The sequence below is a fragment of the Miniopterus schreibersii genome (assembly GCF_964146895.1).
Source record: "Miniopterus schreibersii genome assembly, chromosome: 3".
In the NCBI taxonomy this organism is placed as follows: Eukaryota; Metazoa; Chordata; class Mammalia; order Chiroptera; family Miniopteridae; genus Miniopterus; species Miniopterus schreibersii.
In genome coordinates, this window is record NC_138103.1 from 104,288,714 (window position 1) to 104,430,903 (window position 142,190).

Genomic DNA, 142,190 nt, shown 5'->3' on the forward strand with positions numbered 1-142,190 from the left:
TACAAGGGGCGGAGCTGTTTGTAAGTTCTCGGGCCCCAGAAGCAGTAGGTGAGGAGCAGAGTCTCTGAGTAAAAGGAAACGTTGCAACAGCCCCAGTTTCTATTCTGTAGCAGGGGTGGCGGGCTGCTGCTCTCGGGCCACATGCTGCGTGTTTTCTGTACGACCCACAGCTAAGAATGGTGCTTACACGTGTCTGAGAGGTTGAACTGACGGGGGAGGGCCCTCAGTAGGGACAGGACCACAGTTGTTAACGATTATTCACCTTGCTAACTACAGATAAGAGGTTTTCCTACAGCCCCCGGGAAACTGGAGGATGTGCTGCAAGAAGAGAAATGGCTGTAAACAGATAGACACCTTGGGGCCGCGGTGGGTCCATTCCTCAGAAAAGAAAATACATTTTGAGAACAGACAAAAGGACAGGACACACTTTGACTTGGTTGCTGTGCCTGGACCCTGACCCCCGCCGGGAGCTTGCCTCAGGAATGCTGACTGTTCTCTGGTCCCAGGAACGGGCGGAGCTGGGTTTTAACACCGTTGAAAATTATCGGACTTCGAGATCCTGGGAGGAGATACACGGACCATGGACCCTGCAGCGATCCTTCCCCCACACCTTCTCCTTGCACACAGTCCTTCCTCCTCATGCCTATATAACCAGCCAGCTAGTAGGCGGTGGGAGAGCAGAATTTTCTGGGTCACCAGATGCTCTCCCCATACTGTGGCATTATTGGAATAAACACTCGTATATGATTCAACCTTGTCTCTGCTTAATTGGCTCAGGTAGTGACAGGCAGCCCAGACCCATTGTGTCCGGTTTCAGAACTTTTAAATTTGTGATAATTGTACATTTACATGCAGTTATATGAAGTAAGACAGGAAAAGATGCACAAACTGAATTCTTTATAATTAAAAATGTGTTTATCAAAGGGCTCTATCAGGAGAATGAAAGGCAACCCACAGAATTGGAGAAAATATTTGTAAATCATGTATCTGATAAGGAATTGCTATCCAGAATATATAAAAAATTCTTATAATTCAACAACAAAAATCAAATAACCCTATTTAAAAATGGGCAAAAGACTTGAATAGACATTTCTCCAAAGATGACATAAAAAATGGCCAATAAGCATTTGAAAAGGTGCTCAGCATCAATAATCATTAGTGAGCCCTGGATGGTTTGGCTCAGTGGTTAGAGGGTCGGTTCTGGGTTTGATTCCGGCCAAGGGCATGTACCTCAGTTGCAGACTCGATCCCCGGCCCTGGGCAGGGCACGTACAGGAGGCAACCAATCGATGTTTCTCTCTCTCTCTCCCTCTCCCTCTCTCTCTCTCTCTCCCTTCCATTCTCTCTGAAAAGCAATGGAAAAAATATCCTCAAGTGAGGATTTAAAAAAAAAATCATTAGAGAAATGCAAATCAAAACCACAATGAGCTACCACTTCACATCCATTAGGATGGCTACTAAAAATCAGGAAAATTTAAAAAAAAAATCAGAAAACAATGAGTATTGTCAAGGATGTGGAGAAACCGGAGCTCCTGTGCACGACTGGTGGGGACGTAGAACAGCGTAGCTGCTATGGAAACATTATGGTGGTTCTTCAAGAAATTAAAAATACAGTTCCCATAGACCCAGCAGTTTCACTTCTACATATGTATCCAGAAGAACTGAAAGCAGGGACTTGAACACGTATTCGCACACTTAACGTTTGTGGAGCATAATTTACAATAGCCAAAGCAACTCTGACGTCCATCAGTGGATGGAAAGATAAAATGTGCTGTATACACATAATAAAACCTTATTTCAGCTTTAAAAATGAATGGAATTCTGACATATGATATATCATGGATGACCCTCAAAAACATTAAGCCCAACTGGCGGGGCTCAGCAGTTGAGCATCGACCTAGGATCCAGGAGGTCGCAGTTTGATTCCAGGTCAGGGTACATGCCCGGGTTTGCAGGCTCCATCCCCAGTAGGGGGCGTGCAGGAGGCAGCCGACTGATGTTTCTCTCTAATTGATGTTTCAATCTCTCTCTCCCTCTCCCTTCCTCTCTCTCTGAACTAAAAAAAAAATTAAGCTAGGTGAAAAAACTAGACACAAAAGGACAAATACTGTACAATTGCACTTACATGGGGTACTTAGAAGAGTCACATTTACAGAGACTGAAAAGGGGCTGTGGGAAGGGGGACACAAGGGGTTATTCTGTAATGGGGATAGGGTGTCACTTTGGAAGAATGAAGAGGTTCTGGAGGTAGATGGTGGTACAAGACTGTGACATACCTAATGCCACTAAATTGTAAACTTTAAAATGGTTAAAATGATAAATTTTATATTATGTATGTTTCATCACGATAGAAACAAAAGGAACATGGGGGGTTCTCAGGTGCTCTCCTGTTTCTCCCAATGGCGACGTCTTACAAAGCAACACACAGGCAGGAAATCGACGCTGATACAATCCACCGATCTTGTACTGATATCCCATTTCACATGTTCTCTTTGTGTGGTCTTTACGTTTTTAAATGGTTGAAAACAATCAGAATAATGTTGTGTGACACATAAAAATTATATAAAATTCAAATTCAAATCCCCGAATCCATAAATAAAATTTGACTAGAAGAGAGCCACACTAGTTTGTTTATATAATACCCATGTCTACTTTTGTACTATAGTGGCCGAGTTAGATGGTGTGACGGAGACATATGGCCTACAAAGCACAGAATATTTACTATCTGTTCCTTTACAGAAAGTTTACTGATCCCTGCTCTGGAGTACAATCAGCTGCCTCTCCCCCCAAAATGATAGTATAAAATAATTCAGAGGAGACTACTGTACAATGTGCGTAACTTTAGGTAAATAAATAATAATGAAAATCAGTGGTAAATTGTCAAGGGTGGTATTTATAGAACTGAAAACTCAATTGGCCCTGGCCAAGTAGCTCAGTTGGTTAAAGCATCTTCCCGAAACACTAAGGTTGTGGGTTTGATCCAATGAATTCATTAATAAGTGGAACGACAAATTGATGCCCCTCTCTCTCTTGAATCAATCAAGAAAAAAAAGAAATTAAGTTGGTGTTGCTAGGCCTTGGGGAACCTTAAGGGTCCCCAACATGCATGCTCTTAGCTCTTTTCACCAGGGTGAGTGTTGAACACTGGGTTTTGTTTGTTTTGGTTCTTGTATCTTTGGTCATTGAACCAATGGATATGCTTTTGATGCTGTTAACAGAAAAACACTGAATATAGTTTAAATAAGATAATTACGTTATCTCTCATTAACATTTGAGAAGTAAGGGAGTTCCCGAGTTGATTGGTTCAGTGGCTGGAAGATGTAATCGAAGACCCAGGTTCTTTCCATCTTTTTGTTCTGCATTCTCAGCTTGTTCCCCGGCTTCCCCCATGTCCTCAACACGGCTGCTGTGGCTCATCCTGCCCTAAGGCTGGAAGAGAGGAAGAGGCATGTCCCTTCCTCCTGTTCCATTGTGAAGATGATGAAGACTCTCCAGAAGTCCCCTTAAAGACTCTCTTCCTCATAAGCCAGTGCTCGCCTCAGTAAAGGAACAGAATGCTACCACGGTTGGCCTAGACTGGTCAGTCCTCCCCGGGATAGGGAAAGTCCATGTTTCAGAAACACACGGCCACCTAGCCCTTGAGCAAAACTGAGATTTTGCTATCAAAGAAAAATGTGGGGGAATGAATGTGGGGAGGCAATAAGGGGTGTCTGCTGTAGTCACAGCCCGGGTGTCTGAGCCTCAGCCGTGGGGTCCATGCCCCAGGAAGCAGGTTCTCGCCAGACACAAGTCTGTTGGCACCTTGATTGTGGACTTCCAGACTCCAGACTGTGAGAAACAAACTTCTGTTGTTTATGAGCCACCCAGTCCAGGGGACTTTGCTAGGGCCGCCTGAACTGATGAAGACAGAGCGTAACAGCTCCTCCCACCTGGGTCTGAGTAGTTATGAATGTTGATTTTCCTTTCTTAGGGGACAAAACTCAACAGAAGTCATCTCAGTTTGTGGGTGGAAATAAAACAGGTGAGTTTGGTTCACACAGAATCTCAAGTTTACGTAACCACAGCCAGCCCACCCCCTCTTTTTAGGAATAGGAGAGTCCGAGAAGGAGTCTCTGATTGAAACAGAGAAGAGAGATCAGTGGTGTCAAGAGAGGCTTCCGGGACAGTGAGGTTCCCGGGGTGGGGGGTGAAACAGGAGGGCATCTGGGGCTGAAGGCGTGTGTAGTAGGGGCATTTGGAGTAAGTACACTTATAACTTATGTATATAAGTTAACCAGATAACTTATATATATATATATATATATATATCCATAACCAATGGATACAGACGACAGTGTGGTGAAGGCCTGGGGTGGGGCAGGGGCTGGGAGGAGGGGGACTGACTAATGGGGGGAAGAATTGGGGGACGTCTGTAATACCGTCAACAATTAAACAGGACATTAGAACTGGAAATCTGGGGTAATGGCAAGTGCCTCCCCTCTAGAGTCTGATCTCTTACCCGAGTCTGAAATCATGAGTGATGAGATGTGTGAGCCGGGGCTACTGAGTTCAGACGGGTTCAGAGGCAGCGTGTCCTGCCCGGAGCTAACCCCAACCCCCGAGCAGCAGCTTCCCCCGCCTCTGGGCCACCTGGCTCATCCGTCCTTGCCCGTGTCTTCCAGGAGGTCTCGCGTCCCCCGGATGACAGCTCACGTCTTGAGGAAGGTCCACCCCCTCCCCGGTTGGCTCTCTTTCCCGTCCGAGGGCCAGAGTGACCTCACGTGTTCAGACTCCTGAGACCCTATTCCGAGTGCATTTCACTGATGCCCTGAGTGCAGCCTGGATCTCTCAGAGCAGGAAGAGGGTGCGAGAGACGAGGGGGGTCAATTCCGAGTGTGGCCAAGATGGGTTAGAAGTAGGTGCCACCGCCCGTGGACCCTGGGGTCCAGCGACAAATGCTGGATGATATGACAGACACGCTCCACACCAGTGAGCAAGCGGAAATGTGTGCGTGAAGGCAGAGACGGGCCAGAAGGCGCTCACGCCTTCCTTCCAGAATCCCACACGCCTGTGACAGGACTATAACCAGGATGCCCTGAAAGGATGCTTAATGCATGTCCTACTCCCTCAACAAGAGATGGATAAATGCAACAGTGCAGCATAAATCGTGACTTGAAACAGAGGAAGCAATACGCTGGACAGAGCCAGGTCGCTGCGGAAGCGCACAGCAGCCCCGAGGCGCGACCCAGGCGCAAACTCAGCTCGCGGCTCCTCAGCTCCAGCTCGACGAGGGAGCACAGCTGGCTGCGCGGTTCACACAGCTGACAAGCTAAAAGGGCCAGCGGTCCCCGAAAAGCAAGTCGTTCCCAGTACGGAGACCAGGCTGACTCTTTAGGGAGCCTCCGGGAACAGCGCAGTGGGAAACGCAGAGCCCCCGGCTCACCACACCCTCAAGGGCGGCCCGGGGCTAAGTCCTTTCTGCTGGCCTTGCGCTCAGACAGGGAACCCACTCAGGGAAGGGGTGGGGGTTCTTTGAAGTATCAGTGTGTGCTTGAAACTCTGAAGAGCCACAAACATATTGTCATTTGAGGACATTTCAATGTTTCAGTGAGGAAAAAACTAACAGTCCATGTTCTCGAAAAAGGAGACAGTCCTGCCTTCAGGACCCTAATATCATTTTCCCTTCCTACCCCCCCACAAACACCCCAACACACACACCCACACACCCTCACACACACACAACACCCCCAACACACACAAACATCCCAACACACACACACACACCCTCACACACCAACACCCCCCCAATATACATACAAACACCAACACCCCCCACACACAACACCTCCCCAATAGACACACATAGACACACACACACACACTCCCCTGAATTATCAGTCCATAGCTTGATTGAATGAAGGAAAGGTTGTGCTATAATTTTTTAAAGTTAAAAGGGAGCATATAATTAAGGAGACTAGGCAATACATTATAATGGAAAGTGACTGGTTCTTATGCAATAGTGGAAACAGACTGTGTGGGCCCTGAAGCTCATACAATTTGGGGCTGTCGGGGTTCAGAATGAGTTGCCCAAGATGTGCCTCTGTGGTATGTGGATTATTTTGAGCTAAAGGTGATCGAGATCCTATGGGCTCAAGAGAAACTTCTGCCCCCCAACCTCCCTAACGACCTAGACTTTAAATTAGGGGCCTCCTCATGCTAGTTAGTCCCAGAGATAACTTTTCATGGCAGAGCAAACACCTCATTGCCGAACATCTGTCTTCTTCTCACTGTGTGATTGGTCTTCCTCCCTGAAGCCCCAGGAACCTCCCCTCGGCCCCAGCTCAGGACGTCCCACGATCTGAAATCACGTCGCCTCGTTTTAACTTCCCGCCTCACACCTGTCACGTGTGGGGTCTGACTCCCAGGTACGTGGGTTCCCGTGTGTACGTGCAACTCAACCTGGTCGTTGTCTCCTGTTTATCTGTCTCAGGTAGAATCACTCATTGGATCAGCCGGGAGGAACCTGGAGGGTAGAGTGTCTCCCCCCCCCCCCCCCCGTCACTCTTTTTAGGGAAAACAACACAAAACTATGAATATCGAAATTGTACGAAAATAAATATGGAAAAGAGAAAACAAATCGCAACAAATGACTGCAGCTGTGGAGGTCTGAGTCTTTTCTTCTAAGCTTAAGCAGTTTACCAGAAATGCTCACACAGCAGGAGCCCCGGCTGCAGCCGGTCCTGGCTCCGTACCAGCTGCTCCGCAGCAGCGCTGGGGGCGGGCGGGGGCGGGCAGGGGCCGCAAACCGGCTCTACAGGAAATCTCAGTCCCCGCCCTCACCCAGCATCTTTCCTCTGACACCGACGACCTTGACCTGTCATGGGCAAGACCGCAGAGAAATCTATGCCTTTATTTCTTTGGGAAAAACAAAAACCCTGAAGACATTATAGCTTCCAGTATTGTTTTTAAAAGAGTATTTGCCCTCCCTATGTGTTGGCTCTGAATATGGGCGGCTGTCCTGGCTGTTACACAAGAGGATTTCCAGAGAAATGTCCTGGGGTCAAAGGGGAGGAACGAAATCTGTGGGGTCAACGCCAGGAAGCTGGGAGTCATGCAGCTCCGCATGTGTTTTCTGGGCATCTGTCCTCTCTTAAAACACATTTTATTGTTTATTTATTTATTTGTTTGTTTAGTGCTTGCCCAAGGACATGCCATTTTTAAAAAATTTATTTGGGGGGGGAGAGGAAAGGAGGGAGAGAAACATCAGTGTGAGAAACATCGACTGGATGCCTCCTGCTCTCGCCCTGACTGGGGATCGAGCCCGCAGCCTTTTGGTGACTGGGATGGTGCCCCAACCGAGCCTCCGTCAATTTTACTTTATTTCTCCGATGAAGAATTATAACCAAGTTGCCACCTGTGAGCTATGAGGACTTTGAGTTCAACCTGGTAACGAACAAATTTGACAGTGCAAAAGCCAGAAAGAAAAACAACCTCCAATCTAAAAAGTGAAATGCACTTTTAGGAAAATACCGCGTATGACTCAGAGAACAATCGGAATGATTTTAAAGGAAACCTTGGGCGCACAGGTTTTGCTCAGTGTTTCCTCTTGGCTTCTTGTAATTTCATTTGGGTTTCGGCTGCGTTAGCAGCTTTGCTACACAATAGATTTCCTGTAGCAAGAGCACAGAGTCAGAGGTTGAGTTTCTCTGAAGGAAGGCAGGCCCCTCCAGTGATGAACACAGAATGCGAAGTGGTCAGGTTTTTAAAGAGTCAACAGTGGGTTTAACATGGGAAGATCGCCTAAGAAGCGGTCAGATTTTTAAAGAGTCAACAGTGCGTTTCACATGGGAAGATCACCTGCAGGCCATGGGCCTCGAGGTGGCTGAGCTCCTGGAAGGGGGTGTGTGTGCTGGAGGCCCGGTGAGTGTGAGCCCCCAGGGGATGCACGGCACTGAGCCCAGACTCGGAAGCAATGCCTGGGATCCCCAGGGCCCATTACTTAACCTCTTGGCCCCTGGGTCTCTGGAGAAACTGGGGACACCTTTCAGAATTGACATCTTTACTCAGGAAGCTGTGGAGCTGCCACTGAGAACCTATCACGCTGATCCACAAATGTGTTTTATAGGAAATGAGGCAGGGGAAGGAAAGAGAGGAAGGGAAGGAACGGTTGGCAAATGTAAGTTCAAGTCCAACATATGGGAGGAAACGCTAACAGGCTTTGGAAGCATTCAACCCCAGTGAACGCTTGGCGACCCAGAGTGGTGTGGGAGAGGTCCGATCCAGATAAAAACTTAAACTATGCATTAATTTTTAAAGTAAGCATAGATTTGTTATTTTAAGGCATGTTCCTTACCAGTTAAACGCCAGAAGCAGCAAGTAGAACTCCTCCTGGGACTGCTTAAATGCCTAAAAGGGAAAAAATTATAATTGGGTCAATTAATTGTTATCTACATAGATGCTGCTAAAATTACTCTGAATGCTTGAAAGCGCTTGTCTCCTTCTCAAGGCCAAACTTCGCTTTACAAGTCTTATTTTTCAAAATATTGCTTTGACAGGTTTTGACTGATTTTTGAAATTATTCGGTGCTCTTCTTACTGCAGGGTGAGGAAGAGTGTGGTCTTATCCCACGTGAAACACATTCATCTATTGTAGCAATAATAGTATAACAGCGTCTCCCATCTACTCTGTGTTTACTGTGTACCAGGCTCCATACTGAACTGCTCTTGCATGTGCTTCGTAAGCTTACATATTTTTTGGCTTGGTCATCTCTACCGACTAAAAGAATAAAATGAAATAAATTGAAGGGCATAGAGTGAAATGCATGTTACGTAAGCCTTCCTTCCATTCTCATTCCTTAAATCTCTCCCCGAGAGTCCACGAGCTCACCAGTCTCTCAGGTTTGCCTCTTGAGATACAGCGCTGAGCATGGAAAGTATATTATCTCATTTAAACCCCACTCCAGCCCCGTGTGGTGTCGGAGAGAAAGACACTGTCCTCTGTCCTCCTAGGCTCTGCCGGCTGGTCTAATCATCAAATTGACACGAGACAGATGAACAAGAGAAAGTGACTAAGTTCAGTCACGCATGGATGTACGGGAACCCCACAGACAGGAGGGTCCAGGGGCAGGAAGTCTCAAGGAGGCTATGTGACATTCTGCGCTGGGGATGAGGTAAGACGCCTCGGGGCTGCAGAGGGGGGGGAGGTCCTCCGCAGGAGCCAATGCCCGGTCCTTACGTGCTTGCCCCGTCCTACACCTAGGCCACAAACGCTGACCTCCCGTGACCGCTCTCATGATGGGCAAGGCCCCTGATTTGAATTCTTTAAGGGAGAGGTAAGAGTTTCTCCTGAATTCACAGGGTCTCGATCGCCTTCAGCTCAAAAAAATGTACCTGCCTGAGCGGCGCATCGCAGGGAGGCCTGTTCTGAGTCCTTTCATAACACTCGCTACAGCCCTAAATGGTGACAATGATCATCTTCATTAACAGGCAGGAATCCGCAGCACCGAGGGTTCTTGTCCCACATCACAAGGAAACAGGAGAGCCAGGGTCAGGACTCACATTTCCCCGCAGCTGCGCCTCCTCCGGCTGTCTTCACTCGCTCCCTTGCCCCACCTGCTCCTCTGAATCCTGCCACCCTCCAGGGCCCCACCTGGAACAACAACAGCGGCATTTACTGAGTGCTGACCAGGGCCAGGCACTTCCACACGCGACCTGATCTAATCCCCAGGCAGCCTTGAGGACGGGCTACTAGTCTCACTAAAGAGAAGTGAAACTGAGGCTTAGAAAGCGGCACAGCGAGGAGGCCGAGGTGGGCTAGGCCAGGAGGGCCCACCTGAGCCCTCCCTGCCCACTCAGACCACCCACCCTAGCTCCCCCCGCTCAGGTGGCTTCGCTCCTCCTGGGAGAGCCTGACCACCTCTGGTCAGGCAGCAAGAGGACGTCTGCCGGCAAGTGTCCTGTTGTCCTCTGGAAAGTCACATTCTAGACTCTGCTCCCTCACCCTCGCTGTCCCATCCTGGAGAGCAAGGCCTCTGTTTTTATTTTTTTTATTACTATTGTTAACCCTCACCTGAGGATTTTTTCCATTGCTTTTCAGAGAGAGTGGAAGGGAGGGAGGAACATGGCTGAGAGACACATTGATTAGTTGCCTCCAGCACACGCCCTGACCAGGGCCGGGGATCGAGCCTGCAACCGAGGAACGGTGCGTGCCCTTGACCAGAACTGAACCTGTGACCCTTCTGTCCACGGGCTGACACTTTAACCACTGAGCCAGATTGGCCAGGGCACAAGGACTGTATTTTTAAGGCTCAGTCACTGCCTAGCAACTGTCCGGCGAACAGTCAGTGTTCCATAAACAACTGGTTTATTTCTTATAAAAACACTTTAGCTCCGGGTGAGCAGCGGTAGAGACCCTGAGGAGACCTTACAACCCAGAAAGAGAGAATGGGCTAATGAAATGCGGCCCTTCAAACCTGGCGGTGAAGGGGCTCCTGCTGGGCGGAGGATGGGTGACAAGCTCTCCGAATTTCCTTCCACTCCTCACACTCTAGGAGTCTCCCAAGAACCTCCCTTCCCACCCACTCCCCCCACCCCCAAATCTGAGAGTGCTCTCTCCCTGGAGGAGGGAGGTGATCCCATCATCTCTCAGCCCAATAAGCCTCCCATTTAAGGAGCCTCAGCCAGGGGTCCTTTTCTTCAGGAGGCACCCCCACCCCCACCTAGGGCCGCACCCTCCCTGGCTCCTGGCCCCTGAACCAGACTCTCTACCCCTCACACCGAGCCGTTGCCAGGCTTTACTGGAGGGTAACTGACCTGCACGGGGAGTTTTCTCTTCCCACCTTCTTAGATGTCTTTTGCTTTTAAACTTTTAAAAGCACACATCTCACATCCAGGCAAACCCCAGAGGTATTGCGGGTCGGCTCCAGGCCACCTAACCAAGCGAGCGTCTCAGTGACGCCAGGTGTGGCCTTTGTGCAGTGGAGGGCCCGGCCCTCAATGTGTAAAACACATGGCACCTGGCGGGTGCAGTAAAGCGGAGACCAGCAAAGCAGCGTCGGCCTGCGGACAGGACGCCGGAACCGGCGCAACGAGCCCCATTCACCCAGGTGTCCCCAGTTTCGCTAACTGCGTACCTGCCACACTTACTTCACCTGTCCTTTCCCCAGGCATTTCTAATGCCAGGGACAACATTTCACCCCAAATACTCATGCACGCATCTCTAAAAAGGGCATTTTCTGCCCTGGCCGGTGTTGCTCAGGGGTTAGAGCACTGGCCTGCCTACCGAAGGGTCTCGGGTTTGATTGCCTGTCAAGGGCACCTACCTCGGTTGCAGGTTCAATCCCTGGTCGGGGTGCTTGCAGGAGGCAACCAGTCCATGTGTCTCTCACATCGATGTTTCTCTCTCTCTCTCTCTTCCACTCTCTCTGGAAAGCAATGGAAGAAACATCCTCAAGTGAGGATTGAAAAAAAAGATATTTTCTGACAGAACCGTAACACCATGTCCTCCAATACCATCATCACACACATTATTGTTATAATACCTAATAAAATAAACAATAGTCCCCCAATATCACCATTGTTTCCGGGGGCTTTTTTCGGACGGGTTGTTCAAACCAGAATCCTCGCAGGGACCACACGTGGGTTGTTCCTTCCCTGTCCCCATGGTAGTGACTTGTTGGAGACGTCTGGCCAGCTCTGTTCAAAGTCCCCCTTTCCCGGGGCTGCTCCCTCGCCAGACTTTGAGGGGAGCCGGCCTATGGAAGATTCGCAGCCCAGGCCAGAGTCCGCTGGGAGGGCCTCTGAGCCTGGCTCCGTGTCTGCATCGGGGGCAGCCATCAGCCCGCAGCTGCCGCTTGGGAATGAAGTTGACGCTCTCTCCTCCTGACTTCCACGAGCCCTAGAAACTCTTACATCCAGCCCAGGAAAACAGCCTGTTCTCTGAGCGACCCAAGGGCCAGCTCTAGGCAGAAAATCACTCACATTGGCTGCTGCTGTTGCTGGAAAAAGGAAGAGACAGTTCATTGATCTGACTGGGAATGTGCGGGATGTGGGCCACAGTCTGGGCCCTGGTGTCAGCAGGGACTGTCTGGGCCTTGGCCGAGGTGCTCCCGAAAATCAACCCCACGGATCAGCCAGGAGGAGCGGCCCACGCTGTCCCCCTCAGAGGGAGGGTGGGTGGCCGGCCCGGGTGCCGAGCAGCTGGTGTCGCTCAGAGGCCTGGGCGAGGGCAGGTCCCCGGTTAGGCCCAGAGAGCCCAGAGGAGTGAAGTCACAGCAGAGGGTGTGGGCGGCTAGAACCCCAAGGGACAGTTTCCTCCGGCCTCAGATGAAATCTGTTGACTTTGGCTCACTGGATTTCTATTTGTGCCTGTTTTTTAAATGAAGGAAAATCTCCCCACGGGCTGCATTTCTAGGGGATTAGGCCCATTTATTCCCCCCGAGCGTGGCCCAGTGCTCGGTAGGTAATGAAGGGGGCAGGGGGGACTTGGTGCTTTCACCGGATTCTCGGGTTAGGGGTCAGTTAAAGCCCTTACATTTCCTGGCTCTTCCTCTTGATGATTCTGGTTTCTGGTTTCCTCTGGCCGCGGCCCCGCCCCCCCCTCGCTCACCGGCTCTCATTTCAGCCTCGGCAAAATCAGAACACACTTAGTTCTGAAAGAGTCACTGCGGAAGTTTATGAAATCTCCTCCAGAGGTTTCACCGAGAGCGTCCCAGCCTCTCTTTTTGCAACGGCTTTGGGAAGGTTGTGTGCGTGTAGGGGAGGGGGTGCTGGTGGCAGATGGGTGACCTCTCAGGAATCCCCTCTTTGTGGTACAGAGAAAAACATCCCCAGAGTGAGGGCAGAGGGCAGGCAGAGGGTGAGGCTCCTGTTTGCTGCTCAGGATCCAGGGGAGGCCTGGCCACTCTGCACACAGCTTGGCAGAGAACTGGCCGGGGCTCTGCTGGGCGGTGGGTTTGGACAGCAGGTCGCTGAGGGCAGCGAGGAGAGCCAGGCCTTGAAAACTCCTCTCAAGTATGGGCCTCCTCAAGTATGGTGCTCGCTGGAGGGAGGGTGGGGGGACTGGGTCCCTGTGCACGTGGGGTGACTCCAGCCCTGTGGGGTGCACCACCTTTCTGGGTGCAGCCCCAGTGGAAGGGGGCGGGAAATCTGAAACAGCTGGCTCCCTGTGAGAATAGTATGAAGCCAGGAAGGACCAGGAAGGAATCACTGAGCTTTGGAGCAGATCAGGGCTTCATTGAGGCCGGTGACCACAGAAGTGGCCTAAGAATCACGACACAGAGAACTGAGGGAGGGAGGGAGGGAGGGAGGAAAGGAGAGGCGTGGCCTCCTCAATTCCCCATCACCCCAGCAGGTTCAGGAAGCTGACTGCACTGGTCCAAGTGTGGGCTGCACTCGCCCTTCCTGGACTTCTAGTTTCGGTCCTTTGTTCCCTCTCTGAAGTCAGCCCCCACTTGCTCCATAACCCTTCCCTAGAGCCACCAGATCCTCCTGGGCCTCAGATAACCCTCCCAGGCCTGCCCTTCCCAGCGCTGCTGTGATCGAAGGCTCCCTGGGGGACAGCAGCTCATTAAGCTCCAAGGTGGCACCCAGAGTGCTCCAGCACCTCTGCTGGTCCCCACACTGCTCACCTTGGCTCAGGTGGCTCCTGGGCCTACGTCAGTGGCTGGGAGTTAAGCCTGTGAAAGGAAGAGAGGGAGAGATTGAATGACAAGTTTTGTTTTGTCTTGTTTTCTACTCATAAAGGAAGCTCCAACCAGAGAAAAAATTGTGACCATTAAAGTTGGCCTCTAACATCTATCATCTATCTATCTATCTATCTATCTATCTATCTATCTATCTATCTATCTATCTATCTATCTATATCTATCTATCTATCTATCTATCTATCTATCTCTATCTATCTATCTATCTATCTATCTATCTATCTATCTATCTATCTATCTATATCTATCTATCTATCTATCTATCTATCTATCTATCTATCTATCTATCTCTATCATCTATCTATCTATCTATCTATCTATCTATCTATCTATCTATCTATCTATCTATCATCTCTATCTATCTATCTATCTATCTATCTATCTATCTATCTATCTATCATCTATCTATCTATCTATCTATCTATCTATCATCTATCTATATCTATCTATCTATCTATCTATCTATCTATCTATCTATCTATCTATCTATCTATCTATCTATCATCTATCTATCTATCTATATCTATCATCTATCCCCTATTTATCATCCATCTATCTATCTACCATCCATCTATCATCTGATCAGTCTCCTGTAGAAGACCTTTCCTTCTATAAGAGCCAATAAAAGCCACCAGAGCAAATGCCCCAGATCCTTCCCACACACCTTCCCGCAGGGCTGCCCGAGCCCGGCTCCCTTCCCCCCGTGGGTGGGTGAGTGGTGAGTGAGTGTGGAGGCCAGGACCTCACTGCACAACCGCAGGCTTTGTAACACTGCCCCACACGCCCCCCCTGCTGCCCTCCCACGGGGTCGGGACCAGAGCATGGAAGCTGCCCTGCTGCTCCCTGAACTAGGGTCTGGGCGGGATTGAACGGAAACGTCAAGGGAAACGGGCTGGGTGAGGGCTACGTCATCACGACAGTGTCATGGAGGGAGTGAGAGGTGGCCTGAGGGTCAGCAGGGATCAGAAATCAGGGTGGAGAGAGAGAGGAGCACAGGGGACGGCTGTGGCCACGTGGGTTTGCGACTGCACGCTGGAGCAGTGGTTAGATTAAGGAACTTTGTGGTATTCATAAAAAAGTAAAACAAAAGAGGGTGTTAGCATGGAGAGGGCGTGGAACTGAGGACTCGATATTTTGAGTCTGGAAATTTGTTTTGGGTCCAGTGACCCCACCTGGCACAAAGGGCACTGAACTGATGGAAAAAAATAAAAGTCATCTGTGTTCTACATCATTACGACCTGAAAATATCCCCAAGGTGCAGGGACAGCTGGCTCCGCACTCCACGGGGACCTCTCACCAAAGTGGCCGTGGCCTTAATACTGTTATGGTCACTCCTGTGGACCCGTGTCCCTGTGCAGGGTCTCAGGTCCCCGACAGGAATGGACAGCATGTGCTCTGAGGCCCACCCGCCGGACCCGGGAGGCCGCGGTGCTCTGGGAACCGGCAGCCCCGGGGACAGGCCCCTCTGTGCACACACGGGCAGCCTGGCTGGTGGCCGTGGGCCGTGCCCTCAGCTCGGAGGTGCTGAGTGACGGAGTCGGCTGCCCAGCCCCCAGGCACTGCCTCGTCAGAGAAATTCCCCTGGACCACACAGCCATCCGTGCCCCGGGAAACTCAGCCCCGTTAGTCTTACGGGACCGCCCCCAACACGCGGTCCGCCGCCGACCGAAATTTCATCAGCAGCACGTGGCCACGGCCCCTTTCTCAGGGAAGGCGCCTCGCCTCTCCTTGTCCTGGCCAGAACCCCGATGTCATCCTCGCTCCTGCCTCAGCCACCAGCACCCACCCTGTGATCTCTTCAACGTCTCCGGTCCTCTCCTCTCTCGCCATCCCGTGGCCCCGAGTCGGCTGGAGTTACGTAGCTCTCGCCTGGTCAACTCGGCCGTTTCCTGATGGGCCCCCGGGCTCCCGGGCTGTCCCCTCCTCCCTTCTTCCGGTCGCAGCCCGTGACCGTTCTAGGCGTTCACAGCGGAGCGCACGACCCCTTCCCACACCACAGCCCGTGACGGTGCCTCCCGACCCGCAGGACACAGTCCTCGTTTCTCCTGACTTTCAGGGACCCCCACCTGCTGCTCCTTGCTGGTCGTTCTGGTCTCTTTTGTCCCTGTTGCTCCCCACCCCGTCCTACTGAACCATTTCCCGAACCCCGGACGCCCATTCCTGCCCCCTCGCCCGCGTCTGCGCCGTTCCTGGGGCTCTCCCCCTCCCCTTCCCGGTAACTCCAGCTCAAGCCTTGGGCCCCAGGTTGGAGGCATGGGTCCCTCCATGCCACGCTCTAGTTTCAGTGCCCGTCTTGTTCCCCTGGCTCCCCAAGCACCTCGAGGTCAGGACCACGTCTGGGCGCCTGGACCACTCCCGACACCGTGCACAGCGCCCGCACACACAGCTGCCGAGGAAATGCCTGTGGCTCCAACCTGGGCTTGTGGGCAAGAGCGGTCCGGCGACCTGGGCTGTCCCGAGAACACTGAAATGACTGTCCTCACGCCCCTTACGTCATCAAGACCAATATTCACTGACACGGACCACAGCGTGGTGAGTGCCGGGGGGGGGGGTAGAAGAAGGTGAAGGGGGGGATCAGTGGTGCGGAAGGAGATCTGACTTGGGGTGGGGGACACACAATACGATACATAGATGACGTGTTGTAGAATCGTACACCCGAAACCTGTATCACTTTATTAACCAGTCACCCCGATAAATTTAATAAAAAAGCACATTCGTTGAGTACTCACTGTGTGTCAGGCTATTTTCCAGGGGCAGGGAGAGAAGCCAAACCACTTCCCTGTTTCTGCCCCTGAAATGATAGTTAAATAAAGTCCTTTTCATTTTGCTTTTATTTCGGTCGTGATTAAAACTGAGATAATCCTCGTAGGATCCGGTGCATTAGCAAGTCCCAAGGACTCATGGCTGACTTTAAGCCACGCTCACCTCGGGGTGAGAGACCTCCTGGTGTCCACGGTGTATAGTGACCATATGCCTTTGGCCGTTGGTTAGATGCCCGGCATGTTCATGCCAAATCGTCATCACTAAAAAAGTGTACTTTTTTAGGGACTGGTTTTAAAGCTGAATTCCACCCCTAGCAGTTACGGGGACAGTCGACGAACAGGCCGTGTTTTGCTTCGTTGGCCAGAATGCGGCTGCTGACCTGCGCTGGGCAAAGGGCGGTTACTGCAGGGCCCCGAGACGTCACTGTTTACGAGCCAGGAGACGTTCTGACGGTTTCCTGGAGCAAGTGGATGTTTACGTGTCTGAGATTTTGAGCACATCTGGCAGAGGCTGTGGATGATGCATATCTTACGTGTCTGGCTTTCGCAGTTGCCACTCTAAGGGTCTTGACCCACATTTGTCCAAGAACAGTTTGCACAGACCGAACAGGACTAGCCGTGCATTCCCGGGTGAGTTACTCCATGTCGTCCATGGGGAAGGAACCGTGGCCCTTAATGCTCCGCCCCGCCGCTCGGACTGGGGAGACAAGGTGCCGTCTCTGCCCATTTGTGCCACTATAACAGGTGCCACAGGGCGGGTGGTGCACAGCAGCGGAAACTCACTTCTCACAGTTCTCAAGGCTGGAAGTTCAAGATCTTTTCTTTTTCTTCCTAATCCTCACTTGAGGATATTTTTTCCGTTGATTTTAGAGAGAGAGGAAGGGAGGGAGGGGAGAGAAGGAGAGGAAGAGAGAGGGGGAGAGAGAAACATCGATGTGAGAGAGACACATCGATTGGCTGCCTCCAGCACACACCTGGACTGGGGCCAGGGATTGAACCTGCAACCCAGGTATGTGCCCTTGACAAGGAATCGAACCCGTGACCCTTTGGTGTGTGGGCTGACGCTCTGACCACTGAGAAACACCAGCCGGGGGGGGGGGGAGTTCAAGGTCTTCCCACTCATGAGGGCTCCACCCCCAAAAGCGGATCAAAGATGACAGGTGGGGCCTTTGGGAGGGGAGTGGCAATGATCAGGTCAGGGGAGTGAGGCCTTCATGGGTGGGATTAGTGCTCCGTAAAAGATCCCACACAGCCGCCTAGCTCCTTCCTCCACGTGAGGACACCGTGGAGTCTGCAGTCTGCATCCCAAATGAGAGCCCTCGCCCTACCACGCTGGCACCCTGACCTCAGGCTTCCAGCCTCCAGGCTGGGAGAGATGAATTTGTTGTCTATAAGCGGCCCTGTCTGTGGTATTTTGTTATAGCAGCCTGAACAGACTAAGACAAATGGATCTTGCCCAAGAGAACTTGCAGGAGTAGAGAAGGGGCCCGAGTGGAAAGATGGACAGTCAGAATCTTGGGGCTGATGGGGAGACGTGAGCTGCTGGCTGGGGCAGAGCTGTGCCCAGCTAGGGAGCTGGCAGGAGGTACGTTTTAGGAAGGCCTGTTGGAGGAAGCTATCAGCTATCAGCCTCGCAAGACTGCGTCTCCGCTCCCTCCTCCTCTCTCCGAGACCCGAGGGGTCTAGGACACGTCTCGGGGGTGGGGGTATAGGAGGCGAGAAGCCGAGGAGGCCCCGGTCTCACCTCAGGCTCCCAAGCCCGAAGCTGACGAGAGCCAGACATTGACATCGGAATCAGCTTGGAGTTTTGATATTAATCTGTCCTGAACTTTAAAAATGACAGGCTGTTCTTGGGCCTAGAAAAGCATGGGGCCTGCCCGAGAGTTTCACCTGGGGCCCTGAGACACTCGTGTTTACCAGGTGTGGTGGGCAGGGTTGAAACCGCTGAGACCGACTTCTTCAAAAAATGGGTCACGTACAGATTTTGGAATGTTTGCTAAAAACAATTCATCTTGGTTCTTTATGGCTTCTTTTCACCTGTATGTGTGTATGTACGTATCACATATACACGATACATGCCACATGTACGCATAGAGCCGTAGGCTTCCACAGCTGGAGATTTAAAGATGTTCTAGTCCGACACGCTCATTTCACTGGACAATTTCATTTCGCCAAGATGCCTTTCGGTTCTGAAGTCCCATGATGGGATGATGCTGAGATAAATCACACCTTTCTCTCAGGGAACATGCATTAGACTGTCTTAAAGCAGAGCGAATACCCGCTGGGGTGGGGCAAGCACTCAGAGTGCCAGCTGGCTCTTTGCTTCTGCAAGACGGGAATGGTTGCTTTAAAAATTAGACTGGGGATCTTCCAGCCTAAATAACTGCAGTATCTGACCAAGAGCCAAACCTGGGAGCCAAAGAAGGAAAGTCCAGAGATTGCCCTTGTTTGGACGGGATCACGTCCAGTCACCTTCAGAGAACGCTGGGTCTCATCCTGGGCGGGATGTGGGCTCGCCGGCTTCCAAGGTGCCAGTCTTTCCACAGAGCTTCGGCTCTGCATCCTGAGTCTGTCTCCCACCCAGCAGCAGAGGCAAATCTGAAGGGCCTTTCAAAGACCTTTAGACAGAAAAACAGGGGTAGACCATGGCCATGCTCCATTAATCTCATTTCCTCTGAGTTCTCCATCTATCATCACCCAGTTGCCTCCCTAGGGGCTCGTGAGCCACCTACCACCTGTATTATGGGAGGAGGTAGGAGAGGGGCAGTTTCTGTGGCCACTCGGCCAGCACGGCATGGTGGATGGAGCACCGGAAAGCCCTGTCCCACCCGGTTCCCCCAGTGGCCTGGAGGCAGCAGCAGTGATTATGTGGTTAAATATCAGAGTAAAGGGGCAGCTGTCCGAAGCTGAGAGTGTGTCAGGGCCTCAGACATTCAGATAAACACTGAGAATTGCCTTAGCTGGTTTGGCTCAGAGGTTAGAGTGTCGGCCCTGGGGCTGAAGGGTCCCCGATTCAATTCCAGCCGGGGCACGTACCTCGGTGGCAGGCTCGTCCCCAGCCCTGGCTGGGGCATGTGTGAGAGGCAACCAATGGATGTCTCTCCCTGCCCCCCGAAAAGCAATGGAAAAAATATCCTCAGGTGAGGGTGAAAAATAAAATGAAACACTCAGAACAGTGAGGAGTGTGTGCAGCTTCCCCGGAGGGATCCTGGGGGCAACATTCACACACAGGACCCAGGGGTCCAGCGTCTCAACGGCCTGGGAGACTGAGGAGGCCTGAGCACAGGATCTGCTTCAGCCCCGGGGATCCCCGCACAGTTTCAGGTTGACTGGACTCGGGTGCACAGCTCCGGGCTGACCCGCCTCCTTGGCCTCCGGGAGCAGACAGGACCCCACTCACCCAGGTGGCTGGTCACCATGAATCCTGAAGACGTGTCAGCTCTAAGCAAAGCCAACCTCCTCTCTGCCTTTCTGCTGAGATTCTCTTCACACCGACCCATCACAGGAGCTTTCCCAGGAAAAAGAGATTCAGCAGCAAAAAGCTGCTATTGTGCTCGGCTGTGGGGCTCAGTGGCTGAGTGTCGACCTAGGAACCAAGAAGTTGCAGATTTGATTCCCGGTCAGGGCACATGCCTGGGTTTTGGGCTTGATCCCCAGTGAGGGGCGTGCAGGAGGGAGCCGATCGATGTTTCTCTCTCATCGATGTTTCTGTCTCTCTCTCCCTCTCCGTTCCCTTCTTTCTAAAATCAACAAAAACATATTTTCAAAAAAGCTCCTATTGTAATAACTTCTAAATCTCAGAGATATGACACTGGAAAGGTTATTTCCTGAAGACATTAAAGTCCACCTGGGTCTTTGGCAGCTGGACGCAGACCACTTCCACCTACCAGCTCCAACGTGTCCCAGGCCTCAGGCTTCCCCTCTGGGTCCTCTGCCTCTCACTCCTGGTGGTGACCCTGCGGAAGGTTTTAGGGGGTCGATGACCCTGCAAGAGGCTTTTGGGGGTTGGTGCATCACAGACACTCACCTGCAGAATCAGCTCACGCCTCTCCCCACACAAGGGGCTGGGGATGTCTTTGGACCACGTGCCCGGGAGGGAGAGGAGACCAGGCCATGGTGAGGCAGCAGGTGCATGGCTCCGGGGAGCAGTGTGTGCGAGGACTTGTTAAAGGGAAACCACAGCCCCAAAAGGGCCTCCCCTGTGCTAAAGCCAATGACACAAACCTGGACTCAACCCCTGACCTCACCTCTGTTTCAGCCCCTCCCAGGAACAGTCTTAATCAGCCAGTCTGTCAGCACCGTGAGGCCACCTGTCACGGGGCCCTCTCCACCCCTCTGGTCCCACCCCCATGGAAAGAAGAGATAGTCGTCTGGATAAACCCTTCCCCCCAAAAGATGTCCAGGCCCCAAACAATCCTTTCTTTTCTTTTGTTAATAGCTCCCTTGCCCGCCCTTTCCCTATAAAAACCTTCCATTCTGTACGACCTCCCGGGAGCCCTTCTAGTTGCTGCCCAGCTCAGGAATCGCTCAGTAAAGCCAATTAGAATGAGACCTTCAAAGGTACTGGGTGGAATTTAGTTTTTTAACAGACTGTGAGGACAGGTTCTAGACACAGACGGCCTGTGCTGGGATCCTGGCCCAGCCACTTGGAGCTGGGTGACCCTCTTTGTAAAACGGGCATAAAGGGGCCCCTACCCGTGGGGTTGCTGTGAGCACTGGCCGGACACCTGAGGGGTGTCAGCTGTTTATAATGAAGGGGCAGCACTCGGGCCGGAGGACACAGGAGCGCGTTGGCTGCCGCGGCTCCTCCTCTCTCTCACTTGTGACTTCAACTAAAAATGCTGTTTTCTAATGTTCGAGGTCCTCTGCGGAACTCCATCCGCTTCTTTTTTTCCCCTGTAGCTGAGGCCGCAGCTTTGGGCAGCCGCTTCCTTCCTGACTTGTAATTCCCTGTCCTGCCCCACCCACCCACCCCACCCACCCCACCCGGGTGCAAGGTCCCCTCTGGGCTCCCCGCCCGTCTCGGCTCCCTCCACACCATCAAATGCCTCCTGATCTCTTCCTCTTAATGAAACTTGTCATTATTGCCCATTTAAAGAACCTCTCTAAATTAAGTGGTGCTGTCCCCAGGTTTCCTCCTTTCCTCTCTTACGCTCCCTCGATTCCCACAGGAAACAAAACCCAGGGGGATCAGGGCTCTTGGCAGCAGCAAATCCAGTGACGGGGAACCTGCTTTTATAGCCTCTGCGGGACTGAGGGGCAGCCAGAGAGTGGACCCCGAGAGCGTTCGCTGGGCCCGTCACCGGTGGGCGCGGGGTCTGGAGAGTCTTTGTGGGCAGCCTCCTAGACAGCGAGCTTTGGGACGTGGGTCTTGCTGTGTCCACAACTGCGGCTGCCTCAGCGGGACCAGTGCACAGAACGGCTGTTCACAACTAAAACAAATCTGGAGACGGCACAGGCGGCAGGAGGAACATTTACCAAAGACCACAGTCCTTACTGCCCCTGGTGTCCTCCGCTAGGTTTTACGGAATTTTAATTAAAACATGATAGTTATTATTAACAAGTACAGGGTGTCCCCCCAAAACGTACACATCCCTTAATAGCTGATAGCTCGGTTTTGAAAATGAAATGTATTTTAGTAAACACCGCCTATATAATTATTCAGTGTTTGCATACATTTTGGGGGGATGCTCTATATTTTTCTTTGCATCAAAAAGGACCCTAGTGATGCTGGAAGGGTGAGCATATTTTATAAAAACATGTGCCTGAGGATCTCCATGGCCAAGCTCTTTAATGACATTATTCATTTTCTCTTAAAATATGTCAAGATGACAAATTCATGAGAATCAATTTAACTGAAAAAAGGCAATTACTGCCGTGGCCGGGTGGTTCGGCTGGTCGATCGTCATCCGTCATCCATCATCCATCACCCGTCATCCATCACCCATCACCCGTCATCCGTCATCCGTCATCCGTCATCTGTCATCCGTCACCCCTCATCCCGTCCACCAAAGGACCGTGGTTCTGTCCCTGGTCAGGGCACATTCCTGGGCTGCAGGGTCGATCCTCGGTGGGGCACGTGCGGGAGGCAGCTGGTCGATGTCTCTCTTTCCCTTCCTCTCTCTCAAATCAATAAAAACATATCCTCGGGTGAGAATGAAAAGAAAAAAGGCAGTTATGTTGGTGAAATGTAAAAGTAACAGAAAAATCAGAGCAAAGCATTTTATTCTATGAAAACGGTCCTGCTTTTGTAGTGGTTTGTGAAGTTAACGTTCACACGAAGAGAAGAGCTGAGGAGCCCACGCGCTTGGCTTTCACTTTGCTGCCTCCTAAGAGCCAGGACCCCAGGGAGGGCGCGGCCAGAGTGTCACGGTCGCCGTCACCTGCTCGCCGTCTGCGTGTGACTGGTCGCCAGCACGGGGAACGGCGGCGGTGGCCGGTCTGCCTGGCCTCCCCTTTCTCCTTGGAGTGAGCTCACCCCAGGGTGGGTAGTCGGGGAAGAAATGGGACACGGCCCTCGGCTGGCTCGGCTTCCTGTGAGCAGGTGTGTTCGTGTTTGACGCCCGAGAAGGTAACGGGGATCCATTAGCACGCCTGGCCTGGGAGTAAACGCCCCACGACTTTCTGTGGGGTGATCAGCAAAGAGGGGACCGCGGGGTCCCGGCTGGGCTGAGTGGCCCCAGGTTGTGGGCCTGGCCGGTGAAGGACCCTCGACGCCCCCCCCCCCCCGAGTCCCAGGAGCCGCCTCTCCTTCCTGAGCAGACCTGCCGATGCGGGAGCGAGGTCACCTCCGCATGGAGCGCGGCTCTGGGACCGAAACGGCCAGTGACGCGAACGCTCCTCAGAGGCAGGCTTGCCAAGCACGTTATGATTTATTTCTGCCTGGCGGGCGCGGCAGCCACTTTATAAGGCCTGGGCCAGCTCTCCCCCCATGGGCTGCAGAAAGGCTCCGGCTTTGAGCTTCAGGGTCTCGAAGAGTGTTCATACTCTGGCCACCACTTCAACTTTTATTCAGATTTGTTCATGCCTAGAGTCTTTTAAAATTTTTATTTTACTTTTAGGCCCTGAGACTGTGACTCTGAGACGACCACTTAGACTAGAAATAAAAATAGAGAGACAATTTCAAGACTTAATATTTGGTTTTATTAAAAATGTTCTTTGTTTAAATCACACACAAAATAAAGAACCAAAACAGAGAGAACATAGCTTAAATAATGACATTTCCCCTCTAACGAATATAAGAAGATCCTTGTCACTTAACCTCCTATCAGTTTCCTTTACATTATCTGTGTTCTTTTACCTACAGAACAGAGAAGGAAAGAAAGATCACCTGCGGCTGGTCCCGAACAGACCGAGGCGAGGACAGAGAACAGGTGCCGGAAAAGATCATTTCCACTTCTCGACACAAGAACCGAATGCCTGGGAGCCCTTCCCACCCCTCCGCGTCCTGAGTCCTTGGGTCACGCGACCTAAACCAACCATTCTCCTTACCAACAAACAGCGACTGGTTATGTGCCTGACCGAGTAATTCAAACCCACGCATATCTGTTTCCGCACAAAAGATCTCCACTCTGCCTGGCAGATCTACTTACTATAAACAGAACCCAGCTGCTAAGTACCAGGAGAGCCTCGCTTGTCCCCTTGATTCTCGGGGAGCCGGCCTGAGGAAGGCAGGCCACACCCATACCTGGCGTTTGCCCCTCACCAGGTTTGGTGTTTATTTCTTAGCTGTGAGGGCAGTTAAGGGGGAACACATGCATTTCCTGAGTGTCACAGTGTGTGTGGGGGCGCAGTAACAAGGTCAGGCCTGAAGTCACAGAGAGTGCTCCTATGTGAGGACCAGGCTACCTACCTTGAACAAAAAAACTGCCTAAGTCGAGCTTCGAGCCATTAACAGGCCCCCAGCTTACAGGGAGAAGCAGTCTTCACCCACGGGGAGTCGTTAAAGAGTGACTTGGTGAGTGATGAAACCTAAGGGCATGTCCCACGCAGTGGGGAGCCCTGCGTGCACAATATGGGCTTCACTACCCTTGGACTCAGCTCTATTCCATGAAATGTTATAACGCAATACAGTAAAATCTGGGCATGTCACGATCACTCTTGAGACAAGCAATGAGTCCTGTTTTCCAGCATCAGCGTTATCAAAGTGTAGCTTTAAATAATGTGACTTAATTTAAAGTGCTCTTAATTCTGTGTGATTTTAAAAAAAAAAGTCACATCCAGCGACATGCTGGTAAACCAATCTCAAATAAAACAAAGCCCTGAGGTGCAGTGTTTGCCAACTGCCACCTGCTGCGGGACACGTCCTGTGGGTGAGAAGAAAAGTGTGTGAGCCGGTGAGATTCAGGGGCTGTTTATCACTGAGGCCGAGGCTAGCCCACCCTGGCTAACCTAGGCGTGGAGAGCAGGTGTCTACCTGTGGAGGGACGACGGGGGCAGAAGTAGCCGGGTGACACCGGGAACAGCCTCACTGGTACCTACAAAGAACGATTCTGCGCAGATAAAACCATCCTACAGACAAGTCAGAGTAGAATCTGCCCGAGCGCTCCCACCGCCCCTGGCCTCACCGCCTCGGCTGCTGTCTGGCCGGGGAGGTTAAGCCACCGGCACTCTCTGTCATGATCCCTGATTCGACGGCTACCATTGTCCAAACCCTACTGCGCACTAATCACCTCTTTCGGATCACCTCCTACATCTCTCTACCTTGCCAACCCCCCACCTTCCTGCTTCCGTCCCTTCCTCCTCTCCTGGAAAGCATTAAAGGACCGAGGACCGAGTGCCTACGATGTGCCAGGCACCATACGAATTCCTAGAGGTGCAAAGCCAGAGAACTGTGATCTGGCCTCAGAGGAGCTTCTACGAGTTCAGCGCACAGTCTGACCGCTCTAAACAAATGATACTAACGTCAACCAGTAAATGTCATACTTGAGGAATAGCACGCAGCCTCAGAAATAACATGGAGTGACTCTGGTCTTACGTGGCTAAGCCTTGAACTTCAAATCAATCCAAACGGGACACAAGCACCCTGGTAAGGAGATCGGCGCTGCGTTCCAAACTTTGCTAAGTCACAACTTTGGGAATGTCTTGAGGAAGCTGAGATCACTATTTTGAAACAGAAAAACAAGTGATTAAATACACAGAGTATTTTAGGAATGTATGAGAGATGCCTGTTCCGTTCTGTTGGGCCAAGATGTAGACTTTCCCGACACACAAGATCTTCTCTCCATGGGAACGATATAGGACCTGACAGTGTCTACAGGCCGACATGATCAAAGAACCGATGACAGAAATGCTGCCCAGAGACTTGGGCTGCGGCCAGGAACTGACAATATTAGGAAATATTTGCAGAACACTGTATGTACATTTATGTCATAAGCTCTGACAGATTAGGAAATTTACCGCTTTGTTTTTAATTAGCTTTCGTCAGGACAAGGTAGAGTCACCACAATGTGAAGGACAATCATAGAATGTGCTTTTTTGTTTTTTTAATCAGCAAAGCATACTTTAAAAACAAGACACAAAATCGCTCAGAAAGAAAAATACCAGTACACATGTCACAAAGCCAACCAAACACAGCCAAGCGTCCCTGCTGAGAACACATTTTGATGTTTTATTTTGGCATGTAGAGGTCACAACACTCACAGACTTACAAGAGAGGCACAATCCAAGATTTTTAGTGCTTATTTGGAAAATGTCTTTGTTTGGAACAAAGAATTCTGGTAATAAAACGGCGAATGGCTTATAGAATGCAGTTTAGGACATTACTCTTCTAATCTTACAAACTAGAGTAATCTCATCCTCTGACAGCTGAAAATATATAGAATCTGTATTTACAGTCAGTGATCAGTTTTCATCTGCGGTGGGGGCGGCAGAGTGTCCCCTCTCCTCAGTGGCTGTGCCGTGTCCCCGCTGGCTCGGAATGGCAGGGAGCACCCGGTTTGTTCGGAGAGATTCACCAGACAGAACTGGGGTGGAAGATAGAATGAGATACTTTCAAAGTTCGTGAAATGCCAGAAAATAGGCCTCTCTTTTCCTGTGCTGTGGCCTGCCACAATTTATGAGAAGCACCTGGTAACTAAGCCCCAAGATGGTTGACTCCTCTGATTTAAACAGCCCCTCTGTTCAAACTGCAGACAAGATAAGCTACTCTCAAGGTTACATTGTTGCAGCCCCCTCCTCCCAGCTGTTTTCACAACTCTCAAGGCTACATTGTTGCAGCCCCCTCCTCCCAGCTGGTTTCACAACTCTCAAGGCTACATTGTTGCAGCCCCTCCTCCCTGATGTTTTCACAGCTCAGAGATAATTCGGACCAAGGAGTCTCTAGTTAGTAGAAAGTTCCCTCCTCCCCTTCGAACAAGCCTCCTTTGAACTCCTCATAACTTTTGCTCTGAGCATGTTTTATAGGGTTGGGAAATATACTGATAAGTCACCTCCTTAGGACATCTGCCGCACTGCCTCCTGGAAAGCAACCAAAGTATAACTTTTGCCTGGTATGTGCTCAACTTCAAGACAACCCAAACCCTCCCTTCCTTGTCGCCTAGCAACCTACCTGCTTAAAAGCAGGCTGGCCTCTTTGTTTCTTGCCCTCGCATTGATTATCAATGCACCAGCCCTTTTCCTTCTCCGGGAAAGTAAAATGAACTTTCTTTCTGCATCTCTTCTTTCAGTTGTGAAATCTCTCACCGTCCACATCACTGGCCCAAAAGCCCAAGTTTGCTTCTCTCAGAGCCTTGTGAGGAGTGGTGACAGGACAAATGTGTGATTTCTTAAGGGGTGAAGGCATGTCTAAGGAGCTTGTCTTGGAGAGAGCGAGACTGCAGGAGAAAGCTGCGTGTGTGTGTGTGTGTGTGTGTGTGTGTGCGTTTGCAGGCTGACCACATGGAGCCAGGGATGTGAAATATGCACAAATACAAGTCGGGGCCCAGTTTGATGAAAACCTGATGGAGCTGTGTGTGCTGAGGCCAAGTCAGCACAGGGCTCCAACAAGCCCCAGACATCTGCGCTGGGCTTTCATGCGCACCTCAGAAGGGCTCAGGCTTCTTTCAGAAAAAGCACCGTGTATCTTCCATTTCTTTCTCACAGAGCTAAAGTCGGTCAAAGATCTTTTCCCTCCCTCCTCTCCTTGGATTTAATTGTGCAAAGCAAAGCAATGCAAAGCAAATCCCCAGCTTGGCTGCTCTGAGCACTGCCAGGACTTAGGGCTGGTTAAATAGGTGTCTTTGTTTGGACAGCTCAGTCGACTTTCTGCCTAAGGACAAGGTGAGGCTTGAATTTCATTCAGTGATTGAATTCACACCATGGAAAACTCTCCCTTTGCCCAGACCAGGAAGGGCAGAGGAGCTGCTCTGCTAAGGAACAGACCTCTGTTTCTGCCTCTCTTGGTGAGACCTGGATGTATCCCCCCACTTTCCTTTCTGCATAGTGATAGGGCTGTACTAAGACCCCAGGTCCATGGTTTTTACGTAAAGAGTTCTCGAACTTTTGGTTGGTTCCCTCCACACTGTCGCCTGGGGCAGAAAAGGCATAGTGGATATCGACTCTGGAAAACAGTTGCCAAGTGTTTCACATGCTCATCTCATTTATTCCTCCCAACGGTATCACGGGGTTGACACCACTGCTACAGGCTGAGCGGGGAAGCTGACGCGCAGAAATGTGAAGGGACCTGCCTGAAATAGTGAGGGCGGCTCCTCAGTCACTCACCCTCTGCAGTCAAGAGGGGTGGAGGGTGTGTGTGCATGTGCATGTGTGTGCACGTGTCTGTGTGCTTGAGCATGTTTTATAGTGGGGGGCTGGGCTGGGCTGGGCTGGGGAGAAAAGGAAGGACCTCAGTGTCCAGGGAGCATTGCGTGTGTCAGGAGGCAGCTGACTCGGACCCTGGGGTTCTGCTCTTGGCTCTGCTACTCACTAGGTGAGTTGTGCTGAGCGAGTCACGTAGCCTCCCCAGACTCAGTTTCCTCATCTACACAATTCCTGCCTCAGTCACAGAATTTCTGGGTGTGTGGCCAAAATCTGCTTTACAACAAGCACCCAGGTGATACTTTCAAACACTCAGACATGAAGGTTGCTGGCTGAATGGAACCTACTGACACATCGTGAGAATTTTTGTATAAACTATAACAGAAGTCAATACCCAGAGCAATGCTGGCCTACCTGATTAACAGTGCTTAGCCCGTGAGCACCCGGGGGTGGACCCTCTCTGTCCCTCACAGTCGGGAAACCAATGCCAGAGAGCAGCCTCGGGAGAACGATTTGTAAAGCACCGTCTAAAACCCGTTAAATAGTACATAGCAAAATAAACTCTGTCACGGTTTTTTAGTCCAAACAGAAAAGTTCCTCAAGGGAAGAAGCAACTTTTTTTTTTAAACAAGCACCACCAAGCTGGATGGAACTTTAAAGACTGTCTCTATTCCTGTTTCCTGCAATTTACAAGTTTTGGCACCTATCTCTTGAAAATCGAAAGTAAACTGAAATAGCATTGAGTTGCGTCCAGACGTGTTAACACTCGCAGAGGAAGCTGAAGAAGTTGGTAATACTTACATTTTTGGTCGGCCAGGAGAGCTAGGCTGTTCCGGGTGAAGGGAAGGTCTCTGATTTGGGGTCTATTTGGGGAGAGATGCTGAAAATTTTGTCCTGGGGACAAACATATTTGCATTAATCATTTAAGACTCGACCAAGTGCAAATTAGAAAATCTAGTGGATAAGAGAATCGTAAACTGTTAGAGATCATACATTTAAGATGCTAACAACAACAGCAATGTAATAATAACAATAGCCACACTTGATTGAATTTCTATTACATGCCAGGCACTGTTTAAATGAAAGAAAAAGGTATAGAAAGTTACATCTGGAACTAACTAGTTTAAATAAAATTTTATAAACAAGCACAGTTGGTCGCCATGCTATAAAACTGAAAAGTTTGAAAAGTAAACTAGGGCATAAATTATCACGTGTTCACCAAATCTGTGACGAATGAAGGGGTGCTGAGTAGGATATACTCTTCTGCACAGTGTTTCCCGTCCTGGTTGTACGCAGGAATTATCTGAGGAGCTGAAAAACGACTGCTGCCCTAACCAAGCCCCAGACCAATGAAATGAGAGCCTCTGGGGCTGGGGCAGCTAGGATGGAGCAGCCGGGATTGGGAATCACTGCAGCAGAAGATGGGCGTGGGTGAAAGTCCTGGGAGGTCACAATTGTCTAATGTAAACTCTAAGCAGTGCTGTTCTGAAGCCGCATGTATCAGCTCTTGGGAGCTGATGGCCAAATTTTCAGGAATTCTGTGACCCGACTGACATCACACTGGTGGCTGACATTTCCCACGACCGGAGTATTTACACCATGGAAATGGGCAAGCACTGATTTTTCTTCTGGAAGGGAAGCCGTTAGACATTTGGCAACACACTATCAATTACCTGAGACTAGAAGGGGCTACACAAGTTATTTGAGTCCATTGTAAAAGCTGACCAAGTGGTATAATGAACAGGAGCTTGGGCTCTGGAGTCAGACAGGATCAGGCTCGATTCCTGGCTTAGGCGAGCAATGCTCCCCCTCTAACCCTCCAATCTCCTCATATATAAAATGGTGAAAATAATGTATATCTGTCTTTTCCAGTTGTCACAAAGATTAAGTAGGGGAACAAATGTAAAGCATTTAGTGCACAGGGTTAACACTCAGTAACCATCAGCAGTTACAGCAGTTTTAGTCTATGGAGTGTTTAACGTCTACTAGGAATCAGGGCCACTACAGCAATGCTCACGGGTTTAAGTCTTCCACGGAGGCGAAGTAGTTCCTATAAAAAGGAGGGGGAGGGAGGAGCATTAGCCAAGACCCGCCTCTCATTCCTGCAGGTGAGTCCCAGGGGGCATCTGCAGGCCAGACACCTGAGCAGTGCTGTTTGGTGAAGACTGAACAACACTTCCAGTCTCCCTGGTGGATATTTTGCTATCATATTTATATTCCTTTGGACCCTGAAGGCCAAATAACTTCATAAGCCATTATTTTAAAAAAAACCCAACACAACAAAAAACAAAACTTTCTTGAGTAGAATTACAGTAAAACCCATATCAGCTCATATGTTATTTATCCATGAACATCAGAGCAGAAATTTGCAAAACCAAGAACTCAGATAATGATAATTATGGGCAATGTTTATTAAGCACTTACTATTGTTAGAAACCGGGCTAACTACCACAGGCGTAATCTCCTGCAATCCCGATAATCACTGTCCCTTGTGGGGCAGACTCTGTTATTATCACTGTCATCACAGACACTGTCGCTTGAGGGAATTCTCGAAAGTGCTCAAGGTCACACACTGTAAGTGACAGAGCCTGGGCTCCAACTCAGGTCTGTCTGACCCTAAAACTCAAGCTATCCCTCCTTCCCAGGAGCCAAAGCAGTGCTGGTGGGCTGGGAGAAGGGGGCAGGAGGGGCCGGCAGGGGTGAGGGAGGTGAGAGGGAGGTCGACTTTGTTGACCCTGGCGGTCAGACAGCGTGGAGCTGTGCACAGCCCAGAGCCTTCCTGCCTGTGCTGCGGGCCCCTCTGGGGCGTGTTCAGCTGGGGGGAGAGGGTCAAGCAGCATTGTCCTCGAGCGAGAAGGCAGGAGAGGTTTTCCCATGTACATGGATGACCCAGAGTGAATGGAGGAGACTAATCTTAAACACGTAAATAAACTCGACCTTCGTCTGCTGCCTGGTCACGCTGTTCCTGAGTCCAGAGCTCAGAGGAGGCGAGGCGCCCGCGCAGGGCTCGCAGGGCATGCCTGGGAGAGACCAGTAAGGGGTGTCTCTGAGGCCCAGGAGGGCGGCGAGGGCATTGCAGAGGAGAGAGGGCCCCAGGAGCTTAAGGTGTCTCAGTCCCCTAGACCTCACTTCCTCCCAGCTCTGTGACCTTGGGCAGGTAGGCTGACCTCTCTGTGCCTCCCTCTGTCTACCTCTAGACTGGGGTGAAAACTCTCCTTGCTGCGGTTGGTACTAGCTCACTGCCCAGAGGAGGCCCCGCAGGGTGGAGCTGGCCTTTCATGGTGAACAGTGAGCAGGAGTCACGACTCCTCCAGAGGTCAGAGGCCAGGGGGATTTTTAACCCAGGTGAGTTTTGAGCTGGTTCTTCAAAGAGGGCAGGAATCTGTCAAGCACACAGCCAGCGGAAGGTAAAAGCAACAGCTGCAAGGACGGCACCGAGGGAAAAAGCCGGGGATGTGGAGGAACAGGGAGGCGCTGGAGGAACGGGGGCTGCTCCAGGGACAGGAGGGGGGGAGCCCGGCAGGTGCGGAGGCCGGGGTGGGGGGGAGGCCGCCTGCGGGGGGCTCTGCCTGCCTCTGCCCCGGAGACGCGGAGCCCTGGTGGGTTACACGGAGGGGGACCTGCCGGGGGGAGGTGCGGTCCTGCTGGGAGGGCCCGGAACCTCCCGCGGAAGGAAGTTCTCAGAGGGACCCAGCAGGCTCCTGCTTTCCCCGCGGAGGCTGGTGAGCGACCAGGCGGGCAGCCGCCCCGGGGCCTCTGCTGCATTTTCTCTGAAGGCTGCTGGGCGGCTGTGGCGGGTGGCGCCGGGTCCTCCATCAGGAAAGCGCCTCGGCCCCCCTCTCCGCCCAGCGCACTGACCGGTCTCAGTAAACGCTGGGCACCAACCGTCGCAGGAAAATGCAGGGCCGCTGGTGCAGCGCCGGGCACCTGTGCCAGGGATGCGAAGCCAGCGGCTCCGAGCCCCTCATTCCTGCCGGGCCCAGGGCGAGGAAGGAGGAAACCCGAAGTCCTGGCCACGTTCGAGCGGGGCTGCGGTGCCGGGATGGACGCATCCGGTCGCTTCGCCGCGTCTGGCCCCCGCAGCACACATGGCGGGCGCCCGGGGCAGAAAGCAGCCGAGCTCCGACCCGCCCAGGCTGACGAAGCTGCGACTGACAGACGCCAACGAAACGCCAGCTGTGGCCCAGAGGCCTCGGCGGTTCTAAAAACAACACTTCCGGTTGGGTTAGAAATGTCCACAGACATAAAATCCACGGGCAGGGAAGTCTTTTCCTTTCAGGGACGACAATGTAATTTCTAAGAAAATTGCATCGCAGGTGATGAATTGGTGAGCTGCTGACCGGCTGGACCTGGGAACTGAAGAGAGAAGTTCGTGGCCACGCTGATACCTTCCCACGTAGGAGGGCTGGGTTCAAGTTCTGAATACGTCACAAATGGGTTGTAACACTTGGGACAAATTAGTTTTACTTTTCTAGGCCGCGTGAGTTATAACTGGAAAGGGCCCCGTGAAACAAAACGGTCCCGGCGCGGGATCCGGAGGGTAAGGAACTGTCGCCTGGAGACAGGACATGTCTTGTTGATTAATCGGGGTCATCCAGGAAACAGAGACCTCTCTGGGTCTTTGAGACAAGACAGAGGGGATTTAATACAAACAGCTGGTTATACTGGTGCTGGCAAAGCTGAGAAGCCAAACACAGCACAGGGCAGGGCGGAGGGCGACCCAGACAGCAGCCCCGGCAGGAAGACGCCACCACCTCGAGGCTGCAGAGCGCAGCAAGGGGGTGGTCCTGCCAAGGCCCAGAAACTCCTGGGAGCTGGACCAGCAGAGGGGGGCCCTGGGGAGGGAGCTGGGAGAAGGAGCCCCCGAGGGAGATGCCACAGCAAGCAGAGGGACACTGCGTAGAACTACACGGCTCCCTCCTCCTGTTCCCCTTTCCCAGCCGTGTCTCCTGGCACGTGGCCCGAAGAGCCTGGAAGCAGCTGGCAAGGGAGGCTGGGAAGCGTGGCTCCCGGGGATACCGGGCAGAGCAGCTGGCAGACGACCAGATCGCAGAGCGAATGGGCAGGTGACGCTTATTTCATCACCCTTAAAGCAAAGGTCATGTGGTCAGTGCCCGAGGCACCTGGCCGGCCACAGTGAAACGTGGCCGGTGTGCGCGTCTATAGTGCTGTGTTCAAGTCGCCGCATCCACGCATTTCGTCTGAACGGCAACCCAGCCCCGAAGAGATAGGTGTCTCCTCCCATTTTTCAGGTGAGGAGACAAGACAGAGGGGAAATTAAGCAGCAGCGATTAAGTGGCGGAGGCAGAACCCGAACCCAGACAGCCTGGCTTCGGACCCTTAGCCCCTGGAGGTGCTGGCTCTCGATAAATGAGGATTATAGACGCTGTGTAGCCATTGAATGAACGAGTGAGCGATGGAGGTCCTTCCATTAAAACACCCTGGGATCTCGCACCCAAACACGAGGGGAGAAAATCGATCTGAAGTCGGACGCACGGTCATTTTGGCAGATCCGTGTCCCTGAAAGCTCGGGTACTGGCTGTGGATTCTCAGGTGAGTTCCCTTAATCGTGACTCAGTTGCCCAGAATGGCTCCTGGTTATCAGCATCGAAAACACCGGTGGAAAAAATAAACGCCTCGACAGAGGTACAGGAGTCGTTTACGATTCCCTCGGAACTTCAGGTTCTCTCGCAGGCTCCGCGTCTCCCTCTCTGCTACGCTGCTGTTCAACCCGGGAATTTTCTCGTTCAGCGGGAAACGGAAGCCGGCCCTTAAACCAAGTTCACTGAACTTCCTTTTCTTTCAAATAATATCAGACGTCTTAGGAGGCACATGGAACAGAATCCTAGCTCTCCAGCCAACGCCTGGCCTCTCTTCTCTGTTAGGAACAAAAATCCAATTTTGGATGGACAGCCATGCGCCCTGTAGTTCTCAAGACTACGGTTCTCAGCCTCCCTTGCAGCTACGCCGACCATGTGACGCAGGTTCTGGCTCAGGAGACAAAAGCGGGCGAGTGGGACTGAACGGAAGGTGCCTTCTGGCCGGAGCTGACTCAGCTGGGGGGCCTCACTTCTTCCCTCTCCCAACTTCCTTCCTCCCGTGAAACGCTCTGAAGGATGGAGGCCACATACAGGGTGTCCCCCCAAAATGTACACGCACTTTAACAGCTGATGGCTCAATTTTGAAAATGAAATGTATCTTAATAAACACTGCCTTTATAACTATTCAAAGTATGTGTGTACATTTTGGGGGACACCCTGTATTTAAGCGACGGAGCCCACGGAGGGAGGGAGCCTGGGTCTCCGGTGATCATGGAGCGGTTGAACCCCTGGAAACAACCTACTTCAGACATTTTTCCTACGACAGCAGTGAACTTCTACGTTGTTTAAGCCACTGTTCCCTTGGGTTTCTGTCACAGGCAGCTGAAGCCAATAAAAACAAATATAGAAAAATAAAGAAAGGACGTGAAATCATTAAAGCTGAACTGTACGGTAACTTGTGACTGGTGACCACTCACAGGATTACACACGTGTTAGTACAGAGTGTGTCTAATAAGACCATCGGCCGTTACAACGGAATAGTCTCTGCCATTCTTTTAAATGTCAATGGCATTGAGATCACTCAACTAACCAGTTTATATATTTTTTGTTTTCCCTTGACAATTGCACAGCATTTAAAGGAAACCAAATAAAAGTTTTCTGGGTTGATGTGCACTTGCAACTTATAGGGAAAGTAAATCACAAAAGTCTAAGCTTTTTGAAGGACTGTCATCGAAGCATCTGTGTCCTTTACATGAGTTTATTGTCTGGTCTCTAGAAGGTGGGTCTGGACACCGGTATCTTGTGTTTACCCAAATGATAAAAATAACAAAGTGTGTTCTAGGCAAAAAAAGGAAAGATGACCCAAGGCTGTTTTGGAAACAGAAAAAGAACAGGACTCTCAAAAACTTAAAAGGATTTTCAAAAGAGAGCGTGTTAGTTGGGGCGGGACGAACCCCGGAAAGCAGGCTGGGTGAAGCCCTGGAGACCACTCGGTGTCAAAAGATGATGAACTCAGTTCTTCCCTCCCTGTCCTTCACCGAAAAAAGCAAAAGCGGGCCCCGGGCCGCCAGCCAAAGGCCTCGGTGCAGGAAGTCAAGTTTCGAGTGGAGCTTCCCCAGACTCCAGGGAACAGCCTCCGTGGGCTCAGTCGCGTCCGTCCTGTGCTAGATACGAATCAGCATGTGTGAGGGGCCCGGGCACACGCGAGTCAGTGACAGAAGCCAGGCTCCTGCTGCTGCTGAAAAAACACAGCCCCCTCTTGGTCTTTCATTCCTCCACTTTTAACCAAAATATGGCTTCAAGGGGGAAGGGGATGTGCAGCGGGAAGAGATTAACCAAAGAACTTACGTGCACATATGTGTAATCCGTGGACAGGCCCGGGGAGGGGGCCTGAGGAGGGTGGAGGGGGTCAATGGGGGGAAAAGGGGGACATCTGTAATACTTTCAACAATAAAGATAAATGAAAAAGAGGGAGGTGTGTCATTTTCCCGAAACCCTGCCGTAAGAAAAGACAACAGGGAAACACTGAGAAAGATCGACTGACTCGACAGCAGAGTCCACTGGGCGGGACCCAGGATAGTGACGTCCGCGTGGGGTACAAGGGGCTCTGGGCCCTCAGGTCGGCCCGATGTTCCCAAGTGAGGATTTGGGCGCAGTCTTGCCAGATTTTTCAAATTCTCAAGAGAAGCTAGAATTTTAGATTTTTGTGCAAAACGTCATTATTTTTAGATATCAGTAATTATCGCTTGAAAACAAACGCGATGCGCTGGTAATAAGCCCATCTCGGGAGAATTTTGCAGCCTCTGCTCTAGGGCAGTGCTCCCAGTCTCCGGTGTACACCCGTCACCCACGGGCCATCTTTAAGATAAAAATCCATTTCAGTGTGGTGCATTTCTTTAAAAGGGGGCAAATACATACATATGTATTTTTATGTATGTAAAATTCTTTAGTGTGATACATTTATTTAAAAGGGGGATAGATACATATTTAATGCATATAAATATATATGTGTGTATATAAAATATCTCTGGAAAAATAGACAAAAGTTAATGACATTGATAATGTGGATGGGGGACTGAGGAATGGGGACGAGGCGGGAGGGAGAGCTGTCCCCTAACTGCACATGGGGAGCCCTGAACCGTGGGTGTGGGGCCGCGTTCCCTTTCCACACGTGAATGCACGAGGCATGGCCACGGTCAGCAGGTCCGCAATGGGGATGGACCGACTGATGTGAAACAGTCACACAAACCAATCAGCCCCTCAGGGATCCCCCTCCCCCAAAGAATCCTCTCGAGTGGAAATAGTAACCTCCCTGCTCTGACATGCCAGCCCCCACGGCTGCCGGGTCGGTGAGAAGACTCAGGCGTCTCTTAGAACTGCTCTCGTGGGGTGTGGGGGGGCACAGGACGTGTCCACAGCCCGGAGGTCTCGAATCGGGTGGATTCAGGGAAGAAAGGAGACCGACTGCTCACCTCCTTGGCTCTGGCCCCACCCTCCAGGCTCCAAACCAGAACCTGAGACAGGTCCTCAGAGAGCTGCCGGGAAGCAGGAAGCAAGAAGCCAGGACTTTACCTGATGACAGGTCACGCAGGTGAGGAAGGTGCCGAGGCCCCAGGACTTCCTGGTACCTGGACCTGCCGGCGAGCAACCTGTCCAGCAGCTTCTCGGCGGGAGACCCGGTCCACGCCTTGCGGAGCACCTGGCCGCAGTTGCCTCCCCAGGGCTGGTCCAGCAGGGCCGGGCCGCCAGTCCTGTTGTCCAGTAAATCCTGCTCGCTGCGGCTCTTCTGAGATTTTGGGGCCACGTGCTGGGTGCCGGGGCCCAGGCTCACGTGGGCAGGAGCCCCGTGGGAGGCCATCAGGAGGTGACTGCCCAGGGTGATGGGCGGGAGGCTCTGCGTTCTGATTGGTGGAAGCCCCTGACGGGCCACCGGCTTCTTCTCTGGCAAGAGGTACCTTGAATTCTCCGGGGTCCTCTTTTTAAAGTCAACCATAGCCACCCGGTCCCCAGGCTGTTCTTGGCAGTTGGTATCCACGATGCTGTCGAAGGTGGTGATGATGTCATCGACTTCCGAGCTGTGCTCCCCCCCGGGGCCGTCCCCGCTGGGATCCTTCGGGGAGGCCCTCGGCTCTCCTCTCCTGCTCTTGCAGAAGATCTGGTTGAGCACGCCGAATCGGCCCTCCCTCTTCGGGGGCCTGCCGCTCTGGGAAGGCGGGGGCCGAGCAGGCTCCGTCCTATAAAATAACAGGGATAGACGTGAGGTTAGCGAGTGCCAGCGACACCTCTGACCCAGACCCCCGTCCAGTCCGCCCGTCTGGGCGGGATGTCTCAGGTCCTTCAGACACCTAAGCCCTCTCCAGTCAAGGTGATGCGCCTGGACTCCGGACCTGCTTCCAGAGCAGTGACTTTCAAACGGTGCCCTGCGAGAATGTTTAACACACGCAATGCCTGACTGTTTAGTGAGGGGCATTGACCTCTTTTCCCTGGATTATCAAATAAAAACAGGACAACAGCTGCCCGGCTGGCCTGGCTCAGCGGTTGAGCATTGACCCATGAGCTGGGAGGTCACTGGTTCCACTCCCGGTCCGGGCACCTGCCCAGGCTGCGGGCTCCAGCCCCGGTAGGGGGCCCGCGGGAGGCAGCCGATCAATGTTTCTGTCTCATCTTGATGTTTCTCTTTCTCTCTCCCTCTCCCTTTCTCTCTCTGAAATCAATAAAAACGTGTTTTTTTTAAAAAAAAATGACAACAGCCAACACAACAACATGTGCCAGGTATAAATCAATCAAAGTTAAATCTGTTTTTTTCGTCAGATCGGCAAAAAAAAATGTATTTTTGGGTGTGCTGCAGAATTTTAGTAATTAGTTTATGTGACACGAGATGGAAAAGGTAGGAACTCGCTGGTCTGGTCAGAGTTCCCTTGAGGGGGTCCATTCTCTCCCGGCCAGACACGTCTTAGCCTCATTCCTCTTGTTCCCTGTGACTCATCCTTTCACAATCTACCCCTAGATGATGTTTTCACAGGGAAAAAGAGCTGAAAATGGCCTGGAGCAGTCCTGTCCTCACGTCCAAGGCGGGTAGGGCGGGCGGGTGGGGTCAGCTTCCCTCAGGGAGGTGAAGGCCAAGGTGCGCCCGAGCTGCACCCGCTGGGCCGGGGCGGGCGGGGTGTCAGGGGGGCTGTGGCCTCGGAGGCTCCGACGGGGACCCGGGAGACCTGGGCCGAGCCCGACACTGTCCACCGCAGGAAGCCTGCCCGTTCTTTGCTGTTTGTGTGGGTTTTGTTTCCATTTCGGTTTTCACTAAATTTCCTATTGAAAAAAATGCTTTTTAGCAAAGTGTACTAAAGGGGGCCCAGGGAAGCAGCTCTGGCTGGGCGTCGCTGCAGGAGAGGAGGCGTGAAGGCCGAGGGGGGCGGAGGAAAGTGGGCGCCGGGAGGGGCAGGCGGCTTCCAAGGAGGAAAGGTCAGCGCGGCCGGGGCCTCGGCTCTTCTCCTTCGCGGAGTTCCCCCTCCGCCGCTTCTGCTTTTGCTCCTCGGAAAATTTTGTTACTCTCTCCTGAGGCCACAAGCGACTTCGCGCTCTCTGAGGTCAAGGAAACGGTGACACCTGACCCGCGAGCAGGCCCGACAGCCGGCCTGCCGCAGACTCTTCAGGGCCAGACGCTGGAATCTGGACTCTGAAAAACACCACTTATTTTGGCCGCACGGACTGAGTGTTTGTTCTGCAGGTCCCACGGCCAGGCAGCGACTCTTTACTCCCATGAAGATATTTTTAGGTTCCTCTCTCACCCTCCAGCGGGCTTTCTGAGATATCGAACACAACTTCCGGACGCCCAACCCGAGAGAACGAACCCCAGGGGGTCGCTAATATTTTCTCAAGTTTCCTTCTGTAGACGTGTCCCTGTGTAATTCATGCCACAGCAGCACCTTCCTTTGTGCCAGGTTGTGACTTAGGCGAGTGGGTCTCAAAGTGTGGGCCACCGAACCCTAGGGAGGGGATCCTGACAGTCTTTAGGGGTTTCATGGGGTTAAAACGATATTTGTAATAATGTCGGGATGGGATTGTCTTTTTTACTTGGCTGCTTTTTGGACCAAGGGTGCAACAGAGACAGGGGGGAAACTGTGGGCCACTTGGCACAAATCCAGACAATAGCCCCACTGGACTTGCATTATAAAAATTGCCATTTAACTTAATAATGCCCAGTAAAGGTTATTACTTCTATTAAATATTGATCCTTGAGGATACGTTTTTTGACAGAACAGGAAGTGCTCATAAGCAATTCTACCCTAGACTCAAGTATGGCGACTGCTTTGAGGGGCGCCCGGCCGGCTGAACCGGACCCGTTTTCACAGGGACACCGTTTCTGTGACTTACAGACACACATGGGTATGAAAAGCGGGGCAGCTGCAGAAATTTCCTCAAAAATGAACAAAGGGAGCCTGTCGTTTCAAGGTAAACAATCAACAGTCATTGTGGCCCAGGACAGAAGTCTAGCTTTTGAGCAAAAATTAGAATTTTGGAAAACATGACCGCACACAGTGCACTTGGCAGCTCCCTGACACGTGAAGCTTTTCCGACAGTTCCAGGGGTGATGTTAGGGTTTGGGGTGATATTAGGGATGATATTAACAAACGTGATTTTTCGTTATACTCTAATGATTGAATTTTTTTAAATTCAATTGAATTTTTAGATTTTATTGATTTTAGAGAGAGAGGAAGAGAGAGGGAGGGAGAGAGAGAAACATTCATGTGAGAGAAACATCAGCTGGCTGCCTTCCAACCAACTGGGGATCGAACCCAAACCCCAGGCATAGGCCTCGACCGGAATTGAACTGAGACCCTTCGGTGCAGGGGACGATTCTCCAACCCACCGAGTCCCCGGCCAGGGCCGTGTGATCTTTGGATATTATATAATGAGATGTGTAACTGGGAAGATATTCATAACTAAGTGAACCAATAATTTCCAAAGGACCAAAGCAAGACGTAGTAAACTGTGTGTGCAGGCGAGTGGGTTAGAATGGGACCCGGCAGGAAGGGCCAGGGATGGTTGGGCGTCATCCAGTGCGCGGAAAGGTCGCTGCTCCGATTCCCGGTCGGGGCACGTGCTGGGGCTAGTGGGCTCCGTTCCTGGTTGGGGGCATGCAGGAGGCAGCTGATGGGTGCTTGGCTCTCGCATCAATGTCTCTCTCTCTCTAAAAATCAATTTTAAAAATCTTAAATAAAAAAAAAGTCCCCTGAATGTTAGGCTGCTGGAATCGGGCTCGCTGCTCTCACTTTGCTCCAGAGTCGAAAAGAGGTCCCTGGGCTTAGACGCCGGCAAACCCGATCCCCAAGCTATAGCTGGTTTGGCGCCTCAGTCGTTTAAACAATTTAACCCCCCCCCCCCCCCCCCCGTCGACCTCAGAGAGGGCGAGACACACGTGCGCCCGCTGAGCTCACCTGCTCTCCCGGGAGAGGAGCCGGACGCAGGCCGCGTGGCCCCCGCACAGGGCGTAGGCCAGGGGCGCGCTCTCGTTGATGTCCCGCAGGTTGCTGTCCGCGCCCAGGTCCAGCAGGGACCGCACGCACTCCGCCTTGCCCGCGGCGGCCGCCCAGTGCAGGGGTGTCCTGGGAACCACGGGAAGGGACCACACAGTGATGAGAAGGGGGTGGGTCGGGCGGCTCGGCCCCCGGGAGGGCGCGTTTCTGCGTCTGCGGAAACGGCGTGTGTTACGGGGCTTCGGGGCGACGGTGTTCTCGCGGGGGACGCCCCTCCTCTAGTCTGCTTCCCCTGGCCCTCCGCCTTCCTGGCCTAACCGAGAATCTCCTAGAAGAGGAAGGGATGGGGCAAAGAGTGGGGCCAACTTTAAGTCTCTTCATGCTTCACGCCGACCTGCCGTCTAGGAGGACAGACTTGCTCGCCCTGCCGCCGGGTCCCGGCTCCTTCCAACACCGAGCGTCAGCACCGTCTCAGAACATCTTTGCCGGGTGGTAGGCAGACTGGCAAAGTGACACTTCGCTGTGGGCGGCTGTGTTTTTGCATGTAATTAATTAATAGTGAGGGTGAACTTTTGAAATATATGTTTATTTGCCATTCAAGTTCCTTCATTGAAATGACTCAGTGCCTTGCCCACTTTTCTATTCGATTGTTGGTTTTCCTTAGCAATTTATAGGGCTTTGTGCGCATTAAATGCATCAGTCTTTTTATCGGATACGCGCATGCAAACGTTTTCTGTAGGTTGCTACTTGACTTTTAAGTTTTTAGTGATTTTTCACAAATTTTTTTAAATACATTTAATTACCTCTCCATTTTTGTTTCTTTTGTTTCTATGACTTATGCTTAGAAAGTCCTTCCTCAGCCAGAAGGTAAATATATATTCATCAGTATTTAAGGCTTTATTAAAACGTAAAACCAGTATTTTCTTAATAAAATGGGGGGAAAAGGCCAGAGACTTGGACAAGATATTTGCAAACGCGTATCCAACAAAGGGTTTATATTCAGAATATATAAAATCTTTCAAGACTAAGTAAGAAAACACACAAGCCCATTTTGAAAATGGGCAAGAGATCAGAACAGACCCATCGTCAAAGACGCCTGAGTGGTAACTGAGGACATGACAGTGTGTCAGGAACATCTGTCCTCAGCGAAACGCAAATGAAAACCACACGAGACACCGCGGCGTGACTATGGAAACAGCCAACATTACAAACACAAAAAACAAAAACAAAAACACCCGGTGACACCAAGTGCTGGTGGAGACGGAGCAGCTGCGAGGCCGGCACGTGGCTGGTGGGGATGAGAAACCGAACCGTCCCCTCGGGAAAGCGGCGCCGGTTCCCCCCGCGGCTAAAGACGGACTCACCGTGTGAGCCAGCGGCCTCGCTCCTGGGCACTAATCGGCCAGAGAAATGAAAACACAGACGCGCACGGACACCCGGGCGTGAGCGCTTATAGCAGCATGATTCATAATTGCCCCAAACCGGAGACAACCTGAGGTCCTTCAACAGGGAGCCGCGTAAACAACGAGCCCGTCCGCGCGGAGGGACAGGCTCAGCCACGAAGAGGGCCCGCTTGCTGCCCGAGGAATCTCAGGTGCAGCCTGCCGGCGAGACAGCCTCAAAGCACGACGTCCCGACCGTGCCCACGCAGGACGCACCCCGGACACGGCAGGCCGTCGGGGGGAAGCGACCAGCTGCCAGAGCTTAGGGTTGGGAGACGGCTTTACAGAGACAGCCTGAGCCGGAGACGGGACGGGTCTGAGTCTTGTTCGTGGTGGTGACACGTGGCAGTCTGCTGGGAGCCCTGCGAAATGCTCCTTTACGACAGCGGCTCCAACTTTCGTCGGTTCCCAGAGAAACAAGGGGAGCGCAGAGATCGTCTGCCTGAGGCACACGGAGTCCGTGGGCAGCCTGCAGGCGCCAGTCTCAGGTCCCCTCGGCCGTAGTTCCTCCCTCTAAGCCCCCGGCCCTGCAGGAGCCGCAGCTCAGGCGGCCTCCTGCCAGGCGGACGGGTCTCAGCTGTCACCGGGAGGAGTGGGGTCAGGGCTCGCGACCGAGGGGAAACTCGGAGAGGCGAGCGGCAGTGATGAGGTGGCCTGCGGCTGCCGGGGGCGATGGGAACAAGAAAGCAGCGCTGGCCGAGGGATCAGTGGCCGGGGAGTGATTTACGGGACATGGAGACGCTCCCTGGAGATGCCCAGAAGTGCGTCAGGAGAACTCGGGGGAGACGGTCCTTCCCGAGGGCAAACGAGCTGGGACGGAAGGGAGGTGGGACCTCACCGCCGAGGCAATGCGGGCATTTAAACTCCACGAGCTACTCCTGTGTCCTGCGTCTGTGCCACCCGTCTTGGGCTAGCACCGCTGTGCCTCGAATGTCACAGATTCATGACGTGATTTAATGCCCAGGAGGACCAGCCCCCCCCCACGTTCCCGCATCCCCTTTTTCAAAAATCACTGCCTTATTTTTCTTCCCTTTCCACAAAACTTTCTCTCCACCGGGAAAGGGAAGCGGGAAAGGGAAGCCACGACGCCCGCGGCCGCTCACAGCTCGGAAGCCCAGCAGCGTTCGGAAAAACCCTCCAACACCGGCCTAAGGACCCAACGCGAGGTGCAGCTGCTGGGGCTGAACATGGGGACAAATCGGGCGGGCCGGGCCGCGAGGCGGCAGGTATGAGGCCCCAGACCTCGCCGTGCCTCGAACCCTCCTAGCCCTGCCTCCTGCGCTTTTCTCTCTCCTGGTTTCGCTTCCGTCCCCGAGGCCCGGGGAACTGGATTTTCTTTGCTTGGGTGCGACAATAAAAAACGGGAGACGCTCTCTCCGGAGCTGGTTCTAGAAGTGTTTCGAAGCAGCCAGGCTCTTCCCCAGCCCGTCCTCTAAACCGTGCGCCCTCCACCCCCTCTGGGTCGTGGGCTCTCCTGCCGGGCGGCTGAGGTCCTCACGCTTTCCCGCCCCCCGGGATCCCCTCCTGCTCTCCCGGGAGCTCTGCTTCCAAGGTCGGCAGGCCAACCGCCTCCGGATCCTGAGGCCTACGCGCAACTTGCGAAGCTTTTCCCTGTGTTACGAGGATTTCAGGCCTCGGGGGTATCACGTGGCCTCTGAAATTAGGATGAATACGTGGCTAATTTTGCTCCTTAATAAAAGAAGGTAAAAAACCACACGTCACAGCCCTGGCTGGTGGGCTCAGTAGTTAGAGCGCTGGCTCGCTAACTGAGGGTCCCGGGTTTGACTCCGGCCAAGGGCACGTACCTCGGTTACAGGCTCGATCCCCAGCCCCAGTCGGGGCCCACGTGGGAGGCAACCAGTCGGTGCGTCTCTCTCACATCGACGTTTCTCTCTCTCCCCCTCCCTCTCCCTTCCGCTCTCTCTGAAAAATAGCAATGAAAACTCTCAGACGAGATGAACGGAACACACCCGGCACCGTCCGCAGCACACGCGCCTCACGCTTATAGCCAGTCCCCTGTCCTTCGCTGAGTTTTTCCATTTCCCGGGACCCAGGGCCGCCCCGAACAAAGGTCGGGTAACATTCTAACTGAAAGTCCGACGCCGACCGTGGGTGAAGGGCCCTGGGTGGGGGGACGGGGGACACCGACGGGGGACACGCCTCCGGGCCGCGGTTCATCACCCTGAGCTGCGTCTCCCCACTTTTGGGAGCCAGCTTCCTTTTTGGCACCAACACCTTTTCCACAACCGAAAACAAACCCCTAATAAGGGCTCATCCAGTTCTGAGCACAAAGCCTTTGTCACACTCTCGTGTCCGGATAACAAGCCCTGTTGATTTTATGACATAATCCAGGAATGAAGAAAAAAGAGAACTTGCTGTTAAGAACAAAAGGTTCACAGGGCAGGAAGCTGACAGAAGCCGTCTGAGAACAGGGGACGCTTGGCAGAGAAAACCCGGGGCCGGCACGCCCGGCGTCTCGCCGCAGCGCTGTCCCCCTGCCCTGACCGTCACGGGCGCACGTGTGGATGGCGCTGGCGGTAAAGACGGACTCGGACAGGACAGCCCCGTAAGCACGTCCTTCCTGCCGGGATTGACCTCTGGGGAGCGTGAGCAACAGTCCCCGGCGCCTCTGAGTGCCCCGCGGGTACCTGTCGTCCACGTCCAGCGCCTGCAGGTTGCACTCGGGGACTCGGGCCAGCTCGGTGATGATGTCGCTGAAGCCGGCAGCCGCGGCCATGTGCATGCAGGTCTTCCCGCTCCCGTCGTCGTAGTTGATGATGGACGGGCCCCGGTGGTGGCTCAGGATGATGGAGCACAGGGCCCTGTTTCCGCTCTGGAAGACAGTCAGAGGAGCTCGTGACTACAGCCAGCGCCCTCCCCTCTCTGGGCACGTGAGCTAAGAGCAGAGAGAGACAATTCCGAACAGGAGACAAGGCCGTGCATCCGCCAAGTCTGCCAACAAATCCCCTCTCGTCTCCGGCCGCCGCGGACGCCTCTGTCTCCTGTAGGAGCCGAGTCGTCCTCCGTGATCAGGGGACCGGGGGCACTTACATTACCGGGAGCTGGAGGGAAGGCGGGGCCCCCGGGGGCGCCTTGCTCGCTAACCCTGTCGCCTTGCTCCGCGCTCCAGGGCAGCGACTGCCCGCCTGTGAGCCACGAGGATGTTTAGAACACGCAACACGTGGCTATTTAGCCGGGGGCACGGCCTCCTTTCTCTTAGGTGGTCAAATAAAAAAAAAGACAACAGCCAGCACAGCCATCGCCGTCTGGTCTGAGTGAACCGAAATTATAACTACTTTTTGGTCAGATCGGCAAAAAGATGTATTTTTTGGTGAGCCGCAGGCTTGGAGTAAGTAGTGTCTGTGCCGTGGGATGGAGAAGGTTGGGAATCGCCGCCCGGGAGGCTGGGCGCTGAGCACCGGGCAGGGCTCTTTCCAAGGTTAATGAGACGACGCGGGCGAGTGCTGACGGGGGCGTCGTGACGACCAAAATGGTCCAGCGGTGGTCACATCGCTATAAATCAGGTGAAATCCTAATTTATAATTTATAATTTATAATCCTAGTCGCTAAAATCCTTTGAGAAAGTGGGGCATAAAACAAGTAGCGAGTCGGAAGTAAACAGAGCAAAGACAAGGGAAGACCTTGGGCCCCTTGAGCGTCACAGTCATAGCTTCTCTGCACAAGCGGAGACGCCCCGTCCTCACCCCGCCCCAGACGCCTTCTGCCCCGAATCCCCCACAGGAATTCCCACCCCTGGGGTTCCCACAGGGGTCTGCCCTTCACCTTCTTGCCCTAACGCCACACACACAGAGGCGCTCAAGGAACGTGTTTTAAAGCGACCGAGTAAGTCAGCGAGGGAGGCGTTATGTCTACAAAACCGTGGTCACCATGCAGATGCCCGGGTGGGACTGGGGGAGGTTTTAGCCCATTGCCGTGGACTCATTGATCTCAGTGGTTTCAGTCCCAGCCGCGTTGCACCTCGAGGGGCAGGGGAACTAAAAGACGTGGGTGCCGGGCTCCACCCTGGCCTGGGTTCCACCCTGAGCCCTGGACCGAAACCCTGGGGTGTGCGCCTGGGTTTCAGTCTTGTTCGAAACTCTCCAGCTACTTCTATGGGCGGATGGGACTGAAATCTGTGCAGCTGGTTAAAAGCCCTGGAATTTGGGAGAGAGAAACCATGAAGGTGTGGGCCTGATAGCTAAGCCGTCAGGAGGAAACCAGGAGCCACAATAAAAAGGGCAATCTCTCCAGTTTCCAGATCATTCCTCACACGCAGTGTCCACCGCACCCAGACACGCGGAGGGGTCAGTCACGCAGCTGTGGCCGGCTCCTCTCAGGTCAAAGCCAGGACTGTGACGCCAAACTCCCCCTTTGTGAGTTGAGTGCATCGGCCCTTTGGTTTTGCCTCTCCGAGGATAAGAACAGGGGTTCCCACCCCCGGAGCCCAGCGCAGCAGGTGGGGGGGATCTGCTGACCACTCCCCGCCCAGCCAGGTCCAGGACAGCAGGTCTAAGCCGGTGGTGGCTGAGGGAAGGGGGCCCGAGTTCCCGGGAAGATTGCTCAAGGTGCACACACGTGAGCCCACCCCAGAGCCATGGAGGCAGCAGGCAGGGTAAATACACAGAGAGTGCTGGAGTCTGGGACCCCTCACCTCACTGACGGCCATCGTACGTGGGACACTTCCTGGGTGCCCAGTCAGGTCACCATGGGGCCACTGCTATGGGGACCCTGGCCCGGCCAGAGGACGGAGCCCCGGGCAGGGATCAGGCCGAGGGGGCGGGGGGCGGTTAGACACTGACAGTGCTCCAGGCAGGTGGGGGAGCCCACCTCACAGTCTCCCTCAGCAGCCACGGTTGAAGGGACAAAAACAGAGCAATTTGCAAATCACTTCCTTTTCCCCGATCTCAGGTGCACATGTCAACCCTGAAAGTACCAGGTGCCCGTGTGGGGCCTGTGCAAACACCTGGGTGCCCCTGCTGTGGGTGGGCAGAGATTCCCTCAGCAAGGACCCTGCAGCTGCTCGGCACGGTGCCCCTCCCGGCTGATGGAAGTTAACAGGGGGGTGTCCGTGTGTGGCATCAGGGGGCGGGCGGGCTGGCAGGTCTGCTGAGAGGTGCCCAGCGAACCGATCATCTAAATCATTCATTCCCCTTGAGGAGAGCACTTGGGGGACTGTCAGTGATTTTCACCCCTTCACTCGTTCTGTTTTCCCTCTGGGGACTGTGCTTGTGGGGCCCGCTCTGACTTCGCTGGTTGTGTTCTGAGTCAGGCTCCCTGTTGAGAGAGTGACGGGGGGGGGGGGGGGGTCATGGGCCCTCTTGTTCAGCGTGGAGTCAGGGTCACCGGGATCGCTCGGCTTTGGAGGGTTGGGAAGGAAGAAGAGTCGTGGTCTAGACTTCGAAGGGGCTTTCTCAGTAAATCTCGGGAGGTTTATCCTGGTGCACTGTGAGCCGTGAGGGGGGAGATAGAAGTGTGTGTGTGCGTGACGGTGTGTATTTGTGTGTGTGTATGTATGACTAAATGTGTGTGTCTGTGAGTGACTGTGTGTGTTACTGTATCTGTGTGTTTTTGTGTGTGAGTGTATGTGTGTGTGTATGAGTGTGTGTATGTGAGTGTGTGTGTGTGTATGTGACTGTGTGTGTGTGAGTGTGTGAGTGTGTATGTGACTGTGTGACTGTGAGTGTGAGTGTGTGTGTGTGTGTGTATGAGTGTGTGTATGTGACTGTGTGTGTGTGAGTGTGTGCATGTGTGTGTGACTGTGTGACTGTGAATGTGTGTGTGTGTATGTGAGTGTATGTGAGTGTGTGTGGGTGTGTGTGAGTGTGACAGCCAAGGCAGGCTCTCCCCGATAGGCTATAACGCCCCCTCTGCACCTTGGGAGGGTTTCTTCTCAACAGCTGGTGCCCCCAAAGCCTGCAAAGCGGCAGGTTTGCTCTTCGCTCTGGGATGCGAATGGAGGGGAGGACACCGTGAGTCTTACTTGTGAAGCAGGAACCCCACACCCGCGTCAGGGCCGTGCCCGGCCGCCCCTCTCCCAGGGCTGACACCGCGAGCGCCGCTGGCCGGCCTACCTGCACTGCCCAGTGGAGGGCCGTCTGAAAGTCTTTGTCCACAAGGGTGGGGTCTGCCCCTTTCTTCAGCAGGATCTGGGTGTGCTGAGGCTGGTTGTGGAAAGCTGCCCAGTGGAGGGGTGTCATTCCCTAGAAAACCAAAACCAGAGGGCGATGAGCACAGGCTACCGGGAGGCAGATGGAGCTCACACTGTCCCCCGGGCCACAGGGCCATCGCCTGTCGGTTCTTTCTTTCTGTAAGTCATTCATCCAACATGTACTCACTGCACTTGCGCTTTGTGCCGGGCAGACAGGTGCTGCGGGTACTATGGGGACAGATAAACAAGGTCCTTGTCCTCGTGGGAGTCGGACCGCGGGCAAGGAAGGCAGACAAATGCGCACCAATGAGCCAAAGGGCGTTTCAGGTGGCCGGGTGCTGTAGAGAACGCACAGGGTGCCACGAAGGAGCAGCCCGGGCAGGGCTGTACCCGGGTCTCCGTGGGCCGGGCTGGCGGGGAGCACAGAGGACAGCAAGCCTCGGAGGCAGGCACCTGCGGCCAGGGACGGGCTAGGATGCCATCCCCGCCACGGGCAGTGCCCTGCTCACTGTGGTGTCCCCAGTCAGTACAACTGGGAGTAGAGAAATAGCTGGCGATCGATGGACGGAGTTATGGACGGATGGATGGACGGACGGACGGACGGACGGACGGACGGATGGATGGATGGATGGATGGACGGATGGACGGGTGGATGGACGGACGGATGGACAGATGGACGGACAGATGGATGGATGGATGGACAGACGGAGAAGGAGAGGAGAACCATTGAGTAAGGCTGGAGAGGGAGGCAGGGCTGACCTGAGAGGGAGGGATGGGGGACGCCGACCCTGCATAAGGCCTTTGGCTTTTGTCCTGAAGTTCATGGAGGGATGGGCAGATGTTGAGCAGATGCTGGCATGACCTGATTGGCACTTGGGGAACCGCTCTGGCAGCTTGGGGAACCGACCTGGGTGAGTCAGTCTGGTGAATCCCAGTTTCTCTGACTTTAAGGTCACACACATTCGGTATCATTTAATAATAAAGTGAACTTATGGTGGCCTCTTCTCCTGCCCACACCCCTCAATCACATGAAATATTTCTAAAACGACCCTGGATTATGGTAAATGGGACCAAGGGCGTGGCCAGCTCTAAAGCTTCTCCTCTTAGATCCCTCTCTGCAGACAGTATAAAGACAGGAGTCGCCCCCGTGGCCTTTGCTCCACCCACGGTGAGCTGCGAGGAAGAGAGGCCTCAGCCCAGTTAGGAGCAGGGCCAATGGGACCCCAGAGCTAATACCTGTTGATCCGGAGCCTCTGCGAGTTTCTATGTGTTACCTCAACCTCCGACAACCTTCGGGATTAAGTATTGAGGTGAAGTTGGCGAGTGTTGATCAAACTCCATTCCCTCCTTCCCCAGGGCATCCAGACCACACTTCCCAGCATCCCGCAGACAGGTGTGGCACGAGACTGGGTCCTGACCACTGCCACGGGACCACTGCCACGGGACCACTGCCACGAAGCCCCTCCTGGCCTGCCCAGAACGCAAAGCGCATGTGGGCCCACACGCACCTCTCCCTCCTCACCTGGCAGCTGAATGCAGGGCAGAGCAGGCTCAAGGACGTGCCGGAACCACGTGAAGAGCCTGCAGCCCCACTGAGCTGGGGGGTGGGGGGGAGGGGGGGGCAGGGCCACCTGGTCAGCCAGCATGGGCCTGATGCAAGCCGGGCGCGAGCTCAGCAGTTAGGCAACTCTGGCAGGTGCCGCTCCGCTTCTCGGTTTGCAGAAGAGGAAGCTGAGCTCGGAGAAGTCCCCCGTCCGTGAGCGAGCAGGGAACTGAATCTAGGCTGAGAAGTCTGGGGGAGGCTGGGAGTTGACCTGAAATCCCCGCGACCAGTTCCATGTTCTGCATCAAGGGAGGGTCTGCTTTCCAGTTTCAGGTTTCTGCCATTGAACATGGAGCCTCCAGAGGTACCCGGGAGGCCTTTCCACAAAGTCGATTCCACGTGGCCGAGAAAGCTGGTCTAAACGCAGGGGAGCTCTGTGTGCTCGATCCCACAGCGGGCCGTTCGCCGTGACCCCGAAGAGCTCAGTGCATCTTAGGGGTCCTGTCATTGTTCAGTTGGCCGCTGGACCTGGAAATCTGAACTCGGGAGACTCAGATTCTTTTTACTCGCACGGATTTTCTCATCCTTGTGCTGAGCTCCGCTGGCTTCCATCAGTGGCCTCGCTATAAAGTGCCACCAGGACCCAGCGCATCAGGACAGTTTGAAGTCACTGGAGTGTGAGCCCCTTGCAGCAGGATGCCTGCCTGTTGGGTCCCGGGAGCCTGGAGCCGAGCCGGGCAAGGTGCACGGGCTGAGTAAATACCTAATATAGGAGTAAACATCTCACTGTCCCTGGCCTAATATTTTGCTTTTGTAAAATCTGGCTTTGCGTTTTAAAGTCATATACACGGGAAAGAAAGGCAGAACATGGCTCCTCCTCAGAAAATGACCTCGTCGGATGGGATCACTGTTACTAATCACCCATGGGGACGTCAGGGCTCTGACGAGCTCCCAGCGCCAGGCCACAGTCACGGCGAGCAGAGACACGACTCCGTGATGCGAGAATTCAGCACGAAAACGTGGTGAATTAAACCGCAATTATTAGTCTAACTATAATCTGCTAACTCTTGCCTCCTAAACACAGTTAGGCTGCAAGAGTCAGTCTCTTAAAACAACACCCTACCCCTTCCAAACAAACAAACAAAACCAGTTTCCGAAAGCTCTGGCAAGGGAGTGCGGTGGGGGGGCATTGCCATGTTTCGTACACCTGCTTGGCGCCAAGAGCTTTTTCACGTCACCTTACTGAGTCTGCATGACGACCTCACGCTCCTCAGGGACTCTCACCTGTGCTGCAGGTGAGTGCAGGGGAGGAGCTGATGCACAGACAGGCGGAGTGATCTGCTGAGGCCTCCAACTGGCTACAGGGCGGCGTGGGGTTCAAGCCTGGGCCCCTCCAACTCTGCGCCTTCCACACGTCAGCAGGTTCAGAAACGAGCTCAGAGGCTGGAAAATTCTTTTGTTTGGGATTTTAGCTGGACTTAGGGTTTTCTCACTTTCTAGAATGGCAGTTCTCATTAGTATAAGTGTTGCCACCAAATACTATTATTTGTTTCATTTATCATCACCTCTGGCCCCTCCTCAAAGAGTAGCTGGCAAATATTTATTTTTGTAAAGTACTGAAATATATATCTTCTGCCCTCCTCTGCCCCCAGCCAGGGATTTGAGATCACTCTTAGAAATAACTATTCATCCTGTAAACGGGTCCATATCGAGACCGGAGTTACTCCATTACTTCTCTAAATAACAACATACATTATAATGCATATAACACATATTACATATAAATACATCGTATACTTACACCACAATATAAACAGGATGCAAATTTCCCGTTGCTATTTTTTTTTAATTGGCCTAATGGGAGATAAAAATAAATCCTCTTAGAGTTAGTAATATGAAAACCAAAACTTTCAAAATCAGCTCAGTCCGGCTCTTGGTGTTATTGCACAACAAGCGTTGTTTAGGGACTTTTCCCTACAATGGTCTCCTTCCCCTTCCTTCTGCCCTGCTGAGCTGGCAGGAACCTGAGCAGGCTGGCACCTGGGCTGCCGGGCACCCGAGCTGCCATGTCAAGACCCTGCTGGCCATCTATGGAGCCGGCCTCAGGCTTGGCCCCCGTGGCATGTGCCCTGAGCAGTGACAGCACCCACCATCAAAGGTGGGGGCTGTGGCTTACACACGGTGGCATGCCCCTCCCTGAGCACACAGTGGGTGCTCAAGCAATGCTCAAGGAAGAATGAATTAGAGGACTGCAGGTGTCAGCTTCCCTTGGGTGCATGGGGGTAGCGAATACCCGAGTCTGCCGAGTGCAAGCCCTTTGTCCAAATCTCAGAGATCTTCCCTGCCAGCGGCTCTCCGAAATTTCACTGTGGGCTCAGCTGGGCCGCCAGAGCAGCCAGTGTCCACGTTGCAACCAGCACCCAGAGGGCCCTGGCGGGTATAGAATTCCACTTTTTTGAAAAACAAAAAGTACTGGTTAATGAATGAAGAGTTGCTCACACTCAGCTAAGAACCAGCTCCCAGAGCACGCTGGGGGCAGTGCCGAGTCTCAGCTGTTCGGGTCCATCACTGTTGCGCACAGCAGGGTGGCTCTGGGACCACGCTCCTGGGCAGATGAGTGATTTTGTGCCTTGAGCCTGCACCACCAAAATTTCAGTTATGGGCTTACTCATCCTGGCAGCTTCTCAATGCCCCCCGCCCCCCGAAATCACTGTAACTTGTTTTATCTGAACCAGGGATCTGATTCATACCTGGCAGCTTGCATGTCTCAGACACAGGTGGGCGCAGAGGGAGGTGCGTGGTGTGGGAGGGGAGGGGCAGGATCAGAGCAGGTGGTGACAGGTCAGCAAAACAGCCGCAGGTACTTCAGAGGCCTGGGGTTTCCCAGGAGTCCAGCTGGGTTTGGGGGACATTTAAAATTTATGTACTATTAATCTCCCAGTGCACATGACTGCCCCTTACAAAAGTTATAAAGGATTTTCTGTAGGCAAAACATTGGAATAAATGATGTACTTAAAAAAATTTTTTTAAAAAGCTTTTAGGCCTGGCAGGCCTGGCTCAGTGGTTGAGTGTTGACCTATGAACCAGGAGGTCACAGTTCGATTCCTGGTCAGAGCACATGCCCAGGTTGCAGGCTCGATCCCCAGCAGTGGGCTTGCAGGAGGCAGCTGATGGATGACTCTCATCATTGATGTTTCTGTCTCTCTCTCTCCCTCTCCCTTCCTCTTTCGGAAATCAATAAAAACATATATATATATTTTTTTTTAAAAGAAGCTTTTAGAAGTGTAGTAATGAATGCTATTTTCTTTAATTTTTATTTGGAAAAAATCTTATAATCACAGATTATAACGATTAGTAAATTAATTCACTGTCTCTGTTCTAGAGTTTTCTAATCTGGATAAACAGTGCATGTCCCAGTGGCCAAAGATGACAACCGAAGGCTAAACCTAGTCTGAGGCTGGCGTGTCAGACACTAGGGGTGGCCCCGAATAATGATACGCTTTAAAAACTCCCACTTTCTCCCTAAAATGATGAAAAGAATGTATCTGACAAAAAAATGAAAATCTTTAGAATGGATAATTTCTTAATTTAAACGAGGCACTAAGGCAAGAAAAACAATGTGAGTTAACTTCCGTCATGAAGGATGGGGCAAGTTTCAGCAAGAACGAACTAGCGAAACCAAGCCGTTAGAGGAGAGGCCTATTTTTTAAGCTTATTTTTCCATGAAACAACAGCTACATTCTTCTGCACTAAATTGTGAACCTTATCAGGGCAGGGATCAGCCCTCAGGAGACGTGGCAGGTACTTTAAACTTTGCAGAGTGAATAAAATGACTATTTTCCTGTGCCGGGTTGATTACTGTGGGAGGCCCATTGCCAAGCTCCTTTGTGGAATTACTGCTGCAGCAGGGTCTTTTCACGGCTAGAAATCGGGCTTCCCGGGAGCTCGGATCAGAGATACAAATGACATCTTTACTTTCACCAAACTCTAACTGAAATTTAGCATCTTTGTCAACTACGAAGACAGGCAACAACCGACAGCAGTGGTGAGATACTTGTGACATTTCCAACAATGAGTCACAGATACTTTGTATTATGTTAGTTGCTGCAGATGTTTTGTTGTTGTTAGTCCTACCGGAGGAGACTTTTTCCATTGATTTTTAGAGAGTGGAAGGGAGAGAGGGAGGAAGGGAAGGTGGAAAGAGACATGGATTGGTTGCCTCCCTCACGTGCCCCAACCCGGGCTGGGGGTTGAACCTGCAACCCAGGTATGTGCCCTTGACAGGGAACCAAGCCTGAGACCCGTCCTTGCGCAGGCCGACCTGCTAACCGCTGAGCCACACCGGCCAGGGTCTATTCCATTTTTTCGAGGTGTTCTTTTGGAAAAAATTCTGGCACACTAAAAAAAAAAAAAAAATTGGCTCTGTTATTTTACTTTTGCTAACTATAAAGTATGAGGACTTCTAGAGTCGGATGATTTCTTGTGAGTTTGCCTTTATGGTGCACGATCTGCGCTTGCGGTTGCATCTCAGGAATGTTATGAGCGGATTTAGTGCCAAGAACTATATCCAAAGGTTCACATCTGGTTTTTACAACTTGGATTTATTTTCTCAGGCTGCTGTTATAGTGGAAGTTTGGACGGTCTGGCCGCTCGCATAAACTCTATTCAAATCAGAACGTGCATTTAACAAAGAATCTACGATCTACCCTAAGTACCAGGCACCACAGAGCTTCTCCGGATAGATGTCAAGTCCTAACCCAGACGCCAACACCCCACAGCCCCTTTCAGTGGGGGCTCAGATCCCAGGGGCTCAGCGACGTGTTAACTCCCTGAAGCTGGACTGGAAAAGCCTGTCTCCTTGGGGATGGTCCTCTGAGGCCAGGAAGACAGAGGCACGGAGCTGACCGACCGGCCGCGCCGCCCACGGTGTTAGACCCGAGTCACAGAATAACCAGGCAGGGAGGTTAATGAAACGGAAAAACCTGACGGACCATTAGGACGGAACAAAGAGTCCAGAAAAGGAACCTCGTGCTTTAAAAGGGATCTTGTAACAAACTGAAAGCGCAGCATAGTCGCGGCCCTGGGGGCCGGAGGGCTTTAGGAGGACGAAGCATAAGCAGCGTGGACGAGAGTGGCCGTTTTCATCGTATCGTATTTTAAAATTCTGCACAAGAAAAGACATCATGGGCGCTTCTAAAATCAGCAACAGACTGAAAACATATTTGCAACCCAACGGCAGAGAATTAGTTTTCAAAATATAAACTCCTGTGAAAAGAGAAGAAAATGGCGAGTGACCCAGCAGATGACCAGACGAGGGATATAAGCAGGCAAGTCACAAAAGAAAACAGAAAACCGGCCACTGCGCCTGTGAAATGACGCTCAGCCTTGCCCGTTATCAGGGAAAATGCAAATTAAAACAGCAGCGAGAAAATCCAGCAACGGGAGGACAATAGCTCCTTTCACTGGGCAGCGGAGCCTCAGCTGCCAGAGCCGGACGAGACAGCCAGGCCCGCGGATGAAAAGTAAAAAAGCTCCGCTGCGGCCCAGGGTTCCCCCAGAGGAAGGCTCGTATGAAACCCTCAAGGAGCTCACGCAAGATGGTGGAAACTGGAGACAGCCTGGATATCCATTCACAGGGGAACGGCCAAAGAAGTGAAGGTATTTCGGGGGACAGTGTCCCCCTTCCCTGCGGGGGATCCGCTCCGAGGCCCCCAGGGGATGCCTGGGACCACGATTAAACCCGACCCTATACGTACCGTGTCGGTTCCTGCACGTATATACCTATGGGATTTAACTTACAGTGGGAGACCGGCAGTAACTAATAAAATAACTATAACGATCTGCTGTAATGGAAGTTGTGCGAATGCGGCCGTATTAGGTAAGATAAAGGGAGCTGCGCACAAGCGCCGAGATGCGGAGACAGCCGGAGCCGACGGCCGCTGAGTGACCGACGGGCGGGCGGCACAGAAGGGCAGCTGCCGACGGAGGGACAGAGAGTCCGTCGCCCTGCTCGGAGCAGCGGGCAGTGGGCAGCTGGGGCCTTCCCGACGGCTTCTCCCTGGAATTTTCCATTTAGTGTTTTCGGGCCTCTGCTGGCTGCGGGTTCCTGAAACCGCGCACAAGGGGGATCTACAGCGTGAACGTTACGAAGTCACCACAGGACTGAGCCCGATTATGGGCCTCGGCGCGAAGACCCTCAGGAACGCGCGCGTGAAAAGACCGAGTCGCGGAACAGCCCCCAGCGCGTGACGCCGTCTACCCCACACCCCAGCGCCGCGAGCACCCGGGAGACGGGCCCAGGCACCCAAGCGTGACCACCGGGGCCAGGGCGGCGTGGAGCGAGCCATCGAGGATGGGCTGGCACTACTTGGAATATTAACATTAAAAAAACAAATGTGCTCACGGGTTACTTATATAAGTAAAAACTAATACTAATAATAATACAAAAATTGTTTTAAGTCACTGAGCTCAGACCAGGACAGGCTCCAGAGCGACACTCACCGCCCGACAGGTCCCGTTTCCTCTCACTGAGCCGTTACAGAACAGCTGCGGAAACAGGGCCCCCCCTTAGTTCTCGTTCACAGTCTAATATCTCAGTGAAGTCAGGTTTCTACTCACCCACTGACCCTTTGGTTGTTACCCTCACCTGAGGGTATTGTTTCCATCCTTTTCCAGACAGTGGAAGGGAGGGGGGCAGAGAGAGAGACGTCGATGTGGGAGACCCGCCGATTGGCTGCCTCCCCACGCACGCCGACCGGGCGGGGATCGAGCCGGCAACCCAGGCACGTGCCTCTGGCAGGAGCTGAAGCAGGGACCCTTCCGTCTGTGGGCCGACGCTCTAGCCACTGAGCCACACCAGCCAGGACAACTAATCGGTCCTTTAACCTGTAGCCTTCATTCTGACAAGTTGGGAGGCCCTCGGCTATTCTCAGGAAATCACCTCGCTGGCACCGTGGGGGACGCGCCCCACTCTCTCCTCCCGTCCTTGGGAAACCGTCCTGCTGTTCTGCCCCCTGCTTTTAGTGGATGGAGGGTGTGTAGGTGCCCAGGCTGTACCTGTCACCTGTACCTGTCACCCTCGGATACAGGGGAGGCTGCCCTGGGCTGGGGGCCACTGGGACAGCACTGAGGGAGGGGTGAGGGAGGGGTGGCCCAGAGCTTGGGAAGCCAGAGGCAGGTGGCCCCCCGGGCCCCGGCGGAACGGGGCAGCCTGGGCGGCGTCCTCTCCCTTTCTGTCCTCGCCTCTCGGGGCCGCAGAGCACCCAGGCCTCGCAGACTTATTTGACCGGCTCACACGAGCAATGACAGAGCTCCACAGGAACGATAACACAGGCGAGCGTTGGCCGGTGGCTGCGGGTGGGTTTGGGAGGCGTGGGCATGCTGGGACACGCCCGGACAGGAAGCTGCCCCACGGGGCGGGAGGGCCCTTTCTGAGGCCCTTTCTGAGGGCAGGATGCTGGCTCAGCAGCCCGAGGAAGCCTCTCCAAGGTCACCTTGCATGAGAGGGAACCAGAGACTTTCCCAGCAGGTGCCACACATTTCCCCAAACATGCTACAATGTCCACCGGTAGAAAGACCGGCCTCCTTTCCCTGTGCCCGCCAGCGGGGCCCCGGGGTGAGGCTCCCCTTGTTTGCTGGGGAGTATCTGTTCCACTGAGGGGGGCAGGGTTGGAGGTCTGGAGGGGAGTTTACTTCTAGGCTGTGAGGGACTGAACTGGCCCCCTTTCTAAACGCCCCCGTTTGGGGCCAAGGGTGGGAGTTGGAGGGAGGGGTCCAGCAGTTCACGACCGGCTGGTGTCAGGGCACCGCCGAGCCCCCGGCTCCCACACGCGGCCGAGTGCTGGGCCTGCGCCTTCTTGTCGCTGCTCCTTGCTTTAAAGCAGAAGTTGAGACAGTGAGGTCTTCTCTCTTCTGGTGTTTTGCTTAAACCACTGAAGACACGGGCAGTGAAACCAGCGTGTGACCACTGAGCGGCCGGCGGCTGACCTCAGATCCAGGCTGCAGGCAGGGGCTTTCTGTGTGGTCGTGAGTCCAGGCTGCAGGGAGGGGCCCGGATGGGAGGCTGGAGGAGGCTCGGCGGCCGGGCCCCACCCTGCTAGGAGGAGCCGTCCCCTCGGCCTGAGGGCCCCGGCTCCCCGGGAGCAGTGCAGCTGGGCAGTGTCCGGCCAGCACTCCATTTGCTTGAAGCTATGATGCAACCTTAGTGCAGTGCGGCCAAGCCGGGCGTGCGTTTATGACATGTTTCATGAACAGGCAGGCATTTCCGCCCGCGTTAAGGAGCCTATTAAAGAAGCCAGGCTGGCTAATGAGAGCCAGGCCTGCTTTTAAAGGGTCAGTAGCTAGGAGGAGAGGCTGAGCTGCTGCGGGGCACCCCGCCTGATGTGGGACCCCCCTCATCAGGGACTTGGCCTCCCTGAAGCATTCTTTTTGCAACGAAAGGAAACAGCAGCTGTGAGCACTGGTGCGAGAGCGTGGCCTCTGGAGCCCGAGGCCCGGAGTCGCCGTCGTCTGATGTCTGTCCCTCAGAGGGAACGTGGGCGGCCGCAGCCTGCAGCCAAGGCCCGGACTCGAGAGGACAGGAAGGAGCAGTGTTTACTTCTCAGGGTCCAGAGGGGATTACGCAACTTCAGTGCGATGATTCTCACTCAGCGCAAGTCCTTCCCGGTCAGACGCGGACCACAGCACAGTGGGGAGAAGCGTCTAGGTCCTGGGGCCGCAGGCTACCCTCTCGGGGCAGGAACACAAAGCTCACTCCATCCCCCACAGCACAGCAGTTAGAAAGGCCTCACCCCCGCCCCCAACCCAGTGCACAAGGCCAGCTGTCCCCTGGCAGGCTCACCTCGCTGTCTTGGCGATTGACCTCGCTGAGGCTGGACTGTTGCACCAGGACCGTCAGCAGCCTGGAGAGAAAGAGACAAAGCTCCAGAGAACAGAATCATGAGATAAGACGGCCTCGTGTGATATGTAATGATTATATATTATATTATATATTATATTAATTATATTATATTATATTATATTATATTAATTATATTATATTATATATTTATATAATTTTTAAAAAGCTCCTATATTTTATTTATATTTTGGGGTCCCCCAATTGTCATTGGGTGATTGGTGGCCAGAGAGCTGCAGCCCTGGATCTGGCCAGCCCAGTGATGGCTGAGAAAAAGGGTCCCCAATCCAGCCCCCTGGCCCCTGGCCCCTGGCCCCTGGCCCTGAAGCTGCCTGGTTGTGAGAGTTTGCTGTAGAGACATACACCTGTCCCTGCCCAGGTTACAATGCAGCACCTGGTAACCAGAGAACAGGACCTCCCCAAAATGATCTCCTTCCTCTGACGGTCTGTAGTCAAGAGTGATGCAAACAGGCCGAGCTGGGGGGAAAAATTCTGCTGGTAACCATGGAGACCATGGAAAAGACCTTCAGAGAGCCCTGGGGCTGCTTTGGGAAATCACTGCTGGCCTTCCCGGGCTGCGTGTGCAGCGGGGCACAAACACGACTCCGGTCTCTTTGGAGCTTTGTCCTAATGATTGTGCCCCGTCTTTCACGGGGGTGCCCTCTGAATGTCCCAGCCACAGAAGCAAGAAAAGCCACCAGACCTGCTGAGAAGCTCCTCAGAGCTGGACAGGGCATCGGGAGATCAAGGCTGTGCTCCTGGCTTTTGTCCACCCAACTCTCCCGCACACTAGAAATTATAAGTCACTCATCCCTGCACCAGCAAAGGCCCCGCCTGTGGCAGCTCAGCCGAGGCCGAATGAGGGAGCTGGCAGGTTCCAGGTGCGTTGTTTCCATCGGAGAGCCAGGCAATACCTCTGGAGGCAACGGCTAACTGGCTTGTTTACGCGCAGCTTCGGCTTGAGGCTTTGCTCTAGGTAACCTGCAGCAAACTCTGAGTGCTGGGGGCATGTTGTCTGGAGATGGAAGATCCAGTGGATTTTATAACGAGTGTGACCCACCAAGTACAAGGCCACGGCATGGCCCATACATGTGCTTACGGTGACGGGGAAGATGCACAGACATGAGCAAGGGCAGGGGAGGGAGTCTCCCGGGAGCTGAATGGTCATGTGTGATGTTCCTCAGGTTCTGGAGTCTAGCAGCTCTGCGCCCAGAGTTGGAACAGACAGCCGTGCTGTCCGGGCCCCGATGGCCTCGCAGTAAGTGTGTGCACACGTGCATGCGCCTGCGTGTGTGGACACAGACTGTGCACCTGTGTGTGCTCAGGTGGCGAGGCCAGGTGAGAGCTGGTGGTAGCCGCAGCAGGATGCATTCTTCAGCTCTGACGTGTGGCATTTCTTTATTTCCATCTGTCTTCCATAATCACGATCACTTTCATCACCACTAAGACTATGAACGCGGACAGTTCCTGGTGGTCACTGCTGCCCACACATCTTCTAGTTTTCTTCTGCCTGCTTACCCCGGGGTAAGTTCTGTATTGCCCCTGCTTTTTAGAAAAGAAAAAGAGCAGATCCCTGGCACGGTCACTGTCCCTGGAGAATGTGGTCACGAAGAGGTGGAGCCGGGTTCAAACCCTGACCCCGGCACTGGCTCTCCTGGCGCCCTCGCCTCAGTGCACAGGGGGCTGACATGGTTTTCAGATGCATGTAAACGAGCGAAGGACCTGGGCAAAGGGAAAACCGGGGGAGGCGAAGAGACAGGCCTGTGGCCCCACACGCATGCCAGAGGGGGACACATGCTGGACTTTGAGTTCCAAACATAGAGAGAGAAACAGGATCGGACATCACAGTGACCACACAGAAAAATGAGAAACAGTGATTCGGGAAAAGCACAGCAATGCCTTCGCAGTGAGAGTCGGCCTCCTGGCTTCTCACAAGGAATCTGGACACTGTGACGAACAGAACACTTCCCGGCAGTGAGACGGTGAGATTTGCGAGGCTGCTTCTTACGAGGCCTCTCAGTGTGGGCTGTGGGCTAACGACCAAAAGTGGCCATTAAAGCAAGTTCCACGGGGCCTGCGGCGGAGGGTCTGGGGGCACAGTGGGGCTGGGGCAGCTTGCGCCTCCTCGCACGTGCCCTGGGGGCTCAGCATCTCCCGGGGCCTCCGTCTTCTCATCCGTAGAACGAGGGAAGAGCTCCTACCTGCCGCACAGAGGTTGGCCAGAGTGGATGGCGCAGTCCGTGGTGAGTCCTCAGGACGCAGTAAATAAATAGTCGCTACTGTTTGTGGTCATCACCGCTGTTGTCACTGAAGGCCGATGTGCCCAGTGGTCAGCCAGCTGGCCTGAACGTGTCCTGGTAGAAGGAAGCAGTCGGACAGGTGTGCGTGGCCTGTGGGAATCGCTCCCTGCCATGGTCGGGTTGCAGGCTTAGGAAGGACACACAAGCCAGACCACAACTGTTTCTGTTCCCAGAAAGCAACGCGGAGTCCACGCCGACACCGGGTGGGTGAGGAGGCCCAGGCTCTCCGCTGTGGAGTGTGGTGTAGTCTCCCCTTGAATCATCGACACAGACGCCGTCAGACTCTGCCATGGCCTCACCACCTCTCCATAAAACGATAAAACATCTCATTTTAAACAGCGCAGCTCCATGGGGGATCCTTTAAGGCAAACTGGTTTAGAACCGTCTCTCGGTGACAAGCCCAGTGGGTCTGCTCTCTGGGTTGTTAAGGTTTCACCCGGTTCATTTCGGAGAAGCCTCACTGTTACAGAGTCGGTCAGTGAGTTAGTTATTAACAGAGAAAGGGGGCCAATGGAATCAGGCATTAAGCCGGTTAACTACAAAGGGGCAGCTTCACGGTCATCCCCCGGATCGGAGGGGGCCGGAAGGACTGGCTTTCCAGTCTCCCCAGGGAGAAGCTGGCATTCCCTCAGATTACTGGGGGGTGGGGGACAGGTGAACAGCAGGAAGGGGGGAATCCAGCGAGCGCACGCGCAGTGGGAGCCCCGATGGTAACCTGGTAACCGTAAGGGAGGAGACAAACCTGGGGAAGGGATTGGATGGGGTGAAGTACCCGCAGAGACCGGGGAAAAACAGGAAAGAGCCGGATAGTTTGAAAGAAAGCTGACCCCTTCCCAAGCCCAAGGAAATGGGCGCTTCACAAAGGCCCCGTCTCTCTCTAGCAGCCACAGGCCGCCCTGCGCCCGGGCACCATGGAGCCTTTGCAGGCACCTGCAGACAGGACTGGGGCACAGGGAGTTGGGTAACTTGCCCCAGGGGAGCCTCAGGAGCCGGGGATGCAGCTCTGGGCCTGGTGACCGTCCTGGGCCTGGCGGACACAGGGCAGGCCTGCAGCCGGGAAGCTGGACGTTCCCCTCAGCGAGAGGAGCTGCACCCCCTGAGGATGAGGCATCGGGGTGGACCTGGGGGCAGCGAGCAGATCTACCGGCTGAGCGCAGGGAACGTGCTTCCGAGAGCGGCAGCCTTTTCAGGGGCCTCGGGTGAACCCTGCCGCTGTCACTCAGATCCTCCCCCGTGTGTCCCTGAAATTCCTTTCCCACAGCACCGAGAAAGAACCTATTTCCCTCCGGTGACATTACCAGCAATGACGGTTTGGGTCCTGAAACTGTTACTCCTAACCTTTGGATTTTTAGTGACAGCAGCGAGCATTGCCATGACTAAAGCAGGATTTTATCTTCCAGAGTCAGCCAAGTGTCCACTTAGGACAATAAAACTATATCATCAGCACACGGAAGGATGTTTCTCCGGCTTCCGCTCCCCGAAGGTGGTGGTTGGGTCATTGGGTACAATTTCCAGAGAAGGGAAAGCACAGTTCTGTTATCTCAGCAACAGCGAAGCAGTGTGGCTCCTAGAGAGCCTGGGGTCACTGCTGGGCTTACTGAGAAATAGACCGAAGCAAACAGGAAGCACCGCTGGGCTGGATTTCAGCGTATCTGTGCTTTCGGCTGATGAGCCTGATTGACAGCACAGGTCCACCTTGAATGAGACTTTGACTGACAGGCACAGTGCACCCCTCAGGTGCCATCACACCCTCTTTCTTGGGTTGGAGTCATTGCAGGGAGGGGGAGTCTTGGTCGGGGACTCTATTCCCAGCACACTTTATAGCCAAGTGTGGCCGAGTGACTAGTCTTTGTTCATGGAGTGTGAGCAGAAGGGAATGGTGTCGTTTGCAGGCTGAGATTTTAAAGAAATAAGGGCCGGGGGGGCTTCTCTACACCTTCTTTCTCTATCCGCTGGCTGAACAAAGAGGAGCCTGTGATCCTGGGGGATGACAGAGCCATGAGATGGAAGGAGCCTGGGCCCCCGGATCACCGTGTGGAGGGGAGCCGCCCCTCCCCCGCCCAGGAACAACTACATTGGACTAAACTTGTATTAAAACACAGAAGCCTTGGGCTTTGTTTATGGCAACAGCAATAATGACTGTAACTAAAGCAGGCATCTGTCTCCCAGAATCGGCTACGTTGATTTTGAAACGACCTCTCTATGAGTGAGGGAAGTAAATGGAATTAAAGTAGAGCCAGTCAAGGCAGCATAGTCTTAAAAGATGCATTTTAAACATATTTTCTAAAGATCACGCCTTGGAAAACAGTATGATTTTGTGACTCAATATTTTTGCGGGTTGTCCAGCACAGTCATTTCCCCCGTAATTCATCAGAAGAGAGTCATCCCTTTGCGATGCCCACTGGTCGTCAGCGCTGAGCATGCTGCTTCTCCTCTGAACTGCCTTAGTTTGCTGGGCTCTGAGTAAAGCCCAGTTTTCTATTATTCCTGGACTTCATCCAGTGCTGTTAAGCAGCAAGGCTGGGCTGGGAATAGCCCTGGAATTTCCAAAGCCCTTTTACTTTAGTGTAAAACAGACGGAAATGAAGAAATCTTGTTTCCCCCCACCCGGAGGCGGCCTTGGTCTCCTCTACCCCCACGCAGCTTGAGTTTTAGTTCTGGGGATGGGGTGCAGAGGACGAGGCACCCGTACACGCCCCTCCACCCCACCCCCGCCCCGGGTGCTGGCCGAGGCTCAGTTCCAGTCAGAGCCCTATCTTGTGCAGCCGAGGCTGGGGGAGCCCCCAGGATGCTGCTGATGCCACCGCAGGAAACGCTGTTATCAGCTGCTCCGAGGGGCTTTCAAAGGATGGGAGGCCAAGGCCATTGAAACTCAGAGGATTGGGGAAGCTGCCCTTGGCCTGTGCAAGACTTTTTCTCTGTTGCTCAATATCTTATAAGGATGGGACCTTCACAATCATCCCACTGGTCTGAGGGTATTCGTTCCCAGGGCTTTCAGCAGCCCACATGCAGGGCTTCCTCTCACCCACCGGTGTCCCTGCTCTGTCTCCTCCGCCCTGCGCCGCCTCCCCACTGGACACGCCGGCACGACTCTAGTCAGGCACCTTTCTGCCCGTCGGAGCTCGCTCACCTTGACGCCCTTCTTTGTGGCAGTCGTCACTATTCTAAGTCACCCTGTTCGTTTGTTTTACGAGGGGCGTGAGCTCTGTGACGTTGGGGACACTGTTGTCCACACTGTGGGACTGTGCTCGGGCCTAGAACAGAGCTTGGCCCGTAATATACACCCAATCAATCGTTACTGAGCTAATAAGTGATTGATTAATTGAATGAATGGATATATGAATTCAGGTGACGACAAATAGCATTGCTTCTTAAGTCAGACTAAGAGAAAGGGTTTGACCAGAGTTTAACATTAATCCAGGGTATTTTGATTTACTAACATGCGGTCCTGTTGGCTCCAACTTAAAAAAAAAAGGTGGATTTGTTTTTATTTGCCACAGCAGGTTGGAGGAGATGACCCGCTGACCCCCCGGGCCCTCCTCCCCCGAGCGCCGCGCCGGCTGCTTACCTCACGTCGGGCTCGGCGGTGGCCGCATGCAGGGGCAGCCGGCCGTTCTTGTCGGGGATGTGGTGCTTGGCGCCGTTTCTGAGCAGACTCAGGCAGCCCTCCAGCCAGCCCTGGAACAGAGCAGGCCCTGTTATCTGACCAGACCGTCTCACAGCGCAGCCCAGGCCTTCTCCACGTCTCTCCCCCCTCTCTGTTCCGGCTGAACATGTTCCATTGGACTTCCCTGGGTAAGGCCCAACCCCAATTAGACCCCTCAGCAGGGGGCTGGCGTCTTGAGGGCACCTTGACTTTCCTGGGGACCCAGGCCCTGTCAGATGGAGACAGATTCCCAGACTCTGTTCTGCACCCCGCCCCCCAGCTTCTAGGGCCCTCGCTGGTATCCAACTTTGCACCCCATTCCCAGGCCACGTGACAGGGCGGTTGATCCGCTCCAGCCTCGTGTCCTATGGCCTTGGCCCCACATCATGGTTGTCTACGGCCTGACCTCGACGCTGTGGCCTAATCCCCACCATTTGCCTCCTGAGCCCCAGCCTCCACTCTGGCCTCAGTGTTTCTATATCCGATAAACAGGCCTCAGGCCTCTTTTCCAGGACAATGTCTTGTTCACTCCATCAGTCTCGGTCCGATGCCCAGAATCCCAGCCTGAGCCCTGCTCCAATGGCTGGGACCCTGCCGACTTGTGGGTGGATTTTTCTGATGCTGAATATGGGGGTCTCGGCAGCGCCCTCTACGGGCTCCCCATGGCTACGTGTTATCCACTTAGGGGTTCCCCAGGGAGCTGTGTGGGCTCCCTGCCGCCCCCTCTCCTGCTGTCCCCTCCTCGCCAGCACCGCCAGCTGGATCCTTTCCACACTGGCTCTCACTCAAAGAGCAGATACAACTGCAAGCTAATCTCTTTTCCACAGACTTTCAGTAACTGACTCAACCCTACTGATAACCCAGCTGCCAAGAACGCCTCCCACATTCACCCACAACCACTGGGCCACTCTCTCAATTCAAGTAGACGTCTAGTAGATAAATAATAACATGATAAGTCTTCCCGGCCTCCCTCCTGTCACATACGGTTAAGCCTCAAGATCTCTGAATAAGATGAGAAAGATGCCCGAAGAGTTTTCCCCACGACACTGGAAGCGGCAAAAACCAAAATGTTACGAAATGAGCAGAGGCGGAGAAAGATCACGGGAAGAAAACAATCTTTTGGTTCTGAAAAGTATGCAGAAAATCTTCCAACGAAAGCACAGCGAATTTCACAGGTTACAATACCGACTATGGTATCTAAGACAGTATCTAAGTCTCAAGCGTTTTCCAGCCTCGAGTCCGAGTTGACCGAGGCGTCCAGCCTGGGTTTAGTAGCTAACGTCCACGTCATCGAGTGCTCTCACTGGAGGGGGAACAATGCGGCCGGGAAACCCAAAAGGAAGGCAGACTGGACACATTTCAGCGTCGCCAGGTTTCAGAGTGGCCAGTTTCCCAGTTTTTGGAAAACAAATCTGATGGGGGAGGGTTTGGAACATACTTATAATTTGCAACCTTTCCTGGAACTGTGTGTGCATGTGGGTTTCTTTCTTTCTTCAGGAAGGAGCTAGGAAAGCATCGGGTATTTCTGACGCCCACGGTCTCTATTCTGAGCCGACAGTCTGTTCTGCACCGACCACGTGCCGGGGGAACCCGCATGCTTCTCCTTCGGCTGCGAGACACCTGGTCTGACGTTCCTACTACATTTGACAGACGAGGCATGTGGCATGAAGCGGTGGCTCGAGTTGCCCACCCACGGTCACCATCCCTGGTAAGTCTGTCTGCAGCCTGGGTTTGGAGCTGTGCCTGAGACCGTTTCTAAGGGCCCCTTGGCCAAGTTTCTCTTTAATACTCTAACTTAAACATCACCAGAGGGAGTGGGGGGCAGGATCCCTGCCCCATGCCCTTCCAGGGAGCCTCGGGGAGTGTTGGGGGAGGGGTCCTGCCCCGGTTGCCACACAAGGTGGGGGCGTCATTAAGAGTGTGGGCTGCCCTGGCTGCTTTGGCTCAGGGGTTGGAGAGCCGGCCTGAGGACTGGAGGGTCCCGGATTCAATTCTAGCCAAAGGCTCGATCCCAGGCCCCGGGGTTGGGGCACATGCGAGAGGCAACCAATCGATGTGTCTCTCTCACAGTGATGTCTCCACCCCACCCCCCCCCTGAAAAGCAATGGAAAAATGTCCTTAGGTAAGAATTAAAAAAAACACAAAAAATATCAGTGTGGGTGACGCCCCGCCGGGCCGCGCTCGCTCCCCTCGCTGCCTCCTCGGCATGTGCTCCTGGGAAGGGCCGTCTGCAGAGGTTGCCCCTCCCTGGGCTCGTAGTCGCGTAACCTGGAGAGTCACTTCTGCCAGCCCCTGAGTAGCTGTCTAGCCCAAGAAACTCTGCCTTTGGGATTTTAGAATTTTGAAAGAAACGTGCTTGGCCTCCCTCTGCTCTAACGCCAGCAGCAGCCAACCTGAGACCCCGCCCGCTGCTCCCCACCCGACCCGAATGTCCTCCCTTCCTCACTCAGACACCAGAGGCTCCTCGGTGACAGCCGTCCTTTGGGCACTGGCCAGCCACACAGACCCAGAACCACCCTTCTGCCGGTGGGACCCCCCACGCACTCAGCCCGGCCCGCTCCTCGGAGCCCGTGACAGGCCCGTCCGTACCAGGTAGGCCGCCAGGCACAGGCTTGTGCGGCCGCGGGCGTCCTGGGTGTTGACACTGGCCCCCATCTTCAGCAGCAGCTTCACCGTGTCCACCTGCCGTCCGGACACCGCGTGCATCAGGGGCGTGCATCCTGGACGGAGACATTTCAACAGCCTTTCAACAAATGGTTGGCTTGTGACAGTCGCGAGCAGTCTTCATTTACCTGTTTATTTGTTACGCTCTTTGCCAATAAATGAACTGCCCCAGCGGCTGAGCTGCAGGGGACGGAAGAGAGATTGCTGCAACACATGAAACCGGGCACTTTTTCTGGCCCTAGATTCTGTAACTTTGCAATAATTGGTTGGTTAAAACATAGTGTGCACATGATCAAACCTGTTTATTGCTACCTTGGAAATCCCCATAATTTGGGGTGTAACAGGCAGGTTTATCCTGACTCGGCTCGAGCAGGGCAGCCCCTGGAAGCAGCTCCACAGGGAGCTGGCCCAGCACCCCCCCAGTGGGCGGAGGGTGTCAGAGGGCAGTGATGGCAGCCTGGCCTTGGGTGGCACACACTCTCGCTAACAGGGGCCCCCTTTGCCGAAATACTTCTCTGTATTTGGAATCAATATAGGTGAAGGCCTTTAGTTTTCCACCCGTTTTTATTCCTAAATACAACTAGAGACAAAACGGCAGGTGTCGACGAGCTCTGCAGGGCTGGTGTGATGAGCCGACTGTGGGGCAGAATCCGGGGCTTCATAGTCCTCCAGCAAGAAACCAAACACCAGGCGCACTCCCTGCCCGCTGGGTCTGGTTAGACGTCCTTGGACGGGACATTCACATCGAGGTTCTGGTTTTTCTGTGTAGGTGCCTCGGAGATTCCTGAGAATGACATTCCAGGCTGCTGGTCTCACTCAAAGGCTGGAGCCCACACCCAATTCCTCTCCAGCTCTTTCCAATGCTCTTTCAGGCATCTGTGCTGGGTAAAAGCAGCCATGAGGTGCCGTGTCTGCCTGCCTTCCTTCCTTCCTTCCTTCCTTCCTTCCTTCCTTCCTTCCTTCCTTCCTCCCTCCCTCCCTCCCTCCCTCCCTCTCTGCATATTTGTGTGTGTCTCCTCCTGAGTTCTCTGTTCTTTTCTATTGATCTACGTGTCTATCCCTCAGCAATACCATTGCTTTATGTAGCTATAAAGTGAGTCTTGGCCCCACCACGGCAGGTAGGGGGAGGACCTCATCCCACCAGGTGGAGGTACAGGCCCCGGCTCCCCACGTGGTCTCTGCTGGAACGGGTGGGGCTGGGCCATCCTCAGGGTTTTGTTTGTTTGCTTGTGGTGTTTGGCTGGAGTAGAGTCAGTACCGTCTAAAAGTTCTGTCTGGCCAGGCTGTTCCTTTCCCGGCTCTTTGGCTAGAGGGAGCAGGCTTGCGGTGGTGTTTTTTGGGGTCTGTGCTTGTTGCACCTCTAGGTTCCTGGGTTCTTCAGCTCCAAGAAGCTCACCCCTGGCCATTCCTCGACACCACGGTCCTGGCCAGTCTGTCATTTCATCTCCACCTCCCAAGCTTCCCTGTTTGTTCTGTACGTGACGACCAGGATTTTTAGTTGTATTTAAGCAGAAAGAGCAGAGAAAAAGGTACCTCTTCTCCCTCTTCTCAGAGGCAGGAGTCCTCGCGCCTGGCCGTCAACAGTCACCCTGTCCCCTCGCCCATCGCTATAAACAGCCTCCTGTTTCCACACCCCTTCTCTCGGCCCAGCTGCTCTCATTCACACAAAGGAGCTGGAAACGAACCCAAATCAATCGGCCTCATTATAGGAGGTGATGGAAAAAAAATCGGTAACTCTGTGTCCAAGTCCCTCATTTAAAGAAATGCGAGGGCCCTGCACTCAGCCAGCCCCAGGCTCGTCCTGTCCCTCCCGCATCAACGTGGCCTGTGAGATGCGGTTTCGCCACCGCGGCTCACCCCTGCAGGCCAGCCCTAAGCACGCAGAGCAGGATGTTCACGGGCTGCAGGCCCGCGTGCTCACCTTCGCTGTCACAGGACTCCAGGACGGAGGGGTCCTCCCGGATCAGGGCGGTCAGCGCACCGACATCTCCATTGGACGCCGCCTGGTAGACCAGGCTCAGGTCCACTTCCTCCGATGAGTCACCTTCATGAATCAGACAGACACAAGTAGTGGGTGAGGAGAATTCACCGAAATCACAACACCCGGACCATCACCCACACCTGTGACTCATGGAAACCTGATCGAGTGCACCACACCCCTTCTGGAGAACCAGCGTGGCCACGTGGCATCGTCGCCACGTACTGGGAAGGCACCTGAGGGACAAGATGTGCCTGAGATTTTAAGGTCCCCTCCAGGCCAGACAGGGGAGCCGGCCTCACCTTCTTTATCTGAAACATGCTACGTTTCCTTTCCATGACTCAGTTTACCCACCTTTGAAAGAGACATTGTGCCTCTCATTCTCTGTCCTCCGAGTGCCCTCTCCACCCTTTTCCTGCCCACTCGGTACCCTGAGGGCCCAGCCTTGCTGCCTGCCCCACCCGGCCCCTCCCCCGGCTTGTCCTTGGAGACAGGGCCGAGCTGGGGGGAGGAGAGAGGCCATTTCTGCCCACCTTCCCCTAGCGCTGTGTCCGGCGGCAGCCGCTCCTCTCCCCCCAGGAGGTGACTCCCTCTGGGAACAAGCATGGTTTTCAGCCCTGCCCCACCTCTGCAAGTCATCCCTTCCCGGAGCCCCTGCATGCCAACCATCTGGGTGCTTCCAGAAGGGACAGCACTGGCACTGTGTGCCACCCCTTTGCCATTTGTGACCACCTGTGAGACACCTCTGTGCACAGCTGGGCCAGTGGTGACGACAGGACCGGGGGTCAGGCGATGCCAGGGTGGCACTGGGAGGACTAGGAGGCAAGTTCTGCTCACAGGGACCCTGGCCAGACACCGTGCCCAGCCCGCTCCTTCCACGGCTCTGCCCACGCACAGGGAAAACACGTATGAGTTTTTAAATTGAGTTTTTCTACTAGCATGGCTGTCGTTCCAGAGACGCTTCGTGGCCCTAATTGATCTTTAGCTGGCAGTGGTCCTAATTTGTTGTCTTGGTTTCCCTGTCTCAGTGTTTCTGGGAAGCCGTTAATGATTTTTAACCAGCTGACCTGTGCCAGAGGAGCTAGTTATTGAAAAGAATTCACTTACGACAGCAAACTTTGTAAAAGTGAGCGGTTGCTCCCTGGTTTATCCGTAGTAGGTTTGTTGCTATTTTTGTGGTTTTTTTAAAGCTGACTCACCTGTGCACTTGCCTGGGGGCTGGACGTGGGTGGAGAGGGGTGTGGAGGTCAAATGCCTCTTTCCTGGGGGAGCCGCACCACCTGGGTTCCAACCTGGCGTGTAACAGTAGCTCGTGACTTTGAGCCAGTCACGCTCTCTGAGCCTGTTTCCTTTACCACCGACAACCACCATCTCCCAGTGTAGCTCTGAGGCGTAAATGAGCTGACAGTCAATCTTCTTTGCCTTCAGAAACTTGAGAAATTGCATTTAGGGGCTGCCTGGAATGGCTGCAAGGTGGTGAAAGACCTCGATCCATTTTCAGGGAGGTGCCAGCCCTCGGGGCTACCCAGAAGGCTCCGTGGGACAACACTGCCACCCACTGGTGACAGCGTCTCCGTGGCCCCTGACCTGGGCCTCACACACGGAGGCGGCAGAGAGAACCGGGAGGGCGCTGACCCAGCCTCCCGAGCCCGAATCCTGGCACCGCCACTCACCTGCCCGCTGTGTGACCTTGGGCGGGCGGCTTAGTCTCTGTTCCCACGTCTCAAGCGGGATAAGAACAGTTTGCCCCTGCTGGGGCTGTTCTGAGAGCTGAATGAGTTATCCACCCACAGTGCTTGGATCAGGGCTTTTCAACCTTTGTCCTCTCAGGGCACGTGGGATGAACTTCTGCGGAACACCAGTTGAAAACCGCTGGCTTAGAGCGCTGCCCGGCACAGGGTGACAATTCAGACTGCCCATTACTGTTACCACAAGTACTTCTTCGACTGGCCAGGCACCTCTGTCTTCTGTCCCCTCAGTGAGACCCTCTGCGGTGCTCGGCAGACGGAAGGGGAACGTTTTGCCGTTTCTCCGTTTCCCCTCTAGCCCTGCAGGGTGTGTTGGCTGAGGCTCTAAGGTGTCTTATAAAGCGCATCATGTAGGAGGAGGGAAGAGAGTTTGTTTCTAACATTTTAAACAGAAAAACCGCTCCAAGCTTTCTGCAGGTACCAGCTGAGAGATGAAACCTCGAAGCAGCCCCGCGCCTGGGATCTCATCCTGTGGGAGGAAGTCTGGCAGCGATACGATCTCGGGGTAAACAGCCGTCCGCGGCCGGGCCTCTCTTCATAACCAGACTCGGAGCGCAACACGTGTCGCATTTCTTAGAATCTCAGCATCTGCTGGGTTCCTCGGGGTGATTCTGCTGACCTGTGAGGCCGTCCCACGGTCAGGGCCAGGGTCTCTGCTGGACGGAGGGGTGGGGGTCGGGGGCTGGGGCGGGGAATGAGCCGTCTGAGAGGCGCGTCTGTGTGGAGTCAGGATCGCTGCCTCTCCAGGCGGCATTTACACGGGAGCACTTTCATTTTCACAGGACTCATTCTTAGAAAGTCAGCTCTCAGACCGTAATGCACAGGGCGCTTAGTATGTGCGCAGATGTAGATCACTGATCCAGTTTGCATGCTCCGTGGGTTTTCTCACCCCCTGGAGCCTAGTGGAGATCTCCTTGGTGTTAAAACACTGGGTCAAGAAGTTCTTTGGTAATTGGTCAGGTATAAATCTTTCTATTGAATGTTCCCACTTTAGTGAAAAGTTGGACGTTGAAACCGGCAAGTCTGCGTGTGGGAGCTTTAAACCTACGACACAGTGGGGTAACTGCCTGGTGGCAAAAACGCCTCCGTCATTGATTTAAATTTGCACCGATGTCTTGTTTCTTGGGGGAAACTATGGTCCATCAAGGAAGGAGGCGGGTTTGATGTCAAGCAGTCTTAGGCCTGAATCTCAGCTCTGCCTCTTTGCCTTGGGCTGGTAACCTCGGGCGAGTCACAACCCTTTCCAGTGTCCTCCTTGGTAAAGGGGGTGGTGACCATGGGGCTGGTGTCAGGATTAAAGGCTGGTCTCTGCACCTGACTCTGCCCAGAGCTCTGGAAACATCAGTTTCTCACCAGGGTGTGATCTCTGTAAGGCGCAGCGTCTGCCCACAGCTGCCTCCCTCCCCACCCAGCACCCCCCACACCCTCCCCACCCAGCACCCCCCACACCCTCCCCACCCAGCACCCCCCACACCTTCCCACCCAGCCCGCGATGCCCAGTTCCCTTCAGCTTAATTGAGAATGCATTTTACCAAAAACCAAGTCACAAGCCCACATGCTTTCTGAAAAGGGACTTGAGGTTTGACCTTTCAGGGCCGTGTAGCAGGCCCTGAAGATCTATCCCTACCCCAGTTCCCAGAACCTGTGGATATCACCTCATACAGCAGAAAATATGACTAAGTTAAGGACTGAGGGCGGGGTTTGTCCTGGGTTATTTGGGTGGGCCCCAAATGTAAGCACATGTATCTGTAAGAGAGAGGCCAAGGGCCTCAGACAGACACACAGAAGAGACACACAGAGGAGCCCGGGTGAAGACAGAGGCTGTGATGGAGGGATGAGGCCTCCAGCAGCCAGAAGCTGGGGGGGACACGGATTCTCTCCTGCAGCCTCCAGAGGAGCACAGCCCTGCTGACACCCAGACTGCTCACTTCCGGCCTCAGGGACCGTCAGCCACCAGCTAGGACACAAGCTCTGGCCCAACCTGGGCTGGAAGGTGAGCCCAGCTCCTTCTCTCAACAACTGCAGCAGAGAGAGACCTGTGAGGGTGGCCGTCCCCTCGGGGCCTGCAGACAGGTGCCCACCAGACACTTCCCAGCAGACACTGCCCTGCAGACACATTTCTCACGGAACCTGGGCAGCTGGGTGGAGGAGCCCCTGGAACCACAATGCTCCCAGTTTCTCTGAGGCCTGGGAGTCCCTCCTTCAGACGCTGCAAAGCTTGTCTTCCCACACTTGGAGACAAAGCTTAAAACACAAACATCTCCAGTTACACACGCGGCATCTCAGCTTCGACAGGAGCCTCCTGTTCTGTAGTAAACGTGTTACTACAGCCCTTCCTGCTGTGGGCGGTGGGGGGAGGAAGCCAGGAGGCGCTGGGGCCCGGGAGAGGTTGCTATGGTGAAGGCTGCAGGCCCGTGCTGGGCGGCTCCCAGGCCCCGGGCTCCTCCCTCACAACTTCACGCAGCGAGCCCAAGACCGGCCCTGATCTCCCCACCGCGGAAAACCCAATCCTCACATCTCCCCACAGTCCTGGGAACATCTAATATTACCCACGTTTTACAGACGGGGCATGGATTCGCGTGCCCGAGTCCGTGCAGCTGGGGAGAGGGCAGACAGGGCTGGAGGAAAAGCCACCTATCCCCAGCCCCGGTGGTTGGGCTTGCAGAGGGAATCAGACTCACCGACTCCACCTGTCTGAGCTGTGAAGGCCGCTGTGTGCCATACTCTTCAAGGGCACGATGCTAACCATTTCTGGGCACCCCCATGAGCTGAGCTGCTGGAGCCCGGAGCCCCCCACTCCCCACACCCAGGAGCTGCCGGGGCCAGAGACCAGGTGAAGAGAAGTTCGGGGCTGTTCCGCTTCTGAAGGAGAGCCTGGGCCTCGCCCCTCTTCCTAATTAGCCGTTGTTACTATAACAGCCCACCCTTAACCTCTCTGTCTATGTCCCCCACCTGGGATGCTGGGGGAGGGACCCGATGGTGGCTCCCTATCTCCGCCCTACGTTAGAACTCCCCAGGAGCGTCTGCCAGGCCATACCCCACCCGATCAGACGGAAATTCAGGGCTGAGACCCAGGTGTCGGCACTTTCGGAAACTGTCCAGGTGATCCTCATGGGGACCACCCGTTTGAGAACCAAAGCTCTCTTGACTCCTATGACCCTCCCAGATGTGGCTCTTTTGCCAACATCTGCCTGCAAAGCCAGTGGCCACTGCAGCTTCCATTCCCTAGGTTTTCAGAATTTATGGAAAACCCTCGACTAAGCCCCACACGCGGCTTTTCAACAGAAAGTCGCTGCTCCACGGTTTGCCCGACAACGTGGTATTTAACATCTACTTCACAGTCTGCACCTGCTGCGGCCTCTCCGCTTCCGGAGGGTGGGAGCGCTAACGAGCTAATAGAGCTACTCAGCTGTCGTTCAGTTAGTCCTCTTCCAGGGTTGCTCCCAATGGCACCCTGGAGCCCTGAGGAAAATCATTAATGTAACCTAGTCACCCAGCCTTAGCTAAGATCATTCCCACTGAGGACGGCTGAATACAGGCTGGAAATGGAGAAGCGGGGACTCAGTCCGGGTGGTGGTGATGATAAGAAAGCAGCCAGGTTGACAGTAATTGCACATCAGCAACGTGACAGGTGTGTTCTTATATCATTTGGGGTTCTCACAACAATCCTGCTAGGTAAGCATCATTTCTTCCATGTTACTGCTGAGGAAACCAAGGCCCAGAGAGGTTACGTAAGTTGTTGAGGCCACACAGCCACCCAACCTACGTGGCCTGTGCTTCTGCCACCATGCCACGGCCCCTCTAGAGAGCAAGGGCTGAGGAATGGAGCAGAGACGGCCGGGAGAGGGTTAACTAGCATGTGAGGGAATCAAGCCCAGGGCAAGGAATTGCTGCAAATGGCTCAAATGAAAGGTGCCATAAGAATAAATATTATATGTGAACAATTTAACTATGTTGGGCTGAGCCTCGATGGGAGACACACGAGAACCGATGCGTTCACGGCGAAGGGCTGGCTCCCTGCAGTCAGCTCTAGCTCCTCAGATCCACCTAAGAATAAACCCGTCCTGTCCTCTGGATTACACGGCTCAACAACGTCACTTTTTAGCCAGAATGAGGTCTTTGGATTGAGGCATATTTTCACTGTTGCTGATTGTCAGCAGTGATACAAAGTGTACCAAGGGGGGAGGGCGGGGGTGGCGCAGCTGTGACAATCACTTTCTCCATGGTGTCCACATCCAGACACAGTGAGCCAGCACATTTGAGCACACACACACATGCACACACACACATGCACACACACACACAGTCACACTGTGCAACATGAGCTAAGACTTGGAGATCAAACATACACACACACACTCACTCCTACACTCACAAATACATATTCACACACACTCACACCTACACTCACACTCACACCTACACACTCACACCTACACTCACACTCACACCTACACACTCACACTCACACCTACACTCACACACACCTACACTCACACCTACACTCACACACCTACACTCACACACACACTCACACCTACACTCACACACTTACACCTACACTCACACCTACACACTCACACCTACACTCACACACACCTACACTCACACCTACACTCACAAATACACATTCACACACACACCTACACTCACACACCTACACTCACACACACACACACACACACACACACACACACTGTGCAACATGAGTGAAGACCTGGAGCTCAAACTACACACACACACAGATACAGTCACGCAGAAATTTAAAATGTAAGTCTATTATTTGAGAAAACACTGAGCTAAAATAATTCACGCGGGAAACCAGGCCGGGCAGTAGGGCAGTAAGCTCGTGAGATGTTTACAAACCCGTTTTCATGTTGTGCCCAAAACGAGTAAGTGGCCAAAGGACCTTAGGACCCTAAGGATATACAGAAATTATAGAAAGTGGTTTAGATATCAGATAGTTAAAATATTCTAAAAACATGTATTACACTCACAGTGTGGGGATTTCCTGCACACACATAGGAAGGATGCATAGTTACGTGTAGGTATCACATATACGTTTACACGCACTTCATGTGCACACGTGCACACACAGACTGCAGCTGAGCACGTGCATTTTAATAAGATGGTCGGTCTCATGGCAATCGTTCCCTGTGGAAAATAGCCTCTGCTCTGGGAATTATGAGTAAGAAAGCCATGTCCTGTCACTGCAAATAACAGCATCGTGATACGTCGTTACACAACCTCGGGTAACACGCACCCGCGGTGTAATCTGGGCAACTGCTCCCAGAGGAGATGGGGAGAAGTTTGTGAGTCCACAGCAATGAGGTCTCCGGTTAATAGATTAAAAAGAGACTCAGGATTTGTCCTCTTTAGGTTTCTCACTCTAATAGATTTTTTAAAGATTGGAAAAGAAAAAACTAATGAGACTGAAGATGGCCCTCTGCAGAAGGGCTTGAAACCCAGTCTTAAGGATTTGTAGGCAGGAGCCCTTTACCGAGACAGCAGGCAGAAGCGCACTTACAACAGACTCGTTTTCTGTGTGAGATCCTCCTTCCACATCTCACACACGCCCACACACACGCCCACACTCACACACACACACACACTAACACCCCCACACTCACACACACACGCACTCACACCCACACACTCACATACTAACACACTCACACATACACATAGTCACACCCACCCACACACATGCTCACACAAACACACGTACACACACACTCATACACGCCCACACACACTCATATACACACGCATGCACTCACATACACACACTAATACACACACTCGCACACTAATACACACGCACACCCACACTCACACACCCACACTCACACTAATACACACGCATGCACACACACTCACACACACTCACACACACACGCACGCACTCACACAAACACCCACACCCACGCACACTCACAGACTCACACACACACGCACACACATACACAGACACGCACACACACTCACAGACTCACATGCACACACGCGCACACACATGCACACACGCGCACACACGCACACACTCACACACACATGCACACACGCCCCTCCCCTGCCAGCCGCAGGTGCTGACCCCTGGACCAAAGACGTGGAGCAGCAAGGGCGACACAGAGCAAAGGAGATCCTCACCTTTCTGCTGCTCGAACGCGGACGGGGCGCTGAAGTCCATGCCCGCCCGCCTCGCCCTCACCATCGGGGCCGCGGCCGCGGCAGGGCCGAGAGAAGGCACCGTCTCCTCGGCACAGTCAGCGCCGCGTCAGACCCGGCGTCACCGCCAGGACCTCTGGCTGAGAATGAAGCTGCACTGGAGCCGCCTGTTGTCACGGTGAATGATGACCACAGGGAAATGCTGCTCCTGGGGCTCCTGCGGGGAGGCTCCTCTCGCGGCCTCGTTCCTCAGCTGCGCCTGGGCGTGAGGATCGTACCCCCCCCAAACAGACGGAAAAGCCCAGGCCTTAAGCGCCAGTGCTCACGGGGGCCCTGCCTTAGATCCGCACCAGGAGCAACTGGGGGTCACGGAGCGTCGGCAGCCGGGCTGTGGCTTTCAGCCAGAGGCTCTCCCTGGGTGAGTGAAGATCCGGGGGCGACGGAGCATGTGCGGAGCGGCCGGGGGGTTGCAGGCGGCTGTGCTCTGGGGGGGGGGCAGCCGCATCGGGTCACATGAGCGGATGCTAGCTCCTGGGACAGGACTCGGATGCTGCTGCAGGAGGCCGCTGACCACGGGGCCCTGCTCCCCTGCGTCCCCCCTTCGGCTCCTTCCAGTGACAGGAACGAGGCAGAGAAAGTGGCTTTGAGGCCTTCAAGGCTCGGGTGGCCACAGTGACACAATTAAAGCAGGCTGCAGCCCACCAGGGTGTTCAGTGAGGTACACGCGATGGCAAACCTGAAAATCACCGGTGTGGACGTCATCTGAGGAGCCGCTGAGACAATGGTAGTAAATTCACAGTCTAGACTTAAAAATCAGAGGTAAATCTACACACAGGGTGTCCCAAAAAATGTGTGCACACTGTAACAGCTGATAGCTGTTAACTAAAAATGAAGCGTATTTTAATAAACGCTGTCTTTATACTTATTCAGTGTGTGTATACATTTTGGGGGGACACCCTATATATTTATCTGGTGGGAATGTCTCTAATCTATTGTTAAAAAAAAACAAGCCATATATTTTATTTGTTTACAGTTTATAAATCCAGCAACCACCCAGTGTGCATGTGAGAATGTTTATATGTGTTGTAGGAACACTGAGGAACATACAGAGACACACACTGGACTGTTAGCATTGGATCCCGCAGGGCATTGCAGTTAAAGCAGGAAATTTCTAAGTTGTCCTTTACCTACCTTCGTATTTTCAGGGTTATTATAACACGTGTCTCTTATTTTATATTTATAATGAAAAAGCTGATAAAATATGTTCAAAACAAACGAACAAAGTGCTACATTCAAGACAGTCACCTTTAGGGAGAAGTCACACAGTCATGTAACAGGTGCTCCCGGAAACGGCGTTGATCACATGGTAACTGACTGTCTTCTTTTTAATGTAATTAAAAAGTGCTCACCATTTATCTTCCCCACACCGGCGCCTCCTCGCTACGGGCCCCTCTCACCTCACTGCTGCCCCCCCACCTGACCTGTGGATGGAGCTTCCATGAGACCAACACCGGTCGGGGGTGAAGAAGTTAAATATTATCACCCACGGGAAAGAGCCGCGGGCCACGCGGCAAAGGAGTCCTGCTGTGGTCTTGGCGTCAGGGGCTGCTGGACGACTTCTAGGGCTGGTCCTCTGCGGCCAGAGGGCCCTGCTCATAGGTAACGTGGGCCTTGTCTAAGCTGGGCCCTTACGCCGAGGAGCCACCGCCTTACAGAACTCCGCTCTCATCCGAAGTCCCGGAGGAACACTACTGGAAACTGACGCTGTCCCTTCAGACGCCCAGCTATCTCTTTACACTCTACTCACCCTTTCATGAAGCAACGAAGTGAGCTCTGTCCCTGTGCAATGTGCTGTAGGCTGAACGTATAGTAAGTCATACTGTGCATATGTATCTGCGTATGTTTGTAGATGGATTATATCTATTGTCCATCCAGCCACCAATCATCTGTCTATGGAAAGAAAGACACCTTTATATACGTAGTTTCCCTAAGACAATTTTTATATTGCGTTGGTCTTACAACTCCTACCTTTCAGCATTCGTCTGTATTCGCTCGAACACACACACAAACATTTAGCGCCTACTATGTGCCGGGGACTTTAGAGCTGAAAATACAGCTCCTTTATAAAGATTTCTTTGAGCCCAGCCGGGCCTGGCTCAGGGGTTGAGCATTGACCTAGGATCCAGGTGATCGGGGTTCGATTCCTGGTCAGGGCACATGCCCGGGTTGTGGGCTCCATCAATGACTCTCATCATTGATGCTTCTATCTCTCTCTCTCCCTCTCCCTTCCTCTCTCTGAAATCAATAAAGATATATTTAAAAAATAAAAAATAATAATAAAATTTAAAAAAATCCTCACCCAAGGATATTTTTTCCATTGATTTTTTTAGAGAGACTGGAAGGGAGAGAGAGAGACAGACAGGGAAACACTGATGTGAGAGACACGTCGATTGGTTGCCTCCGGCACGTGCGCAGCTGGGCCGAAGGGATCGAGCCTGCAACCAGGTTCATACCCTTGACCGGGAATCAAACCTGGGACCCTTCGGTCTTATGGCCAACACTCCAGCCACTGAGCGAATGGTCAGGGCACTCACATGACAATTTAATGAGCACTAACTATGTCTCAGGAGATGGTCTTCCTGCTGGGGCCAAGCAGGAGACAAAATAGGGAGGTGGTTCCCACCCACTGAAGCTCGAAGTTTGGGGGTGAGTTAGGAGGCCCCCTTCTGTGGTTCCCTGGCAGCTGAGTCCTCGGCTGTCACTCTTGGTCACCAGAGGCTGAGGAACTGTCTCAGGAAGACCAAGTCCCGTGAGAATGCACCCCCGGCACCCAGAGAGCTCTTCCTCCCGCCCCACCCCGTCCTGCCGAGCCTGGCTCTCTGGCGGGCGGGCTGCTAGCCTCCCCAGGCCAGACGGAAATGCAAAGGGTCTTCCCACCTCTCCTCCCAGGGAGATGCATTCGGGCTGGTGCTGGCCACTGGGTTGCCGTCAGCATGGCTGTCCACATAGAATAACTTGGCCCTTGGTCAGAGAAAGACAAACAGCATATGATCTCACTTATATGCAGAACCTAATGAGCAAAATAAACTGGCGAACAAATGGAACCAGAGGAATGGATGCATGGAAGAGGCTGACGGCTGTCAGGGGGAGGGGCTGAGGGGGACTGGATGGAAGGAGGTGAAGGGATTCGCTAAAAAACATATACACGTAACAGACACAGAAACTGCGTGGTGATGGGCCCGGGGAAAGGGGAGTGCGGGTGGGGGGAGGTGGGCAAAGGAGGGGAAATGGGGTTGGGAAGACACTTTGCTTGGGGCGATGGGTGCCCAATGCAGCATGCAGATGATATTTTATTGAGTTGTACACTTGAAAATTCAATAAAAACAAAATTCAATAAAAACAAGTGACAAAAAATAGAATTAAAAAAGGAAATTATGTGGCAGATAACAAATATTTACATGAAAAAAGAATACAAAATATTTCAGTATTTTGTATATTTATCTCATGTTAAAATGATATTTTAGGTATGTTGAGTTAAATAAAATATATCATCAAAATTTTAAAAAGAATAATTTAGCCTTTATTTGTAAAATCTCAAGTTGGTCTACCTGAAACTTTTTGTTTCTCCAAGTTGTACAAATTGTTTCATTTTTTATTCCACCTCAGCTGGAAACCTTGGGGATTAACAGCCAGTGTCTCTGGACTGTGGCCACTTCCTCAGCAGCCCCGTGGATCTGGGCAAACAGCAGGTAAAACAGCCCACGACCCCAGCCCACGCTGCTTTTAAATGTCTGTGTGGACAGTGAGCCCGCTGAACACCTCAAAAGTGTTTTTAAAAAGTTCTAACTTTGGCCACATCCCCTTTCCTTCTATTTTTGACTCATGAAGGATCGGCCAAGTTCAACGCAGTCCCGCGGTCTGAAGGGAGGGCTGGCTCCAGGACCCTCCCTCCCCGTCGCTTCCTGGCGGGCGGGAGTGTTTAAACGATAGTTTTCTTTGCATTAATTTTTCTGAGAGGAAATCCTTGTGAGGAGTCCGGTTGAACTTGGCTCTCCAAAGTTTCTTGTACAGTCAGGAAAACAAAATTTGAGGTTACTAAGCAGGTGAATGGAAGAGAAGCCGTGGCCGTTTGCCTAGAATCGTGGCTCATGAGGCCGAGTCTCACTCCGCAGACTCGCTCTGTTTTGTGATGACAGACAGCACCCTAAATAGGCACAAGGGGACAGGAGGAGGTCGGGGTGCTACTGAACCCAGGACACTGTACCCCTAACAGGCACAAGGGGACAGGAGGAGGTCGGGGTGCTACTGAGCCGAGGCCAGTCACCAGCTGAGGAAAGAACACTGTGCGAGACTCTGGCACACGGGGCCCGGATGTGGTCACTGTGGCTGAAGTGCTCCCTCCATGTGGACAAGCACATGTGTCCCTGGGGGGGGCCTTGAGGTCCAGGTTCTAATTCTGCAGATTGGAGCAGGGCTCAGAGAAGCTGGATTTCTAGCAAGTTCCTCCATGAAGCTGGTTGTCTGTCCATCTTTGGCGTAGCAACGGGCCAGGATATTTTTCAAATAATAAGTAAAATATACACGTATGGGTTTTTACACAGAGGCTCCCTACTGAGCAGTGAGAACCTAGCAATATAACCGAAGCCCCCGGGGCCTCAGAAGGGTGACGGCAGTGAGCCAGAGGCGGGGCTGGTTAGTGACGGCAGCTGTCACCACCTGGACTCTCTGTGCTGTTTGCAGGGTAAGGGGGGGGCTCTGGCTCGATGTTGTTAGGGTCCCATGGCTTGAGCTTCTCTCATAGCTCTGCCCTGCTCTAGTCTGTGCACCTGGGCAAATGATCAGCCCCTGTAAATATTTCTCCTGTACGTGCGTTGGAGATAGAAATGGTTCCCACCTGGAGAGGCTGCTGTGAGGAGGAGCTGATGAAAAAGCTGAGGGTGTGCCGAAGCCACCGCCTCCTGGCCGCCTCCTGGCCGCCTCCTGGCTGCCTCCAGCTGGAGGCTAGGAGTCCAGGAATCTGTGAGGTACTCTGGTAGCCTGAAATTGGCAAGGTGGGAAATTTAAGAGTATTTACAGAACCCACGGTCGAAGGTGTGTCCGTGTTCTGTGGATTCCAGGATGGAAGCTGTGGCTGTGCTCTGCAGGTCCGTGTTGGAGGGCATGGCCGTGATCTGATTCTCTGATTGAAGGTGTGGCCCTGCTCTGCTGAGTCCATGATGGACGGGGTGGCCCTGTTCTGCTGAGTCCACAGTGGAAGGAGTGGGTGTGTGTTCTTCCAGTTCCACGATGGAAGGCATGGCCATGTTCTGTTGAGTCCACGAAGGAAGGGGTGGCCGTGTTCTGCTGAATCTGTAATGCAAGGTGTGGCTCCTCTCTGCTGAGTCCATGATGGAAGGGGTGGCTGTGCTCTGCTGAGTCCGTGATCGACGGGGTGGCTCTGTTCTGAGGCTCCCAGGATCACTCACTCACTTACGCCTTCAGTTCTCCAAGCAGCTCCTGAACGTGCTTTGGGAACTTTCCAAGCTCATGGCTCCAACAGCTTGACCCCCCCACAAGCAACTCCAAAGTCGACGCTGCACAATCAGGATGACCCCAGGATGTTCAAGCCTCCAGGTTTGTCCAGCGGTAAGTGGGCCTGGATCAGAGCAGGTGGGAACAGAACATACATAAGGGCCATGGAGCAGGTTGGGACCGTCTCACGTTTCACACTTTTGTCTAAATAACTGCAGCTGATAAATTAACTGGAACACGGCGGCTGCCCCAGCAGGTAGGGAGCTGATGCCCTCTGGGGCTTGTGCGGACAACCTGGTTTTGAATGTAAGGGGCTTTAGACTGAGCCTAGCCATCGGTGTGAACACGCTCAGCCTTTCTCTCCTGCCCTCTAAATCTCCCCATTTCCTCCCGGGACTGGGCTCCCCTCACCCCTCCTACTGGAAAGAAAGAAGGGTCATCTCCGGGGAGGCCGGGCCCCACACCTGCCCCTGTGCCGCTCAGAGGCTCTCCCCAGAGAGGAGGTTCGCACAGCCGTGCGGAGCACGCGGGGTTCACCCCAGCCTGCGGGGTTCACCCCAGCCTCGCCCCTGACGCTGTGAGAGCCACGCCTACCTGCTCCTCTGAAACCTGAAGGACGCCAGTGTCCTCAGAAGGCCTTGGAGGGAGTTAGGTTCACCTCTGTCCAGCTCTAGTCAAGGCTCCTCACCGCAGTTCCTACGCACGTCCACTGTCGCTGTTTCCACCCACTGTTCCACCTCCTCCTGCTCCTCAAGATCCTGCTCCCTGGGAGCCCACAGAGGTGCTCACGCCTTTCATCCCCAAAACAAAACCAAGCGAAGCCCGACCGTGCGGCCTCCCCGCGGGGCTCCCCTGCGTCCCCAGGCTGCGCTCTGCTGGGTCCTTCCTGGCCACCGGGGCCTTCGGTGGGATTTCAGCTCCACAGCCGGCGCCGCTGTGCACGCCCTCCGCCAGCCGGACAGATAGCCGACAGACAGACACACAGACACTGGTTCCGATGGGACTGAGGATCCAGGCCAGACGGACAGATAGCCGGACAGACAGACACACAGACACTGGTTCCAATGGGCCTGAGGACCCACTCCCCCTCGGCCCGCTCGGGTTTCAGCGGCTGGGGGAGTCGATCGGGACACCTGCTGTGAAAGCCTCGCAGGCTGAAGCGCTGCCCACAAGCCTCGGGCCTCACCCGCCGGCCTCGGGCGCTGTCCTGGGCCAACAGCGGGGCCTCGGCGTTTAGCCTGGGCAGTCGGTGGGGAAGCAAAGGTCGGGTTGAGGCCGTAAGGCTGGGACTCAAGTTCTCCTTCTGCTCCACACACGGCAGGTCGCGGCCAGCGCCTGCTTGAGGGCACTGCCCGCCGGCCACTCGGGCCCGTCGCCTTTTCCCTCCGTGGGACGGCACCCGCCGGGCAGGTCGGCTCCGGCTCCCCCGGCAGGACGAGGCTGCGCGGCTGGACCTGGAAGCCGGGGGTTGCTCAGCCCAGCAGTTTAGGAAGGACTGTCTCCTGAAGGAAGGCGAAGGGTTAAGGAGTCGGCCGGACCCGCTCTGACCCCTTAAGCCGAGAATCGGACTGGCCGGACCCTGTCCAGCTGGGGCGTCTGGCATTTCCCGGCTGCCACCTGCCCCTCCCCCCTCTAGCTCCGTCTCCGATCTTGTTTTCATCTCAGGAATCTTAACCTCTGACTTCCTCCTGCCCTACGTCTTGAGAAAAATTCCCAACATTCGGAGAATCATAAACCACATTCGAACAGAGCGACCTTAACCGCGCATTTTACGCAGAGCCCCCGAGGGCGGTAACTCAGCCGGCGCTCACAGGGCGCGCGGGGCGCTGGGCGCTGCGTGGGGCTGAGGCGGCCGTCCCGCCGCAGGGACACAAGTCAGCGATGGGATTTGGGGGTTTCCTTCGCACGCCGTCCAAAAGGACATTTTCGCGTGTGGTTGTGCCAGACGGCAGCTTCGAAATGCCAAGTGGTAGCGGCAACCCCTTTTCTGATTGCATGATTTTTTTTGTAAGACACGATGCTTAAAGATCTATTTTCTCTCCCCCTGAAAATGGTGTTGGAGCAAACAGATTGATATTAAGCCGGTGAAGCAGAAAATTGGAATTTTAATGAAACCGCCACGCATCTCATTTGGTCCGCCTGGTGACAGCTCGCCTGGCGGGTCCCTGCGGGACGGTCTCTCCGGTGCCACGTTGACCGGCCCGCGTGTTTCTCAGGGAGGCGACGCCTGGACCCTTCCCCCGCCCATTTGTCCTTTTTGTGAGATTTGCTCTGGGCGTTTTTCTGCAGCTCTACACCCGCCTTCAGGCAAGTCTAGCGCGATGGAAAATTTCACCCACCGGCAGGATGCAAGCTTGCAGAGCTCATACTCCGACATCTCCCTCCTCTGTCCGTCAAGGGGAGAAATTCAACTGAAATTCAAACTGAGACGTGGGAAAGCAGAGACCTCAGCCAAGGCTCGGCCTGGGAGACACAAGGACTGCCCCAGGGCCAGTCCGGCCTAATCGCTGGGTCCCGGTCAGACCACAGGCTAAAAGCTTCCCTTCATCCAGTTAAACTCACAAACAAACTGAAATCCTACCTGGAGAGGAACATAGTTGCCATTTTATTACAATATTCTCTTTGCTATAACTCAAGATACAAAGAGCATTTGAAAAGGCTTTAGGTATTTGATAAGCTCACAGATGAGAGAAACGATTTGAGTACCAGGTTACCAATAACATAGGGTGTCCCTCAAAAATGTGTACACAGTTCAACAGCCGCTAACTCACTTAATTTTCACTCCTTTTCAGGTTTAACTGATTTGAAGTAGTGGGTGAAGCCAGACTAAGCTTTGAACAAAGGAAATTTATCCTAAAGTGCCAGGGGACATTTTTATAGGGACACATAAAAGATAAAGTTTATGGTACAAACCGGCAATGGGTGATGAACTGAGGGTGCAAAATACCAAACAAAATGATTCTTCTTTTTTCTTGCCTGAGGATATTTTTTTCATTACTTTTCAGAGAGTGGAAGGTAGAGAGAGAGAAAAACATCGATGTGAGGGAGACACACCCATTGTTGCCTCCTGCAAACACCCCAACCGGGGCTGGGGATTGAGCCTGCAACCGAGGTGCATGCCCTTGGCCGGAGTCGAACCCAGGACCCTTCAGTCCAAGGGCTGACGCCCTAACCACTGAGCCAAACCAGCCAGGGCTGAAATGATCCCTGATGTTGGCGATTCCATTGCTTCCCACAATCAGCAGGGCCTGGATCAGAACAGTGTGCAAATAGGCGTTGACCAAAAAAAAAAGAAAAAAATTCATTCCTGTAGATTCTTTTAAATTTTGAAAATGAACTGGATGCTAATAAACACTGACTTTATAATCATTCAAAGTGTGTCTACATTTTGGGGGGACACCCTGTATCTGATGGGAGTGGGAGGTGGCGATGGTGACGTCTGAGTCCCCCTGTGGCAGTGGCGGCCTCCACGAGAGGGAACCAGCCTGCGTAAGGGCTCAACAATTCTGCCCGCGGGGGACAGACTCCTGTGGATTAAATTCCGCGCTGACCACGCACAAATAGGGATCCAAACTAGGGCCCTCAAGCTTCTCTCCTGGTGAGGATGCAGTCAGCTGAGTAGAATGTGTCAGAGCTCATCCACAGACCGCCCATCACAAAGTACGTTTGGACACTTACTGAGAGCCCGGCCCAATGTTTGGTGCCAGGACAATATTTACGATCCCAACATGCTTCACTAATGAGCAGCCGGGTCTCAGACCTGCTGCACCCCTCAGCCCCAGTAATCAGAAAAGAGAAGTATTTTCTCCTTTTAAAAAATCCAATTTCCTGTGCACGAATCTGTCTCTGGCGCCCCCGTCCACCTTTTGTCTCCTGATGTCCTATTTTCCTTTCCTGCCGGCTCATGATTCTCACACCCTGACCTCCCTGTGCCACTTTCCAGGACAGGCCCTGCGTGCTCAGCACCTTCCCGGCTCCTGTTCAGTTCTATTTACCCTCCAAGGCCAGTGCCTGTGGGTCAGGTGTTGGTGCTCAGCTGCACTAAGACCCGGCTCTGCGGATACGACACAGCCGGCGTCCTCTCTGGGCATCAGAGGATTACGGTAGAAGGCATGCAGGGGACACCCAGGCCGACACTGACTTTACAGGGAGGAAACCAGGGCCACAGAGCCGTGCCGTCCCGGCCAGCGCCCCCTCCTCTGCAACCCCGAGAGCCGGGCAACATGAGGCAGGAGTCGCGTATCACACCTTTCAACACGCGTATCTGTCCACCACTGGGTGCCATCAGCCTTAAAGGCTGGGTTGCTCCGTTTGGCCCCTCAGGCTGTTCTCCGAAGGAGCCAACCCAGCGTCTCGTCTCCCCTGCCGCCCACCTCCCTTCATTTCCACGGTCCCACGTGCGTCCTGCCTCCCGTATTTCACTCAGCACTCACGTGGATGAAATTCATTCATAATTATGGGTAATTTGCTTGAAGGGTTTCCCGGGGGGAGGATGTCATGCTAAGTAGACACTTTATGTGTATTTTTCATTTAATTTTCACACGAGCCCCAGGAGAACGGTAGCAGGAATCGCTCCATGTACAGAGGAGGAAATCCAGGCCTGGGGAGGTGAAGTCACCCACCTGAGGTCCAGGAGCTAGACTCTGAACAGAGGGCGTCAAGTTCAGGCCTAAGCACTGAGTCTGACTGTTCATGAACCAGCCAAACACTCTGAGCGTTGACTCTGCGCATGCAGGACAATCCGCCAGGCTCGGCGACCAGCGGGCCTCCAGCCCAGACGAGGTGTCTGGCCATTCACACCCCAGGACGAGCATCGTAGAATAATAGCCGGGAACAGGCCAGGGTGAGGGGTCATAATCTTTTTATTTTGGTGCAGGACTCCTTTGACTGTCTGGTAAAAGTTATGAACTCTCCATCAGGATAAATGCCTAAAATAAAAAGGGCAGAATTGCAAAGGAAACCAATTATGTAGCAACATAGTAAGAAAAGTTTTAAAGTGTTGCAACATTGTATCATACGAGCTCCTGTATTAACAGGTCACACAGCGAGATGGAGCGGTGTCCCTGGCAACCGGGGAGGTGGGGCTGAGCACACACAGCTTCTTAACGTATCCACAAGGAATATATGAAAATGTCTCGGATTCCTGCTGGTGACAAAGTCACATCACATCTCATGACGCTGTGATTTGACGAGGAAAATGCTACATTCGGTTACAGGTTAGTGAAAATGAAGAGGTAATTTCTCCCGTTTAAGTTTTATGGGTCCCCTGAACTCTGTAAACGCCTTGGGGGGTGTCTGTGGACCTCAAGTTTAGAATCTTACATGGTTTAAAGCAACAATTGCTGTGGTCTGGGGACCCCAGGGAGTTGATGTTATTATTTTTTTTACACATTTTTCTTTGATTTTTAGTTGTGGAAAAAAACACAACCTAAAATTTACCATTTAAAGTGAACAGTTCACGTTGCTGTGCCACAGACCTGCAGACCGTCTTCATCTTACAAACCGGAACCTGCCCGTTACACACTCACCGCCACCTCCCCGCCCCCCGGCCCTTGGCTACCACCGTCTCCTGTCGTGTCTGTGAGTCCGTCTGCTTTAGAGCCTCACAGGAGTGGGTGAAGCTGTGCTTGTCTTTCTGTGACTGGCCATTTCGCTTAGCACAGTGTCCTTCCGAGCGCATCCCCGTGGGGCAGGTGGCCGGAGGGGCAGATATCACGAAGCCATTTCACCGTCAGGCCGAGGGAGCGAGGGGTTGCTGAACGATGCGCGGTCCACTCCAGGCTCCACGCAGGCCCCCTTTACGGCACCCGCAGGCCTAAGCAAGCAGCCGCAACCGCGTGGTAATGGGAAACGTCTCTGAAACGATCGGGCCGTAAGGCTTCATAAAGGTCGCCATTCTGAGCTCCGGCGACACGGAGGGAAGAGCCGTGGGTCCCGAGGGGCCGGAGCGGGAGGAAACTGAGTGGCTGTAGCCAAACCACTTCTCGTCCACCCACGGTCTCAGTCCCAGGGAACAAACTGTGCGTTTCCACTGCTGTGCACGTCCGTGCCCGGGACCTGTCACTGCTCACGAACCAGGCGAAACCCTGATCCCGAAGACGCTGTTCTGAAAGACTGAGCAGCCTGTTTCCCCGACGTTTCTGTGTGACAAAGTGATGGTCAAACCCGAGTTCTGAACATCCAGAAGTGAATTTGGATGGTTTTCACTAACTGTGAGCAGGCGTGTTTAATTTTAAGAGCGAGGTGTCTGTTACAGTGCTTCACTCTTCGCACTGGGCCGGCAAGAGCAACGCCTGTAGCTACAGCGGGGAATGAGAATCATGTCGCTGCGAGGGGGAGCCTTCGGCAGGAACCTCCCTCTGAATGAACTCGGCGGTTTGCAGTTATTGACACGACTCTTAATTCGCCGTCTGGTGTGCAGAGCTGCGTGTTGCAATTGCTTTTCCAAGGAGAAACACTGGCGTTTTGGGACCACAAGCAACATATGGTGTCAAGATGTGCTTTTTAATTTGAATTTCCCTTGTGAGTACTGACGCTGAGCACTTTTTCATTTGTTTATTCATCATTTTTAAAAAAAATTCTCACCCGAGGATATTTTTTCCACTGCTTTTTGGAGAGAGTGGAAGGGAGGGAGCAAGGGGTGGGGAGAGAGAGAGAAACATGGATGTGAGAGAGACACGTCCGTTGGTCGCCTCCCGCACGAGCCCCGACTGGGGCTGGTGATCGGTCCTGCAACCCAGGTACGTCCCCTTGTCTGGGCTCGAACCCTAGACCCTTCAGGGCTCAGGCTGATACTCTAATCACTGAGCCAAACCGGCCAGGGCTGTTTATTTATCATGTTGATTTACTCTTTTGGGAAGTGCCTGCCCCAAATTCCTGCCCAAAATAAAAAATTGTGTCATCTTTTTCTTATCAACCCACAGAATTAAAAAATATATATTCTAGGTATAAATCCTTTGTTGGGGGGCGTGTGTGGTGCGCGAGTGTGTGTGTGCAAGTCCAAGGTTTGCTTTTGCCATTCTCTTAAGGGTGTCATTTGTGGAATCGAATTTCTCAATTTAATTATATTCAGTGTATCGGTGTTTCCTCGTGTCCTGTCTTAGACGCTGTGACCAGCCTGAGGCCCTAAACGTAGTCCCTGCGTTTCTACTTTTCGCCCTCAGGCATGTGGTCCGTCACGAATTCATTCTTGTGTGTGGCGTGGGGTAAGGCCCGAGGCTCTTGTTTTCGGTTCGAGCCGGCGCCGGTCACTGGGAAGACCGTCCCTCTCCCACTGAACGGTCTTGGCGTCTTTGTCATAAATCAAGTGACTGGTCCCTGGGGTGAGGATCTGCTCCCGACTCTCTCCTGCCCACAGTTCCCGCCTGCCCCTGCTCCAGCCCCACACTGCCTCCGTTGCTCTGGCTTTGGGCCCCGGTTTTATTTTTCCTCTAAGGCTGCCTTAGTTTCTCCAGGCCCTTTGTATTTCCATGTAAGTTTTACAAATAGCTCGTCAATTGCCACCAAGAAAAAAAGCTGCTGGGCCCGGCCGGGCGTGGCTCAGCAGTTGAGCTTCGACCTAGGATCCAGGCGATCAGGGTTCGATTCCCGGTCAGGGCACATGCCCGGGTTGCGGGCTGCAGCCGATCAATGGTTCTCTCATCATGGATGTTTCTGTCTCTCTCTCTCCTTCTCCTTTCCTCTCTCTGAAATCAATAAAGAATGTTTAAAAAAAAAAAAAAAAAAAAGCTGCTGGGATTTTTACTGGGATCGCCTTACTCTGCAGGTGGATGGGGAGAGAGTTGCTATATAAATAACGTGGCAAGTCTGAGCTTGACGTCCACGGTGTGTTCCTTCGTCCCTCCAGGTCTCCTTGCACTTCTCCCGGCGATTTTCCATCGTTTCAGTGGTGAGGTCGTGCACACTTTCATTAGATGTTTCCCACGTAGGTGATGTCCTTGGTGATTTAAAATTTTTACTACATAATCGTTTGCTTCTTTTTAAAAAATAAACTTTCTTCCTTGTTGAAATTCTACAGCTTTTCTCCTATTTGACTAACATTTCCCAGGTTTTCTCGAACATATTAATCTTGGTTATTTCAAACTCCCCATTAATATCAATATCTGAATTGCCTGTAAATTTTTTTCTATGAAACATTTTTTCACTTGGATTTCAGTCGTGGGGTCCGTTTTCATTTTTATTACGTTTTTGTGTGCCGTGTAATTTTTGGTTAAATGCCAGATGTCGTAACTGAAAATTATAGAGACTTTAGCTGACGCTCCCTCCTTCCAAGCTTGTTTCCGTCTGGTAGGCAGGTCGTCGAGATCCCTGTGAAAACTTGGTTATGTTTTTTTGGCTACTCTCTTTCAGTTTTTGCTCTTCCTATGGGCTGGGCCTCACCCCTAGAGCATGGCTCTTACTCTCCATGACCCTTCTGAAGCCTCAGTTCAAAACCTGGGCTATTACTGAGCCACCGCCCCCTTCGTAAGAGCGTTTCGTGACCCCCGCCTCCCGCATGCTGCTGGGATCCCCGGTGGGCCCCCGGCTCCCAGCTGCCACCTGCCTTTCTCGGCCCTGAGCCCAGGAGCTCGGCGTAGGGAACGCGTGTGCAGAACCCAGCCCCCTTCTCTGCTGTTCCCCTTTCTCCCGCACTTTGCTCCCTGAGCAGCTAACTCTAAACTACCTCAACTCTGACTTCTGCCTCTTGAGCCAGTAGGACAGTTTTACGTGCCCATGTTCTGCAGTTTGTGGACGTCTTCAGGAAACTACCGGGGGTGAACGTGGAACTCACTCCAGGTCCTGCCTGTGTTTCTTGTCTCCAATGTCTTCGGGCCGTTGCTTTACGTATCCTGTCCAGTGGTTACAGTCGTGTTTGAAACCAGAGTTACCACGATGGGAGCTATTCTCCTGGCTGCCAGTGCAGCGACGCTTTTGTGGGGAAATAAAGCATAAGTTGCCCCAAATCCCTTCTCTCAGGTGGCATCAACCCGTCCAAGCTCTGAGGTCGTGTGGGGTGAAGGCAGAAATATGCAAAGATCGGTTGCTGTTCTCTGGGTGTGACCTGCGCTGGCAGAGGGGGCAGAGGTGGTCATGGGGACCTTCCCTCTGAAACATTACGGAAACTATCCTCAGAGGATCGTCCCTGATGACGTAATGAGTCGAACTCATGCTGCTTCGTATTAATTTTCAAAGGAAAACAGATGAAACCACATATGGCTCCAGAGCTTCCTTCTAAGAATTATTTTAAAAAAATAGGTTGTCACACCCTGGCCGGGTGGCTCAGTTGACTGGAGTGGGGTCCCACACACAAAAAAGTAGGGGGGTTGATCCCTGTTTGAGGCGTGTATGGGAGGCAACTGGTCCGTGTTTCTCTCTCATCGATGTTTCCCTCTCTCTAATAAAACATATCCTCAGCTGAGGATTTAAAAAAACAGGTTGTCACGATTTTAGTTGGACAGGTCTGCGGTGCTCCACCTGGGTCACAGGGAACAGCGTATGGAACCGTAACTGTCCTGGAACTTGGAGATGAGTAATTTAAAACAAGGAATCTTCAACACTCAGAGGTCTGGCAAGGACGTTCATCCAAGCAGGGCAGGGAGGCTGAGGGGGGAAGGCAAGTGAATTCTTGAGGAGGGTGGTTTCTCAGGCCTGGAGGAGCACTGATGAGCGAGTCAGAGGCGACAGGAGAGTCATCCCAGGAGGAGCCAGCCCTCCTCTGTCTCCGTCCCTCCCGCCCAGGGGCTCCCCGGCCCCCAGGGCCTGCGTGTTGCTCGGGGGCTCACGGCTCTGCGCCCGGGCCTGTCATTAGCCAGGGGACCTGGCCTGGGCGTGAGGAGCTCACGAGCTGGAGCTGCCATTTGCTGGACCGTGACCTTCACCAAGTTACTTAGTGGATCGTTAAGAAGCTTTTGGTTGTAAGTAACAGGAAACCAAGCTTCAAAGGCTCCAACGAGAAGCATGATTTATTATGTCACATGAAGACGTCAAAGGTTGTTTAATCGCTGGCCTGATGACGTCGCCGAGAGCCCAGCTTCCTTCCATCTCCCCGCTCGGCCACCTTCACCACGTCAGCAATGTCTTCAGCTGCGTTTCTCAATTCCCTGAGTCACTCAGACACGACATCTGATGGAAGAAATAGCAAATCTCCTTCCCAGGTACATCTTTTTATTAGCTTGGAATCCTTTCCCGGAAGCCCCCAGCAGGCCTCACCTTACGAGTTACTGAACATAACCTGGCCGCTTGCTCCTGCCTAAGCCAATCCCCAGCGAGGAGAGTGTAGCTCCTGTGGTCAGCTTCCCAAATCTGAGCCCAGTCAGAGCCACCTGGGGAGGGGTGGACACCTGAATGAAGCTGAGTTCTGCCCACAGGAGGGAGGGTGGGTCCTGGGTGGACAACCACTGGGGTCTGCTGCACTTGGACTTGCTGGGCCTCGTTTGCTTTATGTGCACAAAGGGGGAACCACAGTACTGGCTTTTAGGGTCGCTATAAGGATTAAATGCAACAATTCATGCATTACTCCTCCAAAAATTCCTCCGAGAGTTGTCTTTAAAATCTCTGAGCATCTCCTAGGCACACGCTGACGGATAGCAAGTCCTCCCACCCAGTGGGTGGCGTGGCCCCTCTTCCTCTATTGACTTCTGCTCCCCTGAGAACACCTCCTAGCTACCATCTGTGCTGTCTTGGTGTCATTTGCTACAATAGTTTTTCTAATACAAACATCAAAAACGTACCCTTGCATTATCTGCATTCGTTCATTCACCTGTCAGCAGATATTCTGTTGGTGGCATCTCATTTTACAGACAATAAGACTGAGGTCTAGAGAAGCTGAACATGATGTTTGAAGCGACAGAGCTGGTAAGCAGCCCAGTCAGAATGTGCTTATGTCCACCTCACGGCACCACCGGCTTTCCTGACGGCGTCCTCGGGGTTCCCTCCCGCAGGCTCAGCCCACTGAGAGGGTGCCCGGGGCAGCTGCTGGGCGTCCGTCCCACCGGAGGCTGAAGGAGCCGGGGGCTTCCAGGGGGCCCGCCCTGGGCATCTCGGCGCCGGGACCTGGGGTAGTTCCGCTCGGCTCCAGCAGGTGGCAGGCTGGCACCGCCCGCAGGGCTTGCTGCCTCGACGGGAGGAGGACACTGGACCGGCGGGAATGACTTTCTAGCCCGTGGCAGGAATCAGACTCAGCACTTTCTGGTCCCGCTTTGCAGGAAGGCCGCCGACGCCTGCCAGCTGCCCTCGCCCACCAAGCGAGAGAGAAATAAACGGCAGGTAAAGTCACCCTTTTAGCGCTGGAAAGGGCTCGCGTGTATTTTACACTCATTCCCCCAAGGCAGTGCTGTGGGTTAGGAGCTGTCCCCTGGCGCCGTCCATGCTAGTGTTTCATTCGTGCGATCGCCACGGCCCCGAGCGCGGGCACGAGTCAGGATCCGCGGGCACCACCGCAGGTGCAGGGCCCGCTGCGCCGTGGCCGCTCCGTCAGGGGTCGCTGAGCGCCTTCGGGAAGGACGTGGCAGAGGTGACCCGGGTCTGAGCTTCGTGGTGGCCTTTTCCCATCTGGGAGGCTCTTGGTCGGTCATCTGCTCTCCGAGCCTCGGTTTCCCCACCGGTGACACCACAGTGACGGTGATGCCTGAACTCGCGAGCTGCGAGGGCGGGAGGCGGACGAACAGGACGCGGGAAGGCACCCGTGGGAGCAGCTGCTATTCCAGGTCACCCTCCGGGGGCATCTCCCCTCCGGCTGGCATCTCCTGCCCTCGGCTCAAGCCCCTGTGCTGTCACCTCTCATGGGGTCACTGACCTGACCTGCTAGCTGTCTGTCCTGTTTCCAAAGGTGTTGCTCAAGGAGGTCCTTCCATAGCTGGACAAGCTGCGGTCTGCTTGTCCTCACCCCCCACCCCCACCCCGGCCTCGGCCCCCACGCTCCCCTTGCCGAGCCTGGCACGAAGCTGTGTGCCATCCGCAGGTTCACGCCCGGAACCCAGGCACGCCCGGCACACCTTCCCCCGCCCCCCGCCCCGTGCTCGCCCCCCCTCCTGCCCTGAACCACCCTCTCTCTCCGGGTCCCTCTCCCAAGAGGCCTCCCCTAGTGGCCTTGATCGCCTGTCTCAGAGCTCCTGCCGCCCTCAAGAGGCCGACCGCTGAACGAACCCCGGCCGGTTATTCCGTGTCCCTTGGCTTCCTCGGCCTTACAACGAGGGGATGAAAGGGCCCAACTCGTAAAGCTGTTTTGAGGATTTAAACAGAAAATGCACATAAAGCGCTCGGGACAGAGCAGCCCTCAGTCCAGCAGCCATCACGGTCGTTAAACAGATTCCTCGATACGGCCCCATTGCTTGTCCTGGATCGAGCCCCATCTTCCTCGGGAGACAGCCGGCTTGTACTCGGGACCACGTTTTACGCTCACCGTGGCCCCCCCTCCCCTTTCTAAGACGCCGATGACGCTCTCCCTTCCCCAAGACCCTCGCCTCCCTTCTCAGTTTTCACTCCAGATTCAAGCCCCGAGGTGCCCCCTGAGGGGCAGCAAGAGGCTCCTACACAGATGGTGCCCCAGTGGCCTAGCGAGCCCCTGGGGCGAGGGGTCACCCAGGGGCCTGGCAGCTGGACACGTCTAAAGGGAAAAGTGAGCCCCGACCTCGTGCCGGGGAGTCTACCTGCCACACACACCGTGTCCTCACAGCTTCTCCAGACACGTTCGCTCCCATTTCATGGATGAGCAAGTCAAGGCTCAGAGACGGGAAGTGCTGGGGATGAGGCCCCAGGCCTGGCCGGCTGGAGCTCACCCTCGTTTCTGCACCCTGGCCCCTCAGGGACCCCAGCACCCTCCACGCCAGCCTCTGGCTGCTGTTCCTCCTTGATTCTCAGGAAAATCTGATGGGTCAGGTTCAGAGCAAATCACAGAATCCCATAAATTACAGTCGGAGAAGCAGAAATAAACGTGTCAGGATGATCTGCAGGATGTGATGAGACACGAGCTCGGTCACTGGACTGGAGGATGCCAGGCCTGTGAGTGTGTGTGCACCGTGTGCGTGCGTGTGAGACTGTGTGAGACTGTGTGTGAGTGTGTGAGTGTGTGAGACTGTGTGTGAGACTGTGTGTGAGACTGTGTGTGAGACTGTATGTGAGTGTGTGAGTGTGTGTGAGACTGTGTGTGTGTGTGAGTGAGTGTGAGACTGTGAGACTGTGTGTGTGTGTGAGACTGAGTGTGTGTGAGTGTGTGTGACTGTGTGTGAGTGTGTGTGTGTGTGTGTGAGTGTGTGTGTGTGTGTGTGTTTGGGGGGTGTTTCATGGTGTGTGTCTATGTGCCTGTGTAATAAAAGCATCGACCTAGGCCCACTGGCCCCACAGGCTGGGGCGTAATCAGAGTAGCTCAGGAAACGACTTTAATGAGCAGAGACGGTGGCCTGGGGGGTCTGTCACCCAGAATCAGGGAAACCTTAAACTCCTCTCAGCGACTGTTTTGTCCGAAAGAAATTCTGCATAAAGCTCATTATTGGAGGAAACATATATTGAGCAAGGGGTCTTTAAACAGAAACACACATAAAACGTGGCCGCGTGCTGATCGGCGTGGCCAGTGTGCAAGCAGGCGGCGGCTGAAGGTCAGGAGAGCTCCTGACCTGGAGGAGACCCAGGGGCCGCAAGGCCAGGGGCCCGGCCGCTCGCGTCCAGCACAGGCAGCCGGCGCTCGAACACACTTCTGACCTGCGGCTGAAGGCCTCAGTGACCGTGCGGCAAACGGGGCGAGGTCTGCGAAGCCTCATGCACGAGAGGAGGGAAAGCCAACCTCAGATACAAGACAAATACAAGACCGTCACCCCTTCCTCCGTGGATGTCCCAAAGACTAACAGGTGAATTATTTAAAAGAAAGCTGAGAAAAACTTTTGCGTGTATGGAAAGTAGGGGGACGTGAAAGAGACGCCTGGGCTCAGGGTCAGTGTGTCCAAGGACCTGACGCTGGGCAGGTTCCCTGCCCTGGGTCCCAGCCCCCCTCCTGCACACTTGGTGGGTCTGGTATCTAAAGTCGTTTCTGGTTCTGAAAATCATAGCGTTTTATGGTTCTCCAAGCAGGTGGTGCTGGGACCTGAATAGACCTTTCCCCACATGTCTGTTCATATAAATGGCCAACAGGTAGATGGAAAGGCACCTGACTGCACTAATCCTCAGGGAAACACACATGAAAACCACAGAGATAGCAGCGCACCCGTTAGGCGACCTTATCACAAAGATAAGAGGGAGCGTGGGTAAGGACTCGAGAAGAGGGAACCCTCGGGCACTGCCGATGGAAATGGAAAGTGGTGCAGCCACCGTGGGGAACAGTATGGAGGCTCCTCAAAACATTAAGATGAGAGTTACCAAAAGACCCAGCAGTTCCACTCCCGGGCGTGCATTCGAAGGAAATCAAGTCATGCCTTGAGCTACACGTGCACGTCCAGGCTCACTGCAGCGCCGTTCACAGCAGCCAAGACACAGACACAGCCGGTGTCCGTCGGGAGAGAGATCGGTGTGACAGAGAAACCGTGGGCGAAGAAACTAGAGAAACGTACACATACACACAACGGGCGTCGTCTGGCCTGAACGAGCAGGGGTCCCGCGCCTGCAACAGCACCCGTGGCCGAGAGAACGAACGCAGAAATCAGGCCGGCTACACGCAGAGGGAAACACGACCCGACTTCGCTTACGTGCGGAATCTAAGAAGGAAACGGCGAGTCCGTAGGAGCAGCGAGCGGAAGGGGGTGGCCGGCGGCCGGTGCGGGAAACGGGGAGACGCTGGGCAGGGGCGCGGAGCTGCGGCCACACGGGATGCCGGCCAGTCTCCCGCGGCCAGAGAGGTGAACGCCCACAGGACGCGGGGACTGTGCGGTGGAGTCTGCTCTCATCGCACAGAAAAGGCGACTCCGTGGGAGATGCTGTGTTTACTGGCTCCGCTGCAGGAATCGTTTCAACTTGGCCTCCAGAAGGGCCCCTGTGCAGTTCTGGGCCCCATCCTCTGACGACCTTCCTCTGGCTCCCCCGTTTCTCCTGCACGTGGGGGAACCCCAAGGATGTACTCCAGGCTCTCTCTCCTTTCTCTTTGCACACCCCTCCCCTGGACTCTTTCAGCTGCACCGTTTCCACCGTTACCCCTTAGAGGAGACGTAGGAGGTCGTCTTCGGCTCTGACCTTTGTCTAAATTTCCACGTTCCCATTGGGCGTCTCTGCCAACAAACAGCTCGAATTCATTGTGCACAGGCCTGGATGCCGAACGTGCCCCTTTTCCCCACCGGGTTCCCTATTTCTGTCCCCTGGACAGACATAGTCCCTGTCACTCAAGGTGTTTTCCTCGCAAGTAAGTTACTATAAGAAGAATCGCAGGCCCTTGGGGTGCTTGAGGGCGGGGGGATCGGAGGCGGCGTCTCCGAGCAGGAGGCCCGCGGCTAAGCGCAGGCCTGGCCTTAGGCTTGCGTCCCCCTGGAGTGCTGGCTCAGTCTCTCGCTTGCGGAGTGACCTTTGGGAAGTCACTTGACCTCTCTGTGCCTCAGTCCCACACCTGTCAGGTGGAGATGGTGCCCTGAAAGGTTAAAACCAGCATCAGCTCGATGCTGCCTGTGAAGTTCTTAGCAGAGGGTCCGGCACGTCTGAAACGCCCGATGACTGATGTTTATTATCAGGGGTCCCACGCCCTGATCTTTCAGACGGTGAAACCAGGGACAGGAGAGAGGACCTCACTGAGCAACAGTGAGAGCGATGGGACTGGAAACGGGTCTGAGGGCGTCAGGACCTGTGTCCCTTCAGGGAGCAAGGGCTGGAAACGGAGAAAACTGTCTTTGGAGAAGCTTGTGTTTAGGCTGTTCCTGGGGCAAGGGACCGCGTCTCTCGAACTTGCCGTCAAGCCTCAACTATTTATGCCAAGCGGGACCGAGACCACTTGGTTCAATGAAAAGTCCACACGGTCCGGATGCCAGTCCAGCAGCAGCTTGAACCCTGGTCCGTCCGGGCCGTGGAGGGACTGCGTCCCATGCGGAAACAGAACTCAAAAAAGAGCAAGATGCTTGAATTGCAGATTTCTAACTCGGTCTCAAAACAGGCAAAATATCATAAAAAACTTCATCTCAAAAGCAATCTCAAAGGAAATTTGGAAGAGCAGCAACGAAACGAGGGCACCGTGGAGAAAATCCAGGCGAACGCAAGTCCAGGTCGGCCGTTAGCCACGTCCCGGGAGCTCTGTGCTCGGGAGGAAATTGCTTTCTGCTTCCCAGCCCGCTCCCCATATTTACTTATCTCGTTAACTTTATTAAACCCAACAGGAAATAATCTCAGCATCGCAGCTAATTTGTTTTGACATGTCTCAAGAGAGCTATTTTTTCCTCTTAAGCAGTGCCTGCTGCGTTCTCTCACCCCTGCCCCGGCGGAAGGGGCATCTGCCGCTGGAATGCCTCTCAAAAATAAGTGGAGTCGGGATGTCTGGGAGGTTGACAATAAAATCTTCTATTTGGAGCCCGCATTTGCAGGGGGGTGTCTGGATATATTTCCATTTATTTTTTAAGTCGATCCAGACTTTTGAGAAAGCCTTCCTGTGTGATGGCTTCTTTCACTCAACTTGATCGATCGAATCTGACTCACGGGCGGCCGGGTAAGGGGTGTCCCCAAGGGACGTGTGACGTACACGGTATGTTCTGGATGTTTCTAACACTCGCAGGACGGGAGTATAAATTGAGATGCATGGTTTTGAGAGCAAATGCCTCACTTCTCCCTACAGCCAGCTTCCAGGGACGTCTGTTTCAGACGGACGTAGGCCATTCTGGTCATCCAGCAGGTACCTGACGTCCCTTTGATACGGATTAAGAGGGTCACAGCGCCCAGTGGGCCAAGCGGGACGACATGGTTTCCTCTCCACAACCTCACGACCAGAGAGGGTGGTGCCTTAGAATGAAAGCAAGCCTTGGATCGCATTTTGGCCGATGTATCATTATTTCTCTATAAGCATAAAAAAAAAAAAAAACACGCGAAGATATTTCAAAGGTTGAACGGGTGGCCTTGTGAGAAGGTGGAGATCATCACAAAGTTAACAGGTTCAGGACAAGGGGACTCAGAGCTGGAGCCGGGTGTGTCCGATTCCTGTTCCTACCTCACCGCCCATCCCTTGTGCTAAGTAACAAACCTGGGGCAGACTGAGACCAGCGCCTGCAGGAGCTCAGTGACCTCTGGCAGGTTTTGACTCCTGATTGGGATTCCCAGCCGCTGAGAAGCCACCCCTGAGGGCGGAGTCCTATTAGGACACCCTGAACGTTGCCTAAGTGCTGCCACATTGCGAGATCGCCATTAACTCAGACGCACACGCTGCTCGCAGCCAAACGCAGCATCGCGAGCCTGCCCGGCTCCCAGCCGCGTGGCCGACGGCCTGGCCCAGCCACAGATTCTGACAAGAACCTGCAGCGTCACCGCTCAGGCGCGGCTCCTCCGCACGTCCCCACGTCTCCCCAGGTTCAGTGCTTATGGGGAACCCTCCTCGAGTGACTGTCACGGCTCCCGACTGCCCATCGCGACCTTCACACATGCTCACAATTTCCCAGACACGTCACCTGGCTTCCCCCGGGGCACGGTGGGTGCAAAGCCTTCCCGGTTCTGTCGCCTGTCAGAGACTGTCCCTTTCTCTTAGGCAGGGGTGGGGAACGTCCGGCCCACGGGCCACACACTGCCGGCGGAATCACTCGGTCTGGCGAGGATTTGGACTCGGCCCCATTTCCCTTTTGGGAAGCTTTCTTTGCCTCTAAGGGATGCTCAGACCTTGTCTCGGCCTTGTGGTCATAAAACTGTGTTGGCTACACGTTTGTAAGAGCTTGTGGGTCTAGGGCATAAAGAAATGTCTGAAGGAGGAGAGGGGGTGACCGCACACGGGGCTCTGTGTGGGGTGCACCGTGCCCCTCGCCCCTTTCCTTGGGCCCGTGGCGACCACTCAAAAAGCCAGCACCTTGAGTGACAGCCCTTGGACAGACAGCGAGTGGATATGAATGGATCCGACCGGCTTTAAATGCTTTGTTCCTCACGTAATTCCTATTTTGGGCAGACTGGTTACTTACGGAGACTAGAGCCGCCTTCATTACGGATGGTCGAGGGAGGGCTCGCAGGCTCGTGGTCGGAGCAGGGGTCTGAGGCCCCGGGTCCCAGGCTTTGCCCAACCCCAGGCTCAGCGCGAGCCCGCCCACAGCTCACTCCCCGCGTGACAATCCTGCCCGAGGGAGGCAGCAGGAAAAACATCCTCACTGGAGGCCGTGGGAGGGGTATTCGCATAGTTGGTTACGGGGGTGGGTGAGACGGAGGGAATGTGAACCAGGGGGACAGACTCTAACGTAAGTGAATTCAGGAAAACATCGCCCGTGGAAGACTGAGGAGACCTGCTGAACCATCGGCTGGCCGACCGGAGGTGGCGCAGCAGCACCTCCGGGGCTGGGAGACGGGCAATAGCGTCTGGGGGTATTTTTTTAAAGCGTGTGTGTGCGTGTGCGCCAAACCTCAGGGAAGGGATCAAGGCTAAAAAATCTGCATAGTGGGTGACCCCTGTCCTTTAGGAAGTTATTTTATTCTCTGTGTATGCTAATTTTTAAAAACAGCTTCCACAATGAAGACTTTGGGACACGAGGCTGAGATGCTAACAGCATGAAGAAATCCCGCATCCCCATCCCCCGGCGCCGCGGTGGCCCCACCCGGTCCCCGCAGCTTCACGCACCCGCCGGTTCCTTTTCTCTGCTGCACTGTTGGAGCAGATCCCAGGCAGCGCATCGAAGTTTTACTTATAAAACATGGGACGTTTACTTTCTTTAACAAGTAAAGCCCCCGCCCATAACCACAAGCCATCATCACACGCACAGAATGAACAGTTCTTCACAGTATCTAATTCCTAACCCACGATCCATTTTCCATGATCGTCTCGAAAATACCGTTTTCAGGGAGGTTTGTCCCTCTAGGACTCAGGGGTAGCCCAGGCCTTACAGGTGCTTATGTCTCCTAGTGTCTTTCAGTCCGTAACAATTACCCTTTTATTTGGAAACATTTAAAACATTTAAAGGAAAGTTGCCCGGCAGGTGGGGACGGCCACTGCCTTCCTGTCTGCAGTTTGCTGCGTCTTATTAACATTGTTGCGGTTCCTCAGCCGAACCGTTACAGAGTAGCCGGCGTCCTGACACTTCTCCCCGAGCTCCCTCAGCGCCTGCTCAGGACAGGACACCATCGTCCACGATTCACTCTACAGACAAAGGTCCCCAAGCGTCCTCGCCTCGCCCTGGTGGTTTCTGCTTCTGAACCGGGGGCCGGTGCAGAGTCAAAGGTGCGTTTGGCCGACGCGTCTCCTTACGTAGCCCGGACACAGCCCAGCGGCCGGCTGCCCCTGACGCGGGTGTTTCTGAGGCGCCTCGGCCGGTGGCTGGGCAGAGCCCCCTCCGCGGGGTTCGCCGGACTCTTTATAGTTTCAGTTCTTAGAAGAGCCCAGGAAACGGCCCTGGGGCTAATTTGGAGCAGCCCTTCCTCACACCGGGGTGACTTTCGTTTCCTCTCTTGCTGTTCCCGTTCCCCGTTCCCCATTCCCCGTTCCCCCCGTCTCACAGCTTGGATGTCCCTGTGTGGAATGAGACTGGTTTATTTTCAGGGCCTCCCACATGGGCTTCAGGTGCACCTGAAGCCTTTATTCTTGGTCTTTAAAAAAAATTTTTTTAATCCTCACTTGAGCATATTTTTCCCATCGCTTTTCAGAGAGAGAGAGAAACATCCGATGTGAGAGAGACACCTCCCGCGTGCGCCCTGACCGGGCCTGGGGGTGGGACCCAGGGACGTGCCCGTGACCAGGAATCAAACCCACGACCCTCTGGTGTGCGGGCCGACGCTCTAACCGCTGGGCCGCCGGCCAGGGCTGAGTGTATACGTTTTCCCGTGAGGGTTCAGACCATTGGAATCAGAAAGGCTCTGGAATCTTCCAACCACAAACGCCGGGCTGTGGGCACCGTGCTTAGTCTTCCTGAGTTCTGATGTCAAGTAAAACGTGGAAAATCGCCCTGAGCCCAGGGCGTGGTTTTGAGGTTCAAGCAGATAATGTTTTCATTAGGAGCTTTGCTTTACTCAGAGAACTAGGCCCATTTCCTCCCCACATCTCTCTCCATGACTCTCTCTCGACACGTCAAATTTCTTTTTTGATCAACCAGCAAATGTGGACCAAGCACCCACCGTACATTCTGACCCTCGCACAGCGTCCGGGACGCAGAGTAACCGTCAGCTCGGCCGCCCTGTTCTAAGGAGAAGACGCTGGGGAGGCGTCAGCGGGGTGGGGGCCCAGGCTCAGGAGGCCCAGGCTCCCGGGATGGGCGCCGAGGCTCTGCCGCCTCCTGACAAGTACGGGCCGGTTCCTTCCCGGGCAGGCCGTTTATGGTCTGCCCGGTGCCGTCGCCCCACACCCAGGCCCTGCTCTGTGGCAGGTGGGCCTGCCCTGGTGAGGAGGAGAGTGACTCACGGTTGCTGAGCCCCGTGGTTTGGTTACGGGCAGGCAGTTACCCCGCTCTGACAATCTGATGCAACAAGTCCCCTTGGAGCTTCTGCTAAGAACTTCACTTTTCCTTGTAAAAGGCGCGGATGTGGTTTGCAAAGCTCCTTCCCTTTCCTCCCATCTTCAGAGTGGACGTGATGCCCGGAACTACAGGAGCTATTCTGGGGCCATGAGGCAACAAGCACCAGGGTAAAAATCCAACAGCCAAAAATGGAGAGTCTGGGGCACAGAGCACAGACAGAGCCCAGATTCTGGCTGACGTCACAGAGCCCGAACTGCCAGACTCCTTATTCGGGGAGGCACGCGGACGTCTTTGTCGCCTAAATCACTCTTAGCTGGGTTTATGTTACTTGCAACGAAATGCGTCCCTACCTGCTGTTCCTCCCTTCTGGACACCATCCCTCTCGGAAGCACCGTCCACGCGGCCACCGCCTCAGAGCCCCCGGCTGTCTTTACTCCCAGCTGCAGGGGTCCCTGCAGAGGTGTCCTGGAGGCCCTGGTACCAGCTGGACCTAAGGTATGATTTCATCAAAGAGTGTTTGCATTTTCACAAAGGATTCCTGTGACCAGAAACAGTTCCTAGAAATGAAGACATAAAACCACGCCTGGCCAGTGTGGCTTCGTGGTTGAGCGTCGACCCACGGACCAGGTGGTCACGGCTCCATCCCGGTCAGGGCACAGGCCCGGGTTGCAGGCTCGATCCCCATTAGGGGCCGTGCAGGAGGCAGCCGATCAATGACTCTCTCATCATTGATGTTTCTCTCTCTCTCTCCCTCTCCCTTCCTCTCTCTGAAATCAATAAAGACGTATTTTTTTAAAAGACATAAAACCACGATGGTGGAGTGACGGGTTGGGGATCGATACTGTGCAGAGGAGTGAAGCCTAATTTCTGCCCCTTCCAGCAGGTGAGTGCTCCCCAGAGCCCTGTTGCCCAACGTGTGGTCCACCCACGCCGAGGACTTCTAAAAATGCAAAACCTCCCGTCGCAGCCCACACCCGCTGAATCAGAACCTGCGTTTTAACAAGATCACCAGTGACTCAAGTGCATGTTCAAGTTTGAGACGTGCGGCCCCACAGGACAGAGAATTTCCAGCGATAGAACAGAGCTGAGTCTCCTGGTAGCAGGTGAATACTTGGCAAGGCAGGACATTGCAGGGAGAGCCCTTGTACTGCCTTTCTGTCTGGTCGTAGAGATCAGGGTGGACCGGATTTGTTGAATAAAATATATAGGGTGTTCCAAAACCTGTATGCACACTTTAACAGCTGATAACTCACTTCATTTTCACTCCTTTTTAGGTTTAACTGATTTGAAATAATGGGCGAAGCCAGACTAAGCTCTGAACAAAGAAAATTTATCCTAAAGGGCTGCTAGACTTTTTTATGGGGACACATAAAATATAAAGTTTATGGTACAAAACCAGCAACAGTCGACGCATTGAGGGCCCACAAATACCGAATGAAATGATCCTTGATGTTTGCGATTCCACTGCTTCCCGTGATCAGCAGGGCCTGGGCCAGAAGTGCCATCAGTTTGAAAACAGACATTGACAAAAAATTATTCATTTCTGTAGATTCTTTTAAATGTTGAAAATCAGCTGTATGTTAATAAATACTGACTTTACAATCATTCAAAGTGTGTATACATTTTTTGGGGACACTGTGTATAACTCTCCCAGAGTCATTCAGAACATGGAGACCAGATCCATCAACAACTCACATCTTCCAAGATTATGTCTTATTTCTAAAAGAGACATGAGTTATGTAGAAATTGAGAGACAGCGACGGAAACGGCGGCGTGGTCCCCAGAGGGCCTGGAACTGAGTGTCACACATCGCGCAGGCCCTTGATTAAGTCACTTCACCGGCACCTGCTCCCTCAGACCCAGAATTCTGTTATTGCAAGTGCCTGGTTATCCATGACAGTAACAGTGTTAGCATGCATGAGACTCGCGGACATCAAAAAAGTAAGGTACATGGACTGCGTAGCCATCGAATGGGCAGGGCGGCCCCCGTGGCCTGGTCCAGAGGATGTTCTCCCCCTAAGAAGCTTCTAGGAAAACCAGAAGTCAGAACCAGAAGTGACCTCACCGATTCATCAGGGGGTGTCCCCATCTCAGGGACCAGGGTGCTTGGAAGTCCCTACGGTCAGACTCGTTTTCTCCTAAGACGGACGGACGTGGGGAGTAAGACCAAGATGGGAGGCCTGTGTGCCTGGATCAAGAGGGGAGGCTTCGGTGAGCGTGACCAAGGGCACAGGCCGAGGCAGCCGGGCCCTGCGTCTTCCCACTGGGAGGGTCGTGGTAAAGGGAGAAACCGAGGCTAACGGAAGGTGCCCGTCGCTGAACGGCTTCAGCTGATACCCATCCTGGACCCCATCTGATGGCCCGTTTTTCCTGTACATCTTCAGTGCCTTTAGTCAAGTTACAACCAACCATGTTTCCCTGTCTGCTCCACGTGAGGGGTACGTCCCGCTTCTGGTCTGAAACGCATTAACCTTCCGTTGAACAAGCAGCAGGCACCGTCTTTCACTCAACTCATCCCCGGTCCTAGTGGCCTCTCACGTGCCGGTACAGACAACTAGACACAGTCCCAGCTCCACTGCCTGCCAATAAAGACGCGGTGGGGTCCGCATCCTGGTCCCAACTCGGGGGCCTCCGCAGAGTGGCTGCAGGACCCCATCCCCCCAACCCTGGGAAAGCAGCTGGGCCTTGGGGTCCTGCCCTCCCCCAACAGTGCTGTGAGCGGTTGTAACGTCCACGCATCTCAGACTGTGGAAAAGGCTGGAAACCCCAGGACCGGTGTCACCAGCTCTGTGGGCAACACTCACCGAATCTCAGTACCTGGGACAGATGGGCCAACGCTGCTCGGTGCTGAACTAACAAGGTTACTCATGTTCACCTGGCGCCTTAGTCTGTCTGTGCTGCTCTAACAAAAACACCGCAGACGGGGTGGCTTGTAAGCGACAGAAACCTGTTTCTCACAGTTCTGGAGGCTGGGAGGTCCGAGATCACCGGCAGATCCGGGGTCCGGGGAGGGCCTGCGTCCTGTTCCATAGCCATCTTTTCGCTGTGACCTGACATGGGGAACGGAAATTAGGAAGACCTGTGGGGTCTTCTGTAAGGGCTCTGATCCCACTCACGAGAGCTCCACCCTCGTGACCTGCTCACCTTCCAAAGGCCCCTCCCCTAATTCCAACACATCAGGCACTAGGTTTCAGCAAATGGATTTAGGGGGACACTCATTCAGACCACAGCACGTGGGCTCATAATGGGCTTCACCTGTGAGTGAAGGGGGCTGGTGGGGGGGAGCCAGGCAGCCCCAGCTGTGGGCCTGCTGGTCCCATCGGGGGAGGCCCGGCGGGTCCCACCCGGCGGCCTGGGAAATGCCTCAGGGCTCTCCTCTCTTGTTGGCAGACTTCCCGGAGAGTTTTATTTTAATGCACCTGTACTGGTTTGCTGGGGCCTCCATAACAAGGCATCCTACACTGCACAGCTTCAACAACAGAAACGTGTTTATTGTCTCATGATTCTGGAGGCTGGACATCTGGGGGCCAGGGGCCAGCAGGGCTGGTTCCTCCGGGGGCCTCTCCCCTTGGCTTGCGGGTGGCCGTCTTCTCAGTGTCCTCCCAGGCTCACCCCCAGGCTGCTGGTGGCTGTGTCCTAATCTTTTCTTCTTATAAGGACACCTTCTAATGGATTGAGGCCCACCCATATGACCTCGTTTTATCTAATCACCTCCTTAAAGGCCCTGTCTCCAGGTACAGTCACCTCCTGAGGTGCTGGGGGTTAGGGCTTCAGCGTAACTGATCTGGGGGGTCACAATTCAGCCCGAATCAGTCACAAATAACACTAACAGTCACCTGTGGCTGGCTCAGTCGTGTGGGGGGCGCAAGGATGTAGCAGATGCCTTTAAAAATTTTTTTCCATTACAGTTCATGAGTTATGATATTAGTTTCAGGTCTGCAACATACTGATTAGACATTTATATACCTCACAAAGTGATCGCCCTTCGGGCACCACACACAGTTTCACAATGGTATTGACTACACTCCCTGCCCTGTGCCTTACCCCCCGAGTCAGTTCTTCTCAATCCCTTCACCCCTTTTGACCGTCCCCCCAACCTCACCCCATCTGGCAACCATCAGCTTGTTCCCTGTGTCTGAGTCTGTTTCTGTTTTGTTCATTAATTTTGTTCTTTGGATTCCATATATAAGTGGAATCATATGGTATTTTTCTTCCTCTGTCTGACTTATTCCACGTATCACAATACCCACAGGTCCACCCATGTCGCCGCCCATGGCAAGACTTCGTTCCTGTTTGTGGCCGAGCCGCACCCCACCGTCCACGCACCCCTTCTCCATCCGCCCCTCCGTCGGGGGGCTCTCAGGCTGCTTCCGTATCCCGGCTGTTGTAAGTAATGCCGCGGAGAACACCAGGTGCTATGAATATAGCTTTTCAAATGAGGGCTTGGGATTTATGAGGAGAAATACCCAGAAGTGGAATTGCTGGATCCTACGGTAGTTCTAGTTTTAATTCTGTGAAGAACCTCCGCCTGCACCGGCCTGCATCCCCCCAGCAGGGCCCAGGGTCCCCGTGTCTCCACGCCCTGGCCAGCACCCGTTGTTGACGAATTGCTAACAGCCTTTCTGACAGGCGCGAGGTGACAGGCATCGTGGTTTCCGTTTGCACTTCCCTGCTGACCAGTGATGCTGAGAATCTTTTCATGTGTCCGTTGGCCGTCTGTATGTCTTCCCTGGAGAAGTGCCTACTCAGGTCCTCGGCCCGTTTTTTAATTGGATTTTTTTTTTATGTTGAGCGGTATGAGTTCTTTATAATTTTTGGATATTAACCCCTTATCTAAGACTATATCATTTCCAAATACCTTCTCCCATTCAGGAGGCTGCCTTTTTGTGTGGTTGATGGTTTGCCCGTAGAGATGGCTGAGGAACGCGGAGCAAAACCTTTTTGGCCTGATGTGGTCCCCTTTGTATATTTCTTCTTCTGTTTTCTTTGCCCTAGAGGACAGACACAAAGAAACACTGCTAAGGCCAGTGTCAAAGAGCTTACTGCCTGTGTTTTCTTCTGGGAGTCTTATGGTTTCAGGTCGCACATTTAAATCTTTCATGCACTTTGAGTGTTTTCTTATATGTGGTGTAAGAAAGTGGTCCAGTCTCATTTTTTTTTGTTTCTGCTTGTATATGTCCAATTTCCCCAAAACCATTTATTGAAGAGACTGTCTTTACCCCGCTGTATATATTGCCTCCTTTGGCAGATCCCTGGTTTTAATTACACTAATAGCTCACAGGATCCTAGCACAGAACAGAGCCTCTTTTTGTGAGCCCAGCTTCCTTGGAACACAGCCACGCTCATTTGGTTACATATTTCTATGGCCGCGTTAATGCTGTGTTGGCAGGGCTGAGGAACTGTGACAGAGACCATGAAGCCTTCAATACCAAAAACATGAAGCCTTCGATACCAAAAATATCTCCCATTTGGCCTTTTGCAGGAACAGCTTGCTGACTCCTAAGCTAAGGCGGCATTTCCAGCCTCCCTTGCAGCTAGGCGAGGCCACGGGACCGCTGTGGTCCACGGAGACGTGGGTGAAAGTGACAGGTGCCACTGCGATGCATTGGCCTCAAAATACTGGAAGCATAATTGTCCTTCCCTCTTCTAGCTTCCTGTTGGTTCAGCAACTTTTTTTTCTACAAAGGGCCAGGTAGGAAATACTTTAGACTTTGTGGGCTTGGGGTGGCTGGGGGTGGCCAGCCCCCCTCCCGCGGCCCCGTCTCTGCCTTTGCTTTGTCACCGTGGATGGTACAGAGACTGTCACTCTGTGCAGACACGAGACACGGTCGAGGGGCACGAGGCTGGGGCGCTCCTTCCTCATGAGGCCATCACAGTAAATTACACTGAATTATCCCTGGTTGTTAACACCTCAGTATGAACTTGCCTGATGCCGCTTTTCCGCTGCCTCCCCATGGAATGGGATAGAAATCAGCTCCTCTTGATGGGGAGACAATGGGAACGTGGGCCACAGGCCGGGCTCTCTGAGGGAAGGAGTTGGTGGGAGGCCGCGGGAGAAGCCTGGAGCCAGCAGACACGCGGAGACGAGAGAGAGGCTGCCTGGAAGATCGGCTGGCAGGCTCCGGGTGAGCCCGCTGTCCCTGGGGAGGGTCCCGGGCGCAGGCCTCCCCTCGGCCGGCCATGTCCCCACCCCGCACGCAGAAGCCTTTACTCCTGGGAGGCGGTCCGCAGTGTGAATGCTCCTTAGGAGCCCAGGTACGTGGGTGATTCACCCGGAGGACGGCAGACTGCAGTTTCGAAAGGGTCGGTGAGTAATCCCAAGTGGGGGCCGGGCCGGAGGAGACGGGCCCTGGCAGCCTCCACTCCTCCCTCCCAGCATCGGTCCCCCTTTCCCACGGTTCCCATCCCGGCGGCAGCGCTGGAGCGGCTCCCGTCTCCCAGCCCCGAGCTCTCACTGTGGGCGCTTTCTTCTCGACCCCACCCACATAGTGCCGGGCACCCATCCAGACAGACCCACTGCCGCAGAGGTGCCCCCTGCAGGGCCGCTTCCTGGCAGGCACCCTCCGCGGGCAAAACCGATCTGCCTCCGAGACTGACGGCCAGACGCACAATCGCGCTGATGGTGTCCGACAAGGGGCTCTCCAGGCTCCTGCCAAGTCCCTGCCACGGCCGGTCGGCTCTCTGGCTCTCCCTGCCCGTCATCTGCTGTCAGCCAAAGCCTTTCACTTCCCAGCTTCATCCTGGACTCAGGCCTGGAGAGGCCTGTCAAGAGGAGCCTGACGTCTGAGGGCTGCCGTCCTTCCAGCGCCACCCCAGGCGGCGACCTGCCCGTCGCCCGGGCCCGCGCTGGGAGGCGACCATCCTCGCGTCTGTCTCAAGGGAGCACGTTCCCCCAAACAGCGCGGGAATCATCCCACATATCATTATTCTTCGGGCGGCAACAGTTCTTCAGGGGCAAAGGAGGGTCCCCCAACCCTCACCCTTAGGTGCTACTCTCGGCCAGGCCCGACTCTGGCCCGACTCGGGGTGATACTGGTTCAGATGAGCTGTCACAGCCCAGGGCTCCAGGCTGCCCCCTAGAGGCCAGTCCCTCTGCTGGTCTCTTTTCAACCGGCTGGCGCAGGGCAGGGGCGGCCCTGGGGCTGCCTCGCTCGCCCTCCGCGGGTGCTGCGGTTTGTCCCGGGCGCCCTCGCCTTCCTCGCCCCTTGGCTGTGGTCACACTGACCCTTCGTTCACATGGACAGATCTCAGTAACTTTGAATCTCAGGCAGAGGTACTGGGGCTCAGCCCCCCCCTACCGAAGATCCCTAGGGTTCAGAGGCAGGTTCGTACCCAGTGCTCCGAAAACTCTCCAAGCAGTGCTCTTAAATGGTCTTTTAAAAAAATTCACGCTTCACCTGCTACGATCACAGCTCAGGTCTCAGGGTGGGCCTTTGCTCCTGCCGTTTAGCTCACAGATCAGCTTGGGGCCCACAGGCAGCTTGGAGGCCGGGCCTCCGGGAGCCCCTCCCGGCTGTCGCTGCTCCTCTGAGCCCCTTAACTGCCCCGGGGGAGTCTCTCTGTCCTTTGTCCCTCCTCCGTTCTCAGCAGTGTGGGGAGCAAGGACGTTTAGTTGGCAAGGCTGCTGGGACTCCTCGGAGGAGAAATGTCAGAGGCAGAATCCTGGGGGCTGGAATGGCCTCTTCTCAAGCAGCCTGCAGTTTTCCTGAGCCAGGCCTCTAATCTGCAGCGTTATAACGTAGCTGAGTCATATTTCTAACTATTCCATCTTCATCTGCACCCCAGGGGACGTGGGGCGTGCAGACTGGAGACTGGGGTGAGCCTGGGAAGGTTCCGAGTCTTTGAAAGGAGCTGATTAGCACAGCATTTGGGAGAGATTCTGTTCCCCTCTCTGCTCCTTTGATCTGAGCCCAGTTGGACTCGAAAGGCCCCGGGCTCCCAGCCTCCTGGCCCGGCTGCTGCTCCTGCCCGGGGAGGGGACGCACTATTTCTCTGTTCCCTCTGTTTCCATCCTGCTCCCCCGTGGCCGTGATGGGAGGTCTTGCGTTGCCATGGCTACAGCGCACGAGGATATTCTCTCCCCTTCGTGTGCGACGACTTGAACTCAGTAAACCGTCGTGAGGAAGCACAGACAATAAAAGTCACATTTTCTTAAGTGACTTCTGTCGCCAGGGACTTTGGGCGCAGCCTCGTATTGCTCCTCACAGAGAAGGGCTTATTCCATCTCTCGGTAGGAAATTCAGGCGAACAGGTGCCCCTCGGGAGGCACTTGCCCAGCACGTGAAGGAGCCCAGCAGTGCTCAGCCCCGGCCCGGCCCACCTGGTGTCACCTGCCTGGGTTGATCCTGATTCGTAACATTTCGCTCAAACACCTGGTCTTTATGGAAAACCACTGAATCCCATTCAAATTCCTCTGCCTAACACTTCAAGTTCCTGCTGAAGTGCCCCAAACACCTGGAAGACAAACCAAAGGTTCAGACTGAAGAGCTCACGAGACGTCAGAACCTCCAGGATCCAACGGGAAGCTAATCTAAGATTTTAAAACATGGTCCCTTCTCACGCGTATTTAGTTAATTTTTTCCCCACATACAATTTAGAATGTAACTCTTTAGGGAGTGGGTGGCGGAGGTGAAAGAGGGCATAGGGGGGATAAATGGTGATGGGAAAATAAAATAAAATAAAATAATAAAATAAAATAAAACGAAAGGAAATAAATAAAATAAAATAAAATAAAATAAAATAAATAAAATAAAAATCTATCAGAAACATGCGTATGATTAGGGCAACAGCCTTTGGGGGGAAAAATAAAGGAATGCGGCTTTTTAGAAGACACACCCAGAGATGCTTAGAATTAATGAGGGAATGATTCAGGAGGCCTCTCCAGAAGACAAAGTCCATTCGTCATGTGTCCAAATCAGTATTCGCTGATAAACAGGTGAGGTGAGATAACTCGGTGTTACTCCCAGCGCCAGCCAAGGAGTCATCACAGCTGCAGTCCTGTGGCGCAGACATTTCCTAGCGCAGACCCTGGTCTGAGCATTTAGCGCGTCATTAAGTCATCGGGCCCCAGCAGCACCTCAGGAGAGAGCAGGTGGCGGCCTTCGTGCCCCAGGGAAGGGAAGGCCCAGAGAGGTTCAGGGAGGTCAGTGCCACGGAGCCATCGAGGGGCAGGACCGGGGCTGGACCTTGGACGGCCGGCTCCGGGTTCCGGGTTCCTAACTCCTGAGCTGTGCTGCCCGACTTGATCTGGTCGGGAGCTAGAAGAGGGAGTCACGTGGCCCGCAGGACAGGGCCACGGTCCCCACAGCACAGCCACGGCGTCCCCGCCATTACCAGCAACAGCCCCGGGTGTGTTTCTGTCCTGACCTCTGAACTTTGAGCGTTGCCTTATTTTGAAAACAGGTCTTCGGAGATGTACCTACGTTAAGGATCTCGAGTCAAGGAGACCACCCTGCGGAGGGACAGCGGGCACAGAGGGAGCGCCGGGCAGCGGGGCCTCCAGGCAGGGGCTGGAGAGGCGACCTCGCCTGAGGAAACAGGACAGTGTCCCAGCATCACCGCTGGGACACCCTACTTTAGCCTCTGCCTTCCCCCACTCCGACACACGCTCCTACGTGCTGCGCCTCATTGCTGGTTTCATGGGTGCCCCCCACACTCCCGAACACACTGTATCGTACGCGGGTGCTCAGCATAGTGTCTCCCACACAGTGGGCCTTCTGTACGTAATGCGCCTGGTGGGCGCTGGGCGACCCTCGAGGACAGGCGAGGATTCTGCAGGGGCCCCGGAGCAGCCCGTGGGCCAGGAGAGACAGCCCCGGGCAGCCGGGAACAGCGAGGTCGGAGCGGCTCACAGACCCGGCAGGGAGGCTCAGCAGTGCCGCCCTCGAACCCTCGAAGGGCTTGTCCTGCTTTGAGGGGCCTGGAGGTGACCGTCCATTTCTTTAGGTTCTCCCGAAGTTTGAGCTGGGGGAGGAAAAGCTGGCGTTCCGTAGTCATCCTCAAGATTTTGGATGACTGGCACCTGAGTGTGTGTGAGGTGAAGTTTGGATGCCAAAAGGGTATTTGCCCCAGGTGCCTCGGGAGATGCTCACGTCAACATGATTAAATTAAATAAAACTTAAATAAATGCGTACGACATGCCAGGCACTGGGCTTGGCCCACTAGTCGGCTCCGGAAATAACTCTGAGAGCCTTTGAGACGCAAGAAGCATCTCGGGTCGAAACTCCACACAAGGAAATCCGTTAACTCAGGACACGCAGAGACAGGCAGAGACGTGAGAACCCGGGTGGGCTCGCACATGCACACGCACACGCACACGCACACGCGTGCAGAGCCTGTGCCCGCGCCTCATCACACGGTCCTTTCCTGGTGCAAGCCCTACCTTCTCTCCCTGTCAACGACCCCGCTCACAATGCTCATGATAAAATGCAGCAGCAATAAAACAGGATGAAAGATGAGTGAATGTGTTTGGAAGAGTCGTGCAGGAGGTTGTTTGTGCCGCGTGGCCGCCATTTCTCATGCTCAGAGCGGCTGCGTCCATCCGCACAAAACGTAATCTCTTCTGCGCGTTTCCTGCGGAGGCCTCATTGAGACCTGCCTTCCCTGGGCCCTCCCGGTCCCCCCGCCCCCGAGGGCTGGAGCTGGCACATCAGCAGCCGGCCTGTCCTCGGTCGTGTCTGAAGGTGACCCTCCCTCCGGGCGGAATCCTCCCTCACGGGAAGCCCGCTGGGCCGCATTTTCAAAGAAAACTCTTTGTGTTGATATGGGGCCTTGACATGAAACGGACAGTCGTGGGTCCCGGGTCCGAGAGGCCGGAAGCGAAGACCCTCAGAGACGGTCTGCTGGCGCCTGTCCTGCGGCAGAAAGGCCAGGACGGCCTCTGTCTCAGGCCCAAGTCTGGCGAGAGAGCCCTGGCCCGTTTGCTTCCCCTCCGCCCGCCCCTCCAGCCGACTTCTGAAATCGAAAGGCGTTCGCCGTGTTCTCTCTTCCTCGAACTAAGCTCTTTGGCGAGTGAAGTCAGAGCGAAGCTGCGGCGCCTGTAGCTGAGCCACCACCTCCATCACCGGTTTCACCACCTTCATAGGTGAGACCGTGGCAAAGGCCTGTCTCCTCTGGGCCGGTCAGCAGGTGCTGGGGGTTTAGGTCGGCTGCTGGGATGGGGGTTGGTGCCACGAGGGCCACTCTGGCAGTCGGGGCTGGTCAGCCCGCGGCGGGGCCGCCTGGGCGTCACGGGCTGGGGGCCGGAGACCCCTAAGCTGACAACAGGAAGCGCCTTTTGGAAAAGAGGCAAAGTCCCCCCCGAGGGTCCCTGCTTCTCCCTTCCCCCTACTTGCTCCTTTCCTGGGAGTCCCAGCTTCTCCCAGGAAACCCTTCGGAGCGCGGCCGTGGCCCCGGCGGGCGGACTGGCCAGGCTGGCCCGTGGGACCTGCGGCCAGGTGACTCGCCCCCTCATTTCTGTGAGTCGTGTGCGCTGCCGTCCAGCCCAAACATGGGAACGAAACATCAAACATCCTAAGATGCTGTTATCAAATATTTCATGAAGAAGAAAAATCCCCTCTCGTGTGACCTCAGAGCATGTTACTCAGTCTTCCGTTGCCATTTCTTTGATTAATCCACGTCCAGGAGGCGGGTCGGGAGGAGGGAGGCCGCAAGCGGGACAGAGAAAGAAGAGGGCGTGGGCCTTGCTCCGCGGCCCGAGCCCGGCTCACCCACCAAACGCGCCGGTGCTCACTCTCCTCCAGCCACCGGGCCCTTCCCTGGCCCGTCAGAGCTCCGGCCGCAGACAGTCCCTCAGCTCTGCGTGGGAGGGCGGGGGCCGGGCCGGGGCCGGAGGCGGGTGCGGTGCTGGGTTTTTAAGAGCGTGGGCTCCGTCACCAGAGGGCTGGATGTGAGCCCTGGGTCTGTGTGAGCTCAGGCCTGAGCCTCGCCCGCGGGTGTGCCCAGCACCCACTGTAATAAAACAGCCGTCGTGACCAGGCTGCCCATCTGCATCGACTGGGCCCCCCGCTGCCAGGTGTTGGCCTTGGCCTTTCCATGTATGATCTCACGCGATCTTCAGGACAGCCCCGGCTACAGGCGCCCATGCCGTCCTTGTCGCACAGGCGCGGAGCCGGAGGCACAGGGTGCAGGGGACCTGCCCCAGGCCGCACGGCGAGACCGTGGTGAGACCCGCGGGAGGAGCAGCGCGTCCCGCCGGGGGCTGGGGCTCCCTAGAGGCAGAGTGGCTGAAAGTGTTCCTGCCCAGGTGAGGGGCATAAAATGTGCTTAGTTTTTATTTTGTGGTTGTTTTCATTGATTTCGGAGAGAGGAAGGGAGAGGGAGAGAGAGAGAGAGAGAAACATCGATGATGAGGGTCATTGATCGGCTGCCTCCTGCGCGCCCCCTGCTGGGGATTCAGCCCGAATGGGCCCCGACCGGGAATCGAACCCTGATCGCCTGGGTCCTAGGTCGTCACTCAACCGCTGAGCCAGGCCGGATGGGCCTACTTTTTGAAACTAAAGGCAAAGAAGGAAGAATTCCCTTTCCAGCTGCCCCCGTTGTGGCCTCAGCTGAGAACTCTCCCCCTGGCCGGCAGGCAGGCGGCCACCCTCAGGGCGTCCTCTGTGGCCTCTCCTCCGTGTGTGGGGAGGAGAGCGAGAGAGATGATCTCGCCTCTCTTCTTAAAAGGCTGCGGACTCTGTTGGATTAGCCCCCTGCACTTGTGACCTCATTTAACCTCAGTGCCCTCTGAAAGTCCCCACCTCCAGGTACAGCTACATTGAGGTTTTGGGCTTCAACATGTGGACTGGGGGCAAGGAGACGGTTCAAGCCCACAGCAGGCGGCTGTTCGGGACTGAATTCTGCCCCGGGGCCTGTGATCTCAGCGATCCAGTCTTGAGTCACTTACACTTTCTGTGGCGTGTGGGCATCTCTCGACCAGCAATCCCCAGAGGGCTGTGACTCAGGGGTTGGTGGAGCCCACACACAGATGGAAGGTGACAGGTGAGGCATCTTGGTGAAGCAGAGGGAAGGACCTGGAATAGAGGGTGGGGGTGTTCTTCCCAAAAACAAGTCTCGGGGCCACTGTGCTCCCGGCGCTGAAGGCGTTTTGGAGCATAAACAAGGGCCCAGAGAGAAAGTGGGGTGTGGAAAGGAAAGGTGGAAATGCGCTCAGACCAGACGGTCTGCACACCTCCTAGGTCGCTCTCACACTGCAGACAACAGTCGAGGGTTCTGGATGCCACGCAGGCCGTTTCCACACCGTCTCTGAAGTCTGCTGTGAGCTGGGATACTGATTTAAGAAAGCTTGTTAATGCTCCTTCTACGTGTAACGGAGAACTTTGGAAATAGGAATGTGCTGTTTGCTCGCTTCTGAACGTCACTACTTTTTCACTTGCCACGGCGAGCTCCGGTGGTCGTGGCTGAGGGCGTTTTTTTTTTATGTGCGGCCACGGGGAGTGTGGAGGTGAGGGGGGCGTTGGACAGAGAGTTAGAATTTTCCTTAAAAGCCTAGATACTATTTCGCTTCTGGTGTTCAAAGTTGTACCTTTATAAGGCTATGGTCTCAAGAGAGGATTTTCAAGAGAAAAGTTTAATCTCTTCCTTAGGAAACCAAGACTAGAGGCCCTAGTGGTCCTTCCACAAGGTGCAAAAGACTCACTCTTTCGGGGCAGGAGGCCGTGGACTTGCCACTAGATGGGGGAAAGGTGACAGGATGTGGCTGAACCTAAGTCTTAAGTCAGGATGAAATGTTAAATTTCCTTAGCTCTGCGCCAGGAAGGGCTAGTTACAGACAAAGCAAAGGGATAAACTCTTGCAATCTCCCCGTAGCTGTGGAACAGTGAGTGGACTTCCCGCCATTTACTTCCTGGATCATGCATGGTTGTGTGTATGTGCATGTGTGGCTGTGGTGTGCATGTGCATGTGTGTGCATGTGTGTATATGTGTGCCCGTGTGTGTCCCCCGTGTGGCTGTGTGCATGTGTGTCTATGTGTGTGCATGTGTGTGCCCATGTGTGTGCATGTGTGCCCATGCATGCATGTGTTGCATGTGTGTCCGTGTGTGTGTGTTTACCGTGTGGCTGTGTGCATGTGCATACATGTGCATATGTGCCCTGTGTGTGCATGTCTGTGTGCATGTGTGCCTGTGTGTGCATGTGTGTGCATGTGTGGCTGTGTGCACACACCAGGGAAAGAAATGAACTAAAGTATAGTTTCATTGGGAACATGCTTATAACACATTCATCCATTCAAATGGAATTTCAGGAAACATAAGAAATCCAAAAACAAAAACAGAAGGCCCACATATATGTGAAGTGCGACCACGTCAGACAGTTCAGCTCTGAATCTCCTACTTCTCACTGGATCTAATGGTAAAGTCAGGCCAGAGCCCCTGGCCTGGGCTCTCCTGACACATAGCCCACCGCCCAAGGTGAGGTCGCAGGTGTAGCAAGGAGGCCGGGCCCCTCCCCCTGCCCGGCACTCAGCCGGCACCTGCCTGGCCCTGCTCCAGGCCAGGCCTCCACTGATCTCCACCAAATGCTTACACGGCTGTTAGTCGGCCTGTGCTGCAAGCCTATGACATGTGCTGACCTCACCCCCATTTTTATTCATTTATTATTTTTTGTTAAGCCTCAACCAAGGATATTTTTCCCCCATTGATTTTTAGAGAGAGAATGGAGGGGTGGGGGAGAGAGAGAAACATGGATGTGAGAGAGACGCATCGATTGGCTGCCTCCCGAGCCCACCCTGACCGGGGCCAGGGATCAAACCTGAAACCCAGGTACAAGCCCTTGGTCAGAATCGAACCCGGGACCCTTCAGTCTGAGGCTGGCGCTCTAACCACTGAGCCACACCAGCCAGGGCTCACTCCCTCTTTAGAGCTCAGATCCAGTCCCCTCTGCCTGAGCCCTCCCAGCGCTTCTGCACCCACTCAGTCTCTCCCAGGGGAGCCTCTCGCACCCGCGAGCGAGCGGTTCCACGCCTGGGCCAGCGCCCGTCCCAGCGACACTGCCCGTTTCTTACACGACGGCAGTTTTGTTTGCCCGCAGGTGAGCCCCGTTCACAAAGGCGTCTGATAGGTGCGGGCGGAGGGGAGGAAGGCGCTGGCACCGGCTCGGCGGGGCGGCTCCAGCCTGACCTGAGTCAGAGGGAAGCTGGGCTCTGAGGAATGCCCGGGGCTGCGCCACTTCCTGGTGGCGGAAAGTCCCGGCTGGTTATCAATTAATAGTATTAACGGCGCTCGCTCAGCCTGTAACAGGGTGACGTCGGAGATAACTGCGGACAGAGCCTGTTGGGAAACGGGCTGAATTCCACCCGGTCCCCCCTCTCTTCCAGACCGGTCACTTGGTCGCCTCTCTGTCCCAGACCGGTCACTCACCCCTGCAATGCCACACGCGGGAACCACGCTGTCACCAGTCCCACGTGAACGGACAAGCCCGTGTCCCACGTTCCAGAGGCCCCGCGGGCTGACACCCACGCCCCGGGGCTCGGGCGCGTGAGTCTGTGTGTTCAGGGTCTTCGGGGAGAAGCAGCGATAGAAACACAAAGGCCCCGTTATGAGGGTCACCTCACCCACGTCCCTTCACTGTGTGAGGTCAGGGGAGGACGGGCCAGGGCGGGACCCGGGCAAGGGACAGGGCCTGAGCGGGGCAGCAGAGGGCTGGGTAAACAGCTGTAAATCCCCGGGCTGAGCCTCGTTAACGTTTTACAGGCGGCTTTGTCCTTTTAAACCGGCTAAAGAGCGAGAAGGAATCCGCACAGCCGCGCCGGGGTCAGGGGTTGCTCTGTTTCCGTGGACGATCACTAATTAATCACGAGCTAATTCGCGGTCCGCCCAGCTGGGCCTAGAGCCAGACACAACTTGCTTAGCAGCTCGGTCAGGACGCTGTAGGTAGAGGGGCCACCCCCCCCCATAAAACAAAGCCTGGCCTTCCCAGGGCCTGAAGGAGGGACACTGCAGCACCCCCCTCTCTTGTGTCCTCCGGGTGACTCATGTGTGTCCTTCCTGCCCCACCAGCACCCGGCACCCATGCTTCCCCGGCTCTGGTGGTGACTCCCGGGGACAGCAGCCTGTCCGGGGTCCTGTCCCGTTGGGGTAACTGAGGAAGTTTACTCTCAAAATACATGCACTGAGGATGGGGTCTGGGGGCAGAATCGGAGGACACTAACATTGTGTTGAACATAAACGGCCGAGAAGCTGGCTGCAGTGAGACGTTTCCGGAGAAGTTTCACACCCTCGGGCGGCCGAGCAGTCGGGGCGAGACGTGGCCAATCCCAGTGGCTTGGAGACCACGAGTTGTTCCTGGGGACACGTCCACGTTGGAAAGGGCGTCGGTTTAGGAGCACAGACTAAATGCTGCCTCTGAGATGAAATGGAGCCTCCGGGAATTAAACAGTTGGCGGTTAAGTTGGATTTTTCTCCAGGGACCCCTGACCTCTGTGTTCCGGGCAGGACGGTGCATACGTGGCGGGGAGAAGGGCACGTCCACGAGGAATGTGGCCTCGGGGTAGCGGGCGAACCCCTGCAGGGGAGGAACCCGACAGGCAGATGGAGACGGGACCCAGGCTCCCGAGGTGTCTGGGCCAAAACACGTTTTATGGCTTTGATGATAAAAAAAAGAAACACACACAGCTCTGTTTTGAATTTTGAGATAATGAAGATCAGAGCTGCAGCAGAGAAAAGGTTCCTGTCATGTTTCAAGTTCTGGAAACGCAGGGATGGAACGACCTTCGGGTCACGTGACTCGGGGTGGACGTTTGGGGGCCTCAAAAAATAAAAATAAAAAAAGAATCTTGCAAACTGTCCACGGAAAATTCATCATAACGACGCAGAAAAAAATCCTACGGGTTCACGTTGGGTGGAAAGTCGTGTGACGTCGGGGCCGACAGCCGATGAAATGCCGCGGGGGGGGGGGAGTGTTCATCCGCTGTTGCGATCCACACGGTGGTCAGAGGTAACTGTGCGCCCCAAACACAAGTTGCCCCAACGGGCGTGTGCACCCTGGACCGGCGGAGAGCGCAGTTTTGAAAATGAAGTGCCTTTTCATAAACTCTGCCTTTATCAGCCTTCAGCGTGTGGGTACACATTTGGGGGGCGCCCTGCATGTAGGGCTCTTTCACCCATTTACCTTGATGTCTATTGTTTACTTGTGTCCACATCCCTCCTGAGAAATCGGTGAGAGCGGGTTTTATCTCCACTTTACAGCCTGGGAAGGTCACGCTGCACGAGATCAGCCCAGCGGGCGGCGGTTCCCGGCCTTGGCCGTGGGCCCCTCACTGGACTCTCCCTGGAGCAGGCGCCGCCCACCCGGCTCCTCCGACGGCCCCGGGCTGCCCGCGGGCGAGCACCAGTGAGGCCTGCGAGCACCGCACGCGCAGAGGGCACCGAGGACTGCGACCGGCGCCACGTCGGCCTCCTCCGGGCGGCTGCGGGCGTCCAGGGGAACTAGGGACAGAGGAGGGTCCGGAGGAGCCTCACTGTCCGCTGCGTCTTCTTGGTTGTTTGTTTGGTCTCAGAAAGCGGGGCCTTGAGGGTGCGGGGTGGAGGCCCTGGGAACGGTGGGTGCTCGGTGTTGGTGGGGAGCAGCACCCCAAAATGGAGGTGGGCACAGAGAGAGGGGTTACAGAAACCCTGAAAAGGGTTTGTTTATTTTTATTTCTACTTCTGCCAGTCCTGTGGACCACGGGGCTGTCAGAGAGCAGGTCTCGAGGACACGCTGCGCTGGGATGGGGACTGTGTGGATTCAGACGCGTCGCGCCCCCGGAGCACCCATGTCCTCATCTGTACAGTGACGCGGGGCCGCTCGGCGGTGTCCTGCCCACTCCACCAGGCTGTGGTTTCCCGGAGGACCCTCGGCCCACGCGAAGGGCTCCACTCAGAAGGAACCTGCCCTTACGTCCTGTTTGGGGACCTGCTCAGGGATTTACCGCGACACTTAGGGCACTTCGCGGGTGGCCAACTGTGTGCAGGGTCCGAGCGTTGACGCTGGCGTTGCCTTCAGCTTCACAAGTCAGGAGGGTCCCCTGCTGGAGGAGAGCGGCCCCGAAGCGAGACTGTCCTCTCGGTCAGCTCCGTCCCCAGACCAGGCTGTGGTTGTGCACAGTCGACCTGCGCGGGGGTCCCCGTGTCTGTTCTACGGGGATCAAAGCGGCTTTCCCCTCCCAGAGCAAATGGTTAACACACTCCACCGGGGTGGGAGCGGAGCCTGGCCTGGGGGAGAACAAGTAATCCCGGCATCATAAGGAGCTGCCAGAGATGTGGCCTGGAGGAAAACGGACATAAAAACTCCCACTTCCAACGGCAGCGGTTGGCCAGACGCCAAGGTCCTTGTGCCCAGGGCGGCGTGGCTGGCCGAGGCCCGCGCAGGCTGACCCTCCTGTGCCCAGGAATTTTCCACTCGGGGCCGGGGCCCCTGCGGCTCCGCAGGTCGAGGCTTCGGCAGCTGGCGGCCTGCGTCCTGAGCCCGAGGCCAGGCTCGTTGGCTGAGGGGGCAGTGCTCTCGGTCCCAGGCAGGAAATCTTCGCTTCTCAAGATGATTGGATTGGAAAGAGGGGAGGGAACACGTTTACTTAACAAGGGCCTCACTGACGCCCAGATAGACCCGTGAGGAGCAGACGTAAAGGGCAGAGCCGTCGGGCTTCGCTGATGGGCCCCTCCCACGGCAGGGCTGGGGCGGGGGTGGGAGGGGGGGCAGTTTCTCCAAGGAGATTACCCCGTTTTCTGCAAGTTCGCTTGATTTACAGGGGCCTCTGGCGGCCAGGCGCCTCCCGAGACGCAGCCCGAGGGGATGTGGTAACAGGCTGGTCGGAGGGAGCACAGGGAATTCTTCATTGCTGTCGAAAACCAGGACCCGGGGTCCGGCTGTTTTGTTTGTCTTTTAAAAATGTTTCCAAGGAACACAAAACCTATGATACCACAGACCTCGTGCTCAGCGACCGTGACAGCGAGATTCCCGGGCAGCCGTGGGGATGTCGCTGGACGTCGGCGTTCGCTCCCTCCCTCAGGGGACAGAGGAGGACCCGAGGCCACGGCTGGGACTTGAAATGCTCGGTCCAGCTCAACAGCCAGTAGGACCTTGTGAAAAGCAGGGTGGGGTCGGGGCCTCTGCTCCGCCACCTGCATCGAGACGGACTGCCCGCCGGGGAGGATGCTGGCTGCTTCAGGGGCGGCCCCAAAACGCTCCCATAAGGAGAAGGGCTCGCAAACCCCACCATTTCGCCTGTTTCGGGTACGCGTAGCCTTTGGCCCATCGTGACCGGCGCCATCGCCCAGCACGTGGCCGCTCGGAGTCTCACAGCGACACCCGTGCGGCTGCTCCGATGGCTGGCAGGTAGTATCTTCAGACCCTGGCGGGCGGTGTGCCCACAATCGGCCGGTTTCCCTCTCGACCAACCTTGCCCTGCACTGTGTTCTCAACGAGGGACCATTCTCCACTCCGCCCCCTCCAAGGGGACCTTTGGGTGACATCGGGGGACATTCTTGGTTGTCTCATTCAAGGAGGAAAGCGCCATTGGCATTTGGGGGGGCCAAGGCCAGGGACGCTGCTGAGCGTCCTAGAACAGGCCGGGAGCCTCCCTGACCATCACAGGAGGTCATCACCCCAATGTCAACAGCACCAAGGCTGAGAAAACCTGCTCTCCGTGGCCTCACCTTAAAGATCTTCTTTGACTTCAGCTATCGTTTCTACACCGATAACCGTCAAATCTATTATTTTTGTGATTTCCCAAACTCCACGCCCTCCTTACCCAGGGCCGGACGGAGGCCTCTGCCTGGCCGTGAGGCGGGAACGTTAAACAAATGGGGCTCACCTGCCTCCCAGGCCCTGACCTGGACCAGCGGCCCCACCTTCCAGGGTCTGACTTCCTCCTGTTTCCTTGCTCACCCACCCAGGCCGGCGGGCGAGACCTTCAAAGGCACCGGGAAGCATCTCCCGCAGGTGCCCCCCCCCCACCCCGACACCGACGCCGGTTCAGCAGGGCCCTGGTCGCCTCAGGACCAAAGGTGCCTTAACGCGGCAGCCGGCGCCCGGCAGGGGCCCTGCTCTCGGCACCCATGAGGTGGCGTCCCCCCGTTTCGCAGAAGAGGAAATACGTGTAGCGGTTAGGTGGCGGGTCAGTGAGGGAGCCCAGGTCCGCCCAGGCCGGGCTCCGCGCCATCAGCCCCACGCCCTGCTCCTCTCGAGTCACCGTCTGAGACTCAGCTTCCACCTGCCCCTGCGAGTCCCGAGCTCCCACTGCTCTGACGATCTGGCTCCGGGGGCTCTGCAGCGCTTTCCACCCGTCCGTGCCCCTGAAAAGGTGCCCGCCCTCTGGGGCACCCGGCCCTCCGTCCTTGCCGGCAAGCTCCTGCCCGACTCCAAGGCCCAGCTAAGACGAGGGCTCCTCGGGGGCAGGGGCCACGTCTTACTGGTTATTTTTAAATCTATAGCACGGTATCTGTCTCACCATAGGTGCCTAAATATTCACCAAATGAGAGAAAATGACTGTTTCCCCTTTTACTATTTGTAAAGCAGAGTGCTTTGCAAGCGTTTTCCGGGGAAAGCGGCTCCCTGAGTATCCCACTGCTTCCTCGGGGCCGACCGGAGCGAACGCGTGCACGCGGGCGAGTCCGAGGCGCCTTCTTTAAAGTCCATCGACGGCATAGCTCAGCCTACAGTGTTGGCTGCGTGAGTTCAACCTTTGCCTAACCCAAGGTCACAAAGACTTTCCCCGGAAGGTTTGTCCTTGTAGGTTTTCTCTTTCTGTCCATCACTTACTTGAGTTAGCTTCTGTATATTGTGCAAATTGTGGTTCAAAGGCCACGTTTTTGCCCGTGGATACGCGAGGGCCCCGGCGCCTTCGGTTGAGAAGACTCCCTTCCCCCTGGACCGCGCTTGTCTCTCCGGGCAGTCAGCTGTCCCGGGGGGGGGGGGGGCCGCTCCGGACTCTCCTCCCTCCCGTGGGTCGGTCTGGGCCCGTTGCCTCGACATCTTCGCTCCGTGGCTTCGTAAGTCCTGGGATCGGGGCCATGGGCTCCAGCTCCGTCCGCATTCAGAGTCACTTTGGGTGGTCTGGGTCCTTCGCACTTTTGGACAAATTTTAGAATCAGCTGGTCAGTTTCTACAAAGCGCCTGCTGGGACTCTGGCCGGGATGGCGTTGCATCTTCACGTCGTTTCAGGGGGAACTGACGTCTTATCAATATCGAATCATCCGATGCGTGAATACGTCTTTCCGCCGAGTCTGATCTCTCCTCCCTCAGTGATGTTGTGCAGGTTTGTAGCGCGGGTCTTGCCCATTTTTTGTCTGATTTATATAGTTCATATTTTCATGGCATTTTAAAGAACTTAAATTTTCACTCAGTCACTGCTAAGCTTGTCTGTCTTTTTAACTTTTTAACGCCCTTACTGGGAATCGAACTGTGACCTCCCGGTTCACAGGTCGATGCTCAACCACTGAGCCACACCGGCTGGGCTGTTTTTTAATGTTTAGATTTACGTCATTAGATGCTCTGTCTCCTCTCTCATTGCTAAATAGGTGGGCAGCCGAGGCGCTTGTTTATCCTGAACACGTATTGGCCAAACCCTCCCTGCGCAGGTCTGGGAAGAGACGGGTTCTCCGTGAGGTTCCCTCTGCCTCCGTCCAGGCAGAGTCCCTTCCCCGCTTCTCTGATGGGAAAGCGGCTCTGGGCTCCCGCGGGCGCTTCCTGACTCTCCGTCGCCGCAGACAAAGCCCGCAAAGGCCAGCTCCTGGCACGAAAGCTGCCCGTTTTCTACTCACTCGGCTTTGGCGGCTGAGGGTCGCAGAGCTTCCTGGCAGGAAGCGGGGCACAGGCGGCAGGTGGCTCCGCCAGGGCAGCTGAAAGGGCCTCTGTTCACGCCGACTGGGGCAGCCTCTCGCCGTGACAGCCGGTACCTGCCAGCGTCCGGCGGCTGAGCGGGCTAAGCCAGGACGTCTCCAGCTCGGTCGTTAGAGCGTCGGCGGCACCTGCGGTGCAGGATGAAGAACCCTGTCCAGGGAGTGGCGACGAAGAGAAGGCCCAGGTGGTGCCCGGGTAGGGAGACGAGGCAACTGTGGGTTCGTGCCAACCCCACCCAACTGAAGTCAGAAGATTGACCGGGAAAGGGCTCATGCTCAGCGGAGTCCACGGCGTCCTGAGGGCGTGTAGGGCTCCCACAGAGGCGACGCTCTGAGTCCGAGGGATGAACCTCAAGGACAGCAGCTGTTTCTGGAAGCATCTGAACCAAACACTGTTCAAGGACGGAACATGCTGGGATTTCATGACTAACGTGCTCGGCATGGCCTCTGCCCACACGGCCCCAGGGGCATCACTGGCTTCTGTAAATAGTAGACTCAGGTCTGGAAGCTTTGTTCCACGCAGAGCTGAAGGTGTGAGCTTAGTGTGATTTCAGGAGCAACCGGAAGCCCTCCCATGCTCCCAGCCCCTGACGCTCCTCCATCCCTGAAATCCCATGAATTCCTTTGCTTCCTTTTTACCCACGGAAATGTTAATACCTTTGGTAGGAGGGTAAGTCACTAGGCCTCATGAGTCATTTAAGCCCAGTGTGAAATGAAGTCATCGGAGAGTGTTTTTCTTGTGCTTGGAGAGAATGGTGTAAGATAAATGAAGAAACTGAAGTCTGAGTTAGGCAGCACTTTGAATTTCACACAGGGCCAGGTTGTAAAAGCCACATACAAGTGTCAAAGGACACTCCCAAGAAAGTGAAAAGACAACCCACAGAATGGAGAAGGTGTTTACAAATCCTATCCCTGGCAAGGGTCCGGTATCCAGAATGTGCAAAGAACTGTTCCAACTCAACAATGAAACAACAAAAACCCAAGGACTCGAATAGACATTGCTCCAAAAGAGATACACAAGTGGTCAATGAACACATGAGAAAAATGCTCAGCATTGCTAATCTTTAGGGAAATGGGAGTCAAATAGCACAGTGAGTCACAGCTTCACACCCACCCGGATGGCTGCCATCAAAAAATGGAAACTAGCAAAGTGTTGGCGAGGGTGTGGGGAAATCGGAATCCTGAGACACTGCTGGTGGGAGTGAGAGACAGCGCAGCTGCTGTGGGACGAGCTGGGGAAGTTCCTCGCAAAGTTAAACATAAAAAAACAACCACCATAGAGCACAGCAATTTATTCATAGGTATATACACAAAAGAACTGAAAACAATGTTCAGATAAAAACTTGTACACAGATGCTCACAGCAGCGCTATTCACAGTAGCCAAAAGGTCTAACAGCCCAAATGCCCATCAGCTGAGGAATGGACAAACAGAATGTGGTATGTCCATACAATGGAGTATTATACAGCCGTGAAAAGGAGTGGTGTGCCAATACGTGCTACAGCATAGACGCACCCTGAAAGCATTGTGGTAGGTAAAAGGAGCCGGACACAATGACCACATATTGTACGATTCCATTTATATGAATTATCTAGAATAGGCAACTCCACAGAGACAGAAAGCAGATTAGTGGTCACCAGGGGCAGGGATGAAGGGAAACGGGGAGTCACTGTTTAGGGGGCCTGAGATTTCCTTATGGGTGATGAAGATGCTCTGGAACTAGACAGTGGTGATGCTCGCACAACGCTGGGAATGTACTAAAAGCCGTCGAACGACTGTTTTTAAAAAGCCACTGTTAGATGGTTGAGATGGTGAATTTTATGTTTGTGAATTTTGCATAAATAAGAAAATAACATAAGTCACATGGAAACTCCATGCGCCTTTTGGCTAACGCTAGGCAAACCCAGTCTTTGTAAGTGACCGCTCATGGCGAGATGACCTTGTGCTATGGGTGGCGTCCGGGGAACATGCCACCAGCCCAGGCTCTGCACAGGCAGGTAGGGCAGAGCTGGGAGAGTGTCGCTCACATTTCCAGTCTTCCTGCGGTACCCTCGGGCTGCAACACAGGACTCGGAACCAGGGCGAAGGAGATGGGCACAGGGAACAGACTGCAATATGAGGAGCATGAAGCCCTGAAGGACAGCCTGAGCCCCCGGGGTTTGTCAGAGCCGAGGAAAGTGCCAGGAGCCAGACCTCTGCCTGGGACAGGCAGGGGGGCCTTGTCTACCCTTGCAGCAGATGCTGTCTTTTTTGTCAATTCCAGCTCCAAGTCCCTGGGCTTTGAAGTATACACATACCTACGTGCACAGAAACCAAGCCTGGAACAGATGAGTCTATTACAATCTGGAGAGTTTTCAGGTTTGTCCAGACATCAGAATATTCAGGGCTCATTTCCCCGTCTTCTTCTCTTGTCATGGTTGAAACATCTTTTTAATTGGAAACAACTGAATTCAGTGCTGCGGGGTCAGAAAGTCCCCTGCAGGAACTGTGACTAAATGTGGTGGTGGGTGCTGGTGGGTGGTGGCTCCATCATTTAATCTTTGCCACAGTTAAGGGCACTGTGCAAAAGGTTGATCTTTTCCCCAAGAAAGCTCATTTAGCTGAACCACACAGAGTCCAGCTTAAGGGTTCAGTGGTCGTGTGGGTCCCTCCTTTCTCTTTCACAACCTCAAACGGCCCCCTCGGCAGCCTCCTGAAAACAGGAGCAGGTGTGCAGACCGCTGAGGCTGGAAAACGCAGGTTAGATGTCGATGACGGACACCTAACCGCCTGCCATCTTTCCAGGCTGAGAAAAACCCGGATTCCACGCAGCAATGGCAAGGGACTTGACGTGTTTGTGGCGAGTGAGTGACTCGGGCTATGAAGAAGACTCAGAGGATGTTGCAAGTCCTGCCCCAGGAATGAAATTATTTCCCCCAAATCATTCTGAGTAACAGCAGGACCAATTCACAGCCAGGATTACACGTCCGATGGAGCCTGAGAAACAAGCAGCATGTGAGCACCCAACTTAAAGATCGTCCGTGCTGGGAAAGCTCCCCCCAGATGATTCCACAGGACAATTACAAGTATCTAGTCCCCAGGAAGAAAGGAAGGTAAGATACGTAAGACGCACATACAACTGGATACAAGTAACGTGAAGAGAATTCTCTCGTGATACAATGTTTAAAATACCTAAGTCCTCTCTCCAGGTTTCCCCTTAACCCTGCGACCCCTGGTTGTTCAGGGTGTTACTGTAACAAGCAATCAATTTCAGAAACCACTGAGGCACCGTTTGTGGTTAGACTTACTTAGCAGGTTTGGTTTTTGGTTTTGGTTTTTAATCATCACCTGAGGATATTTTTTCCACTGCTTTTCAGAGAGAGTTGAAAGGAGAGAGAGGGAGAGAGAAACATGGATGTGAGAGGGACACATCCATTAGTTGACTCCCACATGCGCCCCGACTGGGGCCGGGGATTGAGCCTGCGACCCAGGCACATGCCCTTGGCTGAAATCAAAGCCGGGACCCTTCAGCCTGTGGGCCGATGCTCTAACCACTGAGCCACACCGGCCAGGGCTGCAGCAGAAGGTTTCCTGCTCCTGTGGACACTCACTGGTCTGAGACCCGTAGGGACAAAAGCCCCTGCTGGACATGAACCAGGAGCGCGGGTGGGAAAGTGCGTGACTCTGGACTCTGCCGATTTGCGTTTCCATGAACACACCTTGTTTTAGCTCTGGGACCTGTGGGTGGTCCTGGCTATGCGACTACCCGAGCCCCAAACAGGCTACAAATGCACTCTTCTTCCTCAAGTCTCTGATTTTTTGACATTTGCAAAAATAAAAAATACAACATGATTGGGAATTATTTCCATAAATGGGAAACACATTTGTCAAATGAGTTCTAAACCAGGAAACTTGGCTGGAAGACTCCTGGGCGTCTGTCCCCTGGGCCCAGCCCCCTGGCATCACCCATGAGGAACCCAAGGCTAAGTTGGGTCCAGTCAGTGGGCAAGAACATCCTCTGGTCTTTCCCAGATGTTTCTATAGACAGTGCTCATGGACGACTCACTGTGAGGTTGAATTTCTATGTAAGTCTGTATACAATTAAATCTCCCCCAAATTCCTTACAATGATGTTTGTTCACTTGATGTTGATTTGATGCTCAACAAGAAAGCCCAGGAGATCCTAAGAAAACCTCTACATTTTTCTTGAAGCTACAAGTGGTCTAATTCACTTAAAATGATGCACTTTCAAACCAATATAAATAAGACAACACATTTGACGAGTTGTATGTGACGATGTCACAGAGGACAAGATAGTGACCCATTAACACCGCACGTACTGCTAACGAGTCTGCCGCTCCCGCTGCCTTCCCGCTCCCAGCGGGAGGCCTAGAGAAGGGTCTTATCACCCTTGGGTGCTGGCTGCATGCACCGCAGTGTCCGTAGGCACCTCACGACGCTAAGGGGACCTGAAGCATGTCTTAGGCGGGTGAGAAAACAGCTGCTGTTTGGAAGATTCGAGAACAGGATTATTCTAAAAATGTAAACACAGCCCCTGGGACTTTTGAGAGTCAACTTTTAAAATGGGGGGGGGGGTGTTTATGATAAAAGGTCATAGTATTTCATGGAAACACACTGAGTGAGGAGAGAGGGTCTTGGGTGTTCTCACCTCCCATTGCTGGGTGTCTCTCAGCCGTCCCGCTCCCGGTCCCTCTGCCCTCTCAGCCTGGCTTCGGGAAGGGGTCTGGCACATTCATTCCCCCTGAGTTTTAGCAACAGAAGCAGTTTACTGTGATACACTGACCTACGTTTCAATCGACAGAAAGGCTCAAGGTAAGAGCTCTTCCGTTAACTTTTTCACAGGGTTAATGTGTTAACCGGAGGAGATACATTTCTAATGGTAGAATTCAAGGCGTCGGTTAGCATGGAAAGAGGTAGCTCTGCAGAAGGAGAAATGCTTTCTAGCAGGAGGAGGTGGTCACGTCGCCTGTTTGAGCTTGCGGCCTGGTAACTGACCATCCCGTAGCCTGTTGGCCTTCTTACATGCTAAGAACAGCTATGAAACAAGGCCTGGGGGTGCCTGCCATGGAAGCAGATGGTCCCCATGGACCCACTGGCTCTACCCAGCCTCTCTCAGCCGCTCGCTCGGGACTCAGGCTGAACCAGGCACTCAGATACCAACCTGTGTTTGCAAAGACGCAATGTTTAATTGCTTTTGTCTTTGTTGAAATAAAAACAGCCATTCTGCATTCATGGGACAAAATAGATTCTTTCTGATAGTTAATATACTTACGGTACTTTTACAGTAATACTTGGGCTCTGTTCTCATTAATATTCCCATTAAACCATCACCTATTGGAGATCAGAAAGATCGGCTGTGCTTTTTAGGACTGTGTTATGGAAACACCTCCAGGCTTCCCCTTTCCCATCTCTCTCTAAACTGCTTGAATCTAAGCAACTTAACACCCTGTCAGTATATATTTAATCCACTTCGAGGTGTGTGTCCGTAAGTGTGCGTGTTAGAAGGACACTGGCCATCTGACTGCTGTGACCTGGCCCCACTTCCACCTATTTTCCCTCTGGTGCCTCGTGCAGACCCGCTGGGACCCGCAGCTGCCCACTGCCCGCTGCCCACAAGCCTGGCCGCCTCGTTCTGTTTAGATTCTAGATTCCCAGCCGGGACCTGCCGTCCAGGAGCCATTCTCAGAGGCCCGTTGACTTTGGCTTACAAACCCCTCACCGTTCCTGACGCAGCAGGAAGCACGTGGGGCTCCAGCCAGGCCAGTGACAGAGTCAAGGCCGCCCGTGGGAGCCCCAACCCGTCCAAACATTACAGTGTCAACAGGCCCTTTGGACAACTTTAACGCTAGCTGTCTCCTCGGTGCACAGGCACTTAATTTATTTTGTTAACAGACCCTAACACTCTTACTATCCGCTTTTCCCCTTCCTTCAGAGAGGGGAGGCCATGGCTCTTACATCTGTGCCTTCTGCGGGGACAATTCTATTCTCGCCTCCGGAACAGCCCGTAAACTGCATCTCCTGACCTACAGGGAACAGAGGGTCTCTGTTCCCCGGGGCAGCCCAGGTGGGAACAGTGACTGGCAGAAGTCACACGTGTGAGGCTGTCTCAGGCCCAGAGCAGCAGGGAACATTTACGTTGGAGTTCTGTTTACTTTGGCTCTACCGATTCTCCATCTGAGGAAAATGCAGCCCCACACTTTCCTCCCCAAGGTTGTCTGTGGAAGGGCCAACTGGAGGTGAGCCCCAGGGGCCAGTGCACTCTTCCAGGCCCACTCCTGGCCTGGGTGGAGAAGACCTCCCTCTGCATGTGGGATCAAGTCTCGCAAGGACGCACCTGACCTCACCTCCACACGGGTTCCTGCTCAGTGTGTGTCGGCTCGACTTAGCCTCAGAGGATCCCAGTGCTTCCAAAGCAGGAAAAAAACTATAATCAAACAATTTCGGGAACCGTTGGACTGAATGAAAAGGTGAGTACCTTCCTTTATTGAAGAGCCATTAATAAACACGCTGGTATCCATTGTGATTCTTCAGGGGTACAGATCACCTTCCAAAGATACTTGACCTTGAAAGACTTCTTCCTTCAGGGGATCCCTAAAAATCTCACTTTCTGCAAAGACCCGAGCCACAGTCCAGTTTTCACTGAAAGCTGTTCCAGTCATCCGCACTCACTCCAGCACAAACCAGGACCTCGATGTTGCTGACTTGCTGGAATTCCATCAGTGATATCACTTTGGACCAGGTCCACAGCTAGTTCCAGTCCCCCGTCATGAAAATACGGTCATCAGTCTAGGAGACAAGGAGTGCACAGGTGCTTTTCAAATCCACAGCTTCAGGCAGCCTCGGAGGAGCTATTGCCATCTGATCAGTAGGAGCTTCATCAGGTCCCAGCAGAACTTAGGACTCACGGGAGAAAGAGGCATGCGTGGGAACGCACAGCGGTGGCCTCGGTGACAAGTTCCTTGAGATATTAAGGCTGCAACTCTCATTCCCTGGCTTCCCTGAGGAGCCCCTTGTGAATCTGTCACCCAGAAATTAACCTTGTATCACCCAGATCCCCTCAGCCACTGTGAACACGGAGCACCCCAGCCTGTTTGGAAGGCAGAGGTAAGTGTGGGAAGCAATGACACCCACTAAGGAAACTAAGTATGGTATTGGCATTAATATTCTGTGCCAGGCATCAAGCTCGCATTTCATCCACAGTTTATTCAGCCCAGCACTGAGCAGACAGGCACCCATGGGTCTGATTTTAAGGAGAATTCGTGCACAATACCTGGAGCCCTTGCAACGAATGTGATCCACCTGCTTCGGGAGCAGCGGGTGTGTGCTGGTGAGACCGAGGGGCAGCTGGCTGTGAGATATTAACGTCCGTGCAGCTCACTTTCTCAAACTTTGAGTCACACTTTGAAAGAAATAAAACTGTCTCCTGTCCCCGAGAAGCACGGGCTGAAACAACGGAAGCCTTCCCCGGGAAAACCGCCCTGCAAACGCCAATCACCCCGCCAGAGGGAAGCGGCCTCTTCTAACTGGTAACAGCATCATCAGAACGAAAACGCCAAATGAAAACAGTTTAAACTTTCCTATAATGGGGACCCTTTCTGGAACATGCACAGGGACCCACCTCTGTTTGAGAAACATTTCTCTTAGAAAGCTCTGGAAGCCTCCGGCAGCCACGACCGATGGGGGGAGAGCGGGACAAACACACGAAAGTCTTTGGTGGTGATGATCCTCGGCAAAAACAAGCTACTTTAAAGTGAGTTTACCTCCTGCCAGCCGGTGTGGCTCAGTGGTTGAGCAGCAACCGTGAACCTGGAGGTTGTGGTCTGACTCCGGGTCAGGGCCTGGGTTTCGGGCTCGGTCCCCAGCAGGGGGCGTGCAGGAGGCAGCTGGTCCATGATTCACTCTCATCACTGATGTTTCTCTCTCTCCCTCTCCCTTCCTTTCTCTGAAATCAATAAAATCAATAAAAACATAACTTTAAAAATAAAATGAGTTGACTTCCTGAAATAGGAAACAAACCCGTGGATGTACGGACTGGGAAATAATTTCCAAGCAGCTCTTTTATTTTCAGTAGCTGTGGGTGGCTGGATCCAGCAGGCTCAGCTCCTTAGAAAACGCCGCCCCGTGAAAATGTGCTCCAGCCCCGCGACTCAGGGCGTCTCCGCCTCAGCTTCGCCCATTCTCCTTGGACAATGCGATCTGGGCGACTTGTTTTGGAAATTTAGGGAAAACTGCCTTGCGAGTATTTATACAAGCAGATTATGTTTCCCCTGGGCTGTCCCCACGCCAGCCATTTACTGCCCGCTGGGTCCATGGGCAGGTCTTCTTTCCTCTTCCCCCTCGTGTGGTTCCTGCAATAGAACTGATCATTTTTCAAATGGGAAGGAACCCGCTCCCTCTGCGGGGTCTCAGCCACGGGTCTTTCGCTCCTGCGGCTGCATGTGTCCTTCGCGGCCATTTGGAGATTCGAGTAATTAACCCGAGACTCACAGGAGGCCGCCCCCGCTGCTGCGGTGAAGTCCCCGCGGCCGGGCAGCAATGTCTCCATAATGAAGCCTCTCAGCGCCTGGGCCCGGGCACAGATGCAGGGAGGCCGGCGCCGTGGCGGGTGCAGGGTTCCGCTCCGTTCTCCCCGAGGACGAGGCGGTCCTCTTGATCTCTGGGCTGGAGCTATTTTCACTCCCACTCAGCTCCTTTTTGCTTTTTAACTTGGTGGGCAGGTCTGTCACTTATATTTTGATCCACCGCTTAATCTGTTGCTTTTTTTCCCCCCAAAAGACCTGCAAAAGGACACCCTCCCCAGTACGCAGCCACGGCTCCCCCTCGCAGTGTATTTAGCGCCCTCCCCCGCTTTTTAGAAGCTCAGTGACTCAGCCCTGAACTGAATGGGAGTCTGCTGCTCTGAGCTCGGCAGCTTCCTGCTATTAACGTGTAATGTCCCTGGCGCAGCCTTGGGGACAGTCACACCTGCAATTAACAACCCAATGAGGGTGTATGTTCTCTTGGCAAATGGGATCCCCCAGAAATTCAAGGACAGCTGCTGCCCTCCCTCCTCAAGCCCTTAGGAGAGACATGAACTAGGAATTTTCCTTTCTATTTTATAAATCAGTGTATTTTAGCTGATTCACCCAGAACCTGCCGAGTGGTTGCTGTGTAACAGACACGGGCAGGCAGGGATCTTCACCCCCCTGTCACCCAGCCTGCCGTGCCTGGCACCTAGGAGCTTTGGAAAGTTTTATGAAAATACTAGTCCTAATATACTTATATTATAATGTTTATAGCAATTCTACACATACATGTATGCTACAACCCTGCAAACACAAAATTAATAAACAGTCAACCAGCAACATATCCACTAATTGAAGACATTTAAAAATCCCCATTATACTTAAAAGCAACTTATCGGTAGATTTTTCTCAGTTTTCAAAGATTCCCAAATATTCAACTTGTAAGCAAAACTAGTTTTTCATAGACGAATAATTTCAAAAGCATATTTATTTCATTTTAAAAACTATTTTAAATTTTTTCAAAAATTAGACGTGACCTGAGGTGCACAGGTGAAAGTGCTTAATGTGATCAGAGCCTCTGCAGGCTCCAGAGCAGCCCAGGGAGAGCAGAGAGAGGTGTGTGTGTGTGGGGGGGGGGGGGTCCGGAGAAGGGTGTCAGGGCAGGGGGGCAGGTGCAGGGTGGCAGGTGCAGGGGTCAGGTGCAGGGGGGTCAGGTGTAGGGGTCAGGTGCAGGGGTCAGGTGCAGGAGGGCCAGGTGGAGGAGAGTCAGGTGTAGGGGTCAGGTGCAGGAGTCAGGTGCAGGAGGGTCAGGTGCAGGGGGGGTCAGGTGCAGGGGTCAGGTGCAGGGGTCAGGTGCTGCCTTTCAGAAGCTGTGATCTGGTGGACAGACCAGCTACCTGGAATGCTTATCTGCTGGTAAAGAGAATGCAGAGGCTATGTTCTGGGAACTTGCTGGGCTCCTATTAATACTTTGCTCTTATAAAACACATTTCATTTCCAGGTGGGTCCAAATATTGTCTTTGCAACTCGAAGCCCTTGAATATATGAAGGTCACTCTCATGCCAACCCCAAAGTCCCTTCTCTTCTTCTTTCTGTTCCTTATATGACATCATTCTGGTAACTTTCTGTCGATCTTTCCTCAGTTTGTGTCTCATAAGTTTGGTGCCCAGGAAGGAAAACCACACTCCGGATGGGCTGGACCAAGTACAGAGTGTTCGGGGTCTGGCCTCCCCACTAGAGCTTTATTCTTCTTAGTTCAGCTGCATCTGGTCTCCAGGAATCCTGGGCATGTCCTCAGTCAAAACACCAAAGCCCTAGGTCCTTCTCACCTGCTAGGAAGGTTGCCCTCAACAGATACGTGGGAAGGTGGCTTTCTAAACGCATTTACATTTATATTCTCTAAATGTAGTTTTGTCATTCACCCCTGCCCCTCAAAAAAGCAAACCTCGACTGTATCTGACTTAGTGATTGTCCCTCCTCCCAGCTCTGCTCCAGCACGAGGTGACAGGATCACCTTGCGATCGTAGGGGACAGAGATGAGAAAGCGCAGAATGGGGACTGCACCCTAGGAACTACCCCAAAATTATATCAGTCCCTGCGGGTGGGTAACTTATTCCATCAGCTACAAATCCAACAACAGCACAATTCTCTAGTTTGTCCAGGGAAGAGCCACAGGTTATTTCTTTAATGCTTTACTGAATTAATGACTTTCTGGTTTTCAAAAACCATCGAGGCAAGAATATTGCTTCTGCAGTTTCCATCTGCAGTTTAATATTATACATCGCATATAATTTTAACATCCTAGGGCCCAGGACTCACGTGTACTAACTCATTAATTCCTATAGAGACTAAATGTCTGAGTCTAGGGCGATGAAGGTCAAGTTACGTGACACTAAAGCACCAGGGAGGAGAGTGGACTACACCCGTGTGTCCCAGCCATACAGGTGGACGGGCCTGACCAGGTGGTCCCTCTGCCTCCCGTCAGTCACACCACAGGTCTGACTTCACTTCCCTCACGTCTGCCTCTGTCTCCTTCAGAATTCCTAGAAACATACAGTCTTCCAAAATGGAATCGGGAAGAATCAGAGACTCTGAATAGGTCAATAGCAACTAATGACCCTGAAAAAAACTCCCAGCACACAAAAGCCCGGGACTGGACGGCTTCACAGGGGAGTTTTACCGAACATTCAAAGAACTAACACCTACCCTCCTCAAACTATCCCAAAAAATCCAAGAGGAAGGAAGACCTCCAACCTCTTTTTAGGAGGCCGGCATTATCCTAATTCCAAAACCAGATAAAGACACTACAAAGAAGGAGAATTACGGGCCAATGTCCCTGATGGACAGAGACATCCTAATATTTCCAGTTTCTAGAACAATGTCTAATTCAATAGCCTTTGTTTGGTTTCGCCTTTGGGCCCAGATCTAATGTAACTGGATCTCTGATAAGTATTTAATGGCCTTGGGACCCGCATGAAGTGTAGGTCCCTCCCCGGCTTACAGGGCTCGGGAAGGCTCCACGCGCCCTGGCTGCGGTCACCAGCCACGCCTGCTGCTAACCGGTTTCTGGAGATGTCTTAGGAGGGTCACAGACCATCTGCGAAGCCCCGAGTGGGAGAAAAAATCCACACCCTGGCTTTGTGAATCTCACAGAAAAGAACTTTGCCTTCTCTACAGAATCATTCTTATAATTTAGATTTTCCCCCCCAAAAACCCGAACAATAGAACATAGAACTCAAACCTCTGTAATTCCAAGTGAATCGTGGAAACGAATTTCTGTTCCCTGAGATGCGTAGTTCAATTCAGTGCCCTTACCCTCAACAAAACCCTTACTATTATTAGCTGAGAGCATGAGTTGATGATAATTTTTGAAAATTCTGTGGCCCTCATCCCTGGAATTTGCTCTTCAATACTATCTTTCCCCTGAGGGACTCATTACTCATTTACACATCCAGAAAGTAAATAATGTGCCATTAACTGGAAAAAACACAGCCTCCAACTCATGGCACCAAGATAGCTTTTTCCCCTCTCTTTCTCTCTCTCTCTTTTTTAAACCAAGACAAGCATTTGGAAACAGAATACTTTAAAAGGAAAAGACCAGAACTTGTTTTTCAATGAGCTGAGAACACCAGGCACCATTGTAGCCCGAAGCGAGGGTCTCACACACGCTTCAAGGGGAAAATCCATAACAGACTATTGTATGTGATCCCGAGATTTAGATTAAATATTCTTAGGTTCCAGAGGGAGTCCAGTTTCTCTCTTAATGTGTATATCTATTTCCAAATTTAAACCAGGCTTTTTTTTTTTTAAGACCTGGGCGTTGGGATAAATTAAAAACATTGGTGGCAGACATTTCGACTAGAATTGGGGGCATAGAGAAAACTGCCCAGCAATCCCTGGGTTGGGGTGAGTAAAACTCAATCTGGTTTCATCAAAATAGTGCGGGTGGGGACCTAGCACCCTAACGGGCAGCAGGAATCCTATGTCAACAGCGGGCACTCCAGGTGTGTAACCGTCCATCCTGCAGCGTCCCCGGGGCACAGAGGAGTGACCCCACCTGTGTTGACTGCCTCTGGCCGCCCTGGGCTCCCGGGAGGCGAGAGGGAAGGACCCGCTCCTGTGGCTGTGACGGTCCCTTCTCACTGGGGACCAGGGCGGTGTTAAGAACAGTCGTACCCAACATTTAGGGAACAGTTATTTCACGCACGCTCTGTCTCCGACACATTTATTCCCAGCCGCAGGGCCAGGAAAGTCCGTGAATAGCTCTGTTTACAGAGACGGGAACTGGGGTGCAAAGAGGTTAAGCCCCATCCCAAGAGCGAGCAACGGGCTGGAGCCCAGGTGGGTTAATCGAAAGGAATGTGATGTGAGGCACGCACGGAATTTTAAATACTGTGATCTACAGCCGCATCTAAAAAAAGTAAACCAAAATGGTGAAATCATTGTGATAATGTATTCCCTTTAGTCTGATGTATCCTGAATATTATCATTTCGACAGTAACAATGTAAAAATTATCAGTGAGATCACTTACATTGTGACTAACTCTTTGTCATCCACTGTGTACTTTACATGTACAGCGCATGTCAACGGGCACTAGCCAGGTTTCAACGCTCGATGTCTACTAACCGCACGACCCAGCAATTCCGCTCCTAGGTTCACTCCCAACAGAGCGGAACTTGCACGTCCACCGAAGGCCACGAGCTGGAACCCCCGGCAGTACTGTCTGTAGGAGCACAGCCCCCACGCCGGCCACCGGACGCTGGTTTAAAAACCTGTGTGGCCCCAGGATGCACCGTGTGTGGGGGACGCGGCGGGAGAAAGAGGAAGAGCCAACCTCAGCTGGACGATGGTTCTCTCGAAACTCACGCTGAGCAAAGCAGCCAGGGGTGAAAGGCACAAAAGGACCCACGCATGTCATTTCAGTCACTCAAAGTTCAAAGTCGGGCTGAGCGAATCCACGTGCCCGGTGTCAGCTGCCGCCCCCTGCATTGCTCCCATAGCACGCAGCACACGCCTGCGGACCGAAGGCAAGCCAGGCCTCACCCAGCACACGCAACACACGCCTGCAGACCGAAGGCAAGCCAGGCCTCACCCAGCACACGCAACACACGCCTGCGGACCGAAGGTAAGCCAGGCCTCACTCAGCACACGCAACACACGCCTGCGGACCGAAGGTAAGCCAGGCCTCACCCAGCACACGCAACACACGCCTGCGGACCGAAGGTAAGCCAGGCCTCACCCAGCACACGCAACACACGCCTGCGGACCGAAGGTCAGCCAGGCCTCACCCGGTACACGCGGTGCGCCCGGTTCTTTCTGTTCTGTCTTTCGAAAGCCCAGTTGCCTCCCTCCCCGTGGATGTTGTTGTGTTTAATGGATTGTAGCCCGCCCTTCAGAAAACCACAGGAAGAGCTGTAGTTAGTAAAGCAGGTTACGCTCTAGGGCAGCCCACAGGCCCCTAACCCTCTGAGCCTCAGTTTCCTTCCCGGGGACAGGATGGTTCCCATCCCCCAGGGCCGCTGTGAGGGTTGGATTAGTTCACACACATTAAATACCTAGCACATCGCCTGGCTCAGGTCCACACACACATGTATGCACGTGCACACACATGAATACACGCATGCATGCGTGTGCATGCACACGTATGCACACATACACGCACACACACGCTTTTTCTTGTCATTTTATTTCCAAACACTTCCAGGTCTTTCCTTAGGCAAATAAATCATTTAAGTCCCTGTTTAATACCCACTGATACTGTGACCGAACCTTCCTGTGGAGACTCAGGTGACCTGCCGCTCCGGGGAGGCAGGACCCTGTGCGAGGACCCTGGGGCTCCCCTGGGAGTGGGCTTCTCTGCCTCGAGCCTGGTTCCCACGCCGTGCTCCCTGCCCGCTCCCGCGTCTGCTCTGAGGTCGTCTGGGCATGTCCAGCGAACTGTACTTGCACAGTCCCCGCTTTTAAAAAGTCATCTCAGCCTGGGGAACGTCGGCCACAGCGGAGAACCACCCTCCTCCTTGGCCCGAGGGTCGGACCAGCCCCCATCCGTCCCTCCAACAACCAGAGCTTTATGCTCCTGCAAAGAGACCGGCTGTCAGCTTGCATTTTCCTAACCCAGCCGGATCCCCACTCGGCCAATCAGCAGCCGCCTCTGGGGAAGCCCGCCTGCAAGGACATGGCATGAACATTAGTGTGGGCACTAATCTAGGGAGGCCTCGTGCTGAGCCCAGGGACAGCGACGTCCCTTCTGCCCGGCGTCCTTCCGCCGCCCCAGAGCTGGACCAGGGGTCAGGGCAGAGTCCGAGCGCACAGGCCGCCCCCTCCTGCTCCTCCCGTCGCGGGCCTCGCGCTCCCGGGGTGAGGACGCTGACCCAGCCCGTCCCCTCCTGCGCACTGGCTGCCTGGCACACGGGGCGGGGGGAGAGGGCCTCCTGCGGGGCGGGCGGCTGTGTGGCCGAGGCTGTCCTGAGCCTCGACCTTCCGTTACTGACACGTGTGGCCGATTCGTGTAAAACTGCACATAAACCATCCCACTAAGGAAGTTCTGCGCGAGCTGACCCCTCACCTCAGGAAGGCCGGTCGCTCCTGAAACACGTTTTTGAACCGCTGAGAAAACCGAAGGATTCTGACTTCCATTTTGCTGTGTTTTCATGGCCCGGGGGCTTTTCCCCTGGGACCCCCTCTCCTGACCGTGTGCTCCCCTCGGTCTACCCCCACCCTCCCTGTGCTTTTCTTTTCCCCCTTTTGGCCCCATCACAGGACCTGAGAGACTCGGGGAGGGGGGCCCACAACCCAGCAGGGGCAGAACCGAGCCTGGCCTGCGGTGCCCACTGTCCCGAGGCGTGGCCAGAGCGGGGGCCTGAGACAGGCCGACCGCCAGGGTCCCGCAGCGTGGGCAGGAAGGGGCCTGTCCTCGTGTGAAGATCGCTCTCCATCCCGGCGAGTCCTAGGGCCTGGGATCGCCTGCCCTCCACCTGGGTCTGACCACATCAGTCCCCAGGGGCTCTAGGTCGGAGCCCCAGCTCTTCTGTTTTCCCATGACTTTTCCTGAGGGCCTCCGACTGCCCCACATCCCCCCAGGTGTCCAGGGGTGAGTTCCATCAGGCAGGTCACCAGCCAGGGGCCTGGGAGCAAGGCTGACCCTGACCAGTGAAAGTGCGAACTTCATGGGCAAGAGCTCGGACACGAGCAGCCTCTGTCCAGCCCTGAGTCTGCCCTTTCGCTTTTTCCACTGATTTGAGGGAGGGAGGGAGGGAGGGAAACATCAATGTGACAGAGACACGCTGATTGGTTTCCTCCCACACGAGCCCCAACCTGGGGCGGGAATCGAACCTGCGACCCTCAGGCGGGCAGGCCGACGCTCTAACCACTGAGCCATGCCAGCCGGGCCTTGTCTGTGCCCTTTCAAAAACCCGCCACGCCAGAGATCACAGAGCTGGAATCGCTTTTTCAGACGGTCACACGGCATTTCCACACTTTTTTCTCGACACCGGTTTTTATGTGGTTTCACTGCTGCTGGAAAAGATGGTGGACTTTCCCTGAAAGAGCAGATCCTGTCCTAGAAGTTCAGACGTGTGGATTCTATAGTAAAATTGGCAAAAGAGAAAGCCCATCACGTTCTTGTAAGTAAAAAACCTGCAGGTTGGTCTGGGAGAGTCTTTCCCTCATACTAATTATGAATAGTTTCTGACAGTTTTTTCCCCCAATTTTAGGTTAACCTTTGGAATAAAGGGAGCTGGTCAGTGTTTTGGCCCCACCGCTCCTCCGTGGCGCCGTAACTGACCAGATGGCCACCTGAGGGCATCCTGAGCGCTGCCCATCACGGCGCAGGAACCCCGAGGGCATTTCCAACGACTGCGCCCCGCGGGACAGGCGGAAAGAAGAGCAATCTGCTAGTTAAAACCACACGGCTGTGCCGTTTTATGGGGTGAAATGTGTCTGTTGAGCCATTTAACAGCAACTTATAAAGAGTCTCATGTTATTTTGGAAAAAGATTATAGAACATCGTCGACAGCAAGACTGAAATGAGTAAAGCCAGACAGCGAGGGCGGGCGGGGAGAGGGAAACGCCGCAGAACAGACGCAGGGTCGCGTCTCGGGCGCAGTCGCCGCGGGCGTGGGGCCGATTAAAAACGCTCGGACCCTTCACTCCTCCCCTCGCTCTCACCCCTTCATTAGCCGCGCTGAGGGCTCAGCCACAGGGCCGGACGCTGCGAGCAAAGGGTCCGACATTTCTCCCAGCCCCCGGCCCTGCCCAGCCAGCCTTCCTCCCGCCCCCACCGGGGCCGGACTCCCTCTGAGCCGGGCGGGGAGCGTCCAGCTCGGGCCGCACACGGCCTGCGAGGCCATCGGGTCCGGCCCTGCCAAGGCAACCGCGGGCGTGACTTGAAATTCAATAAAGGTAGGAGCTTTTTCCCATAGCTAATTTTTAAGTTGGATCATTTTGTATGGCCCACGAATGTTGTTATAAATACCCAAATGGCCCTTGGCAGGAGAAAGGTTCCCCACCCCTGCTAGGGGACAGTAACGTCGTCTTAACGAAGTCAGGGCGCTACGTCACGGAAAACTGACACGCGGCAAAGGATTCCCGTCTAGAAAAAGAGGTGCCCCCGTGCTCACGGCTTATTCCAGGGTTTT

At 54.0% G+C, this 142,190-nt stretch overlaps 1 protein-coding gene and 1 long non-coding RNA gene across 2 annotated transcripts; one reads left to right on the forward strand and one right to left on the reverse strand.

Moving 5' to 3' along the window:
- Nucleotides 1–23,566: 23,566 nt before the first annotated feature.
- Nucleotides 23,567–77,667, reverse strand: ANKRD55 (ankyrin repeat domain 55). The gene is made up of 11 exons (XM_081133167.1): nt 77,209–77,667; nt 69,254–69,376; nt 67,258–67,388; nt 64,591–64,700; nt 58,666–58,726; nt 48,207–48,335; nt 44,784–44,968; nt 40,655–40,822; nt 36,792–37,453; nt 28,981–29,073; nt 23,567–26,408 (listed from the first exon to the last, which is right to left on the reverse strand). Exons 1-11 carry the CDS (start codon nt 77,270–77,272, stop codon nt 26,287–26,289), a joined length of 1,848 nt encoding a protein of 615 aa, XP_080989293.1. The 5' UTR covers nt 77,273–77,667; the 3' UTR covers nt 23,567–26,286.
- Nucleotides 60,393–67,879, forward strand: LOC308555194. The gene is made up of 5 exons (XR_013998511.1): nt 60,393–60,704; nt 60,904–60,965; nt 64,523–64,817; nt 66,166–66,376; nt 67,119–67,879. It is a non-coding gene; the product is annotated as an uncharacterized lncRNA (long non-coding RNA).
- Nucleotides 77,668–142,190: the final 64,523 nt, after the last annotated feature.

Excerpts from the sequence above, each read along its gene's own strand:
- ANKRD55 (XM_081133167.1), bottom strand. The coding sequence starts at position 77,272 with ATGGTGAGGGCGAGGCGGGCGGGCATGGACTTCAGCGCCCCGTCCGCG. Across the intron at positions 40,823-44,783 it reads GCGCTGGACGTGGACGACAG|GACACCCCTGCACTGGGCGG; the intron begins GTACCCGCGGGG and ends CGTGGTTCCCAG. Across the intron at positions 26,409-28,980 it reads TCTCCTGGCCGACCAAAAAT|TTCTGTCTGGTGAATCTCTC; the intron begins GTAAGTATTACC and ends CTTCCACCCCAG.